Source organism: Amphiura filiformis, chromosome 6, assembly GCF_039555335.1.
Source record: "Amphiura filiformis chromosome 6, Afil_fr2py, whole genome shotgun sequence".
NCBI classification, from domain to species: Eukaryota; Metazoa; Echinodermata; class Ophiuroidea; order Amphilepidida; family Amphiuridae; genus Amphiura; species Amphiura filiformis.
Window position 1 is genome coordinate 70338286 of NC_092633.1, and position 116767 is coordinate 70455052.

The 116767-nt window shown below is 36.5% G+C and overlaps 4 protein-coding genes across 4 annotated transcripts; 1 reads left to right on the forward strand and 3 right to left on the reverse strand.

Annotated features, from left to right (window-relative positions):
* The first annotated feature begins 13995 nt into the window (after positions 1 to 13995).
* LOC140155953 (sodium leak channel NALCN-like) lies at positions 13996 to 67773 on the forward strand. Its single transcript, XM_072178986.1, is given in 38 exon segments — positions 13996 to 14164; positions 15126 to 15314; positions 17171 to 17254; positions 17818 to 17972; positions 19386 to 19520; positions 20999 to 21165; positions 22091 to 22233; positions 22943 to 23047; positions 24137 to 24340; positions 25223 to 25417; positions 26210 to 26269; positions 28614 to 28769; positions 31148 to 31288; positions 36287 to 36432; positions 36929 to 36991; positions 38129 to 38347; positions 39145 to 39237; positions 42909 to 43046; positions 43709 to 43831; positions 44386 to 44439; positions 45754 to 45937; positions 46792 to 46950; positions 47763 to 47975; positions 49271 to 49374; positions 49848 to 49968; positions 50690 to 50788; positions 53300 to 53500; positions 54617 to 54808; positions 59166 to 59234; positions 59934 to 60082; positions 60837 to 60930; positions 61591 to 61723; positions 62775 to 62890; positions 64094 to 64251; positions 64733 to 64883; positions 65512 to 65691; positions 66483 to 66624; positions 67232 to 67773. Coding segments are annotated over 38 exon segments (5328 nt in total). The 5' UTR covers positions 13996 to 14035; the 3' UTR covers positions 67396 to 67773.
* Positions 67774 to 73513: 5740 nt separating this feature from the next.
* On the reverse strand, positions 73514 to 77404 carry LOC140154326 (extracellular serine proteinase-like). The gene is made up of 7 exons (XM_072176898.1): positions 77270 to 77404; positions 76923 to 77055; positions 76367 to 76467; positions 75533 to 75692; positions 75191 to 75375; positions 74826 to 74997; positions 73514 to 74039 (listed from the first exon to the last, which is right to left on the reverse strand). Exons 1-7 carry the CDS (start codon positions 77375 to 77377, stop codon positions 73888 to 73890), a joined length of 1011 nt encoding a protein of 336 aa, XP_072032999.1. The 5' UTR covers positions 77378 to 77404; the 3' UTR covers positions 73514 to 73887.
* A 6446-nt stretch (positions 77405 to 83850) lies between these two features.
* Positions 83851 to 95711, reverse strand: LOC140155954 (aqualysin-1-like). Its single transcript, XM_072178987.1, has 8 exons — positions 95588 to 95711; positions 94307 to 94447; positions 93599 to 93728; positions 92143 to 92243; positions 89891 to 90044; positions 86359 to 86543; positions 86036 to 86207; positions 83851 to 84907 (listed from the first exon to the last, which is right to left on the reverse strand). The coding sequence occupies exons 1-8, from the start codon at positions 95696 to 95698 to the stop codon at positions 84771 to 84773; spliced, it is 1131 nt and encodes a 376-aa protein (XP_072035088.1). The 5' UTR covers positions 95699 to 95711; the 3' UTR covers positions 83851 to 84770.
* Positions 95712 to 112209: 16498 nt separating this feature from the next.
* LOC140155955 (very-long-chain enoyl-CoA reductase-like) lies at positions 112210 to 114020 on the reverse strand. Its single transcript, XM_072178988.1, has one exon. It carries the CDS (start codon positions 113750 to 113752, stop codon positions 112889 to 112891), a length of 864 nt encoding a protein of 287 aa, XP_072035089.1. The 5' UTR covers positions 113753 to 114020; the 3' UTR covers positions 112210 to 112888.
* Between the last annotated feature and the right edge of the window lie 2747 nt (positions 114021 to 116767).

The following is a 116767-nucleotide window of genomic DNA, read 5'->3' on the forward strand; positions in this document are numbered from 1 at the left end:
AGGGGAGTTTTTATTACGGTAACTTAGTTTTTGCTTTAAAAAAATTGTTTACAGTTATTAAAATAATATTTAACTGACTAAGAATGAGAATAAACGATAGGAATTTTTATTTTGCATATCCTCTACCTATGATAGACGACAGGCAGGTCCAATATTTTTATCGTAGTGGATACCGGCTGCGCCGGCATCCACTACTCAAAATATTGGACCTGCCTGTCGTCTATCACACGGTAGAGGATAGGCAAAATAAAAATTCCTATCGTTTATTCTCTAACTTACTGCAGATGTGTGCGTTCGGTGTGGTGTGGCGTGGCAAACACAAGTGGTTGGTGATTTTTGAATATTTGTGCCATCAAAATTGGTTTTCTGATATGAGTTGAAGGAATAAATTAAGAACTTACGTTCAGTTCAAACATGGTCTATGGTTCAAATCACTGCTTGCTCCTGAAAGGTACTTATTATTAATTTGATTACAGATGTTTTGTGAATTGTGCAATGATGGAAGTGTTGAGGACGAATACCACTTTGTTTTGGTATGTCCTTTTTTCCAGATTTTAAGAAATTTATAAGTACATTCCTGTATTTTATAGAGTCAATCCATCATTTGATAAGCTTATCTCTCAGGTATAATATTATTAACTCAGTATAATAACTCAGGTATAATATGCAATCTGAAACATAATGTTTCTTTTGTTATTTAAATTATGGATTTTTCTTTCATTATAATATATAGAATTCGCCACAAATTTATGATGAAGTTAAAACAATAAAAATAACAGGATTAAGCAATCATGTTGTATTTTTTGATTCTTTAGTCACATTATGGTATTAATGTTGGAACAATTTTCTGGCAAGAAAACTGGATTTTTACTATTCATTATGGTCAAACTTGAAAATTGAATTCAATAAGTTGCAATACATTTATGGAATTCACTACTAGTACCAAAACTGATGCAAAAGTAGGCTGGGGTATATAGTTTCAGATGAGGTAATTTGCCTGAACTGTTTATTGAGATATTCAAGCATGTTTTAAAATTATCATGTGCAATTTTTTTTACATTTATAATTATTGCATTTTATACCAATATAATTATGCAACTTTTTATTAGTCCAATTTTTGCACAGCATGTTGGTAGAGTTTTCTGATATTCAATCATATTGTTACAGTATGAGGCCAACTTTACAATGGAAGATACAAGAATCAAACAAAGTAACCAGGATAAAAGCAGTGGCGTAGCCAGGATTTTGGAACCGAGGGGGCACAACTTGTAAATGTACCGACGGAAATATTTTTTACCGACGGAAGTTGTGATTTGTTGACCCCAAAATTTTTTGCATGGTTTAAAAAGGTAAAGAGCATAAAAAAATTAAAAAAAGGATATTATAGGCGTTTAATTCACAATTTTCATCATTTTCTTTACAATTCTTCCCTTTTTCCTGTCACCCTGGGTGAAAATTAGTCTATTGTGAACGAATTTTTTTTTTCAACAACACCTTCCGTCTACCGACGGCCTTACATGTACCGACGGCCATGACGGCTACGCCACTGGTTAAAAGTATTCAATTCACCTAGCCCTGCACCATGCAATAAGCCTTTTTGGCGCCCTCTACGGAGGCGCCAAAATATAGGCATGACTTTGTGATTCTTTGTGAAAAGCTTCTAATTTCACTCTTGCTAGATTGACTTCGCAATTGTTTTGCTAAAATTATGCCCAGCTCAGAAATAAAACCACAATTTGCTTGGATTTTATTTTATTATTGTTTTCTGATATGCACAGGATAAAATGGTGAGCGTATATTCTTTGTTTAAAATACAAAATTAGGATTTATAAAAACACCAAATAAATCCTGACCTTTGTATGGGTTCAACCAGTTTACTGTGTGCCTTAGAAACCCGATAGACGGTGACATTTGACCATACACTAGGATCCACAACATGCTCATCTATCATGGGAACAGTTCTTAAGCCCTATACATTTGTAGGCCTACTTTCATCCTTTGAAAAATTGGGTACACAAACTCATACTCTGCAACTTGAGGTCAAATTTTGCACTATGATTATGTAATTGAGGTTATTGGACTATGCCATTGGGATGAGACTATTGTGGTCCATAGTGATAAAATCAATTAACGAGGACTCTACTGATGGCTTTTGTTTGCTAATTACCATAGAATCTATATAGCGGTTATTGCCAAAGTTGCAATATGGTGGCACAATTGGGCGGAAAACTGTATGCAAACAACACGGCATATTAATTATACATGTTCTACATTGTTGTATTTTAAAACACTGAAGACCAAAATTGACGTTATTGCCATGATTGGATCATGGAGGTAGTAAGCCTACTACAACTCTGGCGGAAATTCGTTGCCACACCAGGGCCACACCAGCACGTTCTGGTGTTAAAAGCACGCAATCGAAGCTAAATATGGGATAGTTCCGTATTATTTTGTATAATAGTTGCAAATGCACATTCAGATTACACTTGCCCCTTCCCCACCCCCCCACCCCCATTTTCCAATGTTGGGAGACTGTAATGTAGAAATGATGACGATTTTGTCCAAATCAACATTGCAATAGGGGAGCGGGGAAGGATGTTGGCCAATTAACGCTCAGGTGTGGCAACATTTTTCGCCAAGGTTGTAGCTATACTACCTCCATGATTGGATTAAGTAAATAACTAAATCCTGTTATCTACCCAGCAATGTTTGCTTATCATAATAATTGTAACAAACTGTAGACAGAAAAGGCAAACAGACAGAAATTTAGAGTTTTAAATTAGAGAGTTGACAGGAAGTTGTAAGAGTTAAATTGTTATGGATATGATTGGTGTAAGAACGAAAAAGTTGAATGTCAGATCAAAGTCATCCGAGGTGAATTAAGTAATGTCAATCACAAATGGTTACAGGTCATTTGAGGTGGACTAAGTTTATATTTGGATTGTCAGAACACCTTCCCCAATCAGACACATTTCTCTTGTTTGGCTTGACTTTGCAAAGAGCGTCTAATTTCGGTCTTGCTAGATTTACTTCGCAACTGTTTTGCTTAAAAGTATGCCCAGCTTAGAAATAAAACCACAATTTGCTTGGATTTGATTTTATTATTGTTTTCTGATATGTTCGGGATAAAATGTTGTGCGTATATTCTTTGTTTAAAATACAAAATTAATGGACTTCTTTCTATGCTAATATTACATTATTGTTTGAAAGAGAAAAAAAGTATCCAAACAGTTGGGCGCCCATTCCTTTTTTAAAGGAATTTTATTTGAGGTATGGTGTACACAATAGGAGGGCATCACTTTATGTGGGTAAAATCTGGCAAATTCAAAGCCTATTATCGTGAAATGCCATAATAATTATTGTGTCCACCATACAATGTACCTTTAAAAAGCTTTAATATTGGACATAGATTTCCATTGCCTGATCTAAGGGACTCGACTGTGCAATAATTATGATTGTATACCCCAGGTACTGGGTACAAAACAATACTATACGTCAAGGAATATTCATTTTGTTCTATTTGTACCTATTAATGAAATATATTAATTATATTATTTAAAACCGGACCATCGTCTAATCAAATGCTTGTAACTTTGCTTCTTGAAGTCACATTGGATTCAATGTGGTGTCATAATGTGCAGGATTAGATAGTGCATCTATTAAAAAAACAAATTTACCCCAATATTGTTCAGTCTGGAAATTGTGATTATTTTTTCCAAGTGTAAGGATACTTTATTGGCGCAGTATAGATGAAAGAACTTGAAGAATAAGTCAAATTGAGCAAAAATTCTAGAACTTGTACTATATTTGAATGCCAAAGGATTATAAGTGACCAAGTAAAATAATAACAGGGGCTCCGGAAGAAGTTACTGGGGGGTGCAATGTATTTCATAGTACCTGGCTCGGGGCAGGGGGGGGCAATGGTACTTTTACAGAGCCACCAAAATTATTTAGGTCCAAGCCCTCCCCCCACCCCACCCCGGTTCCGGAGCCACTGAATAAAAATATTATGTATAAAATAAATAATAGCAGACCAGTAAAAAAATAACATGTATATCATCCAGACTTTTTCAATATTCGGTGATTTGTTATTATGTTATTTTTTTACCATTCATTTCTGTGTAAACTTGCAATAATTTGCAAAGTGTTTGTCAACCCATCATAAAATCGGGGAGGCCCCCTCAGATATTTTATGTTATTTCCTCAAAGCCCTACCCCTGAGAAAGTGTTTGCAATGTGTTTATAAATAACCAAGAACTTCTAAACATGTCTTTTCATCACAACAATTTTAGAAACAAAGTGAGAAAGCAAATAGGAAAAATAACAAAAATATATATTTGAAAATCGCCAAAATCGGTGAGGGAGGGACGATAGATGTTTTTTTATATTTTACTTGGCCTTTAAGGGGCTGGCATTTTCTTCGGAAGGGGGGTCCCAAATATGTCGGTGACCGGAGTCATTTTTTTACGACCCCCCTATCGCGGGCAAAAACATTTTGCGACCCTCCCCTATCTTGGGTCGAAAATTTGTATGACCCCCCTTCTACCTACACAGACTCAAGACAAATTATTCATTGGCGGAACTAAGGCGCGGAACACGCCAAAACTAAAGAGTGAAGAAAGTGCGCGGAGTGCGTTAAATTTTTTATCGTAAGTGCAAAGAAGGCACGCGGAGATTGTACGCACATTTCGATTGTGAAGTCAAAGAATGCGTGCGCAGGACGCGAAAATTTTGAGTCACCAGCCCTTAATAATTCTATACCCCCCCTATTTTGGTGTTAAAAAAATTATACCCCCCCTATTTTTGGTCTGAAAATTCTATTACCCCCCCCCCCCTTCCGAAGAAAATGACAGCCCCTTTAGGCCTACATCTCTATTGATTGGGCACAGAACTTCTGTGCTGTCTTCAGAAGATAGCAATGGTTCCGAATGCTACGATTTGCATTTTCATTTTTTTTTTAATCTCCCAAGTGTATTTATTTAAAACGATTGTAAATAAAAATTCCCTTTAAAAGGGAAAGCCAGCCTCAATGTAGAAGAGGTCTTGTAATTAGTTTTGGTCAATGTGAAAGGCATTTTTAGGATCACCCTTACATCTACATGACAGTCCACCAAACCATCAACGATGAGAACATGCACACTGAAACAGCAGAAAACATTAATTCCTAATCTCATGTCAACTCTTTTAATTCATTACATGTACTCCAAATTGTTCTGGTCTGTTTGTTTTGTTGTTGTTGTTGTTGTTGTTGTCGTTGGTTTTTTTTGTCTTTTCAGCTTTTTACCCACGATATCTCAATTTCCAATTTTGTAATACCAGAACTTACGAACTCAATATCTTCGCTTAGGAATGTCCGATTTCACTGCTTTCGATATATACACTGCCGGTTTGAGTTAACTTACATGTACATTTTATTTTAAAATAACTTAATTAATTCGCAATGTATAGTTTAAGCCTACTATATTATAATAGATAGTGGCCAGCACATTTATAAAGGACTGGTTACTCACTACAATCTTCACTCTTAAACTGTGTTTTTCTGAATGTGCTGATCATGTTGATTGCTAGTCGGAAACTCCTGCGAAGCTATGGACATGGCATCTTACATACTCCATTCTATAACAGTCTGCCTAGTGCCTTGTGTGTTTTCTCTTCAATCATTTTGTTGAATGTAATTTTATGAATCAAATAGTTATGTGTCATTTTATTTATAATAAAGAAGTTATTAAATTAATAAAGTAAGACAATTTATTTATCTATAAGTGCATGTCAAATGGGGTACATTGTCAATACTATATGCATAAATTATGCCCATATTATAGCTAGGCCCTAAAAACTTTATTTTGCATCGGATTTTTCCGTTGAAAAGACAAAACTGATGTTTATGATAGCAACCATTTCATCAATAACATTTTGAGTCATTTTTATCCATAAAACGACACAGGATATGATAGATAACTACTTTCACATCAATATGGTCCATATGATCACAGATTGTTGAGAATCTGTGATATGATCCGGGGATATGATGAAGATTTTGATTCTATAGATCTGTTATCAACATGATATCACGCTGTTCAGTGGTCAAGGAGTAAGGACCCCCGGTCAAGGACACTGATATGACATCATAGGTGATGTCAGATTTTCTTCTGCTGACCATATGATGCTATATATATTAACTATTATTGTTACATTTTAGGCCTTTAAACTTTTAAAGTCATAATTAATTAGTTCAAACATAATTTTGGTAATACTCACTCGTTTTCGTTCGTTGAAACGGCAAAACATACTTACTTTTCCTAACAAATCGAATTAAAATATTTTTAAAAAAATTTAACCACAAAAAGTAAAAAAAAAAAATCATTCCAATACCACTAAAATATAATCTCTTGAGTAAACTGACCCCAAACCTGAAACAGGTACCAGCCCCGAATGGGCTGGCGAAAAATAAATCGTTTTATAGGGAATGTCGTTTAGCATGTTTTATGATAGTTTTTATGATGTTTAGGCCTACATGTTTTAGGGAATGTCAAAAATGTACATCTTCTATATCGGATTTTAAGGGGGTACTACACCCATCGATAAATTGTGTCTATTTTGCATTTTCTCAAAACTAATAACACACTGGTAACAAAAGTTATGTATATTATTGGGGCAAGGAATCCAATTACTACACTGGAATTTCAGTGACCCACGACAAGCGGTTTGTTATTTATGATCAGAAATAAGGTACCGCTAGGATGTACCTCGTTTCCTATCATATATACTGAACCGCTTGTCTTGAGTCACTGAAATTTCAGTGTAGTAATTGGATTCCTTGCCCCAATAATATACATAACTTTTGTTACCAGTGTATTATTATTTTTTGAGAAAAATGCAAAAATAGTCACAAATTTACCACATGGGTGTAGTACCCCCTTAAGTCCATCAGCATAATAAATCAGTTCACCGCTTACACCATTCGCACATAAAGGGTGGGGATAATAAATCATAACAAATTACCGGATTTCATCAATTACAATTCGCAATAGTTTTTACCCCAAGCTTGAAAAATAGCTATTCAACTTTTGCTAACATTTTTCATCCTGCTTTGTGATTGATATTTTGTTGCTGAAAACTTTGAAATGCATTAAAATTGCGAATGACGGTGAAGATAAGTTAAAGGCACCCTTAAAATATAAGTGGACTATTCCACTTTCTCCAGGGGTCAGCTCATCGGCGCATGTCAACATCATCTGATGAGGAAGAAGATCGTAATGGCGGAGGATGTAACATTTCGGGCCAGCAGAGCAATTTTTTCAGGTAGGATTTGACCAAATTAGGAGGTTGATTTTTACTTATGGTACAAAATTTTATTCCCTGGTATTGTTTATCCACTAATGAAATCTGCATTATAAGATGGGGAATGTTTATTTGGTGACAAACATATGTTTGTGATGATGCGATTCGGGCGATCTTTTCCTTTAGACCACCCTCGCTATCAGTACACGATCATGTCAGAAATTTATATTTTGTTCTGGGTCTGATTATTCGGACTACCTCGCTATATAGGGACTAAAATATTACTTTTGCATCAAGGTTTTCTTTTGCATCAAGGTTAAACAGTTGCCAAACACTTTGAAGTCAAGGTTTAATGTTTTTGAAGGAGGGCAGGGCTTCGATAAATGAGGGAAATTATGGGGTAAAAAAACAAGGTCAAAACAACTTTTTTAAAACAAGCAAAAACGGCTATTCTGCTGTGAAGTTTTTGTCTCAAAAAAACATTTAAAAATAATCGGAAATGCAAAAACATACCTTCATAAAATCAGCATCACTTCCGTCACATGAAAAGATGATCAGATGAGTGGAGAGTGGCAAAGAATTCGCGAAATGACAGAATTTTCTTAGAAAAATACAGCACGTTTTTCGAGAAATTCGCCATCTTGAATAAACATGATAAATGCAAAATTGCATCACGCAGTAAAAAAACTGCCAAATGCGCTTGAAAATGCACGATACGCTAGCGTAAATTACCGTCAAAACAAGCGTTCATCAAGCGCTTGTGCTACGCGAACGTTTCGGAGCTGGCATCACTGGTTTTGCATCTGGCTCTTTTTATGTCAAAAAAAGCGATTAAAACATCGATTTTGGAACAAAATAAAGCTTGTTTGATGAAATAAAAGGTATGTTTGTATAGCTAAAAACATTTTTAACCTTGATGCGAAAGTTTAATTTGATAAATAAGTAATTTTGACCTATTATAGCTCGGGTGGTCTAAAAGAAAAGATCACCGCGATTCGATGATTTTTTTTTCAGGGCAAGGCTCGACAAATGCTCGAGTCAAGATCAGATTTAGTACCTGGTAGCTGGTGATGATTGTTATTTTTGGGTGGATATACTGGATAAAATTCAAATTGAGAAAATATTCTAGGTATGACTTGTTGTACTAGCTCAAGATGTGAGTCAAGCCCCAGACGTTCGCTGTTACACTTCAAGACGGCAGATCAACCAGAAATAATCACCCAAATAATCTCAAGAGAATTAATGTCAACAAAGACTGTTATAAACATGCACTCTACCCATACACCATTCCGGAATGGAACCTCTTACCCGCTGACGTGAAGACAACAGAAAACCTGAAGTATTTCAGATCTCAACTTGACAATATTGACCTCAAACTCAAAGAACTCTCTAGGAAGGCTCACTTTAATTATAGAAAAATTCAGGTGGTGGTCGCCGTGCATTCTCTAAATTCAGTACAATGCTGTACATTTTCATCGTCAACCGTGTAATTGAATGGGATTATTTTGAAATTTTAAAATGCTTGAAATATCACAAACAGATAGCCTTATGTTAATAAATAACATAAATACAAGCTAAAACCGTTGGGGTTCGATAATGAACCCCACAAAACTAAACCGAGTATATGGAAAATGCCATACGGCCGGGCGGTTTCACAAGTTGCCGGCTCTATCATGCCACTCGCCGCCTGGAAAAATTATCAAATTCGTGGACATCGTGGAACATTCAACTACATGTACGCTTGTTACTCCGCGACTAATCATGCTAACTACACACACGTACAACGCTACTCTACGTGTCCATATTAGCGAGGCTATCTGCGTACAACTGCTTACTACGCACAGCCACGCAAAGAGTATGTTCCACGATGTCCACAAATTTGATAATTTTTCTATAGTCAGCTGCATGCATGACAACGCTGCATGTTTAGATAGCCACACCAGGCGTTTTCGTGCAGGATAAGCATTCTGAAGGTTCTGAAGGTATATGTGACCATCAAGCACAACTGAGCCCTGAAGTCGCCAATCATCATTTTTGATTTATTCAACCAAAATATTCTGCTTGAAATTAGCTTTAAAATGATGTATATCATGTCTATAGTACCTAATTGACATTTAAGTAGTGAAAAATCAATAAAACAGTCAATAAATCCTTTGTTTCCTATTGTTTATTGTTAAGTTCAATGGAGCATATCTCAATAGTGGCACTGGCGACATCCGGGCTCAGTTGTGGAGGATGGTCACATATATCTGTGCTGGTAGAGAAACATCTCCGTGTGATAGTTTTTACCGTCATAGTGCTGCGCCGTAGTGCGTCTGCGCCAGACCGTGCGCTGACTCGCCGATTTAGTTATGGGGTGGACACCAAAATGTGAAGTATCAGTATGTCACGGCAAAACATGGTGTTATGTTGATGAAAAAATGTATTCCCTATCTTGATTAGTATTTTTAAGTACCGTAATAGAATTTATGTATGAGTGATAAAACAAATATTAACTGTCTTAAATTTGTGTAACATTGGTCAAATATAATCACTCGGTGAAAGATGTATTGTTTCCATTCCACTCGCCATTCCGCTCGTGGAATGGAACAATCCATCTTTCACCTCGTGATTATATTTTAAACCATCACACTCATAGACAGTTAATATTTGTATACTGATTACTGTCTTATAGTTGCCCCCAAGTCCAATTTTATTTAGTCAGTGTTAAAAATCAGCTCGGAATCACCAACTTAAAGGAGTATTTCGTGATCCTAGCATCCTCTTTTTCTAACATTTTTCAGTAGATATCCACAAAAAAAGCTTATTTCCAAAATTTCAGTTGATTCCGATTTTGCGTTTGCGAGTTATGCATGATTAGGCCTATTATACGTATTACACTACTCCATAGACAATGTTTTGTAATTTTGTTGTGGTATACCAGAATGAAATTCAAATTTCACAATATCTTTGCAAAACGAATTAGTCTGCAAGAAATATTTTGTACATAAACATTGTGTAGCTTACTCGAGCTTCGAATTGCACACGATAGTATTTAGTTACGCATTGGAACTTTCGAAACTAGAGTGCTTTGCTATGGTTTTTCGGCGTTTATTTATTCTGGTAATGTTGAAATTTGGATGAAAGTTATTTCGATGAGTCAACTGTATCTTTTGAGCAAGATTTGTCTATTTTGGGCAGTCTTAAATTTTGCTGAAGTGTAATTTTAGCAACATTTTGATGCAATCGCCTGTCGTGATAGGCTGTATTTACTTCTGAACTTCCATTGCTTTACACGGTGTCATGCTTCAGATAATCCGACTACATTTTGAATGCTATGGTCTCTAGCCTAGAATGTGAAGCTATCGGTGAGCAAATTCTTGGCTAGACTTCTCGAGCAATGTGTAGCCAGAGGTTTCCAGTGATATAAAAATCACAAGGGTTGGTTGGACAGAAAATTGAATGTTTGATGCAAAAAGATACTTTCTAATAAAAGTACTTAATGTGTGTATAAGTTCATGTTTTGAATATCTACGTCATCCACCAGTGGATCTCCTGCGCCCCTCCGCAGAACTTCCGGTAGTGGATGTTCTGCACTCGGGGGCGCAGAGAATCCACTGTCGGAGTAACTGCGCCGGAAGCAAAATAATGGATTTTCTTATTATAATACTGGTGGATCATTTCTGCGCTCGAGCGCAGAGAATCCACTGTCGGAGTTGATGCGCCCAGGCGCAGTCCCTTATATGCAACGGTGGATCATTGCTGCGTTCAGGCGCAGAACATCCACTGTCGGAGTTGCTGCGCTCGGAAGTAAAATAATAGATTTTCTTATTATAATAACGGTGGATCATTGCTGCGCTCGGCGCAGAACATCCACTGTCGGAGTTGATGCGCCCGGGCGCAGTCCCTTACATGTATATGTAATGGTGGATCATTGCTGCGCTCGGGCGCAGAACATCCACTGTTGGAGTAACTGCGCTCGGAAGCAATATAATACATTTTCTTATTGGTGGATCATTTCTGCACTCGGGGGGGCGCAGAACATCCACTGTCGGAGTTGATGCGCTCGGAAGCAAAATAATACATTTTCTTAGGCCTATATTAATAAATATACATGCGTATAATAACTAGTATTAGGCCTATTATAATAGGCATGCGTATAATAACTATAACTCCAAATTGACAGCAAAATAATACATTTTCTTATTGAAATTACGGCGGATCATTGCTGCGCTCGGGCGCAGAAAATCCACTGTCGGAGCTCTGCAAATGCCTGGCAAAGACCATCGGATGCACACGATCTATGAGGTTGATGAACTACGTCATACCCCCCTGGAATAGTGCATTGTGTGATAGAGGGAAAAAGGTCAATATAAGGGACTGCGCCCGGGCGCATCAACTCCGACAATGGATTCTCTGTGCTCGAGCGCAGAAATGATCCACCAGTATTATAATAATGTTAAAACAAAGGGCGGGCCGTTTCTCATCAAAGAAAGCAGCTTCCGGGCTCAGAATTTGTACACAGATAGCACCTGAGAATTATATTGTTACTAACACCCACACACCCATCCACCCCACACATGTAGGACTAAACAGACAGTTTGTATTATATCATAATTGGAAATACCAGCGTGAATCGTTAAGGCTGTTTCAGTTAAATTACATACCCATTGGCTGTTCCATTTAATTTACATACTCCCTCTGAAATGTCCCCCAAAAAGGCTGTTCCGTTTTTAAAATTTACATACTCCCACTGAAATGGCTGTTCCATTTAATTTACATACTCCCTCTGGAATAGTTTCCCCTAATCATATTGCATAGCCTCACTGTGAGTAAGAGATACTGACAACAGCAACCTATGGAGAGTAAGAGAGACGACGCCCGTGGGAGGGGACTTTTTACAATTTCTTTATTTTAAGTGCTCCGACAGTGCAACCTACATTCAATTAAAGCTTGTGACTTGGACTTTCACTTTTTACACATTTTCTGCCCAATTGGACGACTTTTTACAATTTCTTTATTTTAAGTCCTCAGCAAATAAGGACTGTAAGTTTGGGTACACCGATAACATGCGGGTATAGCCATATTTGTGTACAAATATATAGCCTTCTAGTAATATTTTGTTATTATATTTTTTTTTTAGCGCCGGTTGTTGCACATTAATCATAACTGAACTAATGTTTGTTTGTTTTTCTGTACGTTTTTTACTTGGCAATACATTAAAATGTTCATGTTACTCATGAAGTTACTCATGAAGTTTCGCTCGTACAGTACACTGTGTCGACTTATGCAGTCTTCTGACACATCCTTTGAACCTGACTTTTAACACGAACTCTGCTTAACACAAGCTAAACTCGCCATCCCTGGCGATCTTGTATTAACGAGTTTCCACTGTAATAACATGCACTACTGTATTGGCTCCATTACGGATACGATACATGATTTACCGACAAGTGACTCATTTCGGAATGCGATCATGAATTTTGAAGAAAACAAAGTTTCCACAGGTTTCGTTGCGATTCGAAACTTCCTTTGATTACGCGTCTAGCGCTTTACTGCTCGGCCACGGTGGCAGTTGAGTGGAGGAGTGTAATGATAAATGATAAATCTCATAATGCCATCTTTAGCCTTTTGTTTACTAAAAAAGACGCGTTTTGTAAAGATAGATTAGCCGTTTTATGCATAAAGAGCACAAACGTTTGGGAAAGGTTTCAAACAAATAATAAAGACACTGATGTGATGATGAAATTGCGTAAGTCGGGAAATATCTGCGTCGCAAATGTTTTGTTTCAATGGTTTTAGGAATTTGACCTTAAAATTTACGACTTCATGACATCATTCGAAATCAACAAAAGATATTTCAACATTATATGGCCTCATTTTTTCTCTAGAATGTTTTGGATGTATGTGAAATAGCTTCAACAATGGTTCGCTGCATAATGGTAAAAACAGCCTTGACCTAAAAAAGGGCGAGCGGTACCATATTTACGGATTCAGGCTAAATTTTAAATTGATATAAAACGTTTGTTTTTTGATCGATTACAACAATTAATTTTTGTCATATAAAGAAATTGTGTCTGGCGTGAATTACACTACAGTTTTTTTATTCTTAGGGCTCTTTGACTTCTTCAAATAATTTTTTTAATGATAGAGTGAATCCCCTGGCCCTCTATAATTACGCACAAAAGATCGAGTCCCCTTAAAAATACAACTACTGTACCATAAAAATGTGTGTTCACAATGTCACCTGGAAATTGTGTACATGCCTATACTCAGCTCAGTCTGCTCACAGCATATTTTTTTACAACTTTTCATTCATAAATTACATACAATTCATGAATTACTAAAATCACTGGGTACATAATACACAGCGTGGGCTCACGCCGTCGCTATTTCATGCACAGATGTTTGGTCAGCGATACAAGGGGAACTGTAGAAAAGGTTGACATGCACAATTTTTCTTCAGATCAATTGTGCAAATGTTAAACAATAATGTCAACAAAACCCAGTGTTAAAGTTTTGGTTTAAACGCACAATAATATTTACAATTTCTTGTATGGGATTATTTCCAGGTCCAATGCAGGACCCATCTTACTTTTTCCGGGTCCAGTGAGTACAAAAAACGTTCTGGACGCATAAACATGAAAAACTGTGAACCCTGCACTAACTACAGATGTTGGTCCATGCATGCATCGTGCATCGTATGTCTTATATTTATTATTTATCGTGCAGGTGACTGCATTGAGCTGCCAACTGTCCATCCCATTACACAACCATGGTGCTTAAGAAACGTAAACATAGTGCTGCCAGACTAGAAGATGTCCCATTGGCGGACTATGGAGCTGATGAAAACATAACCAACAATGTCAAGATACAATGGGTCAATCAAGAATGGGTCCGAAAGGTAAGAATTATTTATTATTTATAGTCATAATTCATCGGCTTCATTCCATAGTGGCGTAAGGTGGGGCACAGCGAATAAACAACTTTTCGAGACAATCTGGTTTGAAGAAATGCCAATATGAAATCTGAGTTGTTGTGTACAATGTAAATCAGACATTCATTACATTTTGTACTTGATGTGAAATTTCTGTATGGTAGTAAAATAAATATATTTTATTTAAATTTAAAATCAACCACAAATGATTGTAGCACTTGGCTCTAAGTCCAGGGATTCTCCAAATCAAAAAAAAATAGCAACCAAAAACAAGGAGCAAATTTGTATCAACTTTATGGGTTATCCTGGCTCATTGACTTGGCTGTGTGTTTCTTGTGGGATGATGCTTGATTGCTTATTTGTTATTTTCTGTGCTGTTGACAATTTTGCCCAATAAAAAATAAATAAATAACACACATGTAAAGTTCAAATAGAGGCAAAATATCTAATTCTCGATCATGAGAGCCAACGAAATATCTAATCCTCGATCATGAGAGCTAAAAAGACCATACGTTTATTGCACAAACACAGCTTTTGAGAATTGACCAATCATGGTTTTCTAATACTGTTGTCCCTAAGCAAGGTCACGGTTCAGTCATGTACATTTAGGTCGCGCCATCATGTAATTCCACGAAATGTACGCTGTCACAGAAGGTACATCCTCTCATGATTGAGAATTAGATAGTTCACCTATAAATATATGACCATTGCAGGTTACTGTCATTATGTTCATCTATTCTGCATTGGGCTATTCCCGTTGAAATCTATATACCCTATAGAACACATGACCTTAGTCTCACACAGGGATTGAAGATTTCAGATGTAGTCACCCATTCAGGTAACCCCATTTGAAATTCACATTCCTTATGTGGAGGGGGTGTATAAATTTCAAATGGAATAACCTATTGTATTTCATTCCTTTTTACAGGTTCTACGAGCAGCATCTATAGCTAGCTTTCTTACTGTTTGCATAAATACACCCAAGACCATTTCTCAAACTAATCAGTCATGGTCCCCATTCCGACTGGATTATGCCATCTGTATAATAGATATGGTCACATTTGTGCTGTTTTTAGGAGAGATGATTGCCAAGATACATGCCAGGGGCTTGATACGGGTAAGAAGTTTGTGTTTGTCAAAAAGTGTGACATTAACTCATTGTTCTCAGCCACTCAGGGAAAATGAAAATCCATTTTCCAGTAAGAAAAAACTTTAGTGGCCCAAGAAGGCAATTATTTTTGTCATTTTTGCATTCTTGTGTCTTGCATGTGTACAACGTATGACTCTTAACTGTAGCTATACACTGAGTTGATATTTCATAATTTAGAAAGAGTTCTCCCTTCTCCATCTCTAAGTATTTATTTGAAACAGTCTTCACTCTGATGCAACCTGGGTAAAGTGGAAATATTCCTCCTGGAAGTTTGGAAATTAAATCAGTTGAAACTTCACTTCACTTCGAAGGGCAGCATATACCAACAGAAGAAAGGCATGGCTATGGGCAGTCCTCTGAGTCCGATCGCCGTAGATCTCTTTATGGAATGGTTGGAAGAGGAAGCCATTGCAACAGCACCGCTCAATTGTAAGCCGACGCTATGGAAGAGGTATGTAGACGACGTACTAGAGATCATCAAGCGTGGGGAAGTGGACAATCTAACTGAACATCTCAACCAAGTGGATCCAACAGGAAGTATCAAGTTCACGTGACGAGGAGGAATCGGAAGGCAGCATACCATTCCTAGATACTCTCATCATCAAGAAACCCGACGGCACGACCAAGCTCTGCATATACAGGAAACCAACTCACACAGACCAATACTTACAGTTCCAATCCCACCACCCACTTCATCAGAAGTTAGGAGTAGTCAGAACCCTGCTCGACAGGAAGGACAGTATAGTCACCGAGCCAGAAGACCGGCAAAAAGAGGAGTCGCACATTAAACAAGCACGCGCAACGTGCGGATACTCAGCATGGACTATCAACAAGGTGAAAGAAGAAAAGAGAATCCAAAACCAAAGAGAAAGCCTTCCAATGACAGTAAAGAAAAGAACAAAGGTTTTGTGGTCATTCCCTATGTTGAGGGACTGTCAGAGCGTGTTTCAGGGTTTTCAAGAAACACGGGTTTTCCACTTGTTTCAAACCCCACCGCACACTACTGAAACCTACTTGTGCACCCTAAGGACAAACGCGACCCATTGCAGACAGCAAGAGGCTATTTACTAAATACCGTGTCAAAACTGTCCCAAAACATATATTGGTGAAACTGGTCGCTTGTTCGGTACAAGACTTTCAGAACATAAAACAGAAACTGAGAAAGTGAGTGCAAAAAGCTTTACTAGGGCACAAAGAAAAGTCTCAACATCAGAAATTCATAAATCAGCAATAGCAGAACATGTAGCAGCAAAAAATCACGTAATTGGGTGGGAGGAGGCACAGATCATTGACCAAGAAGCAGACAAAACAACACGCTGGCTGAAGGAGGCAATCTGGATAAGAAGTAGGGGCATAACACCATGAACAAAGACGAGGGGGCTTACAAACTAGACAAGATCTCCGATCAATTCATCAATAAACGGCAACCAGGAAGTTTGGAAACGTCATCAAGACCAAACAGTGTTGCCGTTTCATCAAACATCTAGAAACACCACAACAGAGTGATCAAGATTCCTGATAGGAATTGAAATATTTCTGAGTAAGTACCAGAATAATTGGATCTGAAAAAGAACCCTTTCTACTTTAATTGAACTATGAACGATCCTGATGAATCTGTTTCAACAGTTGAAACTTGGTTTCAGTGTTTTGGCAGCCAAATGCAAACTTTTAAATTGTCCCAGAATGTTGGATGGCTTATTTTTTTGGCATCCTTATAAGTGTTGTTTATTTCAGTGGTTTAAGAAACAAAGGTGTGACATTCTACAATGCAAAACCTCGCCATTATTATTTGCTGTTAACTATATGTTTCTTTTGTTGTACAGGGTGAAAATACATACCTGCGAGACAAGTGGTGCATTTTTGATGCCATCATGCTGGTGTTTATTGGACTCTCCATTGGAATAACGGTATTATTTTTACTACATTTGAAAGACAACTACTCCCGATTCCTGAAAAATGCAACACTATTTTTTTGTGATTAAAAAAATATTATCCTGGTTTGGCAAGTGAAACAGCTCAATCCTAATCCTTAATTTGGAACTAATTGTCAATAAGTCAAATTTCAATATTTTGCAGCATTTTTTTACAGTACTGTAACAGTTGTCAGTCAGGACCCCTTTGGAAATAAGTCTCTTACTTTAAGGGACATCCTTGGCATATTATCATGTCAACATTTTATATGTCTTCAATTTGTATTTGATAAGAATTGTGTTTTGTATGTTCTGTACAATATGTTTATTGACTGTATGATGATATATGCTGAATAAATTTAAATCGAATCAAACTAGCCAGCGAACATAACATGCAACTTGGCAATGATGAATAAATAGATTGAAATAATCAAACAAAATTCTTAATTATGTGGCAAAGGCAACAACTGGCTGTAATGAAGTCAGAGGTGGCATATTTTAAGTTTAAGAAATGACAAATAGTTTTTCATGAAATGCATTTTCTTTAATTTCTAATCCAGGTGTGTCAGGTAAGGTACTCGGACTACATAGAAGTCTGTAAGGAGTATACACCACTATCAATACTACGATCACCGAGAGCTTTTATCATGGTGAGACCAGTCAGAGTGTATCTCAAATTCCAGTTACCAAAGACCAAAATCAGATCTATCTTTATGTAAGTGGTGAAAAATCATCATGCATATATATTTGTCTGTTGCGCATGTACTTTGTAACTATTATTTGCATCATAATATGGAAGGTTTTCCTTAGAATCATGTTCCTAGGTATTTCCCAAGAAGATAGCCAAATTTTCCTCAAAGATAGCAACACTTGCAACCATTTCTTGTTCAAGACGTTCTCTTATATACTATATGGCCAGCTAATCTCCTCAGCCCCCGGCGTGGCCCCAGATGCTTTATACTGCCAACGAAATCAACTAAATTTCTGCACTGATCATTTATATTTCACACCACTGGTGAGCGAAGCAAGCACTCACAGCCATTGGCACTGTCAGTTTTATCTTCATGGTTTTACAAACCGTGATCGGTCGGCTTGTTCAACTTGTTTAGCTCATTAATGTATGTAATTGTACATGTACACGTAAGTGCGCCATATGTGCACAAGTGTTCACGTTTGTGGTCAAACAAAATATGACAAACAAGATCTTGGAACATGATTGGATGGCTGAAGTCATGAATATTCAGCAGCGTCTCATTATTTTCTTTTAGGTAGTCTACATAAAATCCGAAATCTCAGAGATTTTAAAAGTAAAACATTAAACAAGGAATACAGATTGATCAAGACCGTATATTTGAGCATAGAGAATCTATGATCACCGTTTCGGCTGTTACTTCCACGCAATAACTTGTGTACAGCACAACACAGCATGCTGCAGTAACCGGTGCAGTTACATACACTATTTGACCCCTGGTGGATACATGTACGGGCAAGATTACCATTTCTTAGGTATTTTGCTATTTCAGCAGTAAAATTTCCGTCCAAATTCTTCCTTGATTCCCCTCTATTTCTAGCCTTGACTTTGAATGAAGCATTTCATCCTTCATCTGATGAAATTATCTGTTCCACTCAACGCATTTTACATACAGGCCCCGATAATTTTTATATTTTTAATTGCCCGATCGGGCAAGCTTAGGTCAACTTTTGCTTGCCCGATTATGCCCGAATATTTGTGAAAGAAAACCATCAACAAGTTGCAATATTGTAATTTAGCTAAAATTGCCTCAAATTAATACAGTGTTATCATAATACTATTACAAGTATACTTTGGGGAATAGCCTGGGATCAAAAACTGTGGAAATTAGTTGGAAATTAAGTTGCTGGTTAGCCGGGAAATATATTTTGTACTGTTTGTTTGTCGATCTGCATTGCTATTAATGCAAGTAAAATATGAATCCAATAATGTCGTCATTGCACAATAATTTTGCAATTGCCCGGCAGGGTGCCTGATGATTTAGCTTGCCCGATAGTATTTTTGAATGTCCCGGGCAATCGGACAGCAATTTATCGGAGCCTGTTAACATATATATTCTAGCTCTGTATATATATTTCTGTCTCTTCCCTTCTGCAGGCGATCTGGTCAACAAGTTTGGAGTGTGACAATATTTTTAGTGTTTTTCCTGGCCCTTTATGGAATGCTTGGAGTACAAATGTTTGGTAAACTCACATTGCGGTGTGTGGAAAAGGACTTTCAAAATTCCACAAAGTAAGTGACTTCATTACCTCATTACATATATTTCCAGCTCTTTTTAACACAGATTTTCATTTCTTTTTCAGTGGTATTGTTCATTCTGTAAACTCTATATTTGTGTGCAAATTGAGGGTGCTATTTACATATCTTACTATAAATAGGCTAATGTTGTGGGTATGAAGATTGAAAGGCTCCGTCAGTTTCGATCCCGATGTCTCCAAATTCATACGGGAGATTGAGGAATATACGGGGAATGCATTGCACTTTATTTGGTTGAAAATGGTCAAGAATTGGCCTCAAAATCAGTAAAAAGGTGAGTTTTTTGTGCAAATTACGGGCTATGCCAACCAACACGTCCACATATCTAGCAGAGAGCGCGTCAGCGCGTTGTACACAACGCTCGCCACTTGACCCGCACGCACGGGTGGGCATAGCCAACTTGCGTACTGGGTTATGGTTTATGATATACGGGATGGGATAACGGCGGGAAAGCGGGATTTCCGCTATTAAAGAAAAATTGAATTAAAATGAGGACAAAAAGGATACGATTATAGGCCTACGAGTTAAAGTAACTAAATGAAACGGGAACGAAACAAAGATGGAAAGAAACTAATCAGGAAATGCAACATTGTAAGAAAAAAGAAGCTAAAATAATGAGAACAGAATTAAAAAACATGGAAACGGGAAATCACAAGCGCCAAATAAAAAAGGAAGATAAAAGTGAAATGTAAGAAAGAACAGATTTAGAAAATATTGAGCACGGGATTAAATAAATGGGAACAAAATAGCCCCATGTAGAAGAAACTGAAAAGAAACAAAAAGGAAATGTAAGAAAAGACACGATTTAGATGAACAAAATTTACCTTTTCAATGATTCTACCTGTTCAGTAATTCTTCCTGTTATAGTGAATGCTCCCATTTACTCATCTAGCGAGGACCCGCACAGGTGTCCCGCTAGTATTTTTAATTCAATTTAGTCAAATAATATAACTTTTAATACGTTATTCCTAACATTTAATGATAAAAACTTTTTTTTTAATTTTTTTGCTATTTTTTTTTGTCTACCCCTTGTAAAGATGAAAACAATAAATAGTGCCGTCAGTGTTTAATTTTACTTAAAAATGACATGGTTTTACATGCTATCAAACAACTGTGGATGCAGCTTTAAGTGAAATGATTATAGGAGGCTGTAAAGATAGGAATCACTAATTGTAAGGATGCATGCCATGGACGTAGTATTAAATTCAATGTAGCCAATTCAGGATCAGGCATATAAATGATGTGAAAGCAATAAGTAGAAACCAATCATAAACTTACAGCTACGCAAGTTTTCATTTTATATATGTAAGGAATGACATTCAAGATGACAAAAATTATTGTGCTCATGAAAGTGTATTGCGGTCATCTGTAAAGTTATTACACAGATTTGAGTATACAAAGGACACCAGATATATAGAAGCAACATAATTGATGTATCTGTTCTTCTCATACAGCATATCAGAGTTAATTCACCACCTGTCTGTGCCAGATGCCCCATGTTCAGAGAAACCTGACAAATATGGTTACAAGTGCCCAGATGGTTTAGTGTGTATAGACCTGACTAAGGATAATCCTAACCTACCCAGGAGTGATACTGGATATAATGGATTTTCAAATATAGGTAAGGCAAAATATAACAACCAAATCATTTCTTACCATTTATATGAGCCAGTATATAGATTGATGTTTTGTGTCTATTTTGCCACTAGTGAGTACATGTTTTAAGCATCAATGCATTCTCCACATTGTACAATCTAGTCAAAAGTAGTATGCAAACTACGCATTTCCAATGCATTTACATGTGGTAGAAGGCAAAATGCATACAAAAGTCAAACTATATTTAAATGTATGTATGATTTTCTTCTGTTTGTGAAAATTCAAAAATAGTCTCAACTGACAACAGCACATAAAACTTAATTAGTTAAGTGTGTGACCCGATGTGGTAGAATTGAACATGATAAATACCACAGAGTCCTATATTATACCTACAATACCTACAATATTCTGCCCTTTTCCCTATATGTGACACGATCAAGGAAAATGAGTCGGATGTCGCTATAATATTGATTTTGAGATATTGGCAAAGAAATTATTAAAATTCTTTTGTTTTATATTATTTTCAGCGATTGATAAATTGATGTAACTTCGCAAAGAAAAGTCATATCAACATGCAGTTTTCAGTTTCTGAAAGCTCTAAATGCCCTCTTTAGAAACATGTAAAAAAACATATGACTCATTACCCTTGATCAATTCAAATATTAGCATTATATTTGTCCAAAATTTCCTATTTTTATGAGTGCTTCAAAAGTTAGTGCATTTAGCACTAAGCACTTGTTTTAGACAACACACCCTTTGAATCAAAGTTTGCCGGGTGCATAGCGAAATAATAAGGAGGTGTGCTTATTTGCCCTCCATGAGCAACACAAAGTCTTGGCAGAGTCGATACTCGTTGGTTCTACCTCATTAGAAATATAATCATAGTGTCATTTCTATGTCATCTTGTGTCATTCTTTACAAACTCATAATCTTGACTTGTTTTGCTTCAGGTGACAGTATTTTCACAGTATATGAGAGTTCCTCACTGGAAGGCTGGGTATACATCTTATATAAAGTCACTGACATATATCCACCCTGGAGAGGCTACTTTTTCTTTATCACCATGATATTCTTCTTGGCATGGTTGGTCAAGGTAAGCATACTGTATTCCGTCAAATTAGCGCCGTCACTAATAAGCGCCCTACAGTATTTGTCAAGTAATAATAATAGTCAAATCGCTCCTTTTGAATTCACTTGCAGCATTTTGTGTACAAATGATCAGTACAAAATCTTGCTAGACGGCCAATTTTGGTATAATTGACCAATGACAAGAAGCGAATATTTATGCTGTCGCTTATTTATTTGCAATTTACATCTTGGTGCAGCTTCAGGAGTATTAACTGAAAACGTTGGTGTACGCAGGTGTGTTTAAAACACTGTCAGGGAACAGCTGGCAGAGGGTGGACTTTCTACTACTTTGAACTACCTTCATTAGTTAGGCAATAGGCATAGCAAATACTGTTGTACCACAAATATTCCAAACAAACTCTGACCACCAGCCTATAGACCAGTTAGAATGTATGTGACACAATCTGATCCATGTGGCAAAATTATGGAGTAAAAAAAGTGGTAAAATACATAAGAAAATAGACATCTCAAAACATCAGAACTTTATTAGAACCAACTATGCTAGACCTTTGGTGTTTTCAGTATAGAGCCTACTGTTTGATAAGGTAATAGTTATAGTCATTCATTTTCAAAAATTCCTCCTTTGGCCCCCATGGAGCAGCTCGTGTCACATATTATGTGCTGTATCACACAAATGGCCCATGATTAATACCATGTGGTGTGATTTGTTGTAGAATGTCTTCATAGCTGTCATCATTGAGACATTTGCTGAGATCAGAGTACAACTGCGTACAATGTGGTCAGCTGGATCAGCAGGAGCATCTGGAGTAGATTCAATGGTAAGACCAGAGGCTCACTGAAAAAAGATTATGAAGATAATCCAAATTTCATTCCCGTAGCAAAAGTTCCATAATTTCAACAAATTCCAAATCCTTCCAAATTCCAATATTTCCTTCAAAATCAAATGGGAGATGGATACATTCATCTTAATATTCAACAAGGGGGATGTCCATGCAATCATCCCCAAATGTTATGCAAATGTGTGTGTATTTGACCAAGTAAACCTCATATTTGACTGTTTAATTTTAAAAAGTGCAAATTTTCTGCTCCACACACATTTGTTCCAGTTTAACATCATGTTTGACAATTTTAATTTTAGTTTCAAAATGGCAAATTTGGACACTCTTCAGTTATCCCAGGAGCAAAAGATGCTTCATTCACTCGCTTCTCACATATTTTACACCAACCCCCAGTTAATGACATATGGTCCAAAATTCCACAGAATTAGCGTAGCCCAGAAATCTTCTATTATTCCGTACACTGCTTAATTCCTCAGTCTAACTCATGAATACCTTACACCAAGGATACCTCCAAAATTGGCCCAGCAGAATACAGAATTGGTTGAGACAAAAGAAGATTTTAAAATATAATAACATAAAATTGCTTTGAAATTACTTATTTGGCCCAAGTATAAAATGCTTAGAAGGAACAATGGTTCTGGTGTATTTAGAAACACTGCACGCAGTATACAGACTGAGTATGTCAAACTTCCTAGAAGAGGTTTATGCAGATTTTGGTGAAAATGAGATATTTATTCTTTAAAGGTGGGTGACCCAATTGACATGTTCATTGCCCACATTTCCCCATCAAAATTAAAAAGCTCACAACCTCAGGAAAAAATTAAGGCATGATAAGAGATGTTTCCTGTAGGTGGTATGAACAGACATGTGACATCCTCATCCGCCATGGTGGTATACTGCTCTATGGACCATTGAGGGCGGTTTTGCTTCTAACATGTAAACCTCTGGAGCAAGTCACCTCAAAACTTGGAATCAGGTTCTTTTGGCGATGTTGGTGATAGGCCTTAATGTAAGGTAGAAAACACCATGTGGAAAAAAAATGAATTCTTTCTCATTTTGTTTGTTTAGGTGCTGGTTGATGATGGTACATGCACACCTTGGAAGCTAACCACAGTGGATGAAAACAAGCCATTAGGCAGAGCCCCATACTGGTGTCAAGCTATTCTACAATCAAAAGCCTTCCATATATTTGTACTTGTGCTTGTTGTTACTGATGCAGTCATTGCAGCCACCTATAATACTGTGAATAAGGATTTCCTCTATAGGTGTCAGGTAATGTCCAAAGAATAAGCACATTTGAAGAAAAACTATGTATAAAGATTTCTCATTGTTATTCAGAAGGCTTAAAAACTATGTATAAGGATTTCTCATTGTTATTCAGAAGGCTTAAAAACTATGTATAAAGATTTCTCATTGTTAATCAGGATCGAGGCTTTAGCTGCAAAGCAGTTGATTATAATTATACTCGATCAGCGTCACATACATGGAAATTGTGAAAAGTTATGCAGGTACATGTATACCGTGTCTCATCTCAAGTTTAGAGTAACGCCATGTTGGATTTCGTAATGGCAGATTCAAATCGCTTGTACTAACCTAATCCTGCAGGGTGTTTACACACACGTAGAAAGCCGGTTTGTCCGTATGCTGGCAACATGACCACGTAAATGCACGGATTCGAGTCTGCCACTGCAAAATCGAACATGGCGTTTCTCTCAACTTGAGATAAGACACATTATAGTTGAAAAAAACTATTACATGGTGCTAATCATTTAGGGACACTTCACTAACATAAGTGGGGAATGTTTCTGGAGAAAGTTGCCCGATAAGTGGCAAGTAGATTTCTTATTTGTAACAAAAATATTCTTCTGTGCATCAATGGAAAAAATAAATTTCAATAGATATTTGTTTTATTGTTAGAAGCAGCAATGGAAAGAATAAACTTTAGTAGATGCATTTTATTGTCAGAAGAAGCAATGGAAAGAATAAATTTTAGTAGATGCATTTTATTGTTAGAAGAAGCAATGGAAAGAATAAACTTCAGTGGATACATTTTATTGTTAGAAGAAGCAAAATTACTTCAAAATATGTATAATGCACAAATATTGTTGTGAATCTCAAGGAACTCATTGTATTCTTGTTTCTTATCTCATATAGGTTGTGTTCACAGTCCTGTTTGACCTGGAAGTCATATTCAAGATCTGGTGTCTTGGATTTCAGGGGTACAAGCAACGCTCTCTTCACAAGTTTGAGATGACCCTAGCCATTGGGACCACTGTGCGCATCATGTATAGGTCCGGAAGAATGTACACGTCCGGAAATTACGCAGTGATTTTGCTGGCTTATTTCCAGGTATGGATAAGAAAAAGTGTACTTTTGACCTAATTGCCTCCTCAGACCTGCCAACTAGTATGTTTTTCTGGTATTTCATACGGGAATTCTTTAAAAATACGGGCGTACGTTTTTTTGGTTTTTTTGACCAAAAGAATATCATATAAAAATCCCCATTTCAACACCGCTGTGTCCCTCTGCGTTGTTGTGTAAATGTACGAAAGAGACTAAATTGCTGTTGCATGCATTGTAAGTGTATATGAGGCTATATGATACCTGAACCGATGGTAGCAGTCATCTATACATGTGTGTATAACCGAAAGTTGCTGTGGGCATGATGTTGATAATGGCCATATTGCTAGATTGTTAACATGGGCGGTCTTCTTGAATCGTTTTACAATCCAAGTCATCCGATGTGCAATTTGTAGTGTAGATTTTCAGCATCGCTCATACTTACAGTGGAACATATACATTGTACGTAAGCTCCTCAACGCTTGATATTTTTAGAAAATACGTTTTTTTAATGAAAAATACGACTGTTGGGGTTTCAGAATACAGTTTTGTGATCTCAAAGGTTGGCAGGTCTGCACCCTTCCCTTGATTCGTGCCCTTAATCTAACTTTAACCTGTTTTAATATCAATTTGGGTCATAAAAATTAAAAAGTAGAATATTTTATGGCACAAGATGTAGTGTCCACCAATCAAATGAAAGAAATATTTTCATGCATTATATGCCCTATTGCCCCTCAAACCATGTAGTATTTTTATTCTATAAATTAGGACCTTAAATGACTGTACATTTTCTTGTTATAGGTTATGCGCTGTGTTCGTCTCATCAAGTTATTTCCATCGCTTGAAGACTTCAGCAGAAAGGTAAGTTTACACAGACATTTCAAGATATATGGCATTGTCTCCCCCATATCAGTCCAGATTTAATCTAGACTATCCCTGTTTACCTCAGGAAATAAAAAAAGACCTGTCCAGATTTTGGAAATTGGAGGGACAACAATTTGTTATTCTATTGATAACATTTTTTAATTAGCTCTCAAACATTTGCAAGCAAAAAACTTAATGTCAGTTTTGGCATCAAACAGCCTCTTCTGGGCCTTGAAATGCTCACTTAAGTATTTGCTCTCAGCAAGTCACTCTCGGATGACATCTCTTGATTATTGTTCAGCTTATAATTGGCTAAAAAATGAGTTGTAACATTGTGTATTTTTGTTGGCCCCCACACATGTGCTGGGCTTATGTTATCATCCAAATGGATGTGTGTCTGGGTGGTTGCCTGTCTACCTGGCTCTCTGGGCAGAAGTAAAATCACTAATCCACTGTGCAGCCCATGCATAAGGCCGTATAAAATTAATGTTTTGGTTCTCGCCCAGAGGATTTTCATGAATTGATGAGGGAGGGAGGTGTTTTTTTTGTTTTTTTTTTTTCAATGTAAAATTAGCATTGTCAGTAGTTTCGGTCTTCTCCAACAGTGCTCGAGGAAATGATGAGGCCCTTTTTTTTTTTTTTTCAAATGTGAGATTCTGAGGATAAACCCCTAGAGTACCACAAAAGACTTGGAAGTGATGCTTGTTCTCTAATAAACTTATTTATATGTATGAAGATTTCATAAATCATTCCAAAGTCTAAAAAATTGAAAAATCTAAAAAAAAAAAATCTGACAAATCCCAGAAATTGAGGAAGGAGGGGACGAGAACCAAAATATTAATTTTACACGGCCTAACCAATCAACTATAAACTTGGTGTGGTGATTGGATATGGTGGTATGATGGCTGCATAGTTTTGTGTCATGTTATTTGCATATTTATGAATATTAATGAGCGTATTTGCATATTTTGCCTACATTGCCATTTATTCACTCTCTAGCTTAAATGCATCAACCGATCAACTTCATTATTATGTCTTCAGAATCTTGCATTTTATACCTTTGTACATAACCTAGCTATCCAATAAATTTGTGTATCGGTCGCCTGGAGCTACAGGGTTTTTCCATATCTATAGCCTTTTCATAGAGTGCATAATTCATATACTTTATGTGCAAAAGTCTCATTGGTGTGATTTTTTTTGTGTGTGTGACATGCCATGACCAAAAATAACATTTTCACCAAAAAACACATTTTTGACCAAAAAATACATCTTTTGACCAGACAATCACATTTTTGACCAAAAAACACATTCTTGACTAAAAAACAAATTTTTTACCAAAAATCACATTTTGTACCAAAATCACATTTTGAGCAGAAATCACAATTTTAACAAAAGTCATGTTTTTGACCAAATAATGTTTGCTACTAAAAATCGTGTTTTTTACTAAATATCATGTTTTTAACTAAAAAAGATTCTGAAGACATAATAATGATAAAATTGGATGGATATTTTCACATGATGCCTGAATTTATCGATCTCGCTAGAGTTTTTAAATATCGAACTTTATTATCAAACTTGGTATTGTGATAGTATATGTGACATGATCAAGGGGAATGGGTCACATGTCGACCCTGGTCAAAAATGAGGTTTACATATGTTGCTAAAGAGGACGTTTAGTGCTTTCAGAAACTGAAAACCCCATGTTGATACGACTTTTCTTTGCTAAGTTACGTCAATATATCAATCATTGAAAACAATATAAAACAAAAGAATTTTAACACTTTCTCTGCCAATATCTCAAAATCAACATTAGCGACATCCAACTCATTCCCCTTGATCGTGTCACATATGGTGGCCTGATCTACTGTTTAGTGCCATCTTATTTGCATATTTATAAATATTAATGAGCTTATTTGCATATCACATATTATTTGTATTTGCAAACCTTTGTTTTTAATTTACACACCTTTGTGTGGGGGCTACTTTAATTATGAACCACGTAATTCTAGTTATAAAAGTAGTGTGCACCCCATTTGGGCGCAGCCTCGGGGTGCGGCACTACGCTAGTTGTGTGTTTTTGTGACACTGACACTGGCACTGACATGCGGGTTAACAAAAAACAAATAATTTTTGTCAATTATACATGCAAGTGAACAAACTGTAGACATGCCTGGTAACTAAATTGCCATCTTCTCAATCTTGGCAGGGGTGAACTTTTGGTTTGAAAGAGCTGATGAAAGTTTGAGACAGGGATGTAGAATGAGAACAAGAGAGTGATTTGGGTAAATACTTGAATAACATTGTAATTGTGAACCATGTTGTTTCCTTGTTGATTCTCTAGATCTTTGGTCCATTTGTCAAGCTTGGTACCCTGATTGGTTTTACCATGGGTTCTTTGGTCTTGGTTTCAGTCATCAGTTTACAGCTTTTCTGTTGTATTGAAAACCTGCCACATTTCTCGGATTTTTTTTGAGGTGAGTCTTAAAAAAAAAGGAATGTTTTTTACCAACATTTTTTCTTCTTTTAAAACTGATGTTGTCCGGTGTGTATCGATGGCTCTCAGTGGTAGTGAATTCCTGGAAACCTTATAATTGGTTTAATGAAGCATACCATTTTGTGCCAAACTTCTTGTCTTGCGCATAGTTAAAATTAAATAATTTGGAATCTCTTGAAATGCTTACTTTGTGATAGTGACAAAAACATGATGAATATAGCGACTCTGTCATGTTTGTGTGTCGCGCATAAAATAGTGTATCTCTGGATTATTTTGAAACTGCTAAAAATGGTGAAAAAGGGTCCATTTTTGCCCAAAGTGACCAAAATCACTAAAAACATGCATTTTAGGCCTACTTATGAATACCAAGAGGTCATAGGTCAAAAACCAAAGGTCACAGTAAAAGGTTGTGATCAACTTTTTTGTTCCAAACATCCATCTTAGTAATCTGATACACTTTCTAAGATGCATATGTCAATTTTCAAAACATTTCCCATGTAAAAATTACTCTTTTTGGTCAAAACTGAACAAAAATCACAAAAAAATGGCATTTTTACCCATAAATTGAATGTATTGAATTAAGCGATGATTTTGTTTACATATTTCAAATATCCTTGTGACATGTGTTCTGCACACCAAATATGAAGTTTCTACTCCATTCAGTTTTCAAGAAATAGCTAGTTAAAATGTGTGATTTTTAGGTGGAAAATAACAAAAATCCTTATAGGGTGACCGTTGCCATGGAAACAGAATAGAACACACGGGTTACAGATTTGGAAACATGGCAGAAAAGATTCTCCAGACTCTTCTGAACATTTTGATGTATGATTTGTCCATTTGAAACATCTGTCCTAAGAAACCGTTAAATAGAGCCCTTTTGGCTGCATGGCCCATATACTGTATAATGTGTTGTGCCAATAATGTGGGCTAAGTGCTACGCATGCAATCCTTGGTAACACTCAAGTAGAGTGTTGGCCAACCACTCGTCATTTTGGACGGGCAGTTTGCTTTTGGGACAGACAAGATTAATATCTCTGGCAGATGCTAAATTCTAAAAATAATGCTTGCATAAGTTCTGTGAACTCAAAATAAGATCAGACTAACAGATCATATTGGCTTGTCATGCTTGGAGACCAAAATAGCCAACCTCAGGCATTTATCAGCAAAGCAAGAAATCAAACAGCAATTTGCCTCATTAAACTTGAGTGCAGGGTCTTAGCTAGGATTTGAAGTGCCTGTCATTTTCACCGAACTCCCTGTCCAAAATTTGACCCTGAAAACATAATTAGACCTCTGCACTTTTTTTTTGGGGGGGGGTTAGTATGTTCAAAAAGCTATACAACCCCTCCCCTCCCCCTTTTGGAAGACTTGACCTTAAATCTTCTACACAGGGAGTGTAAATTTAAAATGGGGATACCTGAATGGGTGACTCCATTTCAAATCTACACCCGCTGTGTTAGAAATTGAGGTCATGTTTCCCATAAGGGATGTATGGATATCAATGGGAATAGCCCATTTTGTTACTTCTTTGCAATGTCAAGAGTTCTTCCCACTTGGAAATCAAAGCATGGTTTTTTGCAAATATGTTTTACATTCATCTTCCTGTATTATGTGAAGAGCAATTTAAAGATAAAATTCAATAACCATTCCAAATGTGAATGTTATGATACAACTATTATGTAGAGTTGGATGGCGATGTTTCAAATTCTTACCCAAGAAGGCTGGGTGGAGGTGATGCACGACGTCATGCTTGAACTGCCACCAAAGCTGGAATGGCTTGCAGCATTCTACTTTATTGTCTATTACCTGTTTGCCACTGTGGTAAGTTGTAGGTGTCAAAGGTCATCAGCAATAGTACTTACCTTCGACCTTTGTACCAAGTTAACCAGGATTGATTGTTTTTATATTTCAGGTATGGGAGCAGCTTGATTTGAGAAGCACATGCATTTACTCAATAACAATATAAGCACAAATGTACATAATCCAATCAAAACATTGACTGTCCAATCTTCCAATTTTCGTTTTGATTCTATCAAAATTTAAGTCAAGGTGAAGTTCATCATTATATTTAAATGAAACAATGCACTTGTTCTGAGGTTTTACCCAATTTATATATACATCGTTCAGATTCTTGATGTTTCAAACAAATAAAAAAAAAGATACATGACATGCATGATACTCTTGCTTGCAAGGGTGTATCATATTTTTGTTGTGATTATTGATTTGTGCTTATTTCTAGATTACTACCCCAACTAATAAAAGTATTTGTAAAATATATCACAATACTGACTCTTCTTTTTCTTGCTTGTTTGCCTCCTGTTTTCTCTCAACTGCTTACGAAAATTATTGATGTGACCTTTGACCCATTCCACCACTACTAGTCCTTCATGTCCATGTTTCAAATTCTGACTCAAAAGGGCTGGGCCGTCGTCATGTACGAAGTCATGTTCAGAGTGAAACCAGTTTGGTTGGCTGCAATAATTGCCATCTACTTCATCTCTTATCATCTTTATGCAACTGTGGTAAATATTTACTGCAGAGGTCATAACCTTTCACCTTGTGACCTCTTCTTCATGTCTTGGAATTTGCTTGAATATGCTGATATGTGGGTTTTGTGCATCAATATATTTTTTGCAAGATGCTGACTTTTAACTTCTATATATTTTCTGGTGACTTGTATGTATGCTGCATGGTCTTTGCATGATCTGGTTGACTATTTTGATCAGTTTTCATATCTTGTTTTGCATAAGCATTTTCTGTATGCAAATTTCTACAATATCTGTTTTTGCTCTTTTAACTTGCATGTATATGTGTATGTTTTTATGTGTATGACAGCTCCTTGAATGCAGAAAAGGCCCATGCCCAATAATGAAGGTTTTCTGCTAGTGCACATTAATACAAATATTAACAGGGCTGATCAACTTCTCTGCACCCTTTAAACCCTTTCATCATTTTCACTCCTATCGTAAAATACTATCACTTCCCCTGGTTACTAGAAGGTCACAAAGTGTTACTAGACATATAAATATGGACGCTATCAATAAAATGAACTGTTGTGTAATAATTAGGATTAAAGTACAGGATCACTATTTGTGTTTTTGGAAGGTACAGGGTATTCATGTTGTAAATTGTTTATTGTTGTGTTGTTTTTGTTTTGTTACTGATACTGTCAATTATTTGTTGTGTTTTTGTTTGTCCTTTATTGTTTTGGTGTACATTTTATTTCATCTCTATTTTGTTTGCATGGGGCAAATTTTAATAATGTTATTTATATGGGATCTGTTTACAATAGATCAGTTTAATATTTGGTTATTCATTGTGGCATACTGGGTAGGGCATGTAAGTCATGGTCATACCCCTCTATTTGGAATTACCAAATAAACCCTTCATAAAATGTTTGGAAACTTTCTGAAATGGCTATATATCAGAAATATTTTAAATCTATTTGCATGTTGTTTCATAACATTGTTTTTCCTGTCAAAAATGACACCAAATTTGTGACCATAACTTATTCCATGGTTCAGTAACTTTCTAGAAAGACAAGGAGGTTTCAAACAAAATGTGGCAAATCTGCCATTTGCATCAGTAAACATGAGTAAGGAATATCACACTGTTTCATTAAAATAGTTTCGAAGTGCTGCCAGCCTGATGTACCAGTCTTCTGCAGCCATTGTTTTTCTTGGGCTGCCACTTCTGGGTCTGTATTTGACGTATCCGGTCTGACAAAACTTTTAGCTTTTAGCTTAGAGATCATATTGCGGGAAACTCCTAAAGTCGCCGCAACATGATTCTGAGGTTTGCCAGCCTATAAGCTGACCAATAGCTCGAGACTTATCCAGATCTGATAATCGAACCATGGTTGATTTGAACTTTCTTGCAAATGACCACTATGAAGAAGTGACCAGCAAGAGAGACTTGCGTTGATCCATTTGAATCCACCTGAGAACTGTTAATCACATCCTAAGTTGTAAGGAAGTTCATTCAAAATGATATACTGCAAACAACATTTTTTTCATTTTTTTATTCATGCATTAACCCAAGCAATGAGATAAGCGCAGACAATGGTCAGTTTGGCACATTTTCTTTGAGACCTCTCTGTTACTCAGCCATGGAATAAGATCGCCACAAATGAGGTGTCATTGTTGACAGGAAAGAACAATGTTTTCACTGATATGAAACAATATGGAGATAGATTTCAAAAATTTCTGATATACAACCGTTTTTGAAAGTTTCCAAACTTTTTTTGAGGAGTTTAATTGATGACATTTTGTAAATTACATCTTGGGTACATTTAATGTTGTTGAATTACTATTCTATATAGTCAGGAATTTATTGATAAAAGTGTAAACAACCTGTAAACAATAGAGTGAATATTTGTGACTGAAATTTTTCATATGAGTTGTCAATCCTGGTACAAATTGATTGAATAGAGCAAAATCCTGAGCATGATTTATTCAAAAATGTGGTGAAACATATCCACTTCAATATATCTAAGCAGGTATTACAAAGGAGAAGGATATGCAGTGAATAATTGAATACCTGAGTGGAAGAAGGGCCCAACTCCATCAAAACTGTTTTTGAGATACTAAGAAAAAACTTAATATTTGGAAAAGTTTTATAGACAGAATGTTTTCATCTTCTGGGGACCTTTAATACATGAACAATTGAACATACAAAATTATGTATGATGTTTCCATGGCAACGGTACAGGTCTTAATACAAGATGGAGTTGGGCCCTTCTTCCACTAATATACTGCAAGTGGCAGTTCCATAAGCAGATGTGTTATAAATAGCTACAGATATTTGGTAATTATCCATTAATTGCGCAAGTAGAAGCATGTAATATGTTAGGGAAAAAATTATTGTAGTGAAAAGCAGATTTCATGAATGAACAAAATTCTTCTTTAACTCAATATTTGTGGAAGAAGGGCCCAACTCCATGGAGTTGGGCCTTTCTTCCATGAAAACCATGATTAAGTGTATGTGGAAGACTATTTAGAGAGTGGATTTTGGCTCATCTTTCACAGACAAGGAAGAACAGTCTGCTGGCAATAAAATGCTGGGTCTAACTCATTTTTGTAAAAAATTGGAGTTGGGCCCTTCTTCCACTCAGGTATTCAATTGCAATAGGCCTTCCAAGTCGGTCCGACCTCTGAACTAAACATTACTCACAAAATACAAAAAATTAAGAAACTGGCAATCTTCATTTGCATTCATTCTTTCCTGTTTTCATACTGCTACCAAAGTGCTTCTCAGTATGTCAGAACTGAAGGCAGTGCAGTTAATAGGTCTGTTAACAGTGCTGAATCAGTTGACACTCATGCTCCTTTATGAAAAATGCTAATAAATAAGTGTGATCCTTTAATATTTTTGAGTAGCATAGGACAGAGTTTATTTTTGAATTCTTGATTTCTCGCCTCATTTCTGAATTCTTACCCCATGCTTCATACTTGTAGGTGCAATCTTTATTCAGCTGTAAATCAGCTATGCTATACTTTGTTTGGCTTATAATTGGTAAAGACTCATAACATCATGGATTATAGAATAATCAGAATGGAGGGCACGCATTTGGACACAGCACCAATGCTACTTGCACTTTGTGTAATGTGTGACCAGCGTGATTATATGAACTTAGACAACCGTAAGTTGGGATTTTATTGATGCATGCAGTAAAAAAAATAATAATTTTTGCCAATTAGAATCCAATCAAAGTGTAGCATGGTGCTGAAGTGATGTCTACAGGCAGAGTGAAGAAGGGTGTAGAGTAGTGGTCAAACCAATAACAATGAATAATGGTCTTGATTACCGATGTTTGCATATCAACAACCCTTTCTCATAGCAGCTTTATTTAGCCTCGCTTTAATCATTTGTGATCATTGAGGTAATCCATGTACCCCCATTATCAATTTATATTTAAGAATGGTTTATGGATATTCAAGCAAGGACAATGTTATCAAGTTGTTTTTGAATTTTGAAATGATTAACCATTTAATTGGGAAGTTCTTGTTTAATTACCCAGTGTTCTTATTTATATTTTCATGACAAATGAAAACTTGAGTGTAATAATCTTGAAATTGAATAGCTCACACGGCATTGTCTTTGTTTGGCTTGATCGGGCCACATAATGGGCTATTGCAGTAGGAAATCTGTACACGAACCGTATGGAAGACATGACCTTAATCTTCCACGCAGGGGGTGTTAAAATTTCAAATGGAATCATTCATTAGAAATTCATGCTCACTGTATGGGAGATTAAGGTCATAACTTCCATAGGAGGTGTATGGATTTTAAGTGCAATAGCCCAACATATGCTGTTTCAGGGTGTTCAGAATGTGGTTTGTTATTCATCATCTGGTGATAGATAATCTGCTGTTATAATGTGACTTACTAGTATGCTGTGGGTGTTTGGATCTGAACAATGATAAAACTATTCATGCTTTCATAGTTAGAAGAGACGTCTGAAGATCACGCTATTGTAATAAATACTATTGTTTTTATATGTCAATGTTTACAGATTACAAATTGTACCAAACACAGTTTTACATTCAGCTGTTTTGGAGTATAATATTATGTTTTACATGTTTTGTATTGTTTATTGTAATTATTACATAGAAATAACATGAAGATTTTTACATGGACTCAAAACAAATTTTATTATGCATGGGTGGTCTATAAATAAAATCTTCATGAAAAGCAGTGGGTAGCTGAATTGAAACAAGGATTTGACACAATTTCTCTGGGTCTTATACTGGTTCCTTTGACAATGAAAGCATGAAAATCAGTTTGAAATGTGATTCATTTGTTTTTTTCCTTTGGTGCTGGTGTTTGTGCTAGAAAATGTGAATGGCAGATATGAGTTTACATTACAAAGTAGATTTGATATATTTTTGTTTGTTTTTAGCCTTAATTAGCTTCCCATAAATTGTAAGCTATTTTCGTACCTGTCTGCAATTCACATATATTGAAAACTGATTATGTCAAGAAAGTAATTAACTATTTCAAGGTCATGAGTAATAGAGATAGTCTCCACTCTCTTTATTTTGATTTGCTGTTCACAAAAGTATATTCTAGTAACTTACAATGATAGATTTTCAAAAATGATGCTCCAGGGTAGAAAGCAATAAAACAAACAACCTAAAAAACAGGGAAAAAAAGATTAGATATAAGGTGACCCAAAACCTTTTCCAAAGGCCCAACCAACCCAGATTTTAAGAAATTGGGAAAAAATATTTTTGGTGATATAATTTGGGGGGGAAAGGCCTCAACGGACTGACCCTACTTGGAAAGTCCATCAGCTCATACAAATGTAGGAGACGGAAGGAAAACATTAAGTACTCATTAGGAGAGTTTTCTGCTGGGTTTTAATAATCATATTGACCATGTGATACTATAATTTTACAACAGAAGGAAAGAGTTGCATGATTTTAATATCAGTATGAAGTAATGTAAACAAATTGTGTACCGGTATTAAACGTGATTGTATGTGAATAGGTACTGACAATTTGTATGGTTTTGATCAGATTGTATTGAGCATGTTCGTTGCTGTCATCTTGGACAACTTGGAGTTAGATGAAGATCTGAAAGGTATGAAACAATACCAGGCATCAGAGCAGAAGACAGGACAGCAGCGCTTGCCACTCAGGCTCAGAGTCTTTGAGAAATTCCCGTAAGTGATTATATATTGGGCTATTTTAGTTGAAATCCATACCCACTGTGGAAGACATGTTAATCTTCTAAACAGGGAGTGAGAATTTCAATTGGGGTTACCTGATTAATGGGTTATAAAGATGCTCCAGGCGGTATACCTTGTGCACCCTGTGTTTTAGGGTTGGAATTAGGGTGAGGGTAGTGTGCTGGGTATGCCAGAATTATTATTAACATTTTCATCGGAAAAGGCTGCAGGAACAATTTATTTATTTATAACAATTCGGTCTGAGCCCAGACGAGAACCCACTACTGCCACAGATGCACTAAATTAAAGGGTGGCCTAATAACACCAAACACAACCAGTTTTAACAGGAATGCACAAGTTCTATCTAGATCATTACCATTCATGTTTACAAAACTGCCATTGATATTGTACAATAGTATTTTTTGTGAGAAATTATATTCAAGATTGAAATTATTTATTTATTAAAATTTGTATACAAATTTTCCTGCAGGGACAAGCCTCAGATGATGAAAGTCTCTAGACTGCCATCGGAATTTACTCTGCCAAAAATCAGGTACGTGAACAGTTCATGTTGAAAGTTTATGTTAAAAGTGTATGTGTGGGTGGTTGAATTGAATCCTATTGTAACCTTGGTTAACATAATAGACAAAACAGTTTATGGTTCAACATCTCAGGAGATGGCGATATGTCAGATGACCTACAACTGAGTTTGCCTCCTTAATCAATATATAACTAAGCCAGTACAGCTGGTAAAAGTCAACATTATGTAAACTTCACCTAACATTTATGCTAAGAATAACATGGGCCATCAAATGTAAAATTTGTTGCTTTTGTTAATTTGCTTGTTAGCGTATTGAGTTTGGGGGTTATTTTGAGCATCTTAAGGTAAAAAAGATGGATGGATGGATGGATGGGCGATTAGCGACCAAGGTAAGAAGGAACACAAAGACCTAGGACTATATCGTTGAAAGGGACATCAGTGCACAAATAAATAAATTATGTTTACAGTTCAGGGATGTTGATGGAGAAAGAGAAGTCACACATACCTGTTATAGAAAGGCATTTGTGATTGGTGAAGAGCTGGTCTAAATAATGATAAAAAAACACAAGCACAGTGATTTGCAGTGCACTGTGCTCAGTCTTCAAAACAAAAGCCTCAGCACACTTTACAGAAATTTGCTGACCACTGTGGCCCAAAACACATTTTGTAAACCATTGGCATCATTCAGGGATGCAATTCTAACAGACGCAGGACCTAATCAGCCTACATTATAACCATTGTTACCAGGATCAGCTCCCCAATTTTCGTGACGGGTGGAGCCAGACAATTAGCAGTATAAGTTCCTTGTCCAGGCTAATTTCAAGCTAGCTCAATCTTTCCATGAGAACAGAAATGACACTTGTACGTCCTTTGAGCACTTGCCCATCAGGGTCTACCGTCTTACAGATTAAGCTAACTGGACAACCAAAATAATGCCCGGCCTACTCATTGTGATTATTGTTATTGGGGGGGGTTCGGAAATCAAATTTTAATTAAGTGAAATATGTTGCAATTTTTCCCCTGTATTCACCTCTCTTCTCAGGCTCTGAAGGAGGTTATAAAAACCTATAAAAATGCCCCCTTTAAACATCTAAATATCACTTGACTAATGTATTATAATTTTTCCTGTAATATCTTGTGAACCAACAGAGATAGTTTTATCAGACAGTTTGTGGAAACCGGCACTGACATGGATAGACTCCTAAGAAGAACCTCCAATCGTGAGAGCACAGGATGCCAACAAAACCTAGCCATAACACTGCCTTCACCCACCAACCAACTCAAATTGCTACGGCGACGAGTGCCAAGCCTCAGCAGCCATATTGTCAATATTGCTCAGAAGAAAATGAGTATTACATCTATTGTAAGGTATGTTGGGGAAAGAAGGTTTGGGTTACAGCTGGAATGTTGTAATTTATTATGTTGTTTCAGGAGAGTGGAATGGGCTCTTGGGCAGTCCAGTCCTGTTGGGACTTTGTTGTTCTTCCCATTTTGCCAGCCTTCTGCGTGTAGATTCCTCTCTCTCACGAACGTATGGTTTCGACTGGTTGCATACTGTATTTCCTCGAATAAGTCACCCCCCCCCCAAATAAACGCCCCCACCACTTTTTTAAACCAAGATGTTTCAAAAATGCTGATATTAACATGCTATCTTAAGTAGTAAGCTTACCAAGTTGCACACATGGTCAATAATAGTGTTGATAATCAGTGAAAATCTGAACCAGAAATCAGTGTTTCTAGTTCATAGTTCATCATTTCAGTGTGAGTTTTAAGCTTAGCTAATGATTTTAATGGGAATTATGGTTCTAAAAATGACCTCTAATAAACGCTCCCGTTTGGAAAATGCAACGCCCCCGGGGGCGTTTATTCGAGAAAATATGGTATGTAGCTGTTAGGTAATTTTAGGTAGTTTTTAAGTGTTATTAATCTTTAAATTGTTTGTTTCTTTGTAACGCTCCTCCTGCAACGAGTCTGTTTACCTTCATCCCAGCATAAGCTGGTACCCATTTATATACCTGGGTGAAGTAAAGCAAGCAGGATTAAGTGTCTTGCCAAAGTATGTGACTCGAACCTGCAATCCTATGATTACGGGTCCGATCACTTAACCACTAAGCCACCATGCTCCCACGTACTAGGATAATGATGTTCCTATCTTGTTGTTTCAGGGAGTCTGCACATCAGCGACTTCAGAGTCTTGGCTACGCTGCTGTGGGTTATCGAGGTAGAATGCTGAGTGAATATGGACCCAGGGATAGAAGGTTAGTGCAAGCAATCTATGAAAATGTATCCATTCTGTAGAGGGAGGGAGGTCATTTCAGAGGTAGATTATTGAAGGAAAACAGTGTTGGACTCATCAAGTTAGATTAAGAAAAGAGAATTTGTGCGACTGTAACATTCGCATCTTTGAACAGAACATTTGTATTGATTGCTAATGGACAAAACCTCTGAGCCCAAATATGTCCCATAAACATATTGTATGCAGGTCCTGTGTGTTCTGATTATTGTTTTTTTTTTGTCATATGTGTTGATGTTTTGAAATATTTGGGGATAGATAGCCTCTATTAAGTGTACATGGAGTGAAATTTGAGCAGACAACTGAAAGTAGAAATCCATTCACTAAATCTCATGTTACATTTTCTTTCCCATATTATTACAGAGATAATCGAAGGTTTGTATGATTTTGTTGTATTTGCTTTTTGTGAAGGCACTGTAGCTTTCCTTTGGGTCATATTTCTTCAGACATTTCAATAGTTTACTCATGCTTATGAATTATGTGTGAAATAGTGTAAAGCCATATACGTATAGATGAAGTGAAAAACTTGGCAATTCTTTACAAGTACCCAATGGATGTAGTGATAAGCACACACCCTATCCTAGATGGTGTGATCACAAACCAAATGTTGTAATTATGGCACATCCAGTTTTACACCAGCCACCATGTGGACGGTGTGATTGGATGGTGTGATCAGAACACGCCCAATCACAACCAATGGATGGTGTAATCACCCAATTGCAAGCCAGTATGTTGGCACCACAGACGAAGGAGCAACAGATCGTGTACAACCAGTCAAAGTTCCTGTGCATTGTATGCTGTGAGTTCTCGCATATTCATGAGGTGCAGATTGTTTGATTGTGCCGTGTCTAACAATCACACCAGTGTTGCGTGCCTTCGCGTATACATGATAGAGCGTTGCGTGCTCTCGCGATAGACCGCAAATATATGCGGTAATTGCGTAGCAGTCTCACATGTCGCATTTCATGGAACAATCGGCCCTCATTATCGGGTGATGCTGAGACTGACTGATTGCACGCGGTCTGTATCTCTTTCATCTGTGGTTGGCACATACCCAATCACACACACCCCAGCCCACCCCGTGGTGTGATTATTACACACCCACTCATACAATGCACCCAGTGGCTTGATCATCACACAAAATATCATAACTGGTAATCAAATATCTGAAGATATGTGTCTTATGTGGAGTAGTTGTGTGGTCAATGGTTTGCACAGTGAAAAATGTTGCTTTAGATTTAGTTTGATCAAAGCCAAAGTGTGGTCAGAATTTACAGCTTCTATTAGTTTGAATGAGTAATACCAAAAGCAGAAATATGTAGATTGGTGTATGTGTCGTATTCATGTTGGATTTCAAAATGCATCTTTCTTAAGCAGGTGTCATGGGGTATACTGATTTACTCCAATTTTCCTAACTTTGAAACTAAATTCAGGGGTATGATTCTTCAGGAATTTTATGATTTCATGATTTTTTTGTGGCCAAAATTTACGCAATTTTCTTGATTATCAGCCCGTTTTGGGATATTTTAGCTCAATTTCACGCTGTTTTTCAGGATTTTCTATTTTTGTCAGGATATTTCACAAGCTTTGAATCACATCCCTGAAACTTGCTTGCATCATTTACAAGAAGTCATGAATGTATGAAAATATTAGATGCTGTATTATACATGTATATACCTGATTTGGTTGATCCAAGTATTTACAAAAATAGAAACAGGTTTGCTTCATTTGTTTCCGTAATTTAATAAATCAGATTTTCAGTTTTGTGTAGATAATAATTTCATTACACATTTGCTGACATTTTAAGTTAAGTTCAATAATTGCAGGGAAGAAAGAAACTCCCAAGTTCGGCTTTTGGTCCGCTATGATAATCTTTTCCACAGAAGTGTGGGTAATCATGATAAATGGGGGAAATCTGAAGCATTAAGTTTATATTGCATGCTATCACTGAGAATTTTGTCTGAGTTCTTGCAATTTAATTGTGATTTCCATTCCATACTCTGAACAGCAACAAATAGATGGAAAGCAAGATTTTCATGTTACATATACATATATAAGAGTGGCCACATGTCCATCTTCATCAATGTTATAGGTGCAAAATCTTTGCATATCTCCATTGTTACAATGCCCATCTATTTGAGACTCATCAGTGTATAGTCTATATTCAATTGGTGGCAGGTATCCTTTCTGCATGTAAATTAACACCTTGTTGCCCAAAGAATTCAACAAGAATGGCAGTGAATAATCTAGTCAAGCAGAATGTATGCTTATTGCTAATACAAGGAGTTGGTTCTGAGTGATAGTTGCCTGACACAATCTAATCACATATGCTCAACTTATTGAGTAAAAAGACATTTGAATTCCAGTGTATGTTAACATACTTAATGTATAATGCATATGATGGCTTGAACACAGCTAAATGAGCTAAATGCATGCATTATAATGAGATCTATAGATTAATGCAAAGAAAAGAGCAAGCTTGTTAATTAAAAGTATTAAAGGTTAATGAAAATGTCATCACCAAATACAAATGGTCATCATAACATCCTTAGTAACAGAATAGTACCGTATTCAACCTAATTGTCTCTCACTATGTTTACCCCTTGTCTTGCACATGTTTCTGTACCTGATTTCAATGACAAAGTCTAGTTTGAAAATACCCATTGCATTGCTGTGTTTCTTTGTATCTGTGTCACTCAAAAATGTACGATGTCCATTTCTTCTTGGCCCTTTTGTTTGAATGTCAGGCTTTTATGAAGAGAGGCAAGCTGTTATAGGTAACACATTACATCAAAATGTTGTAAATTTGATACATATAGTTCGTTTTATGGTCTTGGATCCTAAGATTATGTTACCCAACAAGAAATTTGGTGAATCATTGGTTTTAGAAAATAATGACCGAAAAAAGAATTATGATGATAATAAAGTTAATAATTAAGAAAAAAAAAGTTAATGAAGTCTCACTGACTCATGAATCCTGTAGAACAGGTTGTCAAAAATAAGAAACTTTGCATCTGACGATCCTGTCAATTAAACTCCTCAGGGCCTGTGATTGGTTAGTAGTGCAAAAAAGTGTGGTTGATACATCTGATGCCTTCATTGGAGAAAAGAAATCACAGAAAAGATGATGTCGTTACTTTTGAAAGGCAAAAAGCAACTTTTCTGGGCATTGTGGACATGTTGCCTTCAGAAAAAGAAAGTTACTTATTACGAAAACCTAACTTGAGACGTTTGTATGTTCGAAGGGGAAAAAGTTTTACTACGTTCTGAAATGTCAATCATCACAAATCATAAACAAACTGAATCTGAGTTTATTGACATGTGATATCAGACGCAAAGTAGTTTCTTTGTATTCAACATTTATTATAGTGTTCCATCTAGGTCAACCTGTTTGTTTTCATTGTAGTCTGGTGTGAAATATTGGGTCTAGAGTACTAGATTATTTGCAGGTTGTTGATTACCTCAAATTGGCTGCTCTTGAGAAAACAATGACCACCAATTTATTTGAATAAATTTGAATAATATGTTATCTTGTGAAATCAATCCCATTATGCTAGCTATATTCAATAATTACACTTGCAACTTCTAATTACAAAGCTTTGTGACTGATCATTTATTTATTGGTTTGTATTATAGGTCCTATTATCGCACACTGCGGGGCTCCTTACGAAAAAATAAACAGTTGGAAACAGTGAAACAGGGGAATGAAGAAAGACAGGTTTCATTTAACATCAAGGTGATTCAGGAACGCAAGCAACAGGCTGTGCAGAAAAGGTAAATTAATAATGAAGCGAGATGTGTTCCTTTTAACATAAGGTGATTCAGGAACGCAAGCAGCAGTCTGTGTAGGAAAGGTAAAATAATGTTGAATTTTACAGCAGCTCGGCAGTATAATACTTGGTATGCAAAATTGCAAATCAGATGAAGAAAATGCTTTATTTTGGGTTTGTTTGTTTTTTGGTCTGTATAAAAATAGATCACTATTGGTTAAAGAAAAGACAAAAATAGTAAAACAAACTAAAATATCTGGTAAAGACCACTATTATAGTCAAAAGTTGCGACTACTGTTAACAGTTGCGACTACAGCTATATTTGACTAAATGTCTGTTCATACTACTCTGCACTTGCATTGCGCTGCATTGCATTCCCGATATATTGATCTTTTTGCCGCAACTCATGGCATTTCCAAGTTAAAATGTAATTAACTTTAATGCGATACCGCAATGCAGTATTTTGCAGTATGATGCAGTGCGGCAAAGCACCGCAAAGCAATTGTGGTGTAGTATGAACGGATATTTACAACATTTGAAAGTAAATTTTTGTGAACAAGCTTATGACAAGAATAAGCAAAGTTTCTGGATGGATCAGATCAAGGCGCATATATGACATATAGGTACGGGGAAGTTGGTTATTACTATCCGTATTGCTTGTTACAGAAATGCCAAAGAAGAAGACCTGCGTGAGAACCATCCATACTTCGACACGCCTTTATTTGCTATACCAAGAGAGAGCAAGATACGTAAACTCTGCACGTCTATTGTTTACGCCAGATATAATGCGTGAGTAGTAGAATGTGCCAAAAGTTTTCATTGGCTTATTGCTAGACACTAGGCTTAGTTGATATACCATATTTTGCACAGGGTGTGTTCAAGGAGGAAGGGTTGTCTTGTGATGATTTTACTCGTCATTAATCAAATACACCAGATATTATTTCTGAAATGTAATGTTGTGATAGATGAAAGTGTCATGCAGTTGTGATTCATTAATTGCACTTCAGATTACTAAAACATATCCTTTTGTATTACTCTAAAAGATTAAATTTTCACACTACATTTATTTTCATGCTTTTTGCATTTCAAGCAGTGAAAATAAAAATGCACAAATATTATCCTTTTGTGTATAGGTCATCATTATAAGGAAGCTATTGCAAATTTAAAAAGAACTGAATGTCTTTTGTAAGGCATTTCACATGTTATCAAAATCCTGCTATTTGTACTGGGAAATACAAAATCTTAATCGCTTTCAAAACAGCAGTTCACCCTTTTCGGAGTTCAACTTTGTGACAGTATATGAAAACTTGTTTTACTGATTAGATATATGTTTACTTTGATAGGACTATGACTGATGAATCAGGAATGGTTATTAAGAGAAGATACCAAGGATTTCAGTAAGTATATATCTAGGCCTATTTAAAACATCAGACAAAGGCCATGTCTGCCATATAGAGGGTGTATGGATTTAACTGGATATAGCCCCAGGGGTGGAATTTCGTAAATATGTGCCACGGGAGTCCAAGTGGATTCTCGCAGGAGATTTTTGCGAGAGTCCATGGATTCCCGCAAACGGATTCTTGTACAATCATGCGAGAGTCCAAAAGGTATTAGGTCTATGAAAAATGCATTCAATCAAACAAATAAACTAAAAAAGTTTTTAATATATGTGTCGTACCCTCACTTCCATATGTCATTGCATCTTTGGCGACTTTGCCTTTATATTTTGCAGGCTTTGAGTTTTAAGGCGTGCGAGTGTGATCGCACGCCTCAAATGCTCTTGAGGAGTGTGAATTATCGCACGCCTAAACATAGATGAGGCGTGTTGCATCATAATGATTGAGGTGTACTCTAAGCTTACAGCTATACAGATGACAACTGAAACTTCACAATTAAGTCCGACACAATGTATAGTATAATTGATTAATATTCTATGATAAATAATGCAAAACAATGTCAGAAATGCTGTAAATTACGATAAACATATCGTGGTTTGTATGTGTGTGCAGCCATTTTGAATTCGTAATAATATACAGGTAGCTCAACACTAAAAACTCTTCACGTTTGGCGTATTACGCCACATGGTAGGTAGTTACAATAAAAAATAAATGTTGACATTTGGTTGTGTGTGCTCTAAACAAATTTTCCCTGATGACATAAAAAAAATGGTGTCGTGTATAAAAACCAGAACATGATTGGCTGATTATTGTGTTGTGGATGGTACATATCCAATCACTGCATTGGTTAGGAACCTTTTATTAGCTATTGATTAATCGGTAGTATTGATTAATCGGAAATTGTTTTGTTGTAAACATGGAAAAAAGAGGGCTGGTCTTGTTTTCGCGATCGCGAGTGTTGAACTTGAACATAAGTTTGCTGAGTGAATTAGCCGATCAAGCTAACGGACGGCATTTCCAGCGCGAGTCCATATGGACTCACGCAATAGGACTTTTACAGGAGTCTCGTGGACTCACATCAAAATTCCACCCCTGCAGCCCAATAAAATCCTAACCCCAATCTCTTAACCATAATCCAAACCCTACAACTTGAATCCTAAACCTAAAACTTAATCATAAACATAACGTCTTGGAGTGGTTGCAGTTATTCCAACATCTTGCCTTATTTTCTTCCCACTTGTATTGTTTATCTAGATGTTGTACTTATCCTTGATATTAATGTGCTAATTTTTGGGCATGCTTCTTTTCATGTAGTGATTTTCTAGCCATGGTGACTTATTTAACATGGCTATCCATCCTCATCACTGTGGCATCATGTATCTCTATGATGATGGAGACACCGTATCATCGTGTCATCGGCAAGAGGAATGATCATGTTGATGTCCAGATAGTGGAATATATGTTTGTCCTCTTTATGAGTCTAGAGATGATGCTTAAGGTAGGTGCATGGACAGCAAAAAAGAATAGTTTACAGTATCAGCACATTCTCTCATTTGTTTTCCAATATGGGATTTGATCCAGACATTTTTAGTTGCGTTTTTAAGTGTTTAATACATCGGGTGGGTTAAACAGTTTCTTTCTGTTGCTATGATTATATCTTTAGTATCATTTTAAATCAATCTGCAATTTGTTTACTTATTCTGGTGCTCGTCTGTTGCCTTCTTTCCAAGGTAGGCTCATTACCTTCAGAGCAAGTGCAAGTTGTTGATGAAGCGTAGCATTAGTCATGCAATTGGGGAAGCACCAAGTATGATTGAAGGGCTACCATCATGTTTTCAGTGACATGGAAGTTTGCAATGTTACTACTAGGATTGGAAATAACATATTTACATTTTTTATCTCCATAAGAAATGGTGACTTTGAAAACAATTGTTTAAAGTTATATACCTATGGTCCATATGCACAAAGCAAATTAGACCAGGTCTAACATTAGACCTGATCTAACTATGGAGGTTGGACTTAAATTAGAGGGGCCCTTTTACTCTTTTCTTTTCCTGCTTTACTTCAAGCAAAGTCCAAAGTTCAATGTAATATTTAGCTACATGTATTTACCCTTGCCATAGTCTTAAATAATATACTAGAATAGGGTATATAAATACCAAAAAATCCCTTCTCCATGGCATACAAACCTTAGAGATTTAAGCCCTAGATAATGGGTAAATTTGTGAGGAGGAGTGGGGTTGAATGACCACTAATACATGTATGTCAGATTTCCAGTCAGCTTAATCATGAAGTGCCAGAAAGCATATCCATTTAAACCTTGATTTTGTTATGTTTGTTTGTTATTTGCAGATCATAGCTGATGGTATGTTCTTCACACCTAAAGCTCTGATCAGAGACATAGGAGGCATCCTGGATGTATTCATCTATTTTGTTGGCTTGGTTTTCCTGGTTTGGATGTCTGCACCAAGCACAATGCCTGAGACAATCCGACCGTGGTCAGGAGCCCATGTAAGTATGAGATGGCATCCGGGCAGGATGTATTCATCTATTTTGATAGCTTGGTATTTCTAGTTTGGATGGCTGTGCCAAGCACAATGCCTGAGACTATCCAAGGAATTTGTACTCAGCTTACTGAGGTACCGTAACTAAGATGGATGAGGGATGCATCAATCCACCGTAGATATGAATCAACCAATCATCAATCAGTGTTTTCTATATCAGCCGATTGGATACTGATCCCAATCAATACAATACTAAAAATAACACATCTTATACTCCTTGATGAATTGATTAGGGCACCCTCTGTAATAGAGCAATTATCAACTGATGGCAAATAGTTAAAACAAAAACAAGGAAAATCAGTTTAAACCCGCTGATGAAGCCATCCATCTCTGATAAACACTTTGAAATAATCAACTTTCCCAGTAAAATACAACATGCTAGCTAATCGCTGTCCTGAATTTGAAGCCTAAATACTAATTCTGCATGAAAATATCCATCAGTTCATTAGATTGGCAAATGAAGGGATTTCCCTCTGATCCCGATTCAGAACCGATCTGAAATAGGTACATCACTAAGATGGACTTCTTTCATAATTGAACACTTCAACAGTGCACTAACATCCAGTAACATGTATACCTAACGAGGGCTTTGAGTCAGAATTGGTTAGGATATTTGCATTTGGTCCACCATTAGCCAAAACTTGGACATGGTCACTGAGCCACAGGTATGTATGTCCTATATATAGAGCTTAGGTAGTATTAAGCTAGAATTAACATCATTGAATTATCACTATGATATATGCTTTATTTCTTAACCAGGTTTTCATGATCCTGCGTTGTTTCCGTCCGCTGCGAGTCTGTACTCTAGTGCCTCACATTCGTAAGCTGGTTTATGAACTGCTACAAGGTTTCAAAGAGATCCTGCTTGTCTCGGTCCTCTTGTTGGCACTGATGTTCATCTTTGCTAGTTATGGTGTTCAGATATTTGCCGAAACATTAAAAAAGTGCAATGACCCCACAATCAAAGACGAGGTAAGTATGTTGGGAAGTAGCATATCAGTGTGCTGGAGAATGTGTGTTTTGTATTCATTACCAAGCTATTTAGTTCATAGATGTGCACCCAATATGCATTCACACACAACACACACCCCTAACTGTCTCTGCCAGCAATCGCAGACCTTGTTTATTGCTATCAAAACAAGGACGTCTAAAACGATGTTTAATTGACATTCCAAGGATCAAAATGGTGTTTTTTTTGTGTGATAGCTGTATATTATATACAGCATGGAATATTTTGTTTATTGTATTTTATCTTTAACCTGGGACACTCAATCAATTGAAAACATAATTATGCCGACCGTGGCTGGTATTTCTAAATGCAAAAAAGTGGACGTATAATACATTTAGCATGCAATCGGGACTTACTGCAGACATCAGCGAACCAAGGACTTTAAATGTGGAAAGTAATACAGGCAAACACCAATGTACTCACCCCACACACTTTTCGGTGTACGTCAAAGATTTACCAAAATGTTGAAGGTGTGTATCAACAGTTTATGGACACAACTCAAATACATCAATATCCAATAACAGTTGACTGGTTTGGTACTTTCCAAAGGGGATGTAGGGATCAAGTGACTTTTTACATTTATTGGATTAGCTTGCCCTCAAATTTTGGGTGTTTTTTTATCACCTGGGGGAGTGGCCCAAACTGCACAGATACCTGTGGTAGTTGTCATCATGAGGTATACAAAAATGCATTACTTAGATGGCAATTGAGCTTGGAGTAGCTTTGGTGGGAAAAGGTTGTCAAATTTTAAAGTGGCTCCAATCTTGTTTAAAACACAAAAAGTATAAGGATCAGAACAAGTATAGTTTTACGTATCTGTAACGTTAAAGTGGAAAAGTCAAATGACATATTTTAGAATTTTGCGTTTCACATATATTAGTATCTGTGTCATATCTCAAACACTCTCTAATTTGATGGTCTTATTCTCATGTACCCGGTAAGCATTTTTACATAGTGTCATGTCTGCGTTGTATTTGCAGAATTGGGACAACATCACCCACAACTGAATTTCATAATACTGTCGTATCTCTAATGCAAATTATATCTTATACTTTCAAGAAAATTGGGAGCAGATATGGAAAAGACATGTTTCACATAGAGATCTATGACTTCAATGCCATATTTAAGATGAAAAACATGATAATGAAAGTAGTTGATTATTATTTTTTATGTGCATGCAATTAGAAAGCAACATTAATTTTGACTTGAAATTTTGAAAGATAAGCAGCTGTACTTGTTGTTTCTGTCCTTCCTACAGGCGGATTGTGTTGGAGAATTTCGACAAAATATTAGCATCATCAGACTGCACAGATGGGAGAATGATGATGAAGAGCGACCTGGGTTTTGGGTTCCAAGAGTATGGTAGGTACTGTATTATGGTAGCCTAGAATTATACATGATATGTGACACTCAGGCGAAAGTTAATTACATGTAGTTATGAAAATTGACTTAGCTTTGTAATTATTATTGCCCATGGATTATAAATGGCCGGTGATGGACCCAAGGTTAAGCTTCTCTGATGTCAACCAACCCGAGGGCGAAATGCAGGGAAGTGAGCAAGTGAAAAAGAAAAACATGCAATAGGTGCTGCAAATGAAAAATATAGGTCCTTCGAGTGGTTTTAAGGCATTAAATGCTGCTAGCTCTCCTGATGTTCTCTGGTAGTAAATTCCATTATTTAGGACCTGCAGCAGAGAAAGTCCTGTGGCCATAGGTTTGTCCAGTCATACTATGGACTTGCTGCAGTCCAAGGGAGCTAGAACATGGTGAGTATATGGGATAAGTAGGTGATCATTGTACATCTCAGTAATCTGTGGTTTACCACTTTTTGACAGGGCCAATCCAAGGAACTTTGACTTTGACAACCTTGGCCATGCCATGCTTGCTTTGTTTGAAGTCTTGTCACTAGAAGGCTGGCTGGAAGTCCGTGATATCATCAAGGAGAGATGCTCATGGGTAAGACCAGTAGCAATTAGAATTTATATTTTTGTTCCTTCTTGCAAAGAAATGATGGGTCACAAATAATTAATTGCTTGGGCAACAGGTAGGACTGATGTAAAGCTATGAAGAGTGTCATTAGATATGTGAGATTAAAATAAATAAATGCAGCTAGCTTTTTCTAAAAGCCGGTCAAAATTCAGACAAATGTGTTTCATGGCCCCAAACAAGTTTCTTTCCAGTAGGTAGCCTTAATGCCAAATGATTTTTAATTTTTAGAGTTGGGATGTATGGTAACACATTAATTGTCAAATCAGTGCAGAGTAATTTAGATTTGAAAATTGTAGATTGATTTTCATTGGATATGTAGTAATTACATAATGCTTGTAAAAATTGACAGGATTTCTCAAATGAAGAAACAAATTATATTGGGCTCACCCTGCAGGAAACAAACTTGTGTTTTTTACGCTAGTTTGTAAGCCCATAACCATATTGTGGATCAAAATTATGATTTTCTCCAAATTTTTGCATTATATATAAATCTGAAATCACAGATATATTCATTATATTGTTGCCATTCTAAGTATGTATATTTTTATATAGGCCTATATACTTTAGACCAACAATTTAGCTGTAATGATTAGGCCCAAACAAAGGTTTCTATATTTCAAGGCTTGATACAAGCCTTAATTTGTTAAATAGTGAAAGTATTAATACTTTTTTCTCTTTGAAATTTCAGCTGCATAGCATGTATATCCACATCTTTGTTTTCATTGGGTGTATGATTGGACTCACATTATTTGTTGGTGTTGTCATCTCAAATTACTTTGAGAACAAGGTATGTATAGCAGGAATAAAATGGAAACATGTGTAGTCAAAGATTGCAGGAAGCAAATAGGCCTTGGGTATAGACCTTTTCATATTGTGTGAATCGGCATCGGAAATGTTTGCAAAATAATCACATGGATGTGAGCGTCTTTACATGCCCGCGTAAATACACATAAATGCTCCTCAACTGCGTGCATTGACGCAACGCACAACTGGCGTACGTGCGTGCCCAAGAACTGCGTATGATGAACTGGGTCATCACTTCGCAAAACTTTGATATGAAAAGGTCTATTGCAATGGATGGATGAGCAGTAGTATTAAAGTATGTCGCATATTGTGTGAGATGAAAAAACCATGATGTAAGTTAGCATTTTGATCAAGTAGAAATGAGTTTAAGCATGTATATAAGCCGTCCAAATCTTGATAGCTTTTGTAAATCGCAGGGCATTGGCTTAGCCAAGAGGGGAAGCTTCCCCCTGTTAAGGCCAGAGTAATGGAAGACACATTCGTCCACGCCCGAATTTGAGATTTCTTGATTTTATCAACACTAAGATGTATTCTTTCACTTGAAACTGATAAAATACAACTTGTTAATATTTACACGTATTTTTGCTTGATTTATTTCACTCTTTTCAACTCTAAAAAGTCACATGGCTCAAGACAGCTTAGTAAATTGGCGGAAATAATGAGTCAGAAATGCGCGAATGCGAAATATTGTGATTACGCTGCGATTCATGGCGTGCGTGACGCTGGGCATAACTCAACTCTGCGTATGTCCAACGCAGTCAAGGCGCATTCGGTATGTTTTTAACGCCGCAAATGCGGTGTAAACAAAACACAAATTTGCAGTCAAAATGCCACTTACATTTGTTAATTATGTTGAATTTTGGCGGACTAAAAGCAGACATTATAAATTCATTGTTGCAAGAAGATGCATATTAAGACCATGCACCAGGTACAGCTTTTACAAGCGTGAAAATCTTGTCGTTTTAAAATATAAGGACATTTTGTGCATAATTTTGACATTTTTTTACTAAAACGTCGATTTCTCATAGTTCACTTTTGACAATATTGCACGATTTTTGTGACAAGATAACTCGAAAAATATGCAAGCAAAAGGTAAACTTTTTGCACTATCGTTTAGAGTACATCAAAGTCTAGGGAAGGTTTTCTCATTTTTTCAAAATATTTGTTTTAAACAAAAATATACACCATTATGTGCAATTTTTAGCTGAATAGAATGACAAAATTGCTTTTTTCACATGTTTTTTTAAAAAAAAAAAAAAAAAGAGACGAATTTCAAAAAAAAAAAAACCTTCCCTAAGTTCATGTCTCTTCTTCATTAAAAGCTAACTGATTTTTTTTTTACTCCGAACTGATTTTTTTTTAAGTTGTCACAAAAAATTGGGGTAAAAAGTGATTTTTGTGATTTTATCAAAACTCGAGATTTTTGAAAAATCTGACGTCACCATGGGATTCCTTGACTCATTTCCTTTCCAAAAATGTATAGTTTTATATACTTTGGAGATACAATTCAGAAATAATGATGCTCGAAAAGGTCCATGTTCTCTCCCATTACTCTGCCCTTAAACAACTACATATGAAATGCTGGCTGTCAAAAAATTTTAGGCCTTTTTGACCATTTTAGACATTTTTCACTAAATTTTGCCCAACTATAAGATATTTTGCCACCCCCACCAAAAAATCCTGGTTATGCTACTGCCATGGGGTGACAATGTGATATGTGTAAGCCTTCCAAATTTCCATTTTCTTTTTCAAAGCCAATAGCATCTCTTCTATATTAAAGGGGCCACTTGTTTGACAGCACTCGCTTTATTAACCTTGATTAAGTGGGTGTCATATTGGGATAAAAAGTTTTTGGGATCACCATCCTTATTGTTTTAGTTCTATTACCAAAAGTAATTGTGAAAGCAGGCAAGACTTTTCGGCCATCTCATCCATGAGACCTTTCGGCCATCTCCATGATTATTTTGATGGTATTTTGATGTATTGATATTGTAGTATGTATTTTGTTATTTTATGTGAATTGTGGAAATAAAATAAATGAATAAATGGTTTGAGAAACACCTTGTTTCTAATCAATTTTTGGACACTTCACCCCCACACCCCGGGCCCGACACCTTTGTTTCTTTTTATCTTTGAAAAAACCATTAATTATACATACAATAAACTAGTGCCTTGCATACGTGCTTGCTTAATTAGCATCATGTGCAAACATTGTATGCAGTTATTTTTTAATGGGTCTTTCCATTTTAAATGTAAAGTCTATGGAGATGAAGATTATAGAAAAATAATAAAGGCCCATAAAACAAATGATAATTTTGTAATAAAAATTGTTTGAGCAAATACAAATACCATAAAATACTTAAGAGAGCCTACCTGGAACAAATGTCCTATATACCTTAGTGTTATGAAACAAAGGTCCCCCCATGGTGAAATGAATGAATGAAGTTATAATTCATCTGGCAAAACATAATAGTTCATTGAATTCTTTTAACAGGGCACATCGCTGCTGACTATTGACCAGCGTCGATGGCAAGATTTGAAGGGAAGACTTCAGCTGGCCCAACCCCTTCATCTGCCTCCTAAACCAGACCACTCGTATGTGCGTGGGCGGCTATATGAACTCACCCTTCACAAATATTTCAAACGATTCATCGCTAGTTTAGTTCTTATCAATTTCTTTCTGCTCTCTCTGAAGGTTAGTATATTTGTGGGATAGGCTTTTACGACAGGAGTTCGTAACAATTGGTAAGTTTTTAGCGGGTTTGCCGTCGGACAAGTTTAGCTAAACCGGCGGCAAACCCGCTAAAAACTTACCAATTGTTAGTATATTTCTCAGGTAGCTCTGATAATACAACAAATAAGCCTTTGGGCAATAAGCCAATGAGCGTACACATTACAGCATTAATTTTACAGCCTTGTTTAGCTATAGCAATATTGTAACATTTCCATAAAAAATTTTCCTCACAAAATGTTAATTTTCAGACAGGTCCCGTTGTAATTTTGATCCAAAAAATAGGTTTTTTCCAGCACTTGCATCATGTGTGTCAGTTCATTGATCATTTCAGTGTGTTATATGAACATCCTGTAAATTCACATATGGACGTATAAATACGACTTGTAACTTCAAGATGCAGAATGATAAGATTTGTCTAATGGTGTATATGAGCTCCCCTGACATAACTTATTTTAGGCACAAACTCTCTCATTCTTGTTGAGATTTTCAGAGGATGGAGCTCTATTGATAGGTAAAATTTTCCCTAAGGCAATTGAGCCCATGTGCACCTTAAGGTGAATCTTTACAGTATACGCATGGACATCAATTTATATATCCATGATTCACTCTACATTTCAGCCATATGCAAGCAATATTTTAAGTAGGATAACTTTTCAATATTTTAATTGTACGATTAAATCGCAAATTTCATGCTTTTACTAAAAATCTTAAGATTTTGTCACAAATGCAGCACCTGGGGCATTGATTTTTGCAGAGTATGTTAGTTCATTTAAGTATATTACAATTGTGTAAAAATCAGAATTTTACAAAATTGAGTGCATCCTCCTCAGCAAGTGCTTTAATTAGAGAATAAAAGTATTGTTTTTAGCCGCTGGAGTGCATCTATCGTCTCATATAACACGGGCGACATCATTATTTTGAGTAAAACAACGAAGCAAAGCCGAGTTGTTTTACACCAAAAATAATGATGTCGCGTGGTTATATGAGATGATAGATGTACGATGTAGTTTGCATCTTAGGTTTTAAATTTGAAAATAAAAGTTGCTGACTAATATTATATTTGTCTTTATTTTACAGTGGGATGAAACAGACACTGGAAATACTCTTGCAATTTGTTCGGTTGTATTGAATATTCTTTTTGTCATCGAAGTGATCCTCAAGTGTATATCACTTAGCCCCATTGGTTACTGGCATAGCAGGCGCAATCGCTATGACCTGTTTGTTACAGTAGCAGGGGTAATCTGGATGGTTGTGCACTTTTCTAAGGCAGTGAGTATCCTTGATGTGATGTCATTTATATATGTGGTGAAGTCAAACCAAATGTCATCTATATTCCATCTTGACTAATGTTGAAGTATATAAACACTTCAAAAAAAGTAGGTTCCCTTTCCTATTTAGCCTAATATCTGCAAAACTTACACTTCAATTAAATTCTGTCTTGGCACTTCGTCAAGCGCATCATACCAACACCTACCGAGATTTAGAACCCAAAAATGCTTGCATGTATGAGTGAGCTGATATTACAAAAATTGCAAAATATTGGAATGTTTATTGAATTTTAGATAGATATTCACAGTAGGGTTGCATGACTTCATCTTGTTTTGTTGTCAACTAGTCACTGCATGACTTCATCTTGTTTTGTAGTCATCTAGTTTGTACACAACTTTATCTTGTAAGTAGCCGACTAGTCGGTGCACAACGTCATCTCATTTATTAGGCGACTAGTTGGTGCAAACGTCACCTCCTTTAGTAGTAAACTAGTCAGTGCACGTCTCGCTTAGCAGTCGACTAGTCAGTGTATGGTGTCATCTTGTGTAGTATTAAACTAGTCAGTGCACAACTTTATTTTGTTTTGTAGTCAAATAGTTGGTCCACAACTTCTATGCACGACCTCATCTTTTTAGTAGTTGACTAGACGGCACCAAATAGTTGCAACTATTACAGTTGAATGCATTTTGTCCAACATAAAATGGATTATCATATTGCAAGCAACATATAAACTCCTCAAACACACTGAGTGTTGAATTCTGCTTTAAAAATAAAGGACAATTAGCATGCTATAGATTATTTTCAACAATATTTGCTTGGATATAAAACAATTTGCGGTGTAAATTATTCATGCTATATCGTGACTAAGACTATGGTTGACTTGGTCATGCAACCCTATTTCACAGCACACTTTTTATTGTCTTGTCATGGATTTTGCACAAGCATGTTGCATTTATGTTGAATGAACTTGCACTTTGATTTGGGATAAGGAAAAAATGTAGTTATGTAGTATAAATTTTATTTCTTTTTGATGGAAATAAATCAAATCACTTTGAAAAAAAAAAGTTTTCTCATTTCTGGAGATCTAAGTACAGAGAAGAAAGGGTTGGGTAGTGTGATGAACCGCTCCAAGAATTTTTGCCTCCATTACTTATTCCAGTTTTTTATGGTGAATCAAAGTATGATGAGGAGCAAAGGAAATACCATTACTTTTTCCATAATCTGAGGCATGGGATTGGGAAGCCCTGACGTAAATGGGATAGGTACAGAAGAAAAGTTGCTTTTTGTGTGTCACCATGCTCATTCATATGCTCACATTGTGTGACAACCCATCAGACATTGAATGTGTGTTCTACAATTTGAGGGGAGAGAAATAGCTATAGAGGGTTGAGAACAGATAACAAAATCAAGACAAAATCAGAAACTTTCATATACTAACTATCATTGACAGCAAATGTTACACAACAGTTGTAAGTGGCTGTCATGTTGTACCTATTTATCATGTGTTCATAACAATGACTGTCATATTTGGTGCTTTCATCTTTTTAAAGGGCACTGTATGCTCCACAGCCTTATCCCACACTTGCTCCAAAAGGTTGAGATTTTTATACCATCAAAAACCTAGGACTGAATGATTGATTGTGTTCATAAGCTTTATTGCAGATTGATAAAGCTCCTATCCAATTTGTATTTACGGGCTGTCGATATTGCAACTGCCTAAATTGCAACTCGCAAATTCAATGTCTAAATCAAATAAAATTTTGGAAATAGTTCTTCTCATGCATGTCTAAAATCACAAAATACCCCTATTGAAGACCCCAAGTTGAATCAAGTTCAGTGTTAATGACAAATTGAATGCAGTTGGATTTGAAATTCATTGTGTAGTGAAAAGTTTGCTCATGTTTGTCCATTTATGTGCATGTTGTTTGCTTTTTAGATGTCAGCATCATATGTTGCATCGTGTACAGTGCATGTGAGGTAGTAGACTGCATGCTTTAGATGATATGCTGTGGTGAGTTCTTGGGTAGAATTTAACATGTTTTTATTCATCAATTTAAAATACATCAACAATAACAGACACATACATTGAATGAGGAGGTACTCAAAAGGCTGGATATCCTAAATCAAGTACCACCGAGCCTCAATTAAAGCCATAATGTACGATTTTATAATATGAAATTGGTAAAAAATTTTCAAACCTGATTTTTTGTGTGCATATTTGTAATGTTTACACATGTCCCAACTTGCACCTAAAATGGAATTGGCCAAATTTGTTGTCTTTGTAGGTCAACAGAGCAAAGTTCGACATAAAGTCATAATTTTAGAAAATTATGACTTTATGTCCTCCCATAGAACTGGGGTTTCTTTCACTTTACCTCGTTATTTCAGCTTAAAATGGACAGAAACCCTTCCCGGCAGTTATTACTAATATTATTTCAACATTTTGAATAAAGAATAACAAAATAAAAATTTGACAGAAATCGTACATTAAGGCTTTAAGTTTCAAAACATCAACTTACACTTACACTTACACTTACACTGTCAAAACAAAACTACTGTTTTGTGGGAATAATATCTCTTATATCATTATTTTATCCCTTTAAATGCCCACCATTGTTTTTTCAACAAAACAGTTACATACAAGCAATTACTGTCAAAATATCATACAATACCCATATTTTGAACACATGATTGCCTATTTCGTGATCCATTGTTATCTACAGTGTTTACAGTTTGGGTAAAATTCCTTACTGTTTGTATAGCACCGCAGAACTGACAGACGTACCCGTGTTGTTTTTAATGGAAATTATCATTGTTAAAAAGACCTTTAATTAACACCCCCTTTGTTTATGGAACATGCAAGGTCCGAGGGTGTAAATGAGAGAATACAGTGATGGCCCAAATAACAATGTGAATGAAAATTTGGATGAATTTCAGAGTGTTGTGGTTGGGAAAATCCCTGAATAGCTCTTAAGTCTCAAAACAATTCTTGGAACGGCCCGGGTCCGATTTGATGTCATGGAGAATTGTAAGATTGGGGAAGAGGGCGAGTTAGCGCAGCGGTAGTTCCCTCGCTTTGCACCACTGAGGTCCCGGGTTCAAGCCCGGCGCGCCCAAGGACTCATGTGCACTTGGTTTATCCCGATTCCATGCTCGCTCTCGCAGGTTTTCTCCGGGATCTCCGGTTTCCTCCTGCTTTCAAAAAAAATCGGTGATTAGTTGTTTGGTTATCAAAAACTTCCTTCACCCAATGGAATTTGGGGAGCTGCACAGATAATTGGTGGATGTTACAATCTAAGTGCGGATAGGTCTGCGCCTGAGGTTCGGCTGCAACTGGCCTAGATGATGCGATCTGATTGTGATGATTCACCATGGCAGCGTAAATTACAGCGCTTTGAATCCTTCAAGATCTAGCTGGAAAAAGGCGCTATATAAATCCGAAATTTATTTATTTATAAGAAAAGTGTTGCCCTGCATGACTCTTGTGAGTGGTGTACATTTTGTGACCCAATTTGAGTGAATTGAGCTCTTTTAGGGAATTAACAAGCTTGCAAGATGAGTGTTTTATCCATGCATTTGCACAGTCATGTATATGCTTGCTGTATATGTATATACATAATATGTTTGTATCAGAGCAAAGTTTAAGAGGAAGACTGGATGTGTAATGTGCAGAAAATTACTGTCATGACTGATGAGATTCTGGTTAAATCACTGGGCCCAAGGTGAGAGGGGCCCAACCTAAAAGGAAATGATACTATTGATCTTATCAAGGGACCATAGTTTTAACCAGAACCGCAAATAAACGCTGTATTATATGTTTTATATACTTCATTAATATATTCTTCATCCATTGATTTGTAACAAGAAAATTATTGAAAAGTTGTACTCGCCAGTTTCTATCGTGGAAGAACAGCACAACCTATTTTTTGCCCTTAAAAAATCAGATTAGGCAAACCAATTACAACAGGGCAAAATCATGCAATTCGGTAGTTGTGCGTGCATGAACTGTTCCATCGCATAGAAAGTGCACACGCGAAAGTCATTGTCAAAAGTACTATATACGGTTTGGAGGTACTATTTACGGATGGAAGTACTGATGGTAGAACTATTTTTGGTCTTGTGATCAATTTTTTACTTTTAGTAATGAACATGAATATATTAATGAACTATATAAAAAAAAAATAATAGTTACACAGCAAGATGTTGTAATCTCTCTCATAATTTATTCAAACGTGATATAATAATTATTGCTGTACAATAATGTCTGATTTGAATGATGCACATTTCTTCTTCTTTTTTTTCTTGTGGTTTTTCAAATTCTTTACAAATCTGTCATTTTCATTTCATGTCCAAATAGGAAAACATCAGGTTTGCAGTAGGATGCACTGTGGTCCTCTTGCGATTCTTCACAATAACAGGAAAACATGTGAGTTGAGAAATTTCTTTTTGTTTGCCCATTATAGATATAAAGAATGATGTCATTCATTTAATTTGCATTCAAGCATTAATAAAATGTCATTGTTCCAGTGAGTCACAAACCATAGGGTTTCAGTGGGTACACAGTTGTATTAGTAAATTGTCAAGCTTTAGGAAGTTGTTGTGATTTAATCAAAATGGAAGTAGAAAATAAGCAGCAGTATAATACAAATGTCCTCTAAATACTTGGCACTAACTGGCTTCTGAATGACTGGCAGATCTATGCTCTAATTGGCTGCTTGATCTGTGCTCTGATTGGCTACTTTGAAGTGAGGAATCTAGAGCAATAAAATGGAACATTTTATTACTTTATGGTCAAATATCTGGCAAAAGGAGTTTGATACTTGCATTCACACTGTTGACTGGTACATTAAAATTAACTTGATTTGGAGTCGCTTCATATCGCATCCTCTCAGGGTTATATTTTCAAGGTGGCCGAGTATCAGCCAGATGCCAGTTTATTTTGTGCAAATAACCGTGTCTATGAAGTATTGAAATGGGGCCTGTGGTGTATGCATTCCCTGCATTTACAGCATGATAATCTGGTAGAAATAGCACCCATGGTGTTCTTCATTCAGAATCCCTTCTCAAAGAGGAAGCTAGCTATGTATTTCTATAATAACTCAATCTATTTATTCCTCACATTCAGCCTACTTTGAAGATGTTAATGATGACAATCGTTGTGAGTATGATCAAGTCATTTTTCATCGTAGTCTGCCTATTTGTTTTCATCACAACGTATGCCTTTATGGGGACTGTGTTGTTTGGTACCGTCAAATATGGAGAGAATCTCAATAGGTATGTTATTTCTCGGTGAAAATAAATTATAATTATGAGAAGACAGCCCAAGTGTTTAACCTTACAGTAAAATTAATTATTTCTTGGCCAAACTGGAACATGCATGTTGCGTCCATGTACCGTACTAAGCATGTACGCATGTAAGGCGTGTTTATGCTTTCTTCTGTACCGCGCTATATTCGTGTGTGTTTATCACGGAGCCACTAGCGTTTATAGTGTTACAGTTTGGCCAAGAAGTAGTTGATGTAAGACACAAATTATAGATATGCCAGGATCGTATATAACATATGCAGGCCCGAGGAAATTATAATCAAACAAACTGTTGTATATTTATTATGAAGAGATGCTTTTCTGACACATAACTTATCAGGATTGAATCAGGCAACTGAATTAATTCTTATATATGGGTTTTTTCATTGTGGTTTGTCATTTTATACCTTGAAAATGTGTCAATAGGGACTGTTGTGTATCAGAGCCTAGATTTCGACGAGAATCACACAATCGATTCTCGCAATGATTCTCGTAAGATTCGGTTGTGAGAATCAACAGCTCTCATTGTATCATACAGTAAGTGCAAGGTCTATGATGGATTTTGATTCTCACAAACCAAGACAAAATCGGGGCCCTGTGTATGGAATCTGGTGTGGTTACTCTAGATTCAATATGTGTCACCCCCCATGAAACATAAAAAATATTAGATAACAAGAAAACCTGATAGTTGAAGATTTTGTTTTCTTTTGCACTTTAATATCAGGTATGCCAACTTTGAAACAGTTCCCAATTCTATATCAACATTATTCCGTATTGTGACCGGAGAAGACTGGAATAAGATCATGCATGATTGTATGGTAAGTACCATAATGGCAACCATTGCAATATGTGTGAATAGTTCATAATATCCAAACAGCAGACCAAGAAGTAGTGAGTGAAATGTCTTTTGAGGTTTGTGAGTGTGATGATTGCTTGCCATCACACAAGTCACTAGTTAGTGTGGGTGGGGGGGGACAAGTGAGTAAACATGTATGATTGAGCAGATATTGACAGTAGATAGGTTCCCAGTTTCGAAGCCTGGCTGAGGGTAACATTTTTGTTCCTGGGCAGACTCAACAAGGAAAAATAAATTGCAGTCATACCATAAACATAATATTGGCAGTGTTTATCAGAGAAGTATGGCAACGCCAATGTAGTATATTCAGTGCATAATCACAGAAGTAGGTTTCTGATTGGTTTACTGAATCATGCTATGAAATATCTGCATAATGGGTTTGAATTCGCTGTCGTAGTGCACGTTAGTAACAATTGGTTACTGCTCCAAGCCTGGGCTCATACACCTGTTCCGAATTTTGATATGCCATAGGCTTTGTGTTGTGATCATTTTGATCAGTGGTTCGTAACAAAGAAAGCGTGATCCGGTTGACATAGCAACGGTCATATTCTAACATGCACTACGACAGCAAATGGGTGTATGATATCAGTGCTTGATTGATTATTTGATTCATTTATTTCAGTATGAACTACCAGATTGTACTAAGCTTGGAGAGAATTATTGGGAGACAGACTGTGGCAATCCCACTGCTTCATTGCTGTTCTTTGGCACATTTTATGTAGCCATTGCTTACATTGTACTCAACTTACTTGTGGGTAAGTTATTTGTAAAAGATTTTTATATAATGGGAGGTACACAGCCCAATTACTAGTATCAGTGCAATACCAATCCAGTACTAGTATCAGGGATGTGAGAGTTCAGATTAAAATCTGAATTCAGATTTTTTTGATCTTGATTTTTATCTCTTTTTTCGCACTTCCTCTGTGTCAAATTTCAGACTTTTTCAGATTTTTTTTTATCTGTGGTCACTCAACACCCCTTTAGTGTGTGTACTGTACATGTGATTCTGACGGGAGTACCCAGAAGTAGGGCAGTGGTGTACCTCTGTGGGTGGCAGCAATAGGAATCTGGAAGTGTACCAAGGGTGGACCACAAATGCTTTTTCATCTGATTCTATGCTTAGCCAATATCATAACTTTAAACCCAACAATACTTTGTAGGAAGTGTTATGCAATATCAGTCAATGTCTACGGTTCCAAATGGGTTAGGTGTCCAAACAGTCTCATACTCGCTATATTTCCTGTTAAACATGGCCGAATGGCTAACACCTGTTTCATCAGTAATTTTAAGAAGTGTGTATAAACTAAGGCCCATGTAAGTCAATTCCGAGTTTATCGTCACTTTTTTTTTCCAGGTTGGTGAGGTGACTTTTTCATTTTTCATTATTTCATCAGATTTCATTATTGACCTAAAATGGGTGTTGATTTAAAGCCAAACTCATACATGTAATTTATAAACATGTTTTATATGGGTAGGGACTAGAAAATTTAGAAAAGAGCCTGGTTTTGCTTCCAAGTTATGAATTTATATGTTTTACAAAAAAAAAAAATATGTTTCCAATTGCTAAAACTGGTGAAAACACTGATACTGTGAAAATAATGAATTATTTTAGCATTTTTGACAATTTGATGCGGGTATTTTTGGTTTTCAAAAAGTGATGCGGGCGGGGGATGACAAACTCGGAATCGACTTTCACGCACCTAATGCCATATGCGAGGATTCAATAAAGAAGAAAATCAAATGTTCCTGGTGTTATTTTTATTTTGAATTCTTCTAAATCTTTCAAGTGTAATGCTCTGTTCTCAGGTATCATTATGGAGAACTTCTCCCTGTTTTACTCTAATGAGGAGGATGCACTACTCAGCTATGCCGATATTAAGAACTTCCAGGTAACCTGGAACATGGTAGACATTAACAGAAAGGTAAGAAGAACCAGTAATACTTCATTTATGTAAGTCCAGTATTATTTTGAAATTAAACCTAATACAGGAACTAAAATTTTGCAGCTCGCTTTGCTACGTTGCGTCCAAAAACTTCAGATTTCATCAGACATCTGATTGATGGTGATGATGTGACATCAGACGGCGAGATATTAAGCCCAGTATGTTTATTTGGAGCAATTGGTGAATAGGGTGCAACTTTACTAGTGTTATTACAAGACTGTCCTACCCCAACCCTAAACTCCATAAACAAGGACTGGACTCAAGTATACCAAGTTGCACCCTATTTGGTAATTGTGCCGTTTATTTAATTCTAAATTTCAACTTTGGTGATTACTATATACATAATGTTACCCATCACATCAAAACATTACAGTCCTCATTTGTGTACATCCATATCAAAACGATGCACTTGTCGGCTGCTACATGTGCCTCATTTCATATAATAGCTAGGAGTAAATACCAGACTCACCTCAAGTGGAGTTCACTTCAAATCATCCCCAAGTGACATGGTTATGGAATGTTCTCTGTATTAATAATAAGTCATGTGACTTGGGGATGATATAAAGTGACCCCCACTTGAAATGAGTCTGGTATTTATTCCCAGTTATGTGAAATGAGACACATGTAGCAGCCGACAAGTGCATCCTTTTGATATGGATGTACACATTTAAAGATGATACAAGTATGTGTGACCAAAAATAAAGGAAATTATAAGGAATCTGTAATATTCATAAAATCAATATTCTACAGCCAATGCCGATGTGCGAGATGTCATCTTAAAGCAAAAATCAATTCTTTAAGTTGGTTATGAAACCATTAGCACATTTTCATTGGAGAACAACTGCCATACGTGTTTAGATGTGATGGATCTCATATTGTTTTCTGGAATCTTTCCCAGTTGCTCTCATAAAACAGTTGTTTAAGTTAATCAACTGCTGCGTTGCAACTTGATTTAATATTTTTGCCAACTAGATTTTAAATCAGGAATTAATAAATAATTTGATTCTGTGGTAATTCACCCAAATCATCAAAAGTTAAGATTTTGTAGGATTTCCTTAACTTTGGAAATTGTTGCCATGAGAGCTGTATGCCAAGTGTAGTCTGCTATTCCCTCAACCTTTAGCATAAATATATTTGTTATAAAACTGATGTGACTATTTTCCCACCTTCTACTTGATACAGGGAGTGATTCCTGTGAGCCGTGTCAAGTTTGTCCTACGCCTACTACGAGGTCGATTAGAAGTGGATATGGAGAAAGATCACTTGCTTTATAAACATATGTGTTGTGAGATAGAAAAGATGAGAAATGGACAGGATGTCACCTTTCATGATGTACTAAGGTAAATACACTCCTTATCAGTTCCATGACTTGTGTGTAGGTTGGTCATTTTTGTCATGTCACACATTCATGGGGTCACTCACAAATTGTTCAATTTTCATGAAATATGGTTGACTTCAAAAAAAAAGGTAAGGAGTCCCTACTGGAGAGTGTCTGCAGACAGTCTGCATTGCTTGTATGTTTGAATAAAGATTCTATTTTTAACCTTGCATAACCTTATTTCATTTGTGTGAAGTCATATCAAATGCTTACTATTCTTAAGAGATTGTGATATGGTATTTATTAAATAGTATGATATTGATGGACATTCTTTTGAAACAAACAAAAACTCAACTTTTGTTGAGACCACTAGAAATTATTGTGACACCAAATCCTTTGAGCTACTTAGATAAACACCCACAATACAGAAATAGTGGTGGGCATATTGGTGAATTGCATGCATCTGGATGCGCATTAAAGTCAATATGTTTTTATTTTTTCAGTATGCTAAGCTATAGGTCTGTTGACATTCGTAAGAGTCTGCAGCTGGATGAGTTGCTAGCTCGGGAGGAGTTGGAGTATAATATTGAAGAGGAGGTTGCCAAAGATACCATCAGATTATGGCTGGAAAAGTGTCTTAAAAGAATACGAGTGGTAAGCAGCAGTTTTCAGTAACAGTGTAATATGCTTCAACTATTTTCTGTTATGTTGTGTCTTTAAAAGTGGATCGTATATGTGGCTTAGGAAATATATTCCCTCCTCTTGTTTCCCTCCTGTTTAAGATCAGATTGCTCGCCCTTTTTCTTTTCACCATGATTTCTCAAACTTCTCCAGACTTCTTATTATGCTCCAGCCCAAGGATCTTGGACTTGCATTGATCATTTTAAAGCGAGTGTGTAGAAGAATTCAAATATCAGATATATACTTTTATAAGCCCTGTGGTTCGTGAGTTATGTTGTAAACAACAACACTTTTGTAAAATGTAACAACAGCAATAATTCAAGCAAGTTTTCAAAGTATATGATTTGTAGAATGAACTTTTGCAAAACATCAAGGTGGTTTTTTTTCAATAATATATTGATTTTGATAATGAACATTGATTTTTTTTTTCCTTCGACCAACAATACATTGTGTACCCTTAATTATCGAGTTAACCATAACGTCGGTATTGGTCAAGTGCCACTCCCAAGTATTTGATGGACGTTTGGACTTTTAACTTTCAGATATTGTTTATCACCAGCTCATATGAACTATTTCAGAGTATAATGATTTTTCTTTGCAGAAAGAGCGTGCTGCTCACAGAATGCCTGGCTTCCTGGGAGACATAGACAATGTGAGTAAACGTCTACCAGTACCATCCTTCATTGAACCTGTCAGTGTTAGTATCACCAAAGATGAAGATAGCTCAGAGGAGAACAAAGAGGAAAAGAAGCCAGCTCATGAATTGAACAACAGAGATCTGGTAAGCATTTGAGTAACTTTTCCAGTGGCATAAGGCAAAAAATTACAAACAAATTATGTCAATTAATTGCTTCCAACAGCATATTGTGGAGACTAAAGAAAAGCAACTTGGATAATTAAATTAAGGCTAGAGGCTTCAGGTGAGAGCTTAACTCAAGTTGGGGCATTGCAAGAGGACCCCGCCAGTTTTGCTATATAGCACAACTATAATTGAACCCTAATATTGGTACCTTGGTTGGACTCATCTTCTTCCTATAGATGTGCTGTACCTCAGTTTTTGAGTATTACTATTATCGCATGATCCTGGAACCTAGGATTGATTGTAGATATCAGAACCAAGGATGGTTCCCCTTCACTTTTTGAATAGCTCTGACCCGTAGTGTGCACAGGGATGACTCTTCCTGTACACAGGACTAATGGCTTTACGTTACTTATTAACCACAAGACCCTGCACTCACACTACATATATCTGCACACGGTATAAGCAGTGTGTGTGGGTGAGAAGAAATTAGAGTACATGTAACTGAACATAAGAAACATGTAGGATTCCCAACCTATACGAACATTTTGGGAGAGGAAGAGAATTCTCACCTGAGGTAAGCCCAAGGCTTGAACTCTTGTAGATCATATTCTCCCAGCCAACAGCGCAACACCTCAACTGCTCAGCCACCTCGCCCTCTTGACCATATTAGTTCTATCAGAGCTTTCCTTAACAAGTTTTTATGTATTCATTTAAGTGATTGGCTTTACTACCTACTGAAATTGTCTACATGGTTTAATTGTTTATTTTAGGACTACTTACCACAGCAGTCACCAAGCCATAGCCAACACAAACTTCTTGTGCCAACTTTATCAGAAGGCAGCTCTAAGCCAGACACTGATGAGAGTACATCAACTCTTCGTGTCAGAAAACCAGGAAGAAGAATGACACCAGGTAAGTCTATGAAGATTGCGTGGAGGATTTTACTTATGACCCTGACACGTTTTACGCATCAGTTGTTTCAATTAGATAGACAGAAGCAAATGATGGGAGCATGGTTTAATTGTTAGCAAGGGTTTAAGCCTAGATTAAGAACTTGCTTTTCCCAATTAAATAATTAGGAATTGGTTATTTTCTTCAAAAGAAAAATATTATATCTCTTTGCAAATGTTGATATAATGTTAGTGAGTTTTCAATGTAGTTGTGGTTATTCCAAGTATACCTTTTTATACATCGATTTATGTTATGTACTTTCAAAACAGTTATATTATAGTAGGTAATGATCACTCATGGAGGGCAAATAAGTTCACCTCTAGGTATTATGTGCTCGTTTGCATTCTGCATGTAATGTTTTATGGTAATAACTTGTGCCTAGCTTTAGTGCAAACCTTTGTAATTCTAAAGCTTTTGCATGCCTTTATAAGATAAATATTAATGGTACACATATTATTTTGGAACCTAATATAACAATCCAATATAGCGGATTGACCATAGAATTACACACAATGGCTACTTATTCTGGACTCATAACGCTTTGACCATTATCCACCTTGTTTGACAGGTTCTACATCAGTCAGCACTGCCAGTGGAACACCTAGCAGCATAGCAAGTGCTCCAATCTTCCCAAAGACTGTCAACTCTCAGGTGGTGTCTAATGCAACAAGTGATGTCCAGGATTGGTGGAAGGAACAGCTTCGATATGACAGTGGTGAAGACGATGAGTAAAGGGACACAGTAGTATTACATCACCAGCCCACCAATGAAAATTAGTCATTTTGGAGCGCTAAATCATTTCATGTGGACAAAGGTCTTATGCAATTCTCTGTGAGTATCTGAATGATAAAGTCACAGTAGGCACACAGATGTGAACATGAAGGTAAAACTGATCATGTACTTACCTATGATTTTCATACCTGTACTCCAATGGCAATCAGAAAGAAATGGAGCTACTGGGTTTGGAATAGCAGTCATTGAGACAGGCCTATGTGTGTCAATGTCCTCTGTTTCGCATTCCATGCAGGATTAGGCTCAAAAGAGCTACTTGTCAGACTATCTGTGGTTTTAAGGTTGAGAGCAATGTGAATAATTGAATATTACAGTTTTCAAGTAGATGCTCACACCTCTCACTTCTGAGATGACAACAAGCTTTTCTAGTTCTATTTCATGAATTGGGATATGAAAGGCTTGTTTCCAAAAGACATTAATGCCGCTCTTTACAGTTTTGATATGATGCTTGTCAATTGTTATACCACAAATAATTTGGATTTTCTTTTGTTATATGACATAAAATTAGTAAATTATTCAAAATCAACAAATTGTGTTTTTTGTTTTTACATAAAATTTTCAAAGATGATATCTATAGAACCGGACATGCTACGGATGTGAAAAAATTTCAAAATGTGTGGTTTTTTATTTTTTATTGAATTATGCATAAAAAAAGCGCATGAGTGAAGTTAATGCCTTTTGGAATTGGCTCTTCATGTATTCATTGGTGTTAAAGTGAGTTTCCAAAATAGTTTGAAAACAACCACACTGGATATTTTGTTGCTTTTGTTGAGATTCGATAAAGCAATGAACAAACATCCTAACTTCTAAAATGCTTCTGAAGGGTTCTTGTTTTTGTCCAATCCATCCTATTATTGCTTAGTCTTAAAGTATTATGTGATTTCAACACATTGACAGAGCTGAATATTGAGATGGTATATGCCACTGGATGGATTCCATCGGTACAGCTAGAGTGTGTATTATAATGTAATATAGAAATTTCAAAGTCTCTGTATAATCTCCCTTTTCATATCAACAGTTGTATTTGTAATTTAAACCAAGCTCTGAAAATATGTATCATATTATATGACATTAGCTGTGTGCAGACAATCGTAGGTAACTTGTAGGTAAGACCGTAGATAGCTACTTTTGAACTGACAGGTAATGCCTGTGTAGATACACCTGTATCTCCCTACACGTAACCTACGACTTGCCTGCAACAATTTGCCTACAAGATTTCTTGTAGCTAGTGCTTACTTATGACCAACGGTACAAGGGCCGCTACAGACTATTTGATGTGACATATCTACGTTATTTAACCTAGTCTCATTCTATTTCCAGTAATGTTTAAGTTCTAACGAATCTTTGATGACGGAAAATCGATAATATGTTACATAGATATCTAGTAGAAATATATTATCGATTTTACGTCTGCAAACATTCGTCAGAACTTAAACCTTTCTGGAAATAGCATGGGAATAGATTAAATAACGTAGATATGTTACCTCAAATATTTTACGTCGAATAAAAAGTCTGTAGGGCCACTAATTGGCTGATGGTCGATGGTCAATTACCGGCTGGACATGTGACTCTATGAAGGGAATAAAAGCTTTAAAACAGGGACAGTGTAATAGACCTTGGTTTAATGTTGCTCATTGTAGGTATACATTTACCAAGGATTAATTTGTGAGTAAGGAGTTGGATGTCATGATTTGGTGCTACTTTTGAGTGGATACATTTGTCAAATGGTACACTGAAAGATTCCCTTCAAATGTTGATCGTTTTACATGCACCTTTTCTATATCAGTTGTCAAATTTGAAGTAGATGTTGTTGATGGTATAACCATTTCTTTTAATATATATTTTTTCAATCAACAGTAGTTTTGACATTCTTTACATTGTGAAAAACAATTGACCAAAGTGAAAATTATTATCATATTGAATGTTATTTTACGACGCACATATATATATAAAGATATTGAGCCTTATCTGCGAATTCCTGCAAAGTGTGCCGCTTGTGGGTTTATGTGTGTCCATAGCACACTATAAATCACTGGTGGTTTTTTTGTCATAGATATCAAGGTGCATTACCAAGACATTTTTAAGACAAAAGCATATTAACTACAAATAGTAAAAGCTACACTTAATGGCAACAAATGAGACTTTCAGGTTGAGTATGGAGCCAAACAGATTTGCTTTAGCAACTTGCTTTGTATCAACTTGATATGTGGGCTTATAACATGAAAAGTCTGATCCCCAATACAGTGGCATTATTATGACGTATTAGTGTTAAAGAATGAATGTTTTCAGCAAGTTTCATGTCAATTATTAAGGTTGTTTTATTTTCAACTGTTGTTTAGCATTGAAGAATGGAAAATTGAAGGTTGAAAATGACTTACGTGTACACGTCTACCGCAATTGAAAAACCTTTAATGGATCATAATATGTGCATTTAACGTTACATGCATTTAACGTTCCCATCCCTAACTGAATGCCTAAACTTTAATTATTGAGAATAAGTATTGATTATGGGGAAAAGAAGAGTGTCAAGTTAAATTGGTCATGGTAAAACTAGTACAACCAAACAGTATTCTTGTGTGCGCTAGGCCATATAATTCAGTGTGCATGTAAAAATGCATGAAGAATAAGTTTGAAATGCATGCAGCCGAAGACTTCATGGAATACAACTCCAGACTGGATATTGTAACCATGCTATCCTTAGTGAACTTTATTTCTTCCTACTTAATGGTATTTGGTGAAAGATTAGTTCTTAATCATATTGAAAAATATAGTCAAATATCTTCCTGGCTTTTACTAACAGTACACAGCCATACCACGCATTTGTGGGCATCGTATGATAACGCATGCATTATGTTACACTTACATGCACATTTGAGGAGTACGCAGGTAATATGGAATATATTACCTGCCTGTGTTACGTTATTATATTAATTTGGTGTATGCATGTTCCAAATGAGATGACTGAATTCATGTTGACCAAAGGATAAATGTATAAGTCTAAAGGTGAGGGTGTTGTCTAAAGAGTGAGTATGGGGACAAGATGAGATGAGGGCTAACATCTATATCAACTAATGTAAAAGGGGGTATCACATCCCTCCTACCACAAATACATCACATGCAAATAATGTGTCACATAGAGTGGACCAAATTGTCAATTGCTCATTTTATAATGGCCCATTTTTTTTGCTGCAGAGTCTCACATGTTCTTATAACCTATACTATGATCAACTCCTAATAGGCGAGAATTATTCGGTTCTTGTTACTGCGCGAGTCAATAAAGTTCATGCGTAAATTCACAAAAGCGCACGGCACTCACGCAATACGCTAAGTGCAGTTCACGTAGGTGCTGCACCAAGCTGTGTGTACGCCATTCTGTATCAATCCACTGTGTTAGGAGTCCCGTCTATTACCAGCTGATTGGGGTATAGGGTTGATTTGGTACCTGTTAGCTCTTTGTTGTTTAGTTTTGTTACATCTGGTAACATTTTGTGAAATTTGGTGTGTTCATTTATGTTATAAATTTTGTATTAAAAGACCATTTTGTGAATTATGCATGGGCAATTATGTCTTTAGTTACCAATATTTCAGTGAACAAAAATCATTTTAATATGGCCACATGAAAAATTTCATTTTCTCCAAATTGAGAATAGGCTTGATCGCTGGACGATGGCCCTAATGGGTTTAAATCATGTGCAAATATGCCAGCCCATTGTGAGAATATGTCCCAATGGACTGCTTTTTGATCATAAAAGTGGTGCTTTATTTATTTATTTGCAATAGATATGTGCAACAACTTGTGTAATGTATGTAAAAATAGAGATATATTTATCTTATCTATAAATGTGATCACTTGCTGCTTATACAGCTGCTGTCTCATTTGGGTATCAGTATGTTCATAAATAGCATTGGATTGTGATATCTGGTTTAATTTATATTTGTTAGCTTTTTCCTTGAATAAAGGGAAAAGGAATAGTCAGTTTGGGCGATATAAGGACCATAGAGTGAAGGTTGACTCTGGTCATGTATTAATGGATATGGAGTTGCATACAGGGTTGATTGGTTGTTGGGGTAATGTGGCTGTTTTCATAATGAACACTACACTTTAGTACAACATTTCCCTTTAGATAAGGGTTTCCCTTACAGTAAGTGTAATACTTCAGTGAAATCCTTAATAGGTGCTTTTTTTTTTATCTATTCAAAGGATTCCTGAGAGCAAAACAAAAAATAAGCAAAGCAAATGCCACTACAAAGTGAAGAAAAGAGATGAGGTTAATTTTTGAAGAAGTTCAGGGAATCCTTTAAAATTAATTAAATCAATTTGCTGTTGGAGGGATTCACTAAATAATGTTATCATGTTTATATGAGGATGATTAGGGGTGATAAAAGCAATCCTCCTACACATCGAGGGCTGAGAAACACAAGGCCTTATGTATCTTTTGAGAAAATGGCAATTGAAGAATGAAGATCTGGTCATCTGATAGAGCCGCATGATGAGAACTTTGAAAAGAGCTGTATGGGGCTTTGTGTTACTTGACAGAGAATTTTTTCTGAAAATTTTGACTAAAATCTCATTTTGGAAAAAAATTGAACATGCGGCCTTGTGTTTCCAAGCCCTTGACAGTCGACCTGTTATTTATTATGTTTCAAATTCGTCAGTATGTCATGCTTCACATGTTATAGAAAGTACACAGATTATACTACCCAAAAGTTTTATCAAATCGTAGTATTATTCAGCGCAACTATTGTAAGTGTTCACATGGTGCAATTTGCCTTGTTTTAATTTATTAAGTAGTGAGAAATTAAGAATAGTATGAACCTTCTATGTGAAGTATCATTTTAATATGTTAGATATGGATTTTATAATGATTTTAAAACAAAACACAGGTGATATAACCAAAGAGTTAACATGAAAGGAACTGACCAAAGTATAATATGATATTAAGATGGCTGGCTAAGTGTTGGGTTATTTCCCATACGCTTGACATAAGAATTGTATTTTTCGTGTCAGTTTATTTAATAAAATATGTAACATTTACGATGTTTACAAAAACAAAATGACATGGTTGAATGACTCATTCATTTTTATAATGAGATATATTTGTGACGGAGATAGAATATTATTACATCGCAGTGGCCAGTTTTTACACGGGTAAAAAAATTCCCATTTTTAATTTGGTATAAAATTTTGTTGCACAGGTCGATTCAAATATACTATAGATCATTCTTGTAATTGGCACTTTCCTGCTGTAGTTGGGGTGAATATCAATACCACGACCTTCTTGACCTCGCTTTCGTTATTTTTTAGTTGCATGATGCCCTTCTTGACCTCGCTTTCATTGTTTTATAATACATTGTATCAATGTTCTCCCCATCAATGGCATGAAAGTGCCAATCATAAGAATGGTCTATAGACAGTTCTTAGACTTTAAATATTTCATGTATGTAAGACAATTTTGGCTGAAACCAGGAGCATTTTAAAGGTATTGACTTGTATCCTGTGGAGGTATGTACTGTAGCGTAGATCTATTATGTTGTGCTTTGTTGCAAACATTCCAAGTCCACAAAAATCACTTTAAAATCATTGATATGACAAACATGTATCTAGGGTACAATCATTTAATATGACACTATAAGTTTGTTTGGAGAAATGAACAACTTTCAAAGAGTATTAGCCACCTGGAACATGTATTCACAAAAAGACAAAGCAAGGCTGAACAACATTATAAAGATACTGTAAAGAACATTCAAACTTCAGACTGTTTACAAGCCTTTTCATTATTAAAGGGGCACAAAGAGATTTATTGTAGGTTTTCCCAGTCTTGGGTTTCCTCACAAAACATTACTATATGTAATACAGGCGTACATGCTCTACAATAGGCATCCACACATGCACCCCCACATACCTCTAGTATACGCATTATATGCACTAGTCGGTTTGTACCTTCAAACATGTTGAAAGTTTTACTTTATGTATTTTGTTTGATAAACCATATGCCTTAAATGTATTATATATTAGGCCAAAAAAAAAAGGTTCGTCTCAAAGCTTATGCTGCGTCTGTAAAATCCCACGATTTGACAAAAAACAAATGCGGAAATTTTTTTTATTTCAAAAAAAAATATTTTTTTATAGTTTTTTCCAGAAAAAATCGGCGAAAATCAGACTTTTTTCTCAAAATACCATGAAAAAAAGTCGGGAATAAAATTTTTTTTTTTTTTTTAAATCGCATTTCGCATTTGTTTTTAAATTTCTCGTGAGCTTTGAGACAAACCATTTTTTTTGGCCTTATGACACAATTATTCAATCATTCAAATGCTGCAAAGGGAGCATCCTCCGTGTGTCCACCTTTTCCAAGCGTTTTGTATGATTTCCAGGGTTCTATTAACCATGTGAAACATTGATATGGTTTAGGTACAATTATATATAGCATCAGATTATGGTGAATAAAGTATCAGGTTAGGTGAGCCTGGTTTCGCTGCAGGTTCCGGATTGGGGATTTTATCTGGTGTTGCTGAAGCCACAATATCAGCATGGACTTCAGCTGGAGTCAACTGAGGATTGATTCCAAGAATTTTGGCTGCAGCTCCTGCAGATTAAACGCAAGAAAATAAGTGTATATTGTATATAAGTTGATATATATATTTTGTTCAAACTCTACAAATCATTACATGAACAACTTTACGTATAACCCCTGTATATAGGAGAGGGGGAGATCAATAGAGGGTGACACCTGTGAAGTATAGAAAGGGAGGAGAGAGTAGGACAACATCAATCCCCTTGAGGGTTGGGCAGACTGCCAACCTGACAAAAATGAAAGAGAAAAGTGCCCCTCTGACAAGCACTCTTACATTGTTCCAATAAATCCCCTTTCACCCTGAACATGGGCCAAAATTGTGTAAAATACACAATTTTTGCACACTGCGTTTGCACATTTTTTGGAAGCTCAAAGGCTTTACAAACAGTTTCTCTCTAAACTTGTCCGACGGCGAACCCGCTAAAAACCCACTAATTGTTATGAATTCCCGTCGTAAAAGCCTATCCCACAATTTCAGTTTCTCTCTGTATATCACCATCAGCTGTATTCAGCCCACTGCATTGAGAAAGCCTCCCCAAGTTGACACCAAAGATTCCTGCCATTTGCTTTTGGTTTTTGTCATCCACCTGGTCCCTATGAAACTTGATATCTCATCCTTCCATCTGACTTTCTGTCTACCATTGCTTCTCGAGCGCAGCCAAGGCTTCCATTCTGTGACATTCTTTGTCCATCTATTATCTGTTGATCCTGCAAGATGGGCCCAATGCCACTTTTTCATCTTTATTGTGTGGATTCTGTAGGAAAACAAATTTCCTTGAAAAAAGAATCGTATCTTACCAGCTGCATGAGCACATGCCATTGAAGTGCTGCTGTATGCAATAGTTGCAGTGTCACTAGTATGCCAATCACTGCTGATACCTGCACCAGGAGCAAACACATCCAAACAAGATCCCCAGTTAGAGTAAGATGAACGCCAATCGCTGGGGTGTATTGAACCTACCGTTATCACCTGCACAAAACACAAAATATCCGACAGAACAGAACAGATATTAATAATAAGTGTTTATGCCCGCCGGTTAGCAAATGTGCTGATCTCACTCGTGTTAATATTATTAACGTGAAAGTTTCAGACTTGTGATATCAAATTTTTCCTAAACATGAACTGTCTTTAAAAAGACACGGCGTGCACAATTCTCTCTTACCTCTTTCACTGAGCCTGGAGAATACAAACACGCGTCATTGTTGTCATTGCCAGCTGGTGCGACAACAGAGAAGCCCATGTCAATGAGGTTACTTGTAGCCGTGTCCAATGTGTCATCTTTAGCACTGGTAAACGTTACAGATACCACACCTGGAAGGGTGCCTCTAGAGGCTATGTCATCCATAGCTGAGTCAGGGGAAACATAAAGGTAAGACAAGTAGAATTATATTTGTATGAGCGTTTTGGGTTTTTTTTGGTTGTTTGTTTTTTCATTTTTTAATTGAAATTTGGTCCGACAGTCCAGTTTGATACCTTGCACATAGGCCTATATTATTTTGCTTACCAGCGATTACGAAGTCCTTTGTGCCAATAGTAGACCCATAACAACCATGCACTCGGCATGAAAACAAGTTGACATCTTTAGCCACACCGTAGACTGTTCCTCCTATTACTCCTGCGACTGCTGTTCCATGCCCGTGACAGTCACCGCCGTCTAGCCCATCCTAAAAGGGAAAGGTATTTTTATTATTTAACTCTAGTAGGCCTATCATTTAGTATTACTCCTAGGCTACATTTTACCCAAATTCACTTCAGAATGCACAACAAAACTCACTGTTTGTATAAGTTTCTTCTTCTTGTTGATTGTAAAGTTATGTTGCACTCAATGTTTCCGACCCGGGTTTCCGAACGACTAATGTATAGGCTATCCTGATTCAAACTTGTCCAGCGAATGTTGACGTGCGTAATATGTATCCTTTGCGCACATAATCCTTGCACAGATGATCATTTCCCAAATGGTGCTTCTTTCACCAGGAAACAGGCATTGTTTCACTCTATTTCAACTTGCTTTAACAGATGTGTTGTTTCATAAACCAGACTTTAGCAAGTCGGCAGAAGAATATAGAAAATAAAGATCGCTCGCGCTGGATTAATATCACATTATTGGTTATGCAAATTGACTGGCTCATGCGTATATTTCAACGCCAGGCACATAGCCGTACTCATATTACTGCACAATTAAAATCATGTTTACATTTTGTTATGCATTTTTAATATGTCCAATGACTGTAGTCCATTTCCAGAAGAGCCTTTTAACCCAATTTAAGTAGGCCTAACTTGAACTTACTTCGGTGACGAACAAAACTGTGAACACATTATTTTACTTCGTCGCACTTACGTTGATAAAATCCTTGAAGGCTGTCACTCTTCCCTCGAAGTCAACATGTGTGAGATGAATGCCACTGTCGATAACGTAGACATTGACACCAGTACCAAATGCTGCCAAACAACAAGAATTAGAGACACTATTTTGTAAAATAATGATTTAATTATAGCATAGATATTGGGTTTCCTTTGCGCTTTATGTTTAAAGGTTAACGAACATTTTGAAAAAATAAAATGCTGATTTAGTGATTTGCAACAGAATGCTCGTAGCATGCGCATCATGGAGAACTTGCGTGTCGCGTTTCACACAGTTCCTCATATTCCTGGGTATACTGTAACATGCAGGATCTCGCAAATCATTGTAAGGGCGTGCTGGGCAAACTTTATAGGCAAGCTCAAAAATTGCGAAGTCGTCTTGCTGAATCGTCTCGTATGATGACTTTATCGCAAAAGCGGTGTTATGAAAATTCCACCTCTCCTTTCATTTGTACTATGAAGTAAATTAGGGTCTTGAACCTTCCCAGCCCCCATAGTTACCAAATTATACATCATTAGTATTAAATACGTACCTACAGGACTATATTGACCATCGGTAGGCTGGTCTCTTTGATCAATACGATCCAGTCCCCATGAAGCTGCGCTACCTGCCAGGTGGAAACTACCAACTTCTTGTACATATTCCACCCCTTTCAAGTTCTGAAGCTGTTGTAGCCAAAAAAGAACATTTGTTAGGTTGTTTCTTCCCTAAGATATAAGAGTATAGGGTGACATTCCAACCTCTTTTAACAAAAATCTAAAATTATATATTAACTTGCAAATTATCAGTTTTATTTACTTTTCTCTCTGGCTTCTATCCTGACACTTTAGGATATTTACGCTACAATTATCGTAGAAACCATTTGATTGAATTTCTTACCCATTCCACATATTGGTCAGGAATACGCAGTGAGAAGCCATTAAGAACCTTGCGATATTTGTGTCTCACTTGAGTAGTGATGCCTTCGCTCATTGCAGAGATATCCATGGAGGAAATAAACTGATCAAGATTGACGCCATCCTGAAAAAAATTGAAATTGTTGCTCTGTTGCGCAATTGCGATATTCAGTAATTCTTTGGAATTCCCCAAACTTGTCATTATTTTATTCTAAAAGAGACTAATATTATAATATTAAATACGCCAACCCGGCGGGTGATATGATAACGAAAAAATGTTTAAAACTAAACGGAGTTATAATAACAAGCTGTTGAATATTGGTAGTTTGCGCACCCTCAGATCTCTAAGTAGGCCAAATATTTAATACTTTCGAGGAATTATAAGGAATTGATCACTGAAGGAGTCATCAGGTGTGAGGTTAAGCATGGTTCGTCATTTATCGTAGGCCTGTATGTAATTTACAAAGTGAGATTTTCAATAAACGTGATAAAAAAAAGAACATTAATTTCATTTTTTAAGTGTATGCTGTGTATAACATGTCATTTTATTACCTGAAGAACTATAAGGAAAAGTCCAGGTACTCGATCGTCAATCCTTTTCAACGGGGCAATCTCTGCATGAACGGTAAGCAACCACATGCACAAAAAACACACAATTTTCATGGTATTAATCTGAAAATCAGAAAGTGTAAACTTATTATTAACCCATGTCCAATTTAAATTTGCATCTTACTTAAGTTTTCTTCTTTGGATCTTACATATTATTATAAATATGCTTTAAATCCCAAATTTTGACATTTTACCGCAAGTATTTCACCAGCTACAAAGAAAACAGAAGGAAAAATCACCCTATGTTGGTTTATTCTTACCCAGTTATGTCTGCCTTACAGAAGCAATTAATTCCGATGCTATATTGATACATTTACTTCCAAGCCGGTATATTGGGTTGCAGACTTGTTGTGTTGGTCATATATTGCGTGACATCTTATCACAATATGCCGTCGTGTTAAACTATTGAATCAAGTTCATTTCGAGCGGAGATACTGTTTATCATGTTTACATATTTTGTTTGATAAATGATCAACATGTGGAACAATTCTCAAGATTATTGTATTTTATTAATGTGTACATAGACTCTGAAGTGTATAAAGCTTTCTTTTCTTTCCTTTCCTTTCCTTTCCTTTCCTTTCCTTTCCTTTCCTTTCCTTTCCTTTCCTTTCCTTTCCTTTCCTTTCCTTTCCTTTCCTTTCCTTCCTTCCTTCCTTCCTTCCTTCCTTCCTTCCTTCCTTCCTTCCTTCCTTCCTTTCTTTCTTTCTTTCTTTCTTTCTTTCTTTCTTTCTTTCTTTTTCTTTCTTTCTTTCTTTCTTTCTTTCTTTCTTTCTTTCTTTCTTTCTTTCTTTCTTTCTTTCTTTCTTTCTTTCTTTCAGACATTCTTCTACTCTATTTCCACTTATATAGGCCCTACAGATGCGTTGTTTCGTAAACCAGACTTTAGACCAAACCCCAGGACATACTGAAGAGAAAGACCACTTCATCGAAGTTCTTTGTGGATTGCAGATTCAAGACTCTATAATAGTCAAAAGTAGACATCCCCTCTATAGATGACCATCTCTTACCTGCCCATTGTTCCCAGCCCATTGTTCGCTAGAGTCACTAGCTGAGGATTTCCACGGTTTCTTTGACGGTAAGATCGAAAAGATTCACAATAAACTTAGCAAAACTGATGTTCCAACTGTTTCAGTTAATGTTGCTGAATCTTGTGCCTCAAGTTTTAGCTCGTTTGATGAAGTTGATGAGGAATTTGTTCGCAAGATAATTAGTGACTCTGGCAAGACTTCTTGCGGATTGGACCCTATTCCAACCAGTATCCGGACCAGTATCCTCGCAAAACCGGAAATTCTTGACACTACCCTGCCTGTTATTACAAGAATAGTAAACACGTCGCTTCTTCAAGGGATTGTTCCACCAAGTCTCAAGCGTGCCCTCGTTACTCCTTTGATTAAGAAAGTGAACTCGGATCCGGATGTGCTACAGAATTATAGACCGATATCGAACTTAGCGTTCTTGTTCAAGGTTATTGAACGTGTCGCAAGCAACCAGATTCAGAAGTATGTCAGTATGAACAAATCTAAAGGCGATGGACAATCGGTATATTGCAAACAACATAGCACGGAGACCGCGTTTGTAAAATTATGCAATGACATCCTCAGAGCAGTTGACATTTGGTTGATATCCATCAGAACGTCATTGTTGTGTTACTCGCGGCTGCGTTCGACACGCTCGATCACCAACCTCTGCTTCAACGTCTCCGTAACCGATTTGGTATCACGGGAACAGCATTTCGCTGGATGGAATCTCACTTCCACGAACGTCAACAATGTGTTACCATAAACAGAGTGGAAGTATGTTCGTCAGTGGGCTCCACAGGGGTCCGTGTTCGGACCAGTGGCATTCTATACTCCTCTGCGCCGGTTGAAGAAATCATTAAAACACGGCCTGGAGTGCATGGTGTACGCTGACGACAGCCAGATATACTGTTGCTTCGATCATCAAGACATGGACATTAGCGTGTCTGCCGTTGAAAAATGCGTCACGAAGTATCCGTAGCTATAGCTGGATGATAAGAAACCATCTTATGCTCAATGACTCCAAGACGGAGCTGTTACATTTGACATCCCGTTTCAGCTCCTCGCCTGTAACTCCATCTCTTCAAGTTGGAGATGCTGCCTTCTTGGGGCTGTCATCGACCAGCATGTTACGATGAACCATCGTACATGTTAATAACATCTCAGAAATGCGTCATTTGTCTTATATAACATCGGAAAACTCAGACCCTACCTTGATCAAGCTTCAACAGAGACACTTGTCCATGCTTTTGTGATCTCAAGATTGGGCACGTGCAATAGTCTTCTGTATGGGCTGCCTCAGAACATCATCGATAAGCTTCAGAAAGTGCAGAACTCTGCAGCCAGACTTGTGACTAGAGTACGCAGGCATGTTCATATGACGCCTGTCCTTCGCACCTTACACTGGTTGCCTATTAGAAAAAGGATTTTATTCAAAATCCTCTTGCTCACGTTCAAAGCCATCCACGGGTTGGCTCCACAGTACATCCTGGACTTAAACCATCTACAAACCAGCGCGGTGTCTCAGATCGTCTCATATTGAAAGCCCTTTGTTGAAAAAGCCATCCTTCAGAACATCAGAACTGCCACTATATGGGAGTTGGCCGCTCAGTTGGGCATTCTCAGCAGCAGCACCTATGGAATGGAACAAACTGCCTTCTAGACTGCGTTCTATTAAAACTCTTGGTTCATTCAACATGTTCAAGCGTGCTCTGAAGACGCATCTATTCGACTTATAGGACTCTGTTGACTCTTATTGTTTTCTATATTGTTTCCTTTTTACATTTTCCTTGTTCATTAGGGTGGGGCGAAAAACACTTTTTTTCTCGGATCGACTTAGAACTCTCGGAGAATTTTACTGGGGTACATACTAAGGCCCCATGACACAAGGGAAAAAGCGGTAAAACGAGCAAAATCGCTCAAAAACGCTAAGTTCGCCAAAATTTCCCACAATTTCTGTTAAGTAAGCTTATAATGTGAAAAAAGAGGAGAGATTCTGCAAATAATGTGCAAATAATGTGAAATAATGTGCGATTTACCGCTTTTCCCCTTGTGACATGGGGGCTTCTTACTTGCAGATGATTTTACATGCAGAACTCAAACAGGTGATTAAACCATTGGGCTATTCCAGTTAAAATCCATACACCCCTATGGAAGACATGCCTTAATCTTCCACACAGGGAGTGTGAATTTCAAATGAAGGTATTGGATAGGCGATTCCATTTGATATCTACACCCCTGTGTGCGCGATCGCGGTCATGACCTCCATCTAGGGGTGTATGCATGTCAAATGGAATAGCCCATTGGCTGCAAGAGTGTGGCAGTCAAATTTCACTGTATCAGCTACACATTGAGTTTGGGGTACAGTAGACAGCCTGTGGAGCAAAATATCGATTTCAATTTTTGCGGCTTTTTTTTTTTTTTTTTTTTTTTTTTTTTTTTTTATCTCGAAAGCCCTAAGTAATATGCGCGTTCTCGTTGCGAAACTTTGATCCGGAACCAATTCTAATTTTTTGAAAAAAAAAAAAAAAAGCACTTGGAATTCCAAAAAATGCATTTGAAGTTTTAATTTTACATGGAACCCTATGCAAAATATACAAGTTGGAGTCCAAATTGAGCTATATGCTACACATTGGCTGCCTTGAGATTCCAGTGGTTAAAAATATGAGTGATTTTGAACGTTTCAAATTTTCAGCCCCCCACCTACCCCCCTGCAGATTTTTTTTTTAATTTTTTTTAAAGGCGAGTGATTTCAAATGTAAAATCATGATCTGGAACGGACTTAAATATTGAAATCCTTCAAATCCTACAAAAGAAGAAATGTTGGGCTATTCCATTTGAATTCCATACTCCCCACCCGGCAAGACATCTTCCACACAGGGAGTGTGAATATCAAATGGAGTTGCCTGAATGGGTGACCATATTTGATATCTACACTCCTCTGTGCAAGATTGACGTCATGACCTCCATCTAGAGGGTGTAAGGATTTTAACTGGAACAGCCCATTAAGCATTTGCTGCATTTCACACATCGGACATACAAGGTAGGCTGGTAAATCACTGAGTGTAAGCACATTGTGTACTTTGGAACCTGTGGAGCAAATTTGATTTAAATTTCCCGCCTCTTTCGAAAGCCCTAAGTAATATGCGCGTTCTCGTTGCGAAACTTTGATCCGGAATCAATTCTAATTTTTTGACGCCAGAGGCCCCATGACACAAGGGAAAAAGCGGTAAAACGAGCAAAATCGCTCAAAAACGCTAAGTTCGCCAAAATTTCCCACAATTTCTGTTAAGTAAGCTTATAATGTGAAAAAAGAGGAGAGATTCTGCAAATAATGTGCAAATAATGTGAAATAATGTGCGATTTACCGCTTTTTCCCTTGTGACATGGGGGCTATACTAGTATTGAGCTGAAATATCAGTAAGATCGAAGCATGTTTCGCCCAGGCAGTAGATTTTCACAAAATTCCTACTTTTTTGCTATTTCTTACTGTATAACTCTATATGGAGAAATCAGTAGAAACAATCTGAGTTATAATATTAAGGGGTAGGGGTAGCATTATGGAGCATTTTCCCAGATCTACTCAGTCAAATTTCCCAAATGTGGTATAGATATGAACTGCAGCCTTGAAAATACTGCAAATCAGGCGTCACATGACCCTTTAACCCCTGGTCAAGTCAGAGCTGCTCTAAAATCATATTTCATGTATTGTTTGTACTTTTGCTTTGCAGTTCATATGATCTAAGACCAAGATTGTGAACTTTGACTTGGTAGAACTGGGGAAATGCTCCATAATGCTACCCCTACCCCTTAATTTAGCATCTCAAATATCATCAATATTTAACTAAATACATGTCTTTAGCAAAGAATATTGGTAACCAATTGGAGACTGCTTGCTATTTGGTGATGTTCTGGAGGGTCTAAACAAACTACCCAAATTGTTTAATATTGGCTATGATGTCATCTCAATGCCTACTTTTCCCAGGTTGTTTCTACTGATTTCTCTATATAGAGTTATACAGTATAAGAAATAGCAAATAAATAGGGATTTTGTGGAAATCTACTGCCTGCTCCGATCTTACTGATATAGCATGTACCCTAGTAAAATTCTCCGAGAGTTCAACAAAAAAATAAAAATAAAAAGGGGTGTTTTTTTAGGCAAGGCAAGTTACGCGCGTGACGCATTTAGGGTCTAAAAACACTGATTTTCAAGAATAGGCATGATAGGGGTAGATTTGGGAAACTGAACAATTTGTTTAGGGTAGGCCCTAACTTTTCAAAACTCATTAGGGGATTAATACTATATTAAATTACCTTATTAAGGGACTAAATTTGCTGGTAGGCCTAGGGTAAAACCAGGTGGTGGTCGCCGCGCCGTGCATTCTCTAAATTCAGTAAATTTTCATCGTCAACCGTGTAATTGAATGGGATTATTTAGAAATTTTAAAACGCTTGAAATATCACAAACAAATAGGCCTATGTTAATAAATAATATAAATACAAGCTAAAACCGTTGGGGTTCGATAATGAACCCCACAAAACTAACCGAGTATATGGAAAATGCCACACGGCCGGGCGGTTTCACAAGTTGCCGGCTCTATCATGCCACTCGCCGCCTGGGTAAAACTCGTTAAGGGGTGTTTGAAAAAAATTTGGTCACGCATGCGTACACTGTCATATTTGGGTGCCCCCCCCCCCTGGGGGGGGGGCTGGGCCCTACAGGCTTCAACATCACTTCGCGGTGAGTTTGGAGCCTCCAAAGTTTGACCGGGCCTAGGGCACCCAAAAAGGTATATCCGGCCCAAAAACCTGAGACTTTTGATTTTGATTTGCATACGCTTCACCTGAAAAGGGTTCGCGGGTGTCTGGTTTGGAATATGGTGATTAAAAGAATAAAGAGAAAACGCAACACATAGTTGTTTATACTTCATAAGCTCTTTATTAATTTTCGTTATGCAACGTCACGAGGCGAGCTGAGTTTTCTTTCTTTCTTTCTTACACTCTATAACTTAGCAAATATTTCACACTAAACTAGTTCTGTTTACTAAACAAGCCCGGTTTAAAGTAAGGTAAAAACTCTGCCGGTACTTTAAAAGGTTGGTATATGGCCACCGATCAGGATATATATAACAGCTAACTTGAAGCAACTTTTACACTATAGGACCACAGATATTGGAACACAGACCAGTGCTGAATTAAATGAACCACAGACCCTAGAATTCTGGGGGTTCGGCTGCAAACCATTGTTTTATCAGGTTAGATATAGTTTTGCCAGTTAGCTTTTTTCTTCGCTAATTAATTATTGTGGTACGTTATAGCCATACTAAAATGTTCCTCTGATCATAAGGATTTATAAAATGTATAGTTTGGCCTACCTTCAACTAGGCCTACCTACAACGAGAAGTGGTTAGACAGTTTTTGAATAATGACATGAGGATATTTGGCATAGGTTTGAACAAAATTTGACAAAATTTTTAATTTTGACATCTGTATAAAAATACTTTGATCTTAAATATCTCAAATTGTCCAGGGGTGACAATTTTGCACCCCTCCTCATATTTGCATTTTATACCACCTATAGAACAATAATCAACAAAGAAAAAACTTAAACTGACAAAACCAACCTACCCTCGCTCTGCCATCGGCCTATAGGTATTTTATCACTGGTGATTTTTGAATCGAGTATGGATATGAGCTTATAGACTTGATACAGCTTTATCAGAATATCGGCTATATACACAAACCTATTACAATTTATTTGCCTTATATTTGACTTAGTATAGGCCTAGTATAAGTTTTGTTTTATTCAATGAAGATTAAAATCGTGAAAGCAATATTTTGAGTTACAGTTGATCACGTTTATGGCGAATAAAGTAAGAGATTTGGTGAATCCCTTGGAAAAGTAACTCTGTCCGGTGTGGCAGTCGATTCTAGCTGAGCTTTGACTGCTGCTGGTGTCATACTGGGGTCGGCTCCTAGCAGCTTGGCGGCAGCACCTGTGGTTTTAAACAGACATAGCATGTTGATTTCAATTCGAATAGAACTTACCAAAACTAAAATTATTCGAATACATGGACGGAGGTGTTAGGATTGAAAATAATGGTAAATCTGCAAACTGCTACCATAAGGAAACAAAATTAATAATTATACTTCGATTTAAGCTGTTAAATGTATGTAAAAGAGTGCAGGGGTCATTGGTATAAAATTCAGATATTAAGAGGGTCGTTTCAATTTTGGTATACATTTTTAAACAGCGGTCATCGAATAGAAGATTTCTTATTTTATGTCATTTTGAGGGGGTCATTGGGTAACCGAGCCCGGAAAAGGGAGTCATCGGGTATACTTAAAAATCTGTTCCCGGATATTAGAAGATTTTATTCGACTTCTGATTAGGGCCTTTTGACATGCATATGCCCGTCACTTCAAAAGTTGCCCGAATTGCACTCCCGTTATTCACTCTTTTTAGAGTGATCTTCGCTCTTTTGATTGGACTCCGTTTGAATGATCACTGTTAGTATTCCTTTTGATAATTTCACTCTTTTATTATTTTTTATTTTAATTGATCGAAACATGATACGGCCAATCATGAGAATATGTATTTTAAAATAGCACCATCACTCAACTTTAAAAGCTTCTACACAACCCGATCCCGGCACTTCTTGTATCCGCGGCCCGGTCCGTGGGTACTCATGCTCGTCAGCGAACTTTGAAAACTCCCCTTTTGCATCTCATTTCGCGAAGTTTTCAGGATAAAACTCTCTTGTTTTGTAGCAATTTCGCGATTTTTTGCCCTTCAACAATACCGTACCCCTTTTTGTGTTTCGCGAATCGCGTCAAGTTTCTTCATCATGAAAAATACCCAACATTGCTGGCCAGGCTCAACTGCATTAACTAAATACCAGCAATAGTAAATGAATTTGGGCAGGTAACACTATCCTTACATAATCACAATATTCTTTTACATGGTTAGGATCTTGGCAAGTTGAACACTAATTTTATTATCATGTATTATGTTTTGCCATAAAATGTGGAACTTTATGAATAAATCCGGATGTGCTGTTAACATTTTTAATTTTTAATCCAGCACCTTACAACCTATCAGATTCTGACACGGTCCCGCTTACCAGACACGTGGGGAGTCGCCATTGAGGTTCCACTGATGGTGTTACTGGCTGTGTCACTGGTATACCAAGCGCTGGTGATACTTGAACCTGGGGCGAAGATGTTGACGCATGAGCCCCAGTTAGAGACGGATGAACGGCCGTCCGAAGAATCAGTAGCTCCTACTGTGATTGCCTTTATTATACGAAAGAAACAAAATTCAGGTAAAAAAAGTCACCATCTCTTATTTATATATGTCTATTCCTATTTAATATTATTTATTTATTCAGGCACTTCTTCTCTTCGACTTCCTCTAATCTAATATTCTTCGTCTTCTTCTCCTTACCTCAGCAGTAGCGGCGGGAGACTTTCTACAAGCATCCCCATTGTCATTACCAGCAGCAACTGATACAGTATATCCTGCACGAATTAATGCCCTGCACGCTTCATCTTCAGTATCATCTTGCGAACCACCAAGAGACATAGAGACAACTCCTGGTAGACTTCCACTCGCAGCAACACCATCCATGGCTTACAAAAAAGAAAGCAGATATTATTTTTAGTGACGAATTTCAATGAAATACTTCAAATCCCGGTCAGGGGTACACTCCTACTTTGGAGGTGACGCGTAAAAGGCTGTTAAGCCCCACTTTGCAGCGTCGCGTCGCTGTCACCCAAATATATATTCGTTTACGAAAACATGCTCTGTCACCCGAAGACCCCTTATTTTTCCATTTGATCAGCAACTTTCACTTTATCACTGATTTTGTTACCGGTACTTATTTTGAAAGAAAAAAAGAAAAAGACATTTGAAGCCATTTAGAACTAGAAATACAATGTTCGAGGTTTCTGTGGCTCGTGTGACGGGATTCGAAATATTATCCTTTTCGAAAGAAGTATCCTTTAATTTTACTATCCAAATCACGTAGTGCGCCTTTAAATTCATTTCTGCATTACGTCATTATCAATCAATCAATTAAGTGGGAATGGGCCGCCCTGATTGGCGCGCTTCCTAATTGCATGAGAAATGACGTAATCCGGAAAAAGCAGAGATTGGCGATTTCATGAATTTGTGTGTAAACACCCTGGGAAACGAGTGATATTTATCACTAAAACAGTGCTGGGGGTTCAGGTACTTATAAAATGCATTAAGATTTGAGTAAACAAACATTCATAGCACATGATGAGCCCGCTGGCGTGTGTTTTAAGTGCTCTCAAATGATAGAAATTAACGTTTTTCTGGTGCGCTGTGCGTTCAGATCTGCATTCAAAAATTGCATGTAAACAAAGCATACCTGCCAGATTTGCGTATTTTTGGCATGACGATCTCGAGTTTGGGCTCAGAATCCTCTGTTGACATAATGTCAGGTGCTAAATTGCGTGCGAGGGTCATCACTAATGTGTATTTAGCATGATGTTAACTTCGTTAGAGTAAGACATGAGTGATTGGCCGTAAACTTCGTCATTTTCTAGATCGTCTTCATTTTGGAAATTGATATTTTACAATTTGTCGTAGGCAATAGGGCAAGGTACATGCTCGCCGCGATACACGTACAAGTACGGTTTGCAATACAAAGCATTGGGCTATTGTGTAGGATGTATAAAATAGATTGAATGTTTGTACTTTGTTATATTGTGTCAGATGCCCCTAATTAAGTGATTGCTCGCCCATTGTTGTGATTTTAACTCATGTACCAACATTATTCCAAAATGTGAGTTTTTGAAGTCGAGGTATCAGTCGAGTTCATGCGAGTTACCATTTATTTCTTTTATTTTCAACCAAATATGTAGGTCCTCTATTTGGAAGTTATTAAAGCCTTATTTATTTTGTGAGCCCAGTAGGCCTTCACTAATTAGTAGTAGGCCTACATTCCAAAAGAAAGGTAACTCATCAATGTTTGATATATTATACATGTAGCACAAAATACTTTTACATGCTTTATCAAAATTGTGTGTTATAAAAATGAATCCTTGCTATAAAATACTGTGCACTAGTATGTCAATTGTTGCAAATTGCTCTGTTTCCAAAGTTATCACTTGCCAAGAGAGTCGTGTGTTGGCGAGTTTTGATTTTCTTTGTAGAGTTGTTGAGCGAGTTGGTTTAGACTGTGTGGGGAAATACACACATGGACCCAAATTAGCTCATTTTGTTGTTTCTTTGTGAAGTGACTGGTGATGGCCGAGGTTTGGATGTCATGGTGCTTGTCACATGGTGCACAATTAGCAGGTAATACTCAAAGTAATTATCTATGTTTCTCAGTAATAAATATATTTGTAATATTGCAACATAATGTATAATGCTCAATAGTGACCAGGGGTGCGCTTGTGTTGGACAGTCATTACTAAGGAGAGTTATATATGGAGAGTTACCAAAAAGGAGAGTTATACATGGGGAGTTTTCATAATATGGAGTTCGGAGAGAATACACGCTTCAGAGAGGTGATTAGCCGGTTGCACTCTGTGTATGATTCAATGAGTCTTCGATGGGGAGTTAACAAAAAGTTCAGCAAGGAGTTACACACTAGATTGTTCAGCAAGTCATTCAGTCACTCGTGTTGCAATGTTATAGCATAGTGTGCGTAGATATTAAGTAGTTTATTATATTAAATAGTCTTTATTTCTCTTTATCTCAACAGCCTGTTCTGTTCTGCAACGGCCTGTCCTGTCCTGTTGTTGCTCGCCTGTTTGTTACCAATGGATCTGGGATAAGTTGCTCGATCGATCTCTGTTGGTCCGTTAGCCGTTTCAGTCCCGTGTACTATTGCTGGCGCAGTAGCTCGTGTTCACTTGTTGTACTGCTGCCTTCCTTGACAGATTTTAACAGCCTGTTGTTGATTAGCACATGTGATGACTATTGGTTTTTGAAGATAGTAGTAGACTGAGAACCAGTAGAATGTTATAGATATAGTAGTGCTAAGAATAAATAAGTACCAGTTGGAAGTAAAAACAAGGTATCACTGCAGTTTTCTTTGAGGTCCATCACAGTCTCCTCCAGTGCGTAGCCGGATTCCAGCTCCGGCAAACCCACCAATAAAACCACTTGCTACGTACCTAGCCGCTCGGTCCCGTCACACCGGGCGTCACACTTGGCTTTCACTCAAAGGTTCCATTAAAAAGAGGTCATGTTCTCACCCAATGACCCATAGTTTTCCATTTTGCTCTCTCCGAATGCCAAAATTCATGCTCTCACCCAATGACCCCATATTTTTGACATTTTGCTCTCACCGAATGCCACTTACCGTGGAAGTGTCAGCCCTACGCCTATATATTGAAGTGCCCCCCCCCGTTTCAAATATATGAACATTATGCTGCAAGCCAATGACCTGTATAACGGCCTGGAAAATGTCAGCAAAATTATAGGGCCAGTATTGGCACGCCACTGGCCCTTCACTTTCCCCCAGTCAAAATAAGAAATTTGAAAATGTTCAACTTTTTAGGCCCAATGTTAGCCTGTTTTTTTGCAGTGTTTGACCGGCCCTCTAAAACAATGTAAAAAGGACATGGCATCTAAGTATAGTTTTAGCTGGAAACGGTGAAAAAATGATAATCTCTTTGGCACTGACCCAAACGCATAGGCGTAGATCACGGGGAGGGGGGTCATGGGGATAAATCCCCAATATTTTGCCAGGGGATGGTCCATTACAATCACCCCCGACCCCCCATGTTGACGCCTGAATATGGGTTTGTGACCAAATTAACATCATATTTTGATATTTTAGCCCCAAAAGTGTCAATTTTCGCTTCACGCGCATTTGTACCATAAACTTATTCTGTCACCAAAAGGCGCTGGATTCTATATACTTCAAGATTTTTTCCAAACCCATCCCCCCCCCCCATGTCAAAAAGAAATCTACGCCACTGCCCAAACGTAGGCCTACCTGCAATAATCACAGCCTTAGTAGTGCCTCCACTGCAAGGGAACACTCTGCTAGAGAAGAGATTGGCTTGGTTTGCTAAGCCATAAATATTGCCAGCTGCAGTTCCAGAACAATGGGTGCCGTGTCCATTACAGTCAGCACCATCTCGGCCATCCTGCAAAGAATTATTTTGTTACCGTTGAATAGGGGCGAAGGATCTAAAACATTGGCTGTAACCATGGTAACTGGTTGCATTTGCACGGTTGTTTTGTTTTGTTTTGTTGTTGTTGTTTTTTCTTTTCGTTCTTTTTGGGGCCTACACAAAATAGATCGTTTGAAGCTGACGATAGTGCTTCATCCCGAGCCAGTAGCCTAAGCATGTCCAAGTGGGGGGTTTGGAGGGATCACTTCCCCTTACCCACTTTTGTCTGTCAGTCGGGAAAATCGTACCTGGATCCTTCCGTCCTTGAACAACTTCGCAGGATATTGGGTTGTGATCAAGGGTGGAAATAAGTGGGAGATGGGAGCCGTTTGGTCCCAGAAATGGCCAGTGGTGCCATCCCAATTTTAGTTGATCAGGGAACGCTTTTCTCAGGAAACTGGCCCCTGGATAGTGAACTAAAAATATCAAATTCAAAGCAACTATAATGCTTAGAGCACAAAAAGATTAACTGCTAGGCTGCTTGGAGCACAAAACGGTTAACTGCTAAGGTTGCTTGGTTAAAAGCTGTTATATACTCCCGGCTATACTTTAATTGGTATAAGCGTTTAAGGGCTGGGGTATGAACGTTTGGACAGTATTTATTTTGGGACATTAGAGCACATCAGACATATCGAATTGCATTCTGAATACGAAGAATGTCATTCTGATATCAAATAATTTTGATTTTTGAAATTCGCAATTTAATACACATTTTATGGCAAATCATTAAAATTGATATTTTTGATATTTAACAGTACTTGAAGTAAACTTTATAAATCTGATGATTTATACTTAAAGTGTATGTAGGTGGGATGAAAAGCCGACGATCACTTGAAAATTTTAACCTTTCGTATTGAAGATATGGATTTTTTTTCCCAAAACACCAAACAAAAATTAGGTCTTTTTGGGAAAAATCCATATCTTCAATATGAAAGGTCAAAATTTTCAATTGACCGTCGGCTTTTCCTCCCTGCTACATACACTTTAAGAATATATCATTAGATTTATATAATTTACTTCGAGGACTGTTATATATCAAAAATTTGAAAAATATCAAATTTTATAATTTGTCATAAAATTTGTATTATATTGTGATTTAAAAAAATTAAAATTATTTGATATCAGAAAGACATGCTTCGTATTCAGAATGCAATTCGATAGGTCTGAGGTGCTCTCATGTCCCACAAAAATACTGTCGAAACGCAATAAACGCTCATTTTGGATCCCTTAACCTTTTTGTGCTTCAAGCAATCTTGGCAATTAATCAATTTGTCAAAACAGACGATTATCAGGGGTGGATCCAGGACGGTAAACTACCGGGATGCTAAAATTTGTAGAAAACTGAAAATATAGCGGCCATCGCGTCGCGCTTGTGCCCCCCTCAGACGTTAGAAACTTTTGGAAACTGAAGACCTTGGTGGACCATTTAGGCACTATTATTGTGTAAAATTTTAGTTGAAAAAAGCCGAAAATTTGTGAAGTGGCGGTCCAATTGAAGCCATTCGAGGACATGTTTTAACTATTATTGCGTTAAACATAAAGTGCCGGATGTCCAAAGCAGAAGCTAAAGCGGCCACTTATTTACCCATACGCGGAGGGGGATTGGAAAGTTGTGCAAAATGGGGGTCCAAGCCATTTGGTGTATCATTTTACACAATTGCTTTAAACAAAAAAGGGCCCAACTCAACTTGCAAATAAGACTTGAGACTCGCAATTACTGAATTACTGCTGTCTTTTTGGTGACAAAATGTTACGTGCCTCGGGGACGAGCCCTGCATATAGGCGGGCCCGCAGTAATTTTCATACGCTTTTTGGCCAAGGACCCGCCTCAGTTCAAGCAATGCCTAAAATAATCACAGACCATTTTATACTTACGATCGACCCGACTGTGCATTTTTAGGCATGGGTCTACTCAATTACGTGCAATTTAACTTTTCTCTTTTCTTTTTGTCCCTTCCTCTTCTCTTTTTTTGGGAATATACCGGGGCGCGCGTCCCCCCGCCCTCCTCCTGGAGCATACCGGGGCTCGCGCCCCTACCCCCTTGGATCCGCCGGTGATTATAACACTTACATTGACAAAATCTTCGAAGAAAGCGGTCCTTCCTCCAAAATCGACATGAGTATAATGGATACCCGTATCGATGACGTAGATGTTCACACCAGCACCATGCTCTGATACATGGAGAAAATCCAAGAAATACCATTAAGACTTTTTTTTTTTTTTTTTTATATCACGGGGCATTACAAAACAGAGGGGTATGTGGCTCTCAGCAAAACTATTCCCATGTCCCCAGGAAAGAGATTTTGACACGCACACCTGTCTAGTTAGACACAAAGTCACGTCTACTACAAGACATATTAAAATGACACGTCTCTATATGCAAGACACTCGTGACACGTATGTTTCATGCAAGACTCTTCAGTTTCGTAAGACGTATCTTTGAAGCCAGTTTTGAGACATGTCTTGCTGGAAGACGTGCATTGTGTTTTCATTATTCTATCACGGGGCATTACAAAACAGAGGGGTATGTGGCTCTCAGCAAAACTATTCCCATGTCCCCAGGAAAGAGATTTTGACACGCACACCTGTCTAGTTAGACACAAAGTCACGTCTACTACAAGACATAATATTAAAATGACACGTCTCTATATGCAAGACACTCGTGACAAGTAGGCCTATGTTTTATGCAAAACTCTTCAGTTTCGTAAGACGTATCTTTGAAGCCAGTTTTGAGACATGTCTTGCTGGAAGACGTGCATTGTGTTTTCATTATTCTATTTCCTTTAATTTCTATTGTTGAAGACGGGTCTATTGTGCGAAAGGTAACCCAACTTAAGATCTAACACTATATACCGCACGCACAGACAGTCCTTGTCCGGAGGCACTGAGATTTGTTAAAAGGCGCAAAATGTTGCTCGTGCCTACATTGATGAGTAAAAAATAATTTCCCACACATCTCTGTAAAATGCTGCATAGGCCTAAATGTATATAGGACTACTTAAAATGTTGATACCGAAGGTGAAAAAACTAAATCCGCTCGACCCAAATTACAGTAGCTCTCTTGCATGTCTTGGAAATCAAATGATGGGCCCTAACTGGATACAATTGACGTCAGCTTTATACGTACATGTGCTGTAATTGCCATCTAATGGTAGATCCCCGGGGGTAGATCACGTTGGTTATTTATACGCAGTGGCGTAGCTATAGGGATTGTGGCGCCCATGCAGGGCTTAAGATACATAATGGCGCCCCTCCCAATTCTTGAAACAAGTGCGAGCGGAGCGCGAGCAAATTTGCACAAATATGGCCTATCACTCATTAATTTTGATTATAATGAAGTTGAATATCGGTCTTAAATTGACTGATCTTTCAAATAATTTTGATCTTTCGAAATTTTTTACTTTCATCGCTAGGGGGGGCGCAGAATCGATGCTGAATTGGTCAATTCGGCGCCCCCCCTAAGGGTGACGCCCAGGACACGTGCCCCTTCTTCCCCCCGTCGCTACGCCACTGTTTATATACGTACGTGATGGGCTGTAATCGCCATCTAATGGTAGATCCCGTTGATTGATACGATCAATTCCCCATGACGATGTTGCCATTGGCCGTGAAAGCCCATCCTCTTGCACGTATTTCACTCCATTCAAGCTCTGGAGCTGTTGATAAAGCCGAAAAGAAAATTAGTACAGTCGTTAGCTTCTGCCTACATACTTGAGACGGGAGCGTACCGGGGACACCGAGCTACAGGGTTCAAAATGCCCCCAATTTGCCCGCATGCCGTTAGGCTATGTCCTCAAATTACTGTACCGGGACAAATGCGGGCGAAGTGCGCGAAAAATCGTAATTTGAATGCTAAAAATAGGACAATTGTTAACTAAAATCGAAAGGAAGATAGAACTTTAGGACATTTTTGTCCAGGAATTTGAAGTCGGGGTGACTTGCCCATCAGTTATTATCACAAAAAGCACTCGCATTTTTTATGTGTTTATTGTGTTATTGAAAATCTCCGAGGAAAAAACCCAATAGGATCTGAAACATATGTATACTCGTGAACACTTTTAAATTACGCAATGTTATATGTAAAACGTAACTTGAATTTTCAACAAAAAAAAAGACAAAACAAAAAACAAACAAACACGAAAGCTTAACCATTTAGGCCTACACTTTGTTTTATTTGTACATGTTTGTTTCCTCATTATTTTCTTATTGTGGGATGTTAGATCAAGCTACGTACCCATTCCACATATTGGTCAGGAATACGCAGTGAGAAGCCATTAAGAACCTTGCGATATTTGTGTCTCACTTGAGTAGTGATGCCTTCGCTCATTGCAGAGATATCCATGGAGGAAATAAACTGATCAAGATTGACGCCATCCTGAAAATAGAAGAATTAAATAAACTCTTAAATGGTTTATAGTCCAGTTGCAAGTGTACGGTTTTCAAATAATATGCATGTTTTGTGATTAAAAATAGGAACCAAGTTAATCTCTGAAGTCCTTGAAATGCTAAATACCAGAGAAAAGCTTTGGAGGCAAAAATCCACCTTGCTTCAAAAAATAAAAAGGATCATCGTTAAGGAAAAAACAAGTTTGAAGTCTTCGACCACAAAATATAATTAACGTTCGTTATAGATTCAATCATTCTAAGACAGTGCGCCCGTATATTTTTGAAACGTTGTTTTTGTGAGGAATTCCAGAGCGAGGAAAGTTAACACTGCCAATGAAATTGCTGTTTACAAAATTATACAAGATTATACGTGTGTACAATGTGACCTAATTAGCATGTGGACGGCACGCCGCGCCTGTGACCGTGTTATACTCATGGACTAAAGAGTCTAGTACCCCTCCTCTCCAAACCTAATCAAGAAGCAGGGGAAATAGTGAGCTTTTCGTAACTAAGGTCCATAATCCCAGCGGTGTACGGCAAATTGCAAGTGTTTCTAAAATGCTGTTAGAATATAAGATTAACTTTAATGCTAATTTATAGCACATGCTAAGGAAGTTTGATTACCTTTTTGAAATAGCCGAGTGGGAGGGATTCATTGAAATACTTTTTGTGTAAAAACTGAAGCATCCTATGTATAAAAGACCATATGAATATTAATAACTGTACATCATATCATTTTTTACGATTCGTGATACCCAATTATGGTACAGTTGATGTGGTTTATAAGGCTGAGCATTTAATTTCAATTTTATATACACAAAATATTTTTCCTAATCTTATACACTGCTGTGTAATTACTTTTATAGAAAAAAATGAGGCTTGTTTAGTTTATGGTGTCTGCTAAAAAATTTCTAGAAATAAAACTACTAATAATGGAATTTTCAATTTAATTTCCAGTTATCTCGAACTAGAGGATTGAACAGTGTTTCATTTGGGTAGATAGAATAATATTGTTTAACTAAAAAATATAGTGATGTATGCCTAGGGTTTCTAAAATTTCAAAATATACTATATACAATTGCAATCTGGAGGTTGCAAAAGGCACCTTTTAGGCCTAATTGCACTTTACCTTTAGAACGACGATGTACTGTCCAGATACTGGTTCTCCAGCTTTCCTCAGTGGTGCTATTGCCGCAGATGCAGCCACCAAACTTACGCACAGTACAATTAAGGTCCTCATGGTAATCGATGCAGTCTGTTCACTCTGTTGAACAGCAATAACAAAAGCCACGAAAAATCACAAATTGTAGTAGGCCTACATGTATAGCATTGTCTTATTGAGATACTTTTCGTTAAATGTTTTATATACTTATCTGCGTATGCCCCTGTCAAACAGCGCCGGATCGGCCCTACGTACAAGAAACGGATGGTATAAAGCTGTATTTAAGTAGTAAATCCGTTGATGTTCTTCAATGTCCGTTTATGGGTTTTTTCTGGTATCATCCGCCAAATGCGTTTCGTGATGTTTGTTAAGGTGGTACTACATCCCCTGATAATGTTTGTGACTCATTTTGCATTTTTCTCAAAAAATAACTGCATACTATAAATTACTTTACTGAAATTTTAGTGATTCAAGACAAGTGGTTCATTATGTTAAGAAATGAGGTACATTCTAGCGGTACCTCTTTTCTTATCATAAATAACGTACCACTTGTCTTGAGTCACTGAAATTCCAGTGTAGTAACTGGATTCCTTGCCTCTATAATATACATAACTTTTGTTACCAGTGTGTTATTATTTTTTGAGAAAAATGCAAAAATAATCACAAATTTATCAAGGGGTGTATAGTACCACCTCAAGTCCGTCGGCAAGTTTTGTGCATGCACACAACTTGATACGGAGGGTGCCGAATACACATGTTCGGTAGTCGCCCGATGTGCATTCGTATATTGTCCTGTATATTTCCTGAGTTTGTTCCTTATTCTTTCGTTTATATGCTGCAGGTCTTCGGGAGGATTTGCTGGTGCTGACGACGGATGCATTACTAGCGAAAATGTGGGACGGATTAGCCAGAGTCATTTGGTAGATTCGAGTGTTTGTAAGGCACCGGGTATTGACTAAGATTAGCCAGAGTCATTTAGTTGATGGCTTATTCGAACGTTTGTAAGGCACCAGGTATTGACTAAAATTAGCTAGAGTCATGTGGTTGATGGCTTATTCGAGCGTTTGTAAGGCATATGGTATTGACTAAGATTAGCCAGAGTCATTTGGTTGATGGCTTATTCGAGCGTTTGTAAGGCATATGGTATTGACTAAGATTAGCCAGAGTCAATTGGTTGATGGCTTATTCGTTTGTAAGGCACCGGGTATTGACTAAGATTAGCCAGAGTCATTTAGTTGATGGCTTATTCAAGCGTTTGTAAGGCACAGGGTATTGACTAAGATTAGCCAGAGTCATTTGGTTGATGGCTTATTCGAGCGTTTGTAAGGCATAGGGTATTGACTAAGATTAGCCAGAGTCATGCAATTGGTTGATGGTTGACGTTAATATTTATCGTACGCTGAAATTCATTCATCATTTGTGTAAAGTATATAGTAAAACTTAAGCTGCGTTAGAGTTTGTGCCTCCTGCCATTGGTACAAGCCATCAGCTTAACTAACATGTTCGAGAAAAAATAATCCGCATGATAATAAGACAATTACACGGGTTCTACTGTATGCCGGCTCTAAGAAATTATGATTTCAACACATAATTATGTGAAATTAAAATTTCAGCCTATAATCAGCGTATTTATAATAAAATTTATACTTACTTATCCTTTTTCTGACAGCAGCAACTAAGGCCAATGTAATCTAGGAGCTGCTATTTATATAGGATGCAGGTAGCAGAAGTTACACGTTAATATTTCGACCAATAGGATAATGACACTCCCAACTGATATGACGTACTTACATCCAAATCATGAAAAAGGCCCTATAACAAGGGTTTGATTATCTAAGATAAAGATTTTTTTTTAAATGGCTGCGTGTTGCGTATTTCACAATAATTGATGACCATGCATCAAACTTTGAGTCATTAAGCTACCGATTTGATTTTTAAAGCTAAAATGTATTGAACAAAGAAAAGAAATGACGAAAAGGCCTTTGCTCAATTACTAGTATCTCAATTTTCTTTATTTCTTTGTCAGTTATGATTTTTTTCTGCTATATCGATATGGGGGTAGCCCGGATACCACAATATTTCGCTCTTAAATTTCGTTCGCCATAAAACATCTGTATTGTTTTACCTTTGAGTATAACATAAATTATATGGCAATGTTTTCCAATCTTTCTCCCTGTATCGATTCTCTCTTCCTTACTCGATCCGACTCTAGATAAAATAATTACCAAATGTAGCGATTTCGCAAGTTTATTAACCTGATATTAAATTTGTGTATAATATCTCCATATAATTTTTATACATGATATAAATATGTTTATAGCAATTAACATGTGTACTTAATGAGATAAATGATGTAGATTCTGTTGTTATCCAATTTTCAGCTGGCTGATTCTCAACGGTTCTCAAATTTGTAAAGCAAATGAGAAATTGTTGCTGCACACTAAATTTGGATAACAGCCCAGCAAACACAAAACGTTTTCGACATCATTCGCAAAAGGTTATAAAAGGTTGTCAGAAAACGTTTAAATGTCGGGTTATATAAAAGGTATATTAACAGTATAAAATGTTTTCATCACCTTAAAAACATTTTTGATAATCTACTGCTCAGCAAACAAAAATGTTTTACAGAAAACGTTTAAATGTCGGGTTATATAAAGGGTATAAAAACGTTTTAATAACATTCCAAAAACATTCTTGAAAACTTGATACAAAACATTCTAAACAGAATGTTATTTTGGGGTTGAAAAAATATTTTGCGAAAAATGTTTGCCCAAAATATTTTCAATAACGTTTTAAAAATGTTTACATGACCTTTATATAACCCGACATTTAAATGTTATTAAAAGGTTTTGAAAAAAACATTTTAAGAACATTTCTGTATTTGCTGGGTTCAAATATTTTAACATAATGTTATTTAAGTATTGACACAATATTTGGCAAAAATGTTTGCAAAAATAGTTTACAATAACATTTTTGAAAACATTTAAAAATATTGTTGTAGTGTGTTTTCATACAAAACGTTTTAAAACGTTATCATGACCTTTATATAACCCGACATTTTAATGTTATTAAAACGTTTTTACCTAAACCAAAAGCCAAAATATAACTTATTTAAAACGTTTTTAAAACGTTTTTGTGTTTGCTGGGAGGGTAAATATTAAATAATTTATAAAGTACAACGATCCAACTATAACACGATTTGATTAATGTTACTAAACCGTCTGCAGTATGTAGGGTCCTACTATTATTTTGTTGCTTTCAGTTTATATAATTTACAACCTGTTGTTTGTATTTTAAATGCATTAAAAATGTGTGACAACACACGAAAAGGTGCAAAATATGATTAGAAATACGTACCTTGATGGTGCAGGTCTGATATTTATTTAGGTATAAAACATTGTATAAATCATTATGGTTACATGATTATAGAAGAATAAACAGTGGCGGCGCCACGGGGCCATGGGAGGAGGGCAAATGCCCCCAGTCAGAACTCTTCCCCTGTTCCCCCCAGTAAAAACCCAAAATTACGAAAATTCCCACTTTATGCGGCAATTTTACGCAAAATTTGTTGATTTGCCCCCCCCCCCCATTGAAATTCACTTTGCCCCCTCAATGTCCCCCCGAAAAAATTCCTGACGCCGCCACTGAGGATAAAACTACTTTTTTCGCATCTGATGTTGGCGCCATCCGCGCCATGAAAATTGTAATGCACGGTTGTTTGATGTGATCATTTCTAACAAAAACGTAACATCATTTTCTATTCTAGATCTTTACAATACCAACAGCTATCACACTAATGTACAATATATTTGAGCTATATTGACTAAGATTTTCTTTTCTTTATCAATTCTGTTGTTCTTTTTATGCCTTTTTGTGGTAATTTTTACTCAATAAAAGTACTGTATATTTGTATGGAAATTGAGGGCGCTATTTATATATATTTAAAATTTAATTTAGCCCATGAATATGAATTAATCCTTTCATGTCATGATAAATAGTAGTTTGAAATGATGTTTGAATACCCTTATACATGTGCCTACCCCTTGTTTATATGCAAACACGATTTAAGATAAATAGCGCCACCAGTGTTCAACTTGTCTTAAAAAATAAATACAATATTCTACATGTCATCAAACAACCGTGAATGAGAACCAAAACAGTCACACATACAGAAGGTTCGAATATTGAATTTCTGAATGGCTCTATTGAAAAAAAGTATAACAACATCAGCGATAAATGACAGTTGCTGTTAATATTGGAGGGGAGAGGCATTTGGGTGATAGGTCGAGAACCGCTGAATGAACAAAAGGGTATTTGGGTGACAATGATGCCCAGCAACGATGCTGAACATTGTGTGCATGGCAAATGGTCTCTTACCTTAACCATGGAAGTACTAGTACTTCCATGGAATGAGAAAGGAATTCACATGGGTCATATTAATATTGTTTTCTTAAAACTTTGATTTGGTATACGAATTATTTCACATTCCCATTAATGGCATAATAAGATAGAACCTGACCAATTGAGTACAAGTGAGAGTGTTGCTTGTGTTCAGTGAAAATGGGTTAGCTTGTCCGCGTTCTTGAGCTTCATCTGTTTTGCTTTATTTGCAGTTTATACATATTATTTATACATAGAGATATTCCAGTGTCTGGAAAGTCTACGTTGCGTGGCAGCAGCATTATGACTCAACGCTCTTTTGTGCGCATGTTTGCCGTCAACTTGACATTTCAGCCGTGAACGTAACTGCAAACGGGGACCGTCCCAGTATAGATAATATGTGCAATTCACTGCAAATGCATTTGAGCCTGTAGTCCCCGGTTCAATGGGAAAAATCCAAACAAAATGTGTATAATCTGTGTAAAACGGGGTCAACGTCGTCCGGGGGGTGAGTTGTGGTGCATGTGGTCAATTCTATTGCATTAATTTACGAAAATATTTCATGACAAGTTTTTTGCAAGAACACCCGGTGCAAGGAAAGTCTACATTATTGTAGCATTTGTTATGGCAATGGTAAAGAAACTTAGCTAAACTTGCTTACCCAACTCACTGCTTGTCTGTCTCAGTGTATGCTGTCAACCTCTGTCTGTCTGTATTTCTATCTCTCCATGTCTTATCTGTCTCCCTATAAAAAATGCTCTGAAACATATCTCAAGCCTAACCTTTAATATTAGGATTATGACCCACCACAAAAATGGTCGCACAATTATTTTGTGGATAAAGAGCGCGGTTAAATTCATAAGCAAGAAACACCTTGATTATCAAGGTAATTTCTTCAGCTACTATAAGTAGGCATATCACCTCAAAAATAATCGCAGCAGAAACACGTTATTTAATGTTCCTACATTATTGAGCTTTATTAAAGCATCAAAAATCAAAAAACAGAATTAAAATCGGTCAATGCATTGTGATGTAGTGTCAATTTAAAGATGCTCGTAGATGGAATGAAATCCTGCCACAAATGGCTGTAATGACAAAATTGGCACATTTCGAGATTTTGAAGGTATATTTTTATATTTGGACGCTTGCTTGAAAAAGCAGCGTTAATTTAAATATCACATGTTAAATGCCTATCTTTCCTGACTTCGTTACAGAAAACAAAATTAAAAATCTATCATTGAATAATCATAATAAATTAACCAAATATACTATTTTAGCAATTTCGGCCAAATTAAATCTCAAAAAATGACTAAGTTCAGCTAATTAATATGCAAAATTGATGCCAATAGAAAACCGTACATGATATAAAGGTGCGTGTTTTTTTGCACACATATGTATACAACGTTCTTTCAATTGATAACAAAAAATACACAAAAAGTAATTAATTATGCAAATTAGGTAATTACAGCTAATTATATATTTATGCTATTATTATGCAAATTAGGCATGAGTAATTTTAGGTTTTTTTCAATATTTAATGAACGTCTGTTCATTCATCATAACTTTTTTAAGTATGATCCTGTTATGAGGTTGAATAAATGAACTGCAGTTAATTATTTAAAAACAATACAAAAAAAATAAAAAGTTTGACATTTTGACGGTGTCTAGAATATAATTTTCATTTTTACTGTAAACATGGTATGTGTCACCATTACTCAAAAGCCAAGTCCGAAAATTAAAAATTAAAATTCAGTTGCAATGAGACTTTAAATTAACATTTTGTCATCTGGATTAACGTGGGAGGACAAGCGGTAAAGTGAACAGCAATTTAACTGTACCGCGTATACAAAAAAATAGTATGGCCTTGGACACACACAATGGATTAGAGCTATTGTGGTTTGGAAAAATTACTCCCTAAAAAAAACATTGATTAATGTTTTGCTTCAACTGGTTTTAGGGAAGTGTTTCATTTGTTGTCGACGGAATTAATTTACATGCTAAGAAAGATTAGTATTTCAGCTAAATGGTGGTAGTTCCTTTACTTCAATAGGCCTATATTTACTGATTTATGAGTAAACAGAAATCAAAATAAAAAAATCTATCATTGAATAATCATAATAAATTAACCAAATATACTATTTTAGCAATTTCGGCCAAATTAAATCTCAAAAAATGACTAAGTTCAGCTAATTAATATGCAAAATTGATGCCAATAGAAAACCGTACATGATATAAAGGTGCGGTTTTTTTTGCACACATATGTATACAACGTTCTTTCAATTGATAACAAAAATACACAAAAGTAATTAATTATGCAAATTAGGTAATTACAGCTAATTATATATTTATGCTATTATTATGCAAATTAGGCATGAGTAATTTTAGGTTTTTTTCAATATTTAATGAACGTCTGTTCATTCATCATAACTTTTTTAAGTATGATCCTGTTATGAGGTTGAATAAATGAACTGCAGTTAATTATTTAAAAACAATACAAAAAAAATAAAAAGTTTGACATTTTGACGGTGTCTAGAATATAATTTTCATTTTTACTGTAAACATGGTATGTGTCACCATTACTCAAAGCCAAGTCCGAAAATTAAAAATTAAAATTCAGTTGCAATGAGACTTTAAATTAACATTTTGTCATCTGGATTAACGTGGGAGGACAAGCGGTAAAGTGAACAGCAATTTTACTGTACCGCGTATACAAAAATAGTATGGCCTTGGACACACACAATGGATTAGAGCTATTGTGGTTTGGAAAATTACTCCCTAAAAAAAACATTGATTAATGTTTTGCTTCAACTGGTTTTAGGGAAGTGTTTCATTTGTTGTCGACGGAATTAATTTACATGCTAAGAAAGATTAGTATTTCAGCTAAATGGTGGTAGTTCCTTTACTTCAATAGGCCTATATTTACTGATTTATGAGTAAACAGAAATCAAAATAAAAAATCTATCATTGAATAATCATAATAAATTAACCAAATATACTATTTTAGCAATTTCGGCCAAATTAAATCTCAAAAATGACTAAGTTCAGCTAATTAATATGCACAATTGATGCCAATAGAAAACCGTACATGATATAAAGGTGCGGGTTTTTTTGCACACATATGTATACAACGTTCTTTCAATTGATAACAAAAAATACACAAAAATTAATTAATTATGCAAATTAGGTAATTACAGCTAATTATATATTTATGCTATTATTATGCAAATTAGGCATGAGTAATTTTAGGTTTTTTTTTCAATTTAATGAACGTCTGTTCATTCATCATAATTTTTTTAAGTATGATCCTGTTATGAGGTTGAATAAATGAACTGCAGTTAATTATTTAAAAACAATACAAAAAAATAAAAAGTTTGACATTTTGACGGTGTCTAGAATATAATTTTCATTTTTACTGTAAACATGGTATGTGTCACCATTACTCAAAGCCAAGTCCGAAAAGTAAAAATTAAAATTCAGTTGCAATGAGACTTTAAATTAACATTTTGTCATCTGGATTAACGTGGGAGGACAAGCGGTAAAGTGAACAGCAATTTTACTGTACCGCGTATACAAAAATAGTATGGCCTTGGACACACACAATGGATTAGAGCTATTGTGGTTTGGAAAATTACTCCCTAAAAAACCATTGATTAATGTTTTGCTTCAACTGGTTTTAGGGAAGTGTTTCATTTGTTGTCGACGGAATTAATTTACATGCTAAGAAAGATTAGTATTTCAGCTAAATGGTGGTAGTTCCTTTACTTCAATAGGCCTATATTTACTGATTTATGAGCGATCTTCAAAAATCCATAAAAACAGGCAGTAGCTCTTAAACAAAACAATTTTTAATTTTTGAGGACCTGATGTTAGCCTCGGAAAGGCTTCACACATCATATATTAAAAATTTAAACAATTTGGATAAATGAAGCATATGAAGAAATTCATTTATCGACATGGATGTTTTCTAAAATTGGCCAAATTTGAAGCGCGCTCTTTTCAATTCACTGTTATGCTTGCATGCACAGTGTAGCAGAATTATTGTGCAGCCACTGTGACATACCTACTATAAGCTTTATTTCAGTAAAATCGGTGGTCTACAAGCGAGGATATGACCAATTGTGTAAAGAAGTCCTAAAACGGCTTGGGCCACTTTCGTGTCTTTGTGTAACAAAAGTGACTGAATTGAGTTGAATCATGAACCATCTGGTCGGTGGGTGCTCTTAAGATGGGTAATATTTAACAATGGGGCATTTGAAGTGATATTTCAATTTATGCTTTTGAAACAAACATATAAATTCATGTTATTTATTTACTAATAACAATTAAGGGATCTGGAATGAGCGTTTTGACAGTATTTTTGTGGGACATGAGAGCATATCAGACATATCGAAATGCATTCTGAATACGAAGAATGTTTTTCTGATATGAAATAATTTTAATTTTTTGAAAATCACGATATAATACAAATTTTATGACAAATTATTAATATTTGATATTTTTCACTTTTTTGATATATAACAGTCCTCGAAGTAAATTTTATAAATCTAATATATATTCTTAACGTGTATGTAGCTGGGAGGGAAAGCCGACGATCAATTGAAAATTTTGACCTTTCATATTGAAGATATGGATTTTTTCCCCAAAAGACCTAATTTTTTTGTGTGTTTTGGAACAAATATCTTCATTACGAAAGGTCAAACTTTTCAATTGATCGTCGGCTTTTCATCCCACCAACATACACTTTATGTATAAATCATCAGATTTATAAAGTTTACTTCGAGTGCTGTTAAATATCAAAAATATCAATTTCTAATCATTTGCGAATTTCAAAAAATCAAAATTATTTGATATCAGAAGGACATTCTTCGTATTAAGAATTCAATTCGATATATCTGATGTGCTCTAATGTCCCACAACAATACTGTCCAAACGTTCATACCCCATTCCTTAAGTGAAAGAAAAATATGCAAAAGCCTTTGTTTTTATTCTGAGATCTTGGACGATAGGTATGAGAGTTCATTTTACGCGGTACAAATTTGATGTGCGAAATTGGCAACAAGTGGTCCAACTCGGGCGATTAAGTAAAATCGGGCATAGCGTTTGAACTTCAACTAGGAAAGACACCAAGTAAAGTTTTTCTGTTAGCCCAGATATTACTAATTCTACTGCATATCATTTTATGTCATTGGTTTTTTTTTTCTGAATGGCAAAAATGCAATTGCTAATCATGAAAGTCGATTTTACGCAATGCACTCACGCTTGATATGCGCAAAAAAATGTCAAACGTGGCCCAACTCGTTTTCCGGACGATTTAGTTAATTGGGCATAGCGTTTGAGCCAACTAGTAAAGAAATCAAATAAAGTTTTTCTGTTAGCCAAGATGTTACTGATTCCACTGCATATAACGTTGTTGCCATGATCTCCTTTATTTTTGTATGAGAAGCGAAATTGCAATTGTATGAATTTTATTGTTACAGTTTATATGCATGGACACATTTTTGGGAACAAAATTACAACCCAATAAAAGCATAAGCAGTCGTTTCGGGGCAATGTCTATTATATTTAATAATACACCCACTTCCAGGACAAGTCGCTTGCATGAACATAAATGTACGAGGGTCATTCAAAAAGGTACTTTCGTGTCAGTTTCTGCAAGTACTGTAGCAGCCCATTCATATTTTCCATGATGATAACCTATGGTCTTATCTAGCTGATGAGAAAATTGAGACAAAATTAGCTCTTTCCGTTTGTTGTATAGTAAAAATGAAAGCAAGATTCAGGACCGCGGAAATGGAGGAAATCTGTACATATGGTCGAATCCAACGAAAAGTGTACACGGCATGTTCAGGGCCATAACTTAAAAGTATTAATCAATTGGCATTCATTTTTGTATTGTGTTTATTCGCCTTGATCATACGCTTCACGCCATATATAATAAAACCCCCTTCTGTGAAAAACTTAGACACAGAGACCCCAAAACATGCTATTTTTACCCATTTTTTCAAAATATTTCTTAAAGTATTTTTAAAAACGTCTAAATCAGTTATGAAAAGAAGTCATTGGATTGAATCTAAATTGATTTCCTGAAAGGCGTGTATTCAAAGATTGCCTGTTCAATTTTTCACATATTTGTACATAATTATGAATTTTTTGTGATCATATTTTGAGTGGTATTTTTTTACATTACCTACGAATACAATTTGTCATAGCACTAGATATATCTTTAAAAAATGGAAATCACTAATAAATGCGCAATTGATACAAGCTTTGATATGTCCAATACTGAAATGCATTGCATTCGGGCATCTTTATTATTGTGTTTAGCTGCCAGAAATTCTAAATGGCACAAAGGTAGGTTTGGTAAAAAATATGCATTACCTCCGAATACATGTTAAAAGCTGTGTCATTTCCACAAAGTGAGAGAATAGTAAACAATAGTTAAGCAATAGGTGCAGGGTAATACACTCTTTATTTCTACCAAGTTTCAATAGCCTGCGTTTAAATATTTCTGAGATGTCAACAATAAAAGCAAGTATTCGTAGGTAAATTTCGGTAACCGAATGTTACCTACGAATACAATTTGACATCATGACAGTATTGTGAAACACCGCCATTCATGCCAATGCCCATATTGGTACATAACGAAGGCCTGTATGTTTGCTATCAAATCATATGTCAATGAAAGTTGCGAATTCACATACATGCCCACCATGCAAAACTGAATACGGCTTAATTGTTGAAAAATATGTACTGAAATAGACGACGGTCTGCTCATTTGAAAGAAAAATCAGATTCAAAGAAGATTAGAAGGGATAAATACTTGGATTTGTCAACTGTCATGTGTGCTTCATTTTAAATGTTTACCGACCTTCTGGTGTCTGAGTAATTTGTGTCCAAATTGATTTATTCGAAGGTAACTTTTGACGTTTTCGCTAAGGTTACCTACGAATACCATGGAAAAAACGACTGTTCTCATTGTCTCATGATCTAGACAACATAATGATGGACCCTGGTATAAAGCTAATTGTAGTTGCCCTCAAACGAAAGGCCACAAGACGTAACTGACTCCAAGATGGACTTCACAAGTCTGCAATAACGGTTTAAAGCGAGTTGTGTGCAATTAAGCAAATTAAAGTCACTTTAGTGCCTTTGTTTCTTACTTCAATACTCTTTCAACCGCTGTGAACCGACATTATTAATACACTAGCAGGCCATGTTTACTTAGGGAATGACAATGACAAAGATACCAACATTTGAATTTTGAAGATTTTTACGATCGACCGGATGAGCAAATCACTGAATGGGCCTTTAAGCTGCAGGAGATGCTTGAGACCAACACTACCGTACCTTGATGTGGCGGCCAACTTAGAGGAATTTATTACCAAATATTTAAAAGTCTTTGCTGAGAATTAGGAGAAATTGAGAGATAATATATTTCATTTACCATAAAAAAGACCTTTTTACAAGCCTGAAAATCATGATGAAATCATGCAATTTAGCCAATTAAAGGGGCATTTCGTGATCCACAGCCTCATCCCACCACTTTTCCCAAAAAAAGTTGAGATTTTTACACCACTGGATACCTCTGGCTACATAACGTTTATGTACCAAATATTTCTTGCAGATTAATTCGTTCAGCAAAAATATCGCCAAATTTGAATTTCGTTCTGGTGCACCAGAACGAAATTACAACACATTGTCTATGCATGGAGCAGTGTAATACACATAATCATGCATAACTCGCAAACGCAAAATCAGAATCAACTGAAATTTTGGAAATAAGCTTTTTTCGTGGATATCTACTGAAAAATGTCATAAAAAGAGGATGCTAGGATCACGAAATCCTCCTTTAAGGCCTATTTAATATGGTGTCCAAGCTTACCCCATCCACTTGGGGTAGCCTGGGACAGTGGTTCTTGAAATTAATTTTTGATACAAAAAATAACAAAATTACTAAGTTAAATTGTATATAATGCCGCTCAACACAAGGTCAAAAATTAAATTAATACTGAAAGAAAGCACTTATTGAATGACTTGATTATTGATTTTGTGGCGCACGTACTGATCTCCGTTAACCAAGAAAAAAAAATCTGCCTCATGTATCAAATGAAATTAATAAACACAATGATTGTATAGTATTACTAGGCCTATTTTGTTGGTATAATTATGATAATAATGCCCAAATGCTCCAATATAAATATGTATTGCTGTAAAATATGTTCTTTTAATGTAATAATATTAATATAGGCCTATGTGTCAAATTTACCCTACCCCTTAAGCTTAGGCCTACCCCAAACAAAATGTTGGGGTAAGTGGGACAGTTGAGTCATCATAATTGGCCTCGCCATTCTGTACTGAATTGGACTATCGCCCCAAAAGTAACACCAGACATTGTCCTAGGATTATACTTGAATTATAAAAACATAAGTCCAATTCCCGGGGTCCAATTTTTATTCCCTTACAATTACATGAGTTTTATATCCAACTAGGCCGTTACCCATATTTGGCGGTTCTCGGCCGGGCGCGATTACCTGGCTGATGGTGACTCTACCCACCAAGTTTCATGCCCATATGACAGTTTTTACTAATTTGACCTCAGATGACCTCTGGTTACCCCAAAATGACCTTCCAAAAATTTGGCTCTAAATATTGACTGTACCCACCAAGTTTTATGCCCGTACGACAGTTTGTACTAATTTGACCTTAGATGACCCGTGGGTGACCTCAGATGACCCCAAGATGACCTTCCAAAATGTTGGCTCTAAATGTTGTCTGTACCCACCAAGTTTCATGCCCATGCATATGACAGTTTTTAGTAATTTGACCTCAGATGACCCCTGGGTGACCTCGAATGACCCCAAAATGACTTTCTACAATTTTGGCTCAAAATGTTGTCTGTAGGCCTACCTACCAAATTTCATGCCCATACAACAGTTTTTAGTAATTTGACCTCAGATGACCCCTGGGAGGGGGCTCCGGGGTCAGATGACTTAACGAAGATAAACTTCTTCTTACCAGGACAGAACTACACCCACCCACAGAGTTTGGGCCCCATAAGACCTACGACGGCCTCACACGACAGTTTTTAGTAATTTGACCTCAGATGACCCCTGGGAGGGGGACCCGGGGTCAGATGACTTAACGAACATAAACTTCTTCTTGCCAGGACAGAACTACACCCACCCACCAAGTTTGGGCCCCGTACGACCTACAACGGCCTCACATTAGCAGTCACAGACAGACAGACAGACAAACAGACAGAGAGACAGAGAGACAGAGAATAGCGTATTATTATATAGATGATAGGGTCTAAAGTATCAATAAACGCACATAAAGAAAATGATACATTCAAAGTGATTTATAAAATGAAGTTTTGATTGGGATATCCACCAAAAGTCTAATTCTTACCTACAAATACTGAAATGTTACTTACGAATACAGCATAATACATGACATGTGTAATGAAGTGTCGCTACCAATGGAAATTAATTGTCAAAAACTTTAAGCAGTACCCCAGGACACTATTATTACCCATATACGGATTCATTCAACAATTATTTATTATGTAAAATTGCTGATTAACTACTTGTATATCAAAATGAAGTGGTCAAAATCTTGCTGCTAAAAGCATCAAAAATTTTGATCTAAGGTAATAGCATTTATTCATTTGGACGTACCATCTGAAAGAGATCTAAAACTACCATTTTATTAATTCATTACCATAATAGCAAACTTTAAACCTCTAAACTCAATATAGATATTGTTAAATCGCTCATGTTACCTACGAATACCCGGGTTTGTTCACCTTTTCATTGTATAAAGCGATAGGTGTATGCTTATAATTCCTAATATTCTTGAAAACATATATCTACTCGTTCTTATACAATGTAAATTGATTCATACTCATTTGATAAATAAAATACAGAAACTGACCTAAACTTCATTTTCAAAAATAAACTAGCATAAATTGACTAAGATCATATTGATCGCGTTATAAAAATAAAACAAATATTTTCTGGTTGAGCTAGCACTTTCCTGACACCCTGTGGTCTACATTACACGAAAAAAGCGTTAATGGGAATATTCCATTTGTTTTAGGTTGATTAGTATTGCGATAGTGAAAGCATCCTAGTGGTATTCGTAGGTAACATTGGGTTTTGATATCACATTTACTATCACACGTCCTGGATTTATTTTTCAAGATTAGTAATGGCACTTTTGGTTCCTATAAGGCCAATATGTCATCAATCAATGGGCAAAAGGAAAACATTGTGGAGACATTTTTATTTCGGACTTTTATTTTTGGCCCGTGGACACTTTTGGTTGGATTCGACCATATATCTACAAAGAACACATAAGTAGACCAAATTGAGTTACCATAAAATACGATTTAATCCATTCAGATGTCTTAAATTAAGCGGACATAAAGAAAACTATTGAAAATTATGTAAAATGTCAAAATAAAATGGGCCACTCCCAACAAAAAACTATTACTTTTTAGCAAAGAAAAGATAAGAGCAGATAAGAACCGTAAGTAATCAAATTTAATGTTTTTCTTAAAAATGCCCAAAAGACATTTATGCAGAAATTGGGAGGGTTACCTGGAAGCACATTAAACCTGCTATGGAAATGTCACCTTGGTAATTAAACACCAAGGAAACTAATTTGAAAAAAGCAAATGACAAAAAGTGGGATAGGTGTATGTGTCGTTATTTTTAAACTTTCAGCTCTCATACGGAACTTGCCATTTCATACATGGTCTACAGGCATATTCTCATCAGGTCTCTCTGAAAGACCACTCTACTAATGACATAAATAAATTGGATGCTGGGATAAGTTTTTTAAAGGTAAAATGCATTTTTTATAACTGGTTATCTTGATGTTTGGTTACACATTTAATGTTGTTTCAATCATAATCTGCTAGCAGAGTCATAACAATGGCATATAAATCTCGTAAGAGGAGGTTACACATTATATTTTTATTTAGATGTTTTGTGACTTTTTACCGTTTCCGGTATATCAAATCTTATTTTGGTTCTGAGGTCACCTACAAAAATCTGGAAAGGAGTATCAATACACATTTTGAAGAAGTTTGAAGAAGCTACCATTCACAGAACTAAAGTTATAAGAGTGGCGCTAGAACCTTTTGAATGACCCTCGTATATCATAAACGGTTCCAAAAAAATAAGCCCCCCCCCCTAAGAATTTTTGGTATAATCCAAAAACGGCAAAAGTTTGGAACATAGGCTGATTACTTATGCATCAAGTGAACGGGGTTTTGTTGTTATCTTTTATCATCTTCACTGAGAAATACAGCCATTTATAAAATTGTCGGCCAAAACAAAGTTGCATTTTTCTACATAGGCTTTTTATGCATGACTTTTGGTTTCAGACCTCTTTCACTTGAAGAAAATTAATCAAAAAGAAATGTTTCTATATTTTATTTTTGTTTTTTATACAATTCAAACATGTTTTATGGTTCAGTGAGCAATCATATAGCCATTTATGAAATTTTATTCATCAACAAAAGTTGCAATTGACTTTTTGTATGCATTAAAATGCGCAAATTTAACAAGTTTTTCATTCTAATTAAATTTATTAGGAAGGAACAACTGTAACTTCAATGATAAATCTTGTGTTCATTGATTAATTTAACCAACGGACCAACATATTCCTGGTTAGATCTTTTATGCTGGATCCCTATACACTTGTTTCATTGGTCATTCCTTGAATGGTTCAAAACATTTATATGGTTGGCCGTTATCAAGACTCAACTCGTTACAAGCGGACAAGTGAGGGACAACACCATCTTAAAGAACTTTGCAGCAAATCCTGCAGCATGCGGGGAACCAGCTTGACCAAGAGCAGAGAAGAACGATGTTTGGAAGCCATCTCACATGAAGGAAGGCCTATTCCATATTGAAAGACATTGATAAGCTGCAGCATTCATTTTAATTTATTCACTGAACCATAAAAACTGTTTTTGTTTGAATGTGTGACACCTAAATCAAGAAAAGCTTAAATTTAATTAAATTTAATTATGCTTCTTTTTGATTAAATTACTCACTTACAGGGAAAAAATGGTCAAACACAAATTGAAGCATAAAAAGCCGAAAATGTCATAAATAGCTGCATTTTGCAATGAAGATGATAAAAAGTAGCAACAAACCCCCGCTCAATTGACGCATACCTAATCAGTCTATGTTCCAAACAAGAGAATTTACCAAGCCGTTTTTGGATTATACTACTAAAGTGTCTTAGGGTGGGGGGTTTACTTTTTTGGAACCGTTTATTTGTATTGGTCTGGTATATTCAGGAAGTAACAGTAACGAAGTCGGCAAAAACTGAATTATAATATTTAATTAAACTAGGATTGATCGAGGTTCATTATTATTACATGAACTGCGACATGAACAACAGGACTGCATATGCGAAGGTATGTTACTGAGCCGATGTATGCAATTCAATAATTAATAAACCTTTCAAATTTACAGGTTTTCACTTGTTTAAACTTATCATGTGGCTATCACGCAGCAGAAAATAAGATTCAATTTATCATGGTTATGGTTAAAACATCTCTTATCATATTATATTTGGCAAAGGATGGCACTAATTTGATCTCATATCACACTCACATTTCTATAATAATAAGTATTTCAGACTGGCAGTTTATACATTATTGCAGATATGGTATCTTCAAACGTTGTTTACTTAGAAACCACGCCCTTTTTGACATGTCATGAGTATTTATTTATAGGTTATACTCATTTTCATTAAGGATTTTTTATAGGCTTTACTCATTTTCATCAAGTTCCAAACTATTTCCTCTGCCTGTATTGTGCCCACACCTCCTCTCAAAAATACATTTATGACTCAAGTTCCATTTGTTCAATAAATAAAAGGAATCAGTGCTTTACGTTGTGGTGGATATAATTCGCGACCATGTTCTCCATCAAAATCGTTCTTATACCTCTGATGGTGCTTTGTTGAGTACACTAGCAAAGTTATCGACGTAGCAAGGAAAAATATTATGCTGGCTATCACCCATGTTGCTAGAAGAAATCCAAGCCAAGTTAGTATCTCAAAAGAGTAATGAGGGCAAGAAACGTAAGAAAAAAGGACCCCTCGTGGGATAACATGTCCTCTAGTTCCAATTGAGTCTCCACTTTCTGTTTGAAGTCGGCTACTCCTAAGTTTGCGCAATTGAAGATGAGCGGCGCAGTTCCCTATTTCTCCTAGGCAAAACATAATGACCCCGATTATGAATAACGTGAGATATGTATTCTCATACCCAGCGTCGGGTCGAATACTCCATCCAATCCAGAATGCGAAGGCCCAATAGTAAACTTGTGCTCCAACTGCATCTAGTACCGTCTGGGAACGAGCGTATTTGTGCACAAAAAATACTTCAAAGGTTCGACGACAAAAGTGAAGACCATACAAGGCTATAAGAATAGATTGAGCATTCTTCCATTCCCGAAAAGAGTCGTTCTTTGAGGGCAAAATGCACCCAATTGGTATGTCTGGTAGATTTGGTACAAAGGTACCCAGTAGGAAAGCTCCAAGACTGCCAACGTAAGCAGCAGAGCTGACTAGCACAGCGTTAACACTCATCGTATGCAAGTCTCTAGTTCGAATCTCTTCAGCATTCCTAATATTAAGCTCAGTGTCGCCTTCTTTCTTAAGTTTACAGAGTTTAGAAACTCGCGGAATCATCAGAAGTACAGCAAAAAAGACGACAAACACAGGCATTCGAAAACAACTTATCAGTTTCAATAATATATGATATCGTATCTGATAATTTCTGTCCCAGGTCGATTACCACACACACTGCTATTTCACATCATATCTGTGGTCCAAAGGTCAATATATCCAACGAAACTAACAATTATGTCAACCATAGATCCTTTTATAGGCCTATGTGTCAACGAACTACACATAGTCTGATTAAAGAGATGATGGTCAAACGTTAAAAATACTTTTATTTAGTCATGTTTAATGCATGATTATATTACTTTACAGTCAATAATAATAATAATAATAATACTTTATTTTTATAAAGCGCATTTACATCAAACAAGATCACAAAGCGCTGAACAATATTAAAACAAAATATAATAGTACAGATAAAATATAAAAACATCAATAAAAAGTACAGATAACATTATCATAAAAACAAAATAATATGAAAAACAAGATAATCACGAGATAATATAAGACAAAAGAAAAATACAATAACACCAAGATGGGTAATGCAATGAAGGAATGATTAATGAGCAGCAGATGCAGAAACACATTGCACTAACCAACTGGCTAACAGCAAAAAGCAAATGATGTAGGCCCGCCACAACAAATTCACGAGAGTAAAAAACAATCAAAACTGAGCGGGCGTACACCAAGAGCAACAAACAATATGAATGAATAAAAAATATATAACTGCGCAAAAAGAAACTTAAACTAACACCTAAAATGCAATCTGCACAGGAAACGGAAACACGAGAGCAAAGGCCTTAAAATTAACTGTGCAGAAAGGAAAAAGGAAAAAAAAAAAATTTGAAGCAAAATTTACCAACAAAATATATACTATTAGACAAAAACCGTGATGAGAATTGCAAAGGAAGAGGTGAACGAGCAAGAGCAAAACAATAACAACAATGCAATTACCATCGGTCTGATATAATAATAAGCAAATACCATCGTTCTAACATAATAATAAGCAAATACCATCGGTCAAACATAATAATAAGCACAAGAAAAGCAAAAAACTAAAACAGCTAATAATGTAGGCCCACTACAAAACAATCACGTGAGCAAAACAAAAGAAACAAGTGGGCATACATCAAAAGCAACAAAGCAATTATGGGGAAATAATGTAATGCAAAGCAAAAAGAAAATGATACTGATTAACACCGAAAAATGCAGTGTGCACAGGAAATGGAAAACACGAGCGCGAAGACCAAGTAACGAACTGTGCAAAATACAAAAAACAATGATATACTTTGCTAGGATGCACAACAGCAAGATTCACGAGAGCATAAATCAAACAAAATGAAAAGTATTATGCATCAAAGCAATAATAGGCCTGTAAAATTACAAAAATCAAATAACATTGTAAAATTACAAATCAAACAAGCAGGAGAATATAATTATAATACAAAATGATTAGAGTAAAAACGCCAAAAATCAAATATATACACTGAGTAAAAAATATAATTGTCAGAGTCAATTTCAGATGATGTTCGAAAAAATGCGCGTGTGAAGACAATGATGATGACCATAATGCACGGAGTATGTGATGAAGAGTTGTAAAATGTAATGAGATGATAACAATCTTGCACGGAAAATAATTCGCGGAAAAGCAATCCAACAAAATAATATAATATACCAGGGAGAGGTTACTAGCACATCACCCTGGCATTTGTAGAAAATAACAAAACATTAAATAACACAATGGCGGAAAGGATGGGGTTTCTAGCGTGATTTGAACATCGGTAGAGTTGTTGCAATGCAATGCGAATATCAAATGAGATGTATCTTGGCGAATATCATTGAGATGACAAAAAATAAGGATCACTAGAGGAGAGGTTACCAGCACTTCACTCTAGTGATTATTGCACAGAAAACACATAATATTGGAATGCAGAAACAATATCTCTCGATGACAAAAACGTATAAATGCAAATATAACGCCATTACGTTGCAAAAATATGATGAACAATGCACGGAAATTAAATCGCGGAAAATATGATATAGGGGAGAGGTTACTAGCACATCACCCTGGAAATTGAAATATATTATAAAACACTAATTAAAACATTGGCGGAACAGATGAGTTTTCAGGCGTGATTTGAACATCGGCACAGTTGTTGCTTGGCGAATATCAGTTGGTAAGCGATTCCAAAGAGATGGTGCGGCATAGGCAAACGCTCTTTCTCCGTAGAACTTCGTGCTCGGACGGCTGGTTTTCAGTAGATTATCACGCGAAGATCTTAATCGTCTTGAAGGAACATAAGGTTGTATGAGATCACAAATGAAGCCAGGTGCCATGGCATTCATAGCCTTGAAGGTGAGCAGAAGGATTTTAAACACAGCTCTATATTCCACAGGAAGCCAATGCAATTGGCGTAGTAAAGGTGTGATATGCTCACGGCGAGATTTGCATAAAACTAAACGTGCTGCGGTGTTTTGCACGCGTTGGATTTTTGCGACTTCGGTATGCGTTAAACCGTACAACAAAGAATTTGCAGAGTCAAGCCTAGATGTTACGAAGGCGTGGACGAGTCTAGCGGCAGTGTTTTCATCCAAATATTGGCGGATCTGGCCGATCTTCCGGATAGCAAACATCGCCGACTTGCAGATATTATTTACGTGGTCACTCATGCACAAAGACGCGTCCATGATGGCACCGAGGTTACGCGCTCTTGGCGATGACAACACTTCAACCTCACCAATGGATAGCCAAGTGAATTTTCAACCGGGATAATTTGTCAACCAGTAAAAACGACCCAGCAAACACAAAAATGTTTTTAAAACGTTATTCACCTGTATTAAACATGTTTTGGTTTAGGTCACATTTAAATGTTGGGTTATATAAAGGTCAAGAAAACTTTCAAAATGTTTTACACAGACCTATGCAAAAACACTACAACACATTAAAAATGTTGTCAAATGTTATTGTAAAATACTTTTGCCAAACGTTTTAGCAAAATATTTTGCAAACACTTAAATGACATTATGTTAGAATATTTTGCAGCAAGTTTTCAAAAA

Excerpts from the sequence above, each read along its gene's own strand:
- LOC140155955 (XM_072178988.1), bottom strand. The coding sequence starts at position 113,752 with ATGCCTGTGTTTGTCGTCTTTTTTGCTGTACTTCTGATGATTCCGCGA.
- LOC140154326 (XM_072176898.1), bottom strand. The coding sequence starts at position 77,377 with ATGGATATCTCTGCAATGAGCGAAGGCATCACTACTCAAGTGAGACAC. Across the intron at positions 76,468-76,922 it reads TGGTCAATATAGTCCTGTAG|CATTTGGTACTGGTGTCAAT; the intron begins GTACGTATTTAA and ends GTTGTTTGGCAG. Across the intron at positions 75,376-75,532 it reads AAAGGACTTCGTAATCGCTG|CTATGGATGACATAGCCTCT; the intron begins GTAAGCAAAATA and ends CCCCTGACTCAG.
- LOC140155954 (XM_072178987.1), bottom strand. The coding sequence starts at position 95,698 with ATGAGGACCTTAATTGTACTGTGCGTAAGTTTGGTGGCTGCATCTGCG. Across the intron at positions 93,729-94,306 it reads CTGACCAATATGTGGAATGG|CTCCAGAGCTTGAATGGAGT; the intron begins GTACGTAGCTTG and ends CTTTATCAACAG. Across the intron at positions 84,908-86,035 it reads GGCGACTCCCCACGTGTCTG|GTGCTGCCGCCAAGCTGCTA; the intron begins GTAAGCGGGACC and ends TTAAAACCACAG.